The sequence below is a fragment of the Ambystoma mexicanum genome, chromosome 6q (assembly GCF_040938575.1).
Source record: "Ambystoma mexicanum isolate Mex_15411 chromosome 6q, UKY_AmexF1_1, whole genome shotgun sequence".
Taxonomy (NCBI): Eukaryota; Metazoa; Chordata; class Amphibia; order Caudata; family Ambystomatidae; genus Ambystoma; species Ambystoma mexicanum.
Window position 1 is genome coordinate 909,470,498 of NC_090937.1, and position 144,179 is coordinate 909,614,676.

At 45.9% G+C, this 144,179-nt stretch overlaps 1 pseudogene; it reads right to left on the bottom strand.

Annotated features, from left to right (window-relative positions):
- Positions 1 to 28,698: 28,698 nt before the first annotated feature.
- LOC138515290 (signal recognition particle subunit SRP72 pseudogene) lies at positions 28,699 to 119,644 on the bottom strand (annotated as a pseudogene).
- Positions 119,645 to 144,179: the final 24,535 nt, after the last annotated feature.

Consider the following 144,179-nt stretch of genomic DNA (forward strand, 5'->3'; position numbering starts at 1 on the left):
TCTTTCCCACCTTATTCTTCTGTTCCTATTCATAAGTTACCTCTTGCTAATTACTGCTCCTATTCACAAGTGTAATATCCATTATCAATTTATTTATAGAAGTGTGATATATATATATATATATTGTTTAAATTTTCAAATAAACCTTTTAATTTGCAAAACAAACCTACTTCTTGGCTCAGTGAGGTCATGGGGATTCTAAGAGGGGGGTGTTATACAAGGGTTGTCATCCAGAGTACTGAACTGGACATACAAATACATCAATAAGGGTTTTCCTCAGCATCCCAGACTAGGCATTGACTTAGCTGCAGTGTTGATTGAATATCGCTTACAGCGACACTAGCGGAGCAGGCTGCTGAGTACACCAAAGGCCTCAGCAGACCTAAGTGGGGAGGTGTCAGTACCGTAACCACCATGTCCAAAGAGGGAGTAGTACCTAGACCCTTGGTGCCCAAAACAAGAGATACCACAGAGGGTGAGAACTTTGACAGTGAGACCCGAATGAGTGGAGAGCCAAGGAAAGTATAGGAAATGTGCGTGTTATAGTTGTGGGCGTCCAGACTACAGGTCATCCAGTCACTGTTGATTTTCGTGCAATGCTACTTGCCGCAAGTGCGGCAAGAGAAGTCACTTTGTTTGGAATTGTAGCAGCCTAGCAGCGGCCCCAGGGCAATCAGAAATGGGAACGAGGAAGTTCAAATGCTAAGTGATCAGATGGAGGGCCAAATTGTTGCACCACTGATATGGTAACCATGGAGAATGAGGAAGATATTGGTGCCCTCTTGTGTTAATTTACTGTAAACGGAAGAACACTGAAAATTATGGCAGACCCTGGATTTGGATATACAGTTATGGGTGCTGAACTGCGTACTAGAATGGGTTGGAAACTGGCGTACCTATGCATGCCCAATGCCTCTCCAAAGGTGTATGGTGACATGGGAATTCACCTTCTAAGCTTCTGCATTGAAGATATTGGGGGTCATTCTGACCCTGGCGGTAGGAGGTTATCGGCACCGGTAAGGATGCCGGTGCTGTTAACCCCCTACTGCCCTATTACGAGGTGCCTTAGCGGGTCCCACCAGGACCGGCTGGTTTTACCAGCCTGTCTTAGCGGGACCCGTTAAGGGACCATGGAGCTAATAACTCCATTGGGGGCTCGATTGGGAATGGGGAATGGTTTTCTGAATGGGGACTTACCGGGTCCTCCAAGGTTGGAATGAACCGGTAAGTCCCCATTCAGTGAGCCCGGACACGGGTTAGGAGCCAGCCATGGTGCTATTTGCACCATGGCTATCTCCAAACTCGTAATGACCCCCATTGAGTTACAAGGGAATACGGAGGAAACTACAGTGAAAACATTGGGGGTCATTACAAGTTTGGAGGCAGCCATGGCGCTATTACAGGGATTTTAAAGTGTGAGTCTTTTATATGTGGTCAGCAGAATGAGAGATGCTTACTTATGAATACAAACATTGGGGGTCATTCCGAGGTTGGAGGTAAGTATTGGTTTTTACCGGCATGGCGGAAAGAACGAGTCCGATCTGGTACCACGCCGCTATTTACAGGCTATTCCGACCTCGCAGGCACGAGCATTCCGCCATGCCGGTAAATCCCCTAGCGGCATACCGCTAAAGGGCCCGTTAAACCCCTTATCGGCATGAAGCGAGACGTTCTTAACAACACCGCCATCGAAGCTTCGCCGTCCGTAATTAGCGGTGACCGTAATTTACGGATACCGTAAATTACGGTCACTGCTAATTAACGGATACGGAAATTACGTCATCGCACAGGAACGCGAAGGAGCGCGGCGGCCATCTTTAAAAACACAATCCATTGCCATCCTCTTCATACAGGACCAGGAGGCATATTTGGATCGGAAAAATAGCCATTAGAGACCAGCATCATGCCGAAAGCACTGAAAAAGGGTGCCGCCCGCATAAGGAAGGAGCGCTTTACACAGGACCTGCTCCAGGTACTGGTGGACACTCTGCACGAACATGCAGAGATAGTATTCAGCAGTGACATGCGTAGGCCCACCGTCGTCAGGAAGAAGGAGATCTGGGACTTGGTTGCACAGAGGGTGAGCGCCGTAGGAAACACCCCCCGCACCACGAAGGACTGCAGGAAACGGTGGGATGACCTCTGTCTCAGGGTGCGGGCCATCCTATCGGCCAACCGAAGTCAGGCCCTGGAGACAGGAGGAGGCCCAGCTTCTCCCATCAAAATGATGCCCTAGGCGGAAACGTGTGCGGACATGATGGGCACAGAAGCCATAGAAGGGGTTGGCGAAATGGAGTGCGGTGCTCCGTCATCCGCTGATGGAGGTGAGTATCATGAGTCAAGACAGTAAATGCATTCCTAAGGTAAGGCACCGCCAAGGGCTTGGCAAGCTGTCACATCATGTATGGGAAACCCCCCCCCCCAATGAAATCATGCCGTAACAAGTGGGATCCAGGCTGATGTCAGGTGTAAGGCTGCAACCCATATTGGCCATACCACACAAAGAGGCTGTCAATGTGAGTCACCACAGTACTCCGCCAACATGAGTGACCCAGACATCTGCATGCATTTTCCATCCAAGCCCAGATCACTGTCCCACTCACCACCCAAATGTCAACAAAACGCTGCAATCCCATTGTTATACCATAGGCTTGAAGAAATGCTGACCCCCAAATCATTGCTCATGCCGTCTCTCTCTTCCCCCCCACAGGCAGCGGGCATGAAAGTGAGGACCAGGAAGCCACCCGGGCCAGTACCTCCAGGGGCAGAGCCAGGGGACACCGTATACCTGCAGGCAGGAAGAAAACACATGCAACACCACCTGCTCCAGCAACCCCCATGGAGGGTGCATAACCCCCACCCGCACCCCTACCCATGCCTGCAGTGCCGCCGGACACATGCCCCACGGTGCACTCTGAGGAGTCCAGTGTGGCAGGGGAGAATGCTGCCATGTGCCTCCTCGATGTGCCAGACAGCCCCACATCAATTTCTGTGGCCAACGTGGAGGACCCCAATGACATTGGACATAGCCCAGACACTCCATCATACAGCCAGGTGGCACACAGCGACTCTGGGGAGAGTGACACCCCAGGGCTCACAGGCCAAGGAGTACCACCTGCCTGTCCTGGATCCACTTCCCCTGCAGAAAGTCCCGAAAGGGCTGCAGGCTCATTACCAAGCCTGCCAAGCACATCAGCCACACCGGCCATGGATGCAGTGCGCTCCCAGCACCTCACGGGCCTGATTGAGGAGTTCATCTGGGACAACCGCGAATCAAGGTTGGAGTGGCACAATGACCTTCAGGCTCTGGGCGAGGTGATCACTGCGAGCACAAACCGGCTCTGTGAGGTGCTGGGCCGGATCGCAGATGCCCTGGACGCAGCACCCCCCAGACCACAGCCCCAGTGGGAGTACCCACCCTCCCAAAGCTCCTCCACGCAGACCAGACCTGTCCATCGGTCACTGTGTACATTGAGCCGCCACGACATGTATCCCCCTGGCTCTGAGAGTGCACATTGACCATACTGCCACACACATGTGGCCTATGTTGCACTGATGGGACTATTGTGGGGTTGTTGTGGGGGGAGGTGAAGGGGGGTAAGGGTGTGTGTGGGAGTTGGGGGGGAGGGGGAAGGGGGTGAGGGTGTGTGTGGGAGTTGGGTAGGAGGGGGAGGGGGTGAGGGTGTGTGTGGGAGTTGGGGGGGAGGGGGGTGAGGGTGTGTGTGGGAGTTGGGGGGAGGGGGAGTGGGGTGAGGGTGGAGGTTTTGTTGTACACGTTTCTACATTATTATTCAATACACTGGTTGATCATCCCTAAAAAACAGAGTGGACATTGATCATTGTGCATGTTTCTTTTAATGTCTCACAGTGCATGGTGTACATGTATCCCCACTCCCAGTGCCCAATGTCCTGTCATCCTCACACCCTCAGCTGACTTGTGAGTCAGAAATATTGTCTGATGAATGATTGCCGCACGGAACGTCCCTCCTGTGCATCGGCACCGTGATGCTGTCCTGCCATTCCTTCCTCCTCCCCCTCATCATCATCTGGTGGTAGCAGTTCCACGTCAGGGGACAGTGGCACGTTCCGACGATGCACATGTTGTGCAGCATTACACATGCCATGGTGATCTTGGACACCTTCTCGTGGCTGTAGATGAGTGCCCCACCTGACCGGCTGAGGCAACGAAATCGTGCCTTCAACAGGCCGAAGGTCTGCTCTATCACCACCCGTGTACGGGTATGGGATCTATTGAAGTCCTCCTCATGCCTGTTCTGTGGGTTGCGGACCGGGGTCATGAGCCACGGCTTCAAAGGGTAGCCAGCATCACCTGCATGAGAGTGGAATGAAGGTAAGTGTTTGCTGGCCCGGTTATGTGCCATGTGCAATGGAATGATGGAGGGGGTAGCTTCTCCCTGATGGGTCATGGTGTGCACTCACGTCTTGCTGCATGTGCATCGTATATGCATGCAGCAGTGTTGAACTGCATTCATTGATGTCTTGCGCGAGACTTGGTGAAAGGGGGTGTTGGCTGTAGTTGGTAGCATACTCGTCATTCTGCATGGATCCCTACCATGGTGACTTGCAGCAATCCTATGGGGGTGCAGGACTAGTGACACGCTGTAGGATCCCTGTTAGACTCACTTCTATGCACTCCCAGGGATGACTGTCCTGTGTGTTGAGATGCAGGAGTCAGCGACATGGTGCTATTGCACTGCATGGTGCAGGATGCCCCTACGGTGTGTAAGGGCCGCCGATGAGTGGTGCATGTGTTGTGGTATCTGGCCAGGTTTCCTGTTAGTCATGTAGTGTTAGGTGTCGGCTCGAATTCATCACTGTGTGGTTATGTGGTCATGTGCCGTGTCACTTGACTTGGGGCACAGTGTGCTGTGAGGTGCACATCGTGCACTGGCGTGAAAATTCCCACTCAGGTGGAGTATGCATCCCCCCCCCCCTTTCCCACCCAGGTGGAGTATGCATCTCCGCCCCTTTCCCACCCAGGTGGAGTATGATTCCCCCCCCTTTCCCACCCAGGTGGAGTATGCATCTCCCCCCTCTTTCCCACCCAGGTGGAGTATGCATCTTCCCCCCCCTTTCCCACCCAGGTGGAGTATGCAGACAACCTACTCACAGCCCCAATGCACTGCCATGGCCCATTCAGGTTACTCACCAAGCAGTCAGGCACGTCCTCCAGCATGTGGCTCCATGTAGCGTGGTAGTGTTGAGTTCCGCAGGACCAAGGTGTCATGAGTTGATCCGGGGTATTGGGCATTGCAATGTGTGATGGCTTTACTGGCATTACGCACCATCTGGACAATGATGGAGTGGTATTGCTTGCGGTTGCGATACGGCACCTCCATGGCATGCGGGACCACCAATTCAACGTGGGTGCAGTCGAGGGCACCTATGCAATTTGGCATGCCTGCCAGTGCATGGAAGGCAACTTTGGTGTCATATATCTCCTGGGGAGTCCGGGGTAGGGATATGTAGTCCCTTGTGTGGTTGAGGAGGGCATCCAGCACTTGGTTGAGTATCCGGGAAAATATGGGCTGTGAAATGCCATGCATGTGCCCCACTGTATGCTGGTAGGTGCCTGTGGCAAGGAAGTGGAGCACAGACACTACCTTCAGTAGAGGGGGATGGCAGTGCTGATTTCTATGCGGCTCACTATATCGTCATGTATCAGGTCCACTATGGTGGTAATGGTGTCCTGGTCAAGCCGGTACAGGGTGTGGATCTGCTCTGGTGTGAGGTTGAAGGGGGTGGCTCTGATGCGGGGGTTTGGGGGCTGCTGGCGTGGTAATGGTGGCTGCACCGGTAGGGCATGCTGGGCCTGTCTCACCCTCCTTCTCCTCCTGTGTATCCTCTGTGGTGGGAGCTGTGGTTGTTGTTGTTGTAGTTGCTGCCTTGCAAGCAGGGCCTCCAGCTCCAGGAATGCTGCTACAATTGGTATCATCTTGGTGTGGGAGGGGGTGTGGTGTGTGGGTGTGCTCCTTTTGTGCTGTGCCAGACTCCATTGCCTCCACCTGTGCTGATTGAGTGCACCTGTTCCTCTTGGAAACACTGCTCAGGGTTCTTAACACCTTCTCGGAGATGCCGGTATTTACTCCATGGCGGTAAGGTACTTTGCGGTCTTGTGGAGGCCGTTTTTTCCATGTCCGCTTTACTTGGGATCAGCTCCGGTTTACGCCATGCCGCTAATTTCGGCATGGCGTGTCGGGCGCGCGCCACTAAACCGCTATTTACGGCCTCGTACTTTACGGCACCGTAAATAACGGTCTGGTGGGTCAGAATGGGCCGTACGGGAAACGATGCCGGTAGTCCTTTACCGGCATCGTTTTTCCCTTACCACCCAACTCGGAATGACCCCCATTGTGTAGGCCCCAACTCTGGATATGTTCTGGCCGTGTGACAGGACTGTACTCACCACGGATACTAAAAACAGTGGTCTTGGTACTGATCGGGCATTGCTGTGATTGTAGAATTTGCATTTCACAGATCACGGGGAACAGGGATTAATTAGTTCACAGTTGAGAAGCAGGATCTTACGTGCTGGTGGGCCATTGAGCACTATCAATTCTTCATATGGGACATACCTTTTGTAGTTAAGCCTGACCACAAGTCCTTCATGCATGTGCTGTTCATCAGGGGTGGCCCGGCATACTCACCAAGGATTAACAGGTGGACTTCAGCTCTTCATGGGTACAGTTTCCATGTAACGCACACGCTCACGCCTATGAATGCAGTCAGTGATTGTCTGCCCTGGCTGTCCTGGCAGGGCTCCGAAACACAAGCAGAGGACAAGGATTTTGCAGCAATTGCTGAGGTGGCGTTAGGCACTGACATGAGTCCCGATGTAAGGCGATGTGAAACTGCAGCAGATCCGTCAGGCGATAGGTGTCACGTGAATGGCCCGAAAGTGGTGATGGCGTGGTTGGGCAGCATTTCATTTTCTGTAACAAACTGAGTGCTGCTAGTGAGCGCCCATTTAGAGGAGTAACGGTTGCGCCGACCCAAAAGGCTCACCCTCTCATTATCGAAATGGCCCACAATGATCAATTTGGCAAGAGCATGACCAAACATCAGGTATGTGAATGCCACTGGTGGCCAGGCATGCACTGTGGTCGAAGTGGGATGGAGCGGTTGGGAGTGTTGTGCCTCTACTTTTCTTTTTAAGTTTTACGGTTCCTATACTTTTATTTTAAAAAGAAACCGTTCCGGATGGTCTAGTTTTAAAATAAAAGTGTAGGAAGAAGTTGAAACTGCACTGAACATTTCCTTAAACAGTAGGTGTGTTTGGGGGTTTGGCTTGCGTGTGGGTGGGGAAGTGGCGATGGGTTTTGTGGGGACAAGGGGCAGGCCCGCAGGGAACATAGTTCCACTGCTTCTTTTGATACACTTCGACCACTGCTGTGAGGTGAAGGAAAAGGTTACGTTTTGTTTTCCATGTCCTCAAAGTGACCAGCCTCATGCCTCCCATGAACAGCCTCTCCAACTAGTTCCCATTCCAGACTTCCCGTTTCAGAAGTTAGCTTTAGACATTACTCTTCTGATATTTGGTCTAGATCCTGAGCCATGGTGTATATTTGTGCAGATTTAATACCACTCCAAGTGGCTCGTGTAAAAATGGTCCTGCGATGCCACTGCTACCAGTGTGGTGGGTTTCCTGGACAGTGTGTTTTCCAAAAGAAGTGCTCCCCTCCGTCTTGTTGCCTGATAGTGGGGTGTAATTTAGGTTGAATGCAGTTCAGAATGTCCTAACAAAGGCAGAATAATCGCATAAGACCAGGGCCCTGCACTGCCCCAGACAGAATGAGTTGGAGTGAACATTCAACACAGTAGTAATCAGAGTTCATGCCTGGACGCACATGTCCTCGCCAAGGACATTCTGTGGGCCTACTACACCAAGCCTACACCAAGCCCCATTCTTGCACAGGGTTTAACCCGTTTGTTGTCCACAAGGGCTGCAGGCCTGTGTGTGCACCTGAGTGGTTGGGACTTGGGAGTGTCTGCGCTGAGGTCTGCAAAGCTAGATACAAGAGTTATTTATTTTATTTTTTTTTATCACTGGAAGGATGTACGTGATTCGTCATTGTGTGTCATTTGGTCAGAGTGAGGAAACCCATTTTGTGGGGTACTGGAGGGTGGCAGGCAAGCCCACATCTGGGTTTTCAGTGAGGATGAAAGTGTGCCACGTTTTGGGTTCAGTGGTGATGCTGTAACACGGTTCCAAGTGGAGGGAGTGTCCTGACATTAGTTTCTCTGTAATGGGGATGCAGTTCTGGCACGTGGTGGCCCAATCCCTATGTGTAAATATAGTGTGTGGTCTGAGTCTGTTCCCAGTCATATGGTTGGGACAAGGGCCCCCGATTTTGGCAACCAATCCACTCCCATGACTGCCAGGACGGTCTGGGCGAAAGCGGCGAATCCGATGAGTTGCTTTCATGTACTGTTTTCTTGTGCTGGTGTTGAACTAACTCTACTGTGCCTGGTTAGGTGTGCCTGCCCCATTTCACAGTTTATGGACTTTGTTATGGGCTGTGTGTAGTAGGGGAGGAGCGTGGGAGTCCATCCTCTGTTGCTATCTTGCTGTCCATCTTGCTGTTGCCGTTCTTCCATTGAAAATTTGCAGAGGGATGGAAAGGCTGAAATATGAAGATTCGGAGAGCGGTAACCAGTCGACTGCTGGCGTGTCCATCTTCATTCTGTGCCTGCCTGTGTGGGGGCCCCTCCCTACCCTAATAGAGTACTTCAACCTGTTCTCGCCTCCGTCCTTGTCACATCAGTGGCGAGGAGGGATCAGGGGCCCGTGAACTCCACTGGGGCTGCGGAAGAGAATGGAAAGTGTGCAATTCCCAAAGTGTTACAAGCCGTAAAGCTCAAACTATTGGAGATGCAGGGATGAGGATGATGCTTGCCAAGAGGAGAGCCTTGACTACAAGATCTGTCAGTTTCAGACATTTGCATCTGTTTTCCTTTCTTTTTTCCATAGTTTACCCAGGCATGACCCAAGTCCAAACAATCATTGGCAATGCCAATAGGTTGTGCTTTAGTGTAGGCATGCGAAAGGCACTTGTTAGGCACTGCCATAGTGGTATTAACAGGCCATTGATGGTAGCAGGTGCAAAATGGTGCGAGTACCTGGACATCTAATAGCAGTGCCTGGCAATACAAGGCCTGTCTTTAACAGGACTTCAGTAAAAGACACTCATAGTGCCTATAAATGGAGTGGCTGAAGGCAGACCAGGTTAAGACATTTTTATTACACCAGTAGCTGGTTTAGAGCTCCAATTAATTTCTTAACTCGCTGAAGAATGCTTTGAAATGAGGAGGTGTTTCGGGCAGTATGGGGCAGAAACTGGGTGGGAATGGGGATATGGATTAGCATGTCCATGGGCAGTCAATGGGTGATCAAATAATCAAATAACAACTACAAGCCTTGCGTCCGTCACCATATATCATTTTGCCCTAGCTGTACTCTAGTGTACTCACTGAACGGGCCCACTTTGGACCAAACATCGGGAACACTATCCTGCTTTGCTGACCTTTTGGGTATTTCGCTGGTGTCAAGTAGGCCAGTCTGTACCTGCTCTATTAGTGTCAAAAGTGACTGTTAGCACAGATGCAGTGTGACACTGCTTTCTTTAAAGTGGTGCGTCCCTTGCGTCCTTCTAGTTACCCTGACATTTATACTAGGCATGATTATCAAAAAGCAGCACTGCAGCAAATGACGTGCTCATGAGTAGCTTAGGTTTGCACATGCAGTTGTGCGCCTGGAGCACATCTAGAGAGGTCTGGAGCATCTCTGTGATGCTGATGTGCAAATGCGATTCTCACAGATTTGCCGACTGGCATCTCAGAGCTGCTCAGCTCATCTCCATATCTGCTCCAGTTGTGTGCTTTCTGCAACAGGTACAAGTCAACTGGCGCAAACTGGCGATTTCATGAGCATCGTTTGATTTGCTCCGAGGAAAATCGTTGAGCGTCAGGCTTTGAAACTTGAAAACGATTACATCATTAATGCACGTGTCCATACGCGCGTTCCTGAGCACCAAGGAGACCTCGTCATCTTTTCCTACTTAGCTGCTGATGGCGAAACAAAAGCACGTACTCAACCAAACATTTGCATAGCTCCAGGGAAAGCACTGGATGGTCAAAGCATGGATCATGGATGGATGTGGGGATACACGACGTAGTGGACGTGGCCGCTTTTTACACTGCTTTTGCGTCGTTGTTTAAGGAAGCAGCGAAATTCCAAACATAAAGATGGCTTCAATATGCGCAGACTGGGGAGATCCTTTTACACGAGCACTGGCGAGCCCCTTGTGAGTCGCAGATCCGATCTGCATAAATCACACTTCTCTTGAGCTTGTAACGCTAGGCCCCGGCGGGAAAACGGACACTATTAGAAATGCTAAACTCAGGAGATTTGGAACTCATGCCAAGATCATTTACTTTAAAGCGAATTAAATCACCATAAATTGACAATTATTCGATGCGTGATTCCATAGGTGTCTGCTTGAGGTTGTTTTGTTAGACACAATAGAATTATTAAACCAGGCCAGCTGCCTTCTTTAAACTTGGTTTGACTTTGTTGCAACATAATAATTGAGAACATGTGTTCTAATAAGGCTATCCCTCAAAGGGAAGCACGTTACGTTTATCGTGGTCCTATACTCGTGAAATGCAACCTGTCCTCTTCATGTTCTCAATTGGCTAACTTAGTTTAGTACAAAATAGACAACATTAGCAATACGTTCTACCTAGGGCTGCATTATAGGGATGGTGGCAATGCTACAAACGTGGTTTGTTTTATTCGTACTTACATAGCGCACAACAGCCCGAGGACATTGTGGCACTTGTTACAGTACAAAGCTTAGTTACTTAGTTACATGGTTATTAGCAATATATATACAGGTTGCAGTATAGTTACATAGTCATTAGCAGTATATATACAGGTTACAATATAGTTATATTACATTTGTGTTATATTACAATATACATGGCAGAAGTGGAGGAGGCAGTCCTCCTCTCGCTAGTTGAGGAGAGTGGCCTTGAGGTTGTTGCGGAAGACAGAGATGGAAGTTTCAGCTCTAATGGTGGTAGGGAGTGAGTTCCAGAGTTTTGGTGCAATATAGGAGAGGCCTAGACCTCCCGCTGTGGCTCTCTTTATGCGTGGTATGTGTAGCTGGTTGGTGTACTGGGCTCTGGTGGGGCGAGTGGATGTGGTCCTTGATATTGCTTCAGATAGGTCTGCTGATTTGTTGATAAATCTGCGAGTGAAGGTGAGGATTTTCAGAGGATACGGTCTTTGACCTGGAGCCACCGGGATTCACGTCTGGCGTGGGATAATGGTCTCTTCTAGGGATGCTCATGGTGGTAACTTAAATACAGTAGTTGTCATGGATGTCTGTGATATTGATTGATGCAACCATAGCACAAGCGGATCATGTTGCCTCATTGGGTGACCTGTTATCTTATATACATTTATAAAGCGTACGTCTACCCGAAGGTATCTTGGTGCTACACAGGGTACACTGAACAGCTCATATCCTCTATCATCCCTGTAGACAAAAAGAAATGTTTTTAACAATCGGCAAAGACCTAAGTAATCTGCCGTTGCCCGAAGGCGAAGTGGAAGAGAATTCCAGAACCTTGCTACAGCGACAGAGAAGGCACGCTGCCCAACTCGAGAGAGGTGCACATGTCGAATAAAGATAGCGTATGACTCGAGGGAGCAAAGTGGCCGAATGGGGATGTAAGGGCGACACTTACACTGCAGGTACTCTGAACCTCGACCATAGAAGGCTCGATAAACGATACACATGGACTTAAATTGTATTCTCTGGCAGGGACGTCATTTGGGGGTCGTCAGAGGTCGCAAGTGCGACCTCTGAGGTCTCCCTTGCGACCTCTAAAAAAAAAAAAGAAAATGTTTTTTTTTTTTTGCAATGCAAGCTCCTGGGCTGTGGCCAGCACCATGTGGCTCTTTAATTCTGGAGTGGCTAGCCTTCTTGTTCAGGCCCCTTAAAAAAAGAAGAAAAATAAGAACATGAGGGCCACAAGTCTAACACTTTCAGCACTGAACTTCAATAAGAAAGAATAGGAATGCCAAAAAATGTGTCTTTCTGGAATTCTATACAATAATTGCTAGACTCATTAAAGGTTTATTTCAGGCACACTTCAGGGGTGAGTCACTGATTTAGTCTGTTCTCAAACGCCTCAACTCAGCCTTTCACCCTTCTGAGGTCGATAAATGGGTACCAACACAGGTTGGGTGATATTGGGTGTATATTTCTTCTATGTAAAGCACTTAAGCGTAAGTGCTATATAATAACACATCATTATCATTTGGTTTTGGGCGTCTGCTTGCAATCACAGTAATTTGGTAATATGGGCCTATACACACTGATCGTAACGATACATATGGCGATCCATTGAGGTATGAAATGTACATCACATTATAGTGATATCGTAACCATATTTTTGGTAGTGTACAATGCTATGTGATGCCACTTTCTGTTTTGTGAACGGGTGAAAGGTCGTGTTCCATCGCTTCCCGCGATATCACTTTGGGGTGGGGTCAAATGACATCACTTCCTGTGATGTCATTAGGGGGTCAATGCTCAGCCAGCCTGCGAATGTCTAATGAGGTCTTTGGTCTAAATATGCGAGAACCTCCAGCATCAATTAAGCCTTCCTAGTAGCAGCAGAGTGTCAACATGAAGTGTCATCTTTCCCAGGCTGGGCACTGTCCAATCAGAATTAACCAGTTAACTTCAAACTGGGTTACTTTAAGATTCACCTAAAATCTTTCATTTAAAATATATACAATGAACATAGTTTATAAGGGATTTTGGCAATTAAAGGAATTAAGCCCTTCACAAAAACATGCTTTTAAACAGGCGAATTTTGCAATTTCTTCATGGAAAAAGCACATTTAAACTAAGTCTTTTACATCAGAGTTTCCTTTGCAGCATACACATCTACTAAGCACCATTTCTGTCCTTTAGTGCTGGAATTTGTTTGCAGTCTGGAAATAAGTATTCAGCCTTTGCTTGGAGTTTTCTCTGCACAGCTGAAAATGTAAAATGTTGCCACTTTTAGCTTTTCTTTTCCCGTGAACTGAAAGAAATGTTACTGGTCTGCCTTTTTCATGAGATACATTTCTTAGCTGCTGTCAGTCAGTGAGGCCCGGCTTTTCTGGCCACACTGGCTGATCTGTGATTTCAGCACACTTATAATTTAAATAGTTCAATTGGAAAATGACTGAATTTAGTGCCAAAACAGCACTTTGAAGGTTGAAATTGTTTATGGAAGCTGCATTTTAAAAGGCATTTTTGGGTTTTAGCCCAATTCTGTGACCTTGCTTCATATTACATGTAACAGCACCCACTGGCATTCTCCTGCAGTGAGTTCTGTTTTTACCCCAACTTTGACTGTATGTGGCAGGGGTGTGCAGCCATTTGTGATTATGAACCATACGCAGTTTGCAGATGTTTGCGTGCACAGGGGTTAGCACATCCATTTTTGGCTATTTCTTTCCCCATTGGAAAAGGGGTTCAGTGGGACACATCGGCAAGGGTAAAAATATCCTACACTATCCTAGCTCCTCCCACTGCTTATAAAGAGCAAAGACAGACTGCCTTGTGTGTATAGTCTGGGGGGTTAGGTCAGAGCCAACAAGCAGGCAAATTGCAGACCAAAATGACGGTCTACAAGGAACAAAATATTAATGTTAAAGTAAAATAACTGACGGAGCACAAATGTATAGTAAAATCAAATTTAAAATACGTTTGTGGAGTCCAGTCACCTGCCAGCTCATGCACCGAGCTAAAAGGAAATTAAATAAACAATGATAGAGCAAATCAAAAAGGATAAACAAAATAAAGAAATAGGCACTCAGCCGATGACCATACCTCTGGCTCTTGTCTTTTCCCATTGTTGATATTGAAAGTGAGCAGTCCCCAAAAATGCAATTCAAGCTCCCCAATGAGAGTCAAGAATGGACACAACCGAGGAGGGAATGAGACCAAGACCAAGTGTGGGTAATGTTAAAGGTAAAGTTTATCTAAAACCAAAATAGGGCAAGCAGAGAACTCTGCAAACTCAGAGAGCGCTCTGCCCAACATTACTCTGACATTACTTTAAAAAGGGTTACAGCATCCTGAATGATGAGATTTGTATAGGGTACAGAAATAACAGTTCATTGGAGGAGCCGCTGTTATGCTCACCTGGTATCCATGGGGACGCCACTCAGCCCTGGTTGGATGATATGCGCCTCAAACCCTTTCCCCAATCCTTGGGTAGTGCCTCCGATGGAAGTTGAACCTGAAATACAGGAGAGCTGGATTCAAGACTTAACTGTCCCTGGTACGGTGTCCTCCCACCTCCCTTGGATTCAAAACCTTCCCTTGGCCCTCTCCTGACCTTAATTCCTTAGAAGGCCTGCTCTCCATCCTGCTCTTCGTGTCAGGGGTGCGTAGTCTCGTGTGGGCATCGGTGACCAAGTTGCTTCACTGGTGCAAGCCCTTTGGAGTGTCTTTAAAGTAGGTCTTGCTGCTTTACAGTCTTTGTATTCTATTCTGTTCTTTCCTCCCTTCCTCTTATTGTTATTAATGTCTTATTTCCTCTCTTTAGACATGCAAAGAGATTTTGGCATTTTTCGTGCAGGTTGGAGCTGAGCACGAGCCGATAAATAAAGGCGCCACGTGCGTGATGCTGTCTGGTAAGTAATGCGCTGTGCTGTTTTGCCTTGTATATGCTAACCTGCGTCTTTCCCCTTCCTTCGTAGGCCACGGTGCTCTTTGCCGGTTGCAGTGATGTTCCAGTATGATGCTGAACAAGAGGCGACAGATCCAGTAAGATTCTTGTGATTTTCATTGTTCGAGTGGAACCGTGAGTATGCGCTCACTAATGCTGTTCTTCTCCCTCCTCTTTTCAGGTTGCTGCATTCTGGGAAGCATGCAGTGCCCAGATGATGGAGTTCGCTTGATCGAATGTCTCCAGGTAAGCAGAATCAGGAGCTGACGATGGGCTGAAGACAGGATGCTACTCACAGGTAGGATTCCAATAAAAATGTTCTTTTTCTCTCTGCAGGCATGCAGTTCCAATGATAGCTGGCATCAAAGAATACTGGAGATCCAACTGGACACGGTGAGCGTTACGCTGCAAACAGCAGAATAACGCAAAGCGTGTTCTGCTGTTTGGGTATGGTTTAAATAGTCTTCAGGTAAAGTAGGCCAAGTAAAGTAGTCCCAGGCCAGCCACACCCTAAACACTATGCCGCATAGCTCAGTTCTCGGGAACTGAGCTATGTGAGTGCCTCCATGTTGACTGAAGCCCCCAAGAAAGTAGGTCCTGGTAAAATAGTCCCAACCTAAAGGTGTTCTCCATAGTGATTATGAGCCTGGTGCCAAAGGCGCCAGGACTGACTCCAAGAGAATCTCGGGTGAGGTTTTACGGCCTTTAAGGCCATAATGGAACCCCGAAACCTGGCCAGACCTGGCAGGTTGACTTGCCAGTGAGGTTCAGGGGTAGGGATCATGACAGCCGCAGATCCAGTATAGCTTCATAGGCGCCGCCTCCAGATGATTGGATAGTTGCTTGGCGGGAAGGCGGACATCACGTACCTCAGCCGGACTGGTCAGTGTGAGGTGAAGGTTATGTTGCTACGGATAAGGTGATTGATACTAACTCTCTAATCTAAACACCACTTCAAAGTACATAATAAAAAACATCCATAAAAAATAACCATTGACATCCTGACAGTTGGGGGGAGAACCATATATATTCATAGGTTATATATACATACATTTGTCTTGTATCCCTGAAAGGGAAAAAGCGTATGGGGATCATCTTATGTCAGGGGGTATGAGGGTGAGCACTCCATGCGGGTTCAATGGAGGGATGAGAGGCTGCATTTATAACTTAAAGGCATCGATGAGACATGGTCCTTTGGCCGCAGCACTATCATAAGGAGGAGAGAGGTGGGGGCTGTGTGCTCATCGTGTGCAGCGCTGCCGGAAAGGGAGAGAAGGCCCTGCGACTATCCAGGTGTGGCCTATTTTGATTAACAAAGTTTATCAGTAAACCATACGAGTGGGATACAAACATGTTTTCCGTGGCTTCATCAACAATAGGTAAAAGGGGGCTCATGCTTATATTGTTGACCATCTCTTCATATATAAAGTAATCACCATGCTACAATATTGCTCAATTTGCATCGGCGTTGTGGACCATACATTTTACATCATGACACATGAGTCGCCTAGCATCTAATACATTTGCAAGAGTATCTGGTAATGGAATACATGTAACCTGTATCATGGAACACAGGCATGTGGATCAAGATTCTGCGTTCATTGCAATCAATTTAGGTAGATTATTTGTTCATTGTTCTGTTACATCACAAAGGGACAGCTTCATTACATGTTAATACAAAAGGGAATGTATTGTTTCCGATGGGATTAGCATTGTGGGTGAAGCAAGGTGGTACACAGTCGTGGGGCATCCATCTGCCACATCAAAAGGGTGTGAGGTTGGGGGTTAAAAACTTCACATATCTTATGGGCAGTGTCTGCAAATAATGAGGCAGGTTTGTGGAGATTAATGGGTTTTTCCAGGCCCATGCTCTGGCCCGGTCATTCGCAGGGCAGTGATGTAAGGAGGAAGGCGAGAGATACAGTGTTCAGTTTGTAGCCGTTCATGCCCAGTCTTCTGTGAGAACAGGGCAGCTGCAGGGACACCAGAGGCGAGAATGTGGGGGGAGTAGCTGGCTAACTGTGCGCAGCCCCAGGGGAGAGCTGCAGGCTGGTTTTGCTGTAAGGCCTGCTTTGGCATGTACAAAATGGAGTCAGAGTTCATTACAAAATGGAGTCAGTAATCAGCCCTCTTCAGCCTTCTTAAGGATGTTGCACCCGTATTTGTCATCCCGAGGCTGTGGGACGAGCATAGTGTGTACGAACAGATGGGAATAGAGGGGAGGGGGCCTAGATGACCTTTCCACCCATACATCCCCCCTTTCGTTACTTAAGTAACGAATATTGTAATTCACCTAACCTTTTAAGCTCTTCTTCTTCTGCTACTGCTTCATCCCATGTGGGTGTTCCCTTTTGTGGCATCTAGGCTCTACATACTTTCCCCTCAGGCTCTCTATTGCCCAGGCATACTCATCCGGGGTGCATGTCATGTAGATGCAACCCCCATAACCTTCCAGGTCGACCCAAACTTTGTCGTACCATGCTAATTCATGGGGCTCTTTAATCGTTGTGTGAGATAATCTGTCTACAATATACCCTGTTTTATATATAGCTGTCATTCTATATTTTGGCTCTGAGTCATCGCCCGTTTGTACTTGCACCTCGTGTGTCATCTGTACCACTCCTTTTGCACTGCCCATTGTCACCATCATCATTGCACTGTTAGGTACTTCATTTGCGCAGCACCTAAGCCTAATTGGCAAACACAAAAAATTAAAAGAAGAAAAACGATGGTGGGTATTAATAGTTTGACAGTCATTCTGAGCCAGGATGGTATCCACAAAATCATGTCGTCGAACCAAGTGCTGGACTTCACCCCTCCTTCTTTCATACGCTCTCCAACGTTATGCACGGCTGCTATGACATGTGATAAAGTTCCATTGTCCGCGTCTGCAGAAGGTACAAAAGTGCAACATGCGCTCCCAATTTTTCGGCAAACACCTCCATCCATAGCTGTCAACAGGTCTAGGACATACCTGTTCTGCATAGTCATCAACCGCAGGGCCCTTAGTTCCACCTTTATCACGTTGAACCCCTCTTCTGTGTCGTTGGCCAGTGGATCAGTTCCCAGCACGTTAGTTTGAGCCATTTTGCATTGGCCCGTGCCTGGATGCTTGGAACGACGGAAGCAAAGAACGTCTCAGCAGAGTTGAACAGTCGGAATTGATCTGGAATCTGTTCCAAAAGTTTTGAGGATGCCTTGGAGATGTAATTTGACGATCTTCTTTTCGCAAGACTGTGCTCTGCAGCTTTTCCTCAGAGAGGGCATATACAGGGGTGTCTTCAGTTGTTGGCAGGGGTTCCGGATCTTTGATTGTAGATGGCTCCCTCCCCCCTTGGATATGGCTTTTGGGTATCACCATCAGGGCGAAATGCAGCGTTACCAGAGAGCATGTGCCCCTCCATGACTGTGGAAGGTGCAGGTACTCCTGTTTGCCGCAAACCCAGTAAGTGTCCATTAATGCAGCCATTCCCTTTTCCATGTCTGGGATGATGAGCATTTTGCTACAGTTCTTGTTTGTGCCCATATTTACTTTTCCCTCTCTGTGGAAGCACAGATCATAGGATATCTCCTTCTGCAGTTTGAATGGCTTTTCAAGGGCCGTTACCTATGTGAGCTTTGTGATGTGTTGGGTCCATATAGGGGCGCATGTTCTCTGGATCATTGTAATTTTTCGTCTGAAAGTCCTCGCAGTGCTTCTGCTTTGCATGTTATTTGCTCTTCTTGCCACTTACTGTCTGAATATAATGTTCCATTAATTACCAAAAAAGGTTCTTTCAGGCATATTACTCCTTGGGGTTTTGCGTAGCATGTCTTCTCATTCTTCAGCATTTCAAATGAAACAGTGTGTGCTTGAAAGTATTTTTTATTCTGCATAGTCCAAGATGAAGGAGACACTGTGCCTCTGCAACAGGTCACTCTTGTGGTAGCAGCACTTTAGGATTACCTGAGGCAAGGGGTATCAGAGAGCACACATAGCAGCTCTCATTGGTTGTCTGTTTTGTGGTGGTGCTCATGTCTGCGTACCATTTGTTAGACTGGTGTGGGTGTTGTGCTGTGGGTCTGCGATTGGATCTAGTCCCAGCCCATGGTACTCATCATATCTCTTTTGTCCCACCCCCTTTTCCTCCTTCTATTCCCTCCCGGACGCCCCAGTTTTGTTCTTTCTTCCCCATGTTGTATTGGAAATTTCCTGCCTGTCCGACCCTTTTCCCATTCATCATACAATGCAACATATTTTTTCATCAATATTTTTCACACTATTTGCGTTTGATGTGTGCTGTGCAACTGTGTCTGATGTAGATAATGCTGTTAGATAGGGGCCATCATGCAACCAGGATAATTCGGAAAAGGTATGTGTCGTTCATATCATAAATGCTGAACTCAGATTCATTATAACGGGTAGTGGGATTTACTGGCATAGGAGTGCTGGTTGTATGGTTGTAATTATGTGAGGCATTTCTATGGGTCCCATGTGCGCAAATCAATTTAAATCCATCCCATATGAGATGAGTGCCCTGTTTCACCAATTTTACCCCTCCCCTTGCATTCAGATCAACAGATATGAATGCTATGGCCCAATACACCACTACGCCAAACATCATTGAGAAGAAAATTACTACACAGAAAAACAAACCACATTCATATGAATAATTTCTTAAATTTAATTCTCTATTCCTATTTCTATCTAAGCTACTGTTGTTGATATTGGGGGCCCCCTCCGTTGCCATGGATACTCCTATAGAATAAGATATAAAGGGGTGTTAAGCATACATTCATCTCCCTAATTTTTTCATCATTTTAACTTTCACTTAGAGCTTTTTATACTTCATATACATCTTGTCTCGATTAATATCCTTTTGACCATACATAACATTATCTATTAAATCTACTGAGAGAGAGAGAGAGAGAGAGAGAGTGAGAGTCTCTACCAATACTATTATTTGAATGCATCAATTCCTCTCTCCCATGTACCCTTTATAATGCATTATTTACACATTGTTTCATTCTTTTCATTATAATTTTTCTTCCTTTGTTGTTTCAAATATCTGTTGTTTCCTTTTTCTATTTGATCTCCCTTATTACGTTTTTGTTGCTTCTTCTGGCCTGTTTCCTTCCTCATTTTACCCTACACTGTTGCATGCTTTGCATACGTCGGACAAATGAATCCAATACCTCAGGCCCTTCACCTTTACTGCAGTAGGCGTGCAATACACTACCTCATATGTGCCATGGAGCCTTGGTGCATTCCACCGACACACAAAGCTTCTTAAATACACCATCTCCCCTGGCATTATCTGGCAGCTGGGGCTATCTGTGGCTTGTGTTACCATGTCACTCGCTGTTTCTTGTGTGAAGGGGGTGCTATTTGCTTTGCGATCATGCGTGCTGCTCTTGTAAATTGTCTCAGGTACTCTTGGAATTCTTCCCCTAATACTGTTGCACTTTTGTGTGCATCTGACTGTCTTCTTAAGGGGGAGTGCGCCGTGTACATGCGTCTACCTGTTACAATTTCATATGGGGACAAGTGGTGGTCTTTGCTGGGCTGGTTTCTCAACTCAAATAGGACCAATGGTAGGCAATACACCCAATTTGTTTTAATTATGTGACATAGTTTGGACAGCCTACTTTTGAGAAGTCCATTTATTTTTTCATTTTTCAACAGCGCCGTTTGATTGTGGCCGATAAATCGTGCATAACTTGTGGGTAATGTCCAACATTGTAGTTACTGCTTTTGGACAGGTCATTGACGGAATGCGTTCCATTGTCGGAACGTATGACATCACATATTCCCCAGTGGGGAAAGACCTTCCTCAATAGGAATTTTGCCATTAATTTCCCATCTGGGTGGGCGCAGGGGCCTTCTTCCATCCACCTCGAAAAGGGGCAGACCACCACTATTAAGTACCATGATCCATTACACCTCTCTCGCATGTCTGCGTAGTCTATGTGCAGTTCTCAGAAGGGCCCACTCGGCCTAGGTAATGTTCCTCGTAATGTTCTCAGTGTCATTCCTGAATTATATGTTTGGCATGTGGTACACTCTATCACCATTTTTGATATCTGTTCTTGTAGCCCTGGCACAAACCAATTTTCCTGAATGTCTGCCGTAATATTTTGCTTAGCATTGTGGGCTGGGAAGTGAAGCTGCTGGAATGCTATTTTTAGTAGTTTCTTTGTCATGACTACTTTACCTGCATTGTTCTGTCACCAGAGAAGGTCAGTGGATGATTTACTACACCATCTCTTTACCCATAGTTCCTTTTCCTCTTCTGGCACATCCTGCTGCAACTCTAGTATCTGAGAGACTGGCATAGAGTTGTATCCCTCCCCTCCCTCTTCCTCCACATGTCTTTGCAATAGGTACTCACCTGTTACTTCTTTTGTTAGGTAAGATGCTTCTTTTGCAGCAGCATCCGCTGCAGCATTGCCTAATGAGATGACGTCATTCTTGTTTGTGTGGGCCTGGCATTTTACTAGTGCTACAACTGTTGGTTCTTGTAATGCCTCAATCAATTCTGCTAGCAGTGCTGCGTGCTGCACAGAGGACCCATCCGCCCTCCTGAATCCTCTCCTTCCCCACCATGCTAGTCCACCATGTACTGTGGTGGTCAGGTATCCGGAGTCAGTTTATATTGTTACTGCAATTCCCTTAGCTGTATGTAGTGCTTCAAGTAGCACTACTAGTTCAGCTGCTTGTGCTGAGAAGTGGGAGGGCAACCCTTTTCTGTACAATCACTTCATACTCTCCTTCCTCCAACCGTACCACTGCTACCCCTACATGTTTTTCTCTGGTTTCACAATTTATTCATGCTGATCCATCTACAAAATAAACTTCTCCTTCAGTCAATGCAACTTCATTGTACCATCATCTTCCTCCCTGTGTGTGGCACAATCGTTACTTTGCATATCTTCCACTGTGCATGCTTCTGTGAGAAATGTGGCTGGGTTCACTGTTTTACAATGCACTATGGGTATGTTAGCACTTGATACAATTATTGTGTAGGCTGTGGCTCTCTGTGTTGTTAATTTGCTTTTTGACCTTTCAGTTATGGCAAACAATGAATGTTCTACGTATAGTGTTACTGAGCATCCCATCACAATTGTTGCACTTTTTCCAATGGCTAACGCTGCGGCTGCGAGAGCTTGTTCGCAAGCAAAGTGTCCCTGCATCACTGCGTCTAGCGTACTACTGTAATATGCTAGAGGCTTGTGGCCCAATGATGTTTTTTGTGTCAGTACTGCTGTCATGATGATCCCATCACAATGCGAGAATAAATAAAATTTGCACTCATAATTTGGTGTCGCTAGGACGGGTGCTGTCGATATCAGGTATTTGAATGTGTTGAAGGCAGTGTGCATTTCTTGTGTCCATTGTACAACTATGTTTTCCCATTGTGTTTCCTTTAGTGCATGCAGAACAGGTTTTGTGTATGCTGCATATTCTGATATCAGGCACGGCAATAGTTACACATGCTGAGAAATGTCTGCATCTCTTTCATTGTTCTGGGCTCACTTACAGCTCGTACATCTGCTGCTCTGTCACGCAAGTGCTCTCTGTGGGCTGTCCTATGCTGAATATCTGGTGTTCTCTCCATTGTCAAAAGCATTACCTGCCACTACCGCTGTTCCTCTGAAAGGTGCAGGGGCATCATTTGCTGTGGTAACAAAGGGATTTCCGTGAACCGGGGCCATGTGTTCTTGGGACTGTGGGTGTTGTTGTGTATTTTGTGGGGGTGCTCTGTGTTCGTCTATATACCTGTAATCGGGTTGCTCTTCCCTCCTACCACCACCATAGGCAACCCATGTGGGCTTCCTGGGTGTGGGTGGCCATACTGTTGTTCATTTTGATTGGTGTTCATGGGGCTGCTTCAACACTCTCTTGAAAAATGTCCCCACCTCCCACAGTTCCAGCATGTCCCTTGTCCTCCTCCTCTAAGGCCTTGTCCTCCATACCCTCCATACCCGTACCCGCCCCCTCTGGACCCCCTGTACCCACCTCTTCCTCCACGGGAGCTCCTTGCTTGCCATTGTGGCCCTCCATATTGTTCCTTGCCATTCCACTGTTCCTGTCCATTTCCTGCCCAATTCGCGGCCATCCTTGCTTGTATGGCTATTTTTGCTTCCTCCTCCTATCGTTCTCTTTCTGCTGGGAGGGCGGCTATTGCTGCTATGACCTTCACTAGTTTCATCTGAATTAATTTAGCCTCGTCTGCCAGTCTCTTTTGGGCTATCTCCCTTTCTCTTTCTTTGATTCTTTTGCAATGGTGTACTATAATGCTCTGTATCTCTGGCCAGCCCTTGGCTTCTATCTCAGCTATTTTATCTAGAGCCTTCTGCACCTCCTTCGTGAGCCCTCTTTTGATTTTAAAATAGAACAGGGAGGTTGATTGATCCCAAGCTGTGTCTGTCTCCGTTCTCCACATCTCCTGCACCCAAAGAAGGTAAGCCAATACATCTTCTTCCTCCCCCAATGTGCATTGCATTACTGACTGTAAGTCTGGTGTGTCTGGGAAAGTTTCTCTTAGTGCGTCCCATACTCTTGCCCTTACTGTGTTAAAAGATGCCCCATCATGGCGGTCGCAGTCTAGTGTTATTCCGGTGAATCCTGCCTTTGCCCACACCATGTTAGCTTGGTCACCTACTGCAGATACTAAGAGGCTTTTGACATTACCTATGGCTAACAGAACCCCGGCAATGTTTTTCTCGAATGCGTAGATCCATTTACTTGCTCCTCCTGAGAGTAGGGGTACAGTTTTTAGTAAGTTTGCCTTATCCATCTGGGCCCAAGGTATATAATTGAGTCTTCCTGCCCCTCTGTGTATCAATGGTAGTTGTAATTTGTTTCTTATTTTCCCTGTGCTCACCTTCACTCCCTTTATCCCCAACACCGCCATTCATTCCATCCTGTTCCTTAACCTTCCATGCCATTCTTCTTCCATCACTCTCCCCAAGGGAGACTGTTCTATTCCTGCTGACCCTCCACCTGTTGCACACCCCAACCTTCTCTTTTCTTCTTCTTGCTCTTCTATGTCACACCAATGTTCTTCTTCCCTATCTGATGCCAGGTCCCCTCCTTCTGCACCCACCTCACTGGCCGCTTGATCTATTTCTATTATTCTTGTGAGTGTATCATTAATTCAGAACAGTATTACTCCCTTTTTCCACCCCCCTTCTGTTGACCTCTCAAGTGGTTGGGACATCTGCGTCTATTCTGCTCTGAGGGTGGGGGAGCCCCCTTGTTCACATATATCTCTTAATCATGATCATTTTGTCTGGTCCGTTGTTAATCGTGAGTCTAAATCTTGAGTGAACTTCTCAATATCTATTGCAGGGGTCCACTTGCTCCTCGACACTCACATGGGGGTGGTGCTGGGGCCTTGGTTGGGGTGCTGAGGGTGACGTAGGCTTTGATACATACACTGGGTCACTATACCCTTCTGCTGGCACCGGCTTTGACAGCAGGGGATATAACCGTAAAACCTCTACCTTTCCCTCCTTCTCCTCCCACTCCCTTTCACTGCTAGTTGCTGCCAGGGGAGATGCGCCCTGTTCTTTTGCCTTGCTCAGAGGTACTTCCTCAAAAAGTCTCCATGAGTCTAATATTTCTCGTCTGTTCTGGAGCTGTTTACCCTTGTATTTTACAAACAAACAGGTTGCTACCATGTCTAGAACATTTTAATCAAATGACCCCCCCTTTGGGCCACACCTGGGATAAACCTTCCCCTTTCAATTCTGTAATCCATTGATCATGATATTTGGTGATGCTGTCTGCGTACCCTGGCAAACTTTGGCAAATATGTGACATTGGTGTCTCTGCACCAATCCTGTCACGGCAATACCTTCTCACCCTTGTGAGTCAATATAACAATGCAATTCACTGTACTTTAATAATTCACCCCTTCATATTTCACTTTTGTGACACTGGGCCTCATTACGACCCTGGCGCTAAGTGTTTAACGGCGCCATAAAAAGCTGTGACGCCGTTAAACACTCAGCACCTTACTACAAGGTCCCTTTGCGGGCCCAACCTTAATGGCTGGTCTACACCAGCCGTTAAAGTAGGGACCCGCAAAGGGACCTTGGTGCTAAGTACGGTACCGCAATTTGCGGTACTGTACTTAGCGCCTTCCCCATTCCCATAGAGCCCTATGGGGCGAAAATGGGAATGGCTAAGGGCCATGGTTCAATGGGGAATTACCGCCCCGCCAACCTTGGAATGGAGTGGTAATTTCCCATTGAACCATGGCAGACCCGTTACAACACCGGCACCAACCATGGTGCTAATAGCGCCATGGTTTAGCGCCAGTGTTGTAATGAGGGCCACTGTATTTGGTAGACCACAAACTGTCACACTTACTATGACAGAGTGTGTGAAAACAATTATTCAATATTGCTTCTACCATTAATTATCCATCTATATTATGCACAACAGACATAAACAAGACAATTACACAACAATGACTTTTAAACATACCACATTTAACACTTAACACATCCTCCCTACCTGTCCCCCTTTATCCTTACTATATTCTCCCTTGATATTTCAGCCCGTTCCCTATCTTAGTCCCTTCTGCATTACCCCCTTCCCGTTTATGAATGTCCCTTTACCAAAGAGAGAGAGAGAGAAGAAAAAGATGGAGCGTTTCTAAATACTATTCAGAGTCTTCTCCTTATATGAGACTCCTACTTTTTCCACTTATTTTCCTCGTTATATCCTGTACTAGTCGAGATAGCACTATGCGGTGCCGCCTTCCACCCTCTTTCGGAGCTAGGTCACCGTATCCCTTTTCACCTCATAATCTCCTTAACTGTCCTAATGGCCATATGCAGAAAGAAAAGAATAGATTAAGCCCACACATTTTCCTTCTATTATCTGAACTTTCTCCCCTCTAGTTTCCCTTCATTCAATCCCCAATTTCCCTTTATCTGACTCCTTACACTACTTTTCCATTCCCCTCATTTTCTTTTAATGGCGATTAAACTTGATACTCACGTGTCCTTCTTTATCTGAAACCATACGGACCTGGTCTGTCAGGGTGCCACCCGTACTCAATGGCCGTGCCCGGCTCCGGTGAGCGGTACGGTGGGTTTTTGCAAAGCCGGGACCCGTACGCCCTCTCGCCCTACTGTGTGCACACGTCTAGGTGTACCGGTTGCCATAAGTGGGCAGCTCTTGAGGGGGCGCTCCTTGGGTCTCTGCTGTGGCCGGGGACGGAACGGAAGGACGCAATCACATCCAGGGGTCACCAAAAGAAAATGAGCAGTCCCCAAAAATGCAATTCAAGCTCCCAATGAAACTCAATAATGGACACACCCCATGTGGGAATGAGACTAAGACCAAATGCGGGTGAAGTTAAAGGTAAAGTTTATCTAAAACTAAAATTGGGCAAGCAGAGAACTCTGCAAATTCTGAGAGTGCTCTGCTCAACATTACTCTGACATTACTTTAAAAAGGGTTACAGCATCATGAATGACGGGATTTGTATAGGGTTTAGAAATAACAGTTCATTGGAGGAGCTGCGGATCCAGTATAGCTTCATAGGCACCGCCTCCAGATGATTGGATAGTTGCTTGGCGGGAGGGTGGACATCACGTGCCTCAGCTAGGCTGGTCAGTGTCAGGTGAAGGTTATGTGGCTCCGGATAAGGGGATTGATACTAACTCTCTAATCTAAACACCACTTCAAAGTATGCAATAAAAAACACCCATAAAAAAACCATTGACATCCTGACAGTTGGGGGGAGAACCATATATTTCATAGGTTATATATACAAACATTTGTCTTGTATCCCTGAAAGGGAAAAAGGTATGGGGGTCATCTTATGTCAGGGGGGATGAGGGGTGAGCACTCCATGTGGGCCCAGTGGAGGGATGAAAGGCTGCATTTGTTCCATTAAGGCATCAGTGAGACATGGGTCTTTGGCCGCAGCACGAGGTGAGGGCTGTGCACTCATCATGCGCGGCGCTGCTGGAAAGGGAGAGAAGGCCCTCCGACTATCCAGGTGTGTCCTATTTCGATTAACAAAGTTTAGCAGTAAACCATTGGAGTGGGATTCAAATGTGTTTTCCGTGGCTTCATCACTAATGGGTAAAAGGGGGCTCATGCTTACATTGTGGACTGCCTCTTCATATATACAGTAATCACTGTGCTACAAGATTGCTCTATTTACATTGGTGCTGTGGACCATACATTTTACATCCTGACACATGAGTCGCCTAGCATCTAATACATTTGCAAGAGTATCTGGTAATCGAAGACATGTAACCTGTATCATGGAACACAAGCATGTGGATCAAGATTTTGCATTCATTGAAATTAATTTAGGTATATTATTTGTTGATCGTTCATTGACACCTTCATTACACGTTAATACAAAAGGGAATTTATTGTCCCAGATGGGATTAGCATTGTGAGTGAAGCAGGGTGGTACACAGTCGTGTGGCATGCATCTGCCACATCAAAAGGGTGTGAGGTTGGCGGTTATAAATGATATATATCTTATGGGCAGTGTCTGCAAATAATGAGGCAGGTTTGTGGAGATGAATGGTTTTTTCCAGGCCCAGGCTCTGGCCCGGTTATTCACAGGGCGGTGATGGAAGGAGGAAGGCAAGAGATACAGTGTCCAGTTTGTAGCAGTTCATGCCCAGTCTTCTGTGAGAACAGGGCAGCTGCAGGAACACCAGAGGGGAGGAGGTGGGGAGAGTAGCTGGCTAACTGTGCATGGCCCCAGTGGAGAGCTGCAGGCCTGCAGGCTGGCTTTGCTGTAAAGCCTGATTTGGCATGTACAAAATGGAGTCGGGGTTCATTACAAAATGGAGTCAGTAATCAGCCCTCTTCAGTCTTCTTATGGATGTTGTACCTGTATGTGTCGTCCCGAGGCTGTCCGGCACCTCTGGCCAAAGGCGCATGGCCAGCCGTGGGATGAGCATAGTGTGCGCGAGTGGACGGGAAAGGGCGGGAGGGGGCCTAAATGACCTTTCCTCCCACACAATATGCCTAAAGAGAAAGTAACTGCATTTCTCCACTCTTTCCACTGAGTGCCACTAGACATAAAACATGCTCCCTATTGTTATGTCTGGTGTGGCACTGAAGGAGGCTATCCCTCGCCTACATGTCTCCTGTAATTTCCCTCACCATACCCACAGACATACACTGAGCCACTGCATGAGAGAACCTCTCTTTATTGCTCTCTCCAGGTTCTGTGTCCCGGAGTCTAGTGGCCCCTCATCTTCCTCCTTCCTTTCCCTGTGTCCTTAACTTCCTTTCCTTAAGGTGGTTCTCCCCGTAAGGTAGTCCAGTTCTGTTTCACGCCACAACACCACCCCTTGCTTATAATCTTTATAGGGGTTGATTTTTCTTCTGCTGTGTTCTGGGTGTCATCATGGTATTCGCCTTGGTCTTGTTTCCTTTCGCTGTTTCTTCTCTCCCAAGTCACCCAGGGACATGTGTGCCCTGCTAGGATAACTGCCTCAGGTGGGATCTTCATCCAACGGCCCTCTTGCTAGTTGTCCACGCTGTTGTGCTCCCTCGCTGCATTCCTCAGCTACCTTGTCAGAGTGGACCTCTTCCTCCTGTGGCCATTTCATCACAACCATTGCTGCTCTCGTGGCTTACCTTTCCTTCTTTACTCTCTCCTTGCTCTTCCTTTCATTCCATCTTTGTGGGCCTTGTGTTCTGCCATAGTCTTGGCCTGATCAGCAGGTGCCCCTTGTGTCACTCCTTCTGGTGTTTGATTTTTGTCATCTTTGTCCCGGTTGTTTCCTTGTGGCTGTTCTCCTTCCTTTGTTGTGGCCGTCTGTTCCATCCCACCTTGACCCTTCTTTTGAAAGTGTCTGCTCCTCTCATCCTTCCTTGAGTGCACTGCAGTCTGCTTTCTGCGTTTCTTGGTCCTTGCTGCATTAGTGGGCCTTCCCGCGCCCGGTTTGGTCTGGTCACTCCTGTACCATCAGCATAGCCTTCCTGCCCCGTTAATAGGAGCGTTCTTGCAGAGCAATCCATCCTCAGGATCCGGGTTCACTTTCATGTCATAGTTCTTTGGAAGTTTTCTTTTATTTTTTTCTTCTTCTTCTTTCCGCCTCTGTTGCCAAGAAGAGCAAAGGCTTTGCTCAGTTTGTTGGTTTTCAGCAGCAAACTTTCCTGCTTTCTTTCAGATGACTGTAGTCAAGAGCATCTACATCGACTTTCAGGGACATAGAGTCTGACAAGAGTAAATGCCTACTGAGAAACCTTGCTCTGTCAGGATCTACCAAGGAGTAGGCAGAGATGAGTTTTGCCAAGGTGTGAATATCCTTCGGGCTTTGCTTCCCCAGTTGTTCAAGACAGGTGAGTTGGAATGTGGGACTGGTGTTCCTGATACCACTGGATGGCACTGTCAATGTCCTCTTCATGACTGTACATCATAACTAAGGCTGACTCCATGCCTGAATTATGCTGCAATACTTCTATACTTTGTGGGATTATGTAATTTCGGTAATCCTCCCATGAGCAATTTTTAATTACGCCATTGCAAGATTTATTTCTACTGCATTCGCAGGATGTCGGTCAGCCAATTCCTGAAGCAGTTCAATAGCTTTTGTATGCTGCTTCACCCGGAACAGTTGGGCAGCCTGGATTAGAACTGGCTATAGGTGCTCTGGACCTAAAGTAAAGCTGCTGAATGTTTGCGGTACTGATCTGCCTGGTTTGCATGCATGGCAAACAAGGCTTTGCTGAACTCGATAGCCTGCAGTTGTTTCTTAGAAAGCTTTTGGTCCACCCCATCTGCATTAGTTAGATTCATCTTTGTTTTAGAATCAAAGACATTTTCGTCCTTGGTAATAGTGATATTGTTTGTAATAACAGCAAGCAATCCCACATCAGTAGGCTTCAATTTGATTATTTGAATGTACAGTTGCAATGCATCTTTGGCCCAACCCTGTTGCTGCATGATGTACCCCATCCAACCATGAATTACAGCCAGCTCAGTTGCTATGTCCTCTTCAGACACATCAGCATCTTCAGCTAGGGACTCCCAGCAAAGCTCTTCTTCCTGCTTACGTTTCTTCATTGCATCATCAAGTCTTCTTGTAGAATCACTGTGCAGGCTGCAATAGAACAGATCTCATAGGTCAGATCTTGTAGCCCCAGGTCCGCTGGCATGACGTTTTCCCATGTGCTGATTGCAACCACCGCCTCTGAAACATTTGTTTTTCGCTCCTTGGTGGCGTATTTGCTGTGTCCTGGATGTCGGATTGCCTGTTTGTTTGAGAGGGCGGCCGTTTCTCTTTGGTCCCCTTCCCAGTACGGCTAATTGTTGGATACGTTCCACCTTCCCTCCTTTAGTGGCTTCTCCTGTAAATTCCGGTCACGTAGGTTAGTGCACTCCTTCTCCCTCCTAAGCACTCCTTCATGGGCACAGTAGGGAAACTGGCTGGGTGGGATGCTTCCTAGTGAGGCAGTGACTCCCGTGGGGGAGGGAGGTACTTCGCTTGGGCGGTCCTGTGGGTGGACTGCCCATATGTTCGTTGTTGGGCCACTTTCGGAATATATGTGGCGGTTGCTAGGATGGGCGGGAAACCAACCTAGCAACCGTCACATTTGTTACCTGCCATTTAAGACGGCTATTCTTATGGCACACCTCCGCTTTTTAATGCACGTTAAAGTGGCGCACATATACGGTGCCATTTCGGTGCCGGTATTGTGGAGGAGTGCCACAGGAAGCCGGTCACTGAGTGCAGGTGGATGGGCAAAGAGTAATGGTTTTGGGGTGGGATGGGCAATTATTAATGTAATAATCCACGGGTTTAATTGGAGGTTCAAAGCACATTTAATGGAAATGTCTATGTATGCATACAGTGATAAATTTAGCTTCAGTCATGTACATACACTTATACAGTTACGTGTTTTTTAATAAATATGTGTATGTTTCGCATTTTTGTAAAATGTGTGCGTATTATTTTATCTTTATACTCCTTTTGATTGGTTGACAGTATTGCTTTGTTTCATTTTGAAATAAAGTAACCAATTGCTGTTCCATACTTAATCTGGGAGCTTTTATTTTTTTTACAACAGGTGTTTTTTTACATTGGTAATAATCCATTTGCTTCCATTTTGTTAAATTTGGTGGAGAAATGGTATTTAGTAGAGTGTGTTGGTGTGTAAGACTGTTTGGGGAGGGTGGGGGAGTAAGAGATGGGTTAAATGTTGTATTAATTTGGGTGATAGATCTCCTTGTTGAGTTCGATTTGTCTGTGGACAACACGGATGTCCTGAAATGTTCGAAATAAATGAAATGGGGGTGTTCTGAGGACACTACGTCCGTACGTATGGTTCGTAGGCAAGTTGAAACTGTTCTAAGAACACACACGGTGTACTGATATGTTCGAAAATAAATGAAATGTGTGTGTCTTGAGGACGGTATGTCTGTCCGTACTGTTCGCAAGCAAGTTGAAACTGTTCTAAGAACACATGAAGTGTCCTGGGATGTTCGTTAATAAACAAAATGGGGGTGTCCTGAGGACGGTATGACAGTCCTTACCGTTCGCAAGCAAGTTGAAACTGTTCTAAGAACACATGAAGTGTCCTGGGATCTTCGTCAATAAACAAAATGGGAGTGTTCTGAGGACGCTACATCTGTCCGTATTGTTCGCAAGCAAGCTGAAACTGTTCTAAGAACACTTGCGGTGTCCTGAAATGTTCGTAAATAAACAAAATGGGAGTGTCCTGAGGACGCAGTCCGTATTGTTCGCTGGCAAGTTGAAATTGTTCTAATAACAGATGATGTGTCCTAGAATGTTTGTAAATAAATAAAATGAGGGTGTCCGGAGGACGGTATGTCTGTTCGTTTAGTTCGCAGGCAAGTTGAAACTGTTCTAAGAATATATCATGTGTCCTGGGATGTTCGTCAATAAACAAAATGGGGGTGTCCTGAATTTGTTAGATGTTCGTCAATAAACAAAATGGGGGTGTCCTGAGGACGGTATGACTGTTCGTACTGTTCGCAAGCAAGTTGGAACTGTTCTAAAAACACATCAAGTGTCCTGGGATGTTCGCAAGCAAGTTGAAACTGTTCTAAGAACACATGAAGTGTCCTGGGATGTTCGTCAATAAACAAAATGGGAGTGTTCTGAGGATGGTACATCTGTCCGTATTATTCGCAAGCAAGATGAAACTGTCCTAAGAACACTAGAGACCTATTGTATAGGCAAATTCTATTACAAGCAACCAGTTTTATACGGTGCAATTTATTTTAATGCACTCAGTATTCTTTAACAAAACAACAAAAACGGAAATGCAGTGTTCTGATATAAAAGCAAAAGAATTTTTCAAGGCAATAGTAGAGCATCAGTCTCAAACCAAAAAGAAAAATTGCTTATAGCATCATCATTTGCATGCTAAGGTTCTTTTACCAGCACCAAATTAAGCAGGACAGAGTGGTGAATGTTAGTAAAGTTGTGTACATTTACATATAGGGGGGCAACAGTATACAGATCTATAAGTGACCAATCCTCAGTCGGTCGACCGACTGAGGATTGGTCACTTATAGATCTGTATAATAGTGTACAACTATATAGGTTTCACCATTAATACTGTGAGGCAAACTGTTGCCCCCCTATATGTAAATGTACACAACTTTACTAACATTCACCACTCTGTCCTGCTTAATTTGGTGCTACAGAGCTCCCCAATTGGGAAAACAATTTGTCAAACAATCTGTCAAACCTTATTTGTAACTAAAACAAGTGTTACCCTGTTGTTGCTGGTAAAAGAACATTACCATGCAAATGATGATGCTATAAGCAATTTTTCTTTTTGGTTTGAGACTGATGCTCTACTATTGCCTTGAAAAATTCTTTTGCTTTTATATCAGAACACTGCATTTCCGTTTTTTTTGTTTTTTTGAAGAATACTGAGTGCATTAAAATAAATTGCACCGTATAAAACTGGTTGCTTGTAATAGAATTTGCCTGTACAATACAAAGTACATTGTCTTGTTTTCAACCCCCAGGGGATGTCAGATTACATCACTAGGATGAATCATAGGTTTACTTCTGCATAGACCACCTATTTTATAATACCCACCACATACATAAGTTAGAGTATGGTGTAACTTAGTTAGGCGGCTACCCCCTTATGTGACACACTTGGGATAGGTACCAGCAGATTACTCTTTTAAAACAGTCATACAGCAACGTCATGACTTAGGCGTGCCGAGGAAACTGTTGTATTCAATGCAAGGGTAAACTGAAAGACCATATACTGAGGCAGGTACGACTTCCACGGACTAGGTGAAGGCAACAGAAGTCTTCCCTTATCTGATATGAACGGAGACCAACCCAGGGTCACACTGTAAAACGGATTCAAGTGGAGACACCACAGTGGACCAAGATGTATACAAGTAGAAAGCAGCATTGAAAGAAATAACCAGGTACAGGACAGGACAGCATATCAGAAGCTAGACAGGCAGGTTGCAAGGCAAGGAGCCCAGAGGAACAGGGCAGAAGGCAGAGGAGTGTGGCAAGGCTGCCAGGCAGGGAATCCCAGAGGAGAAGGGCAGAAGGCAGCGGAGTGCGGCAAAGCCGTCATGCGGGAACCTAGAGGAGCAGGGCGGAAGGCAGCGGAGTGCGGCAGAGCTGTCAGGCTGGAGCCCAGAGGAGCAGGGCGGAAGGCAGCGGAGTGCGGCAGAGCTGTCAGGTGGGAGCCCAGAGGAGCAGGGCGGAAGGCAGCGGAATGCAGCAGAGCCACCAGGTGGGAGCCCAGAGGAGCAGGGCGGAAGGCAGCGCAGTGCGGCAGAGCCGCCAGGTGGGAGCCCAGAGGAGCAGGGCAGAAGGCTGCAGCAGACTGGAGAGGGAGCTGCAAGCATCAACAGCAACAGAAATCAAAAGGCCAAAAGAGGATTTCCAGGAAAGGTCCAAAACTGGTAACAGGAGCACCAGCACGAACTTTCAGTGAAAGCAGATGACTGACAACTGCTTCTGTTCAAAGTGAGTTTATAAAGCCCCTCCCAGCCAGAAGGCCAGCAGGGCGGAGCTGATTGCAGACTCTGGCAGCTGTGTTCAATTAAGCCCAGCCCTGGCTTTAGTAGCCTGCAGCAGTAGCAGCAGTGGTTTCTAATCAAGTGCTCTCCAGCTCTCTGCAGCCTAGCCTGCAGTAGCTTGGAACAGGTGAATGCAATCAGGCCCTCTGCAACTCTTAGGAACTTGCTGAAAGAAATGTATTTAATATGCCTCCTCCAGCCCTCTGCCTTTTAGACAGCATACATGTCCCAGAATGCATGCTGGTTTAACCCAAAATCCGGAATGGAACATGCAATTGGATTAGTCCAAAACTGCAGCGGTAAAACAAGGAAAGAAAGGCAGAGGCGCATGTAGCAGTGCTGGGTTGCAGGCGCGTAGGATCGTGACACCAAAGTGGACTGTGAGTATCAATAGGAATCATAGAACCATAGCATACCTTGCCTTGCCTTTCTTTGTTCCATCCCAATCTCTAAGTCATCCCATCCTTATCCTGATAACTTATAATATTGTCAAAATCATTCGTGAAACCCTGCATTTGATTCCTTGTGGTAGCGCCAACATCGTTAATAATTTTTCCTTGTAAAATCCTGAGCTATTAATCCTGTTCGGAGTGATCGGACTAGGTCCGCCAGGGCAGGCGCAGAGGTGCTAGGGTTGAACTCGCGAGTCAACCCCAGAGCTTACTGTGTCTCAATCTGGTAGCCTAGCCTGCATGCTCTAATGTAGATTAAAACTGTTCTTGTCAAAATTGATTTCTTTTCCCTTTTTCGCGCCTTCATTTTCTCAAAAACGCACCTCACTTGATCTTGCAATACTCGCTCAATTTAACAGCTAGAGACCTTATTTCACTTCCATATTGTACCTAGGATCCATAGCTACACCCCAACAACAAATTTGAGGGAACCTTGCAAGGGGAAATTCTAACTCAAGTGCTATCTTACCTAAAATCAAAAAGTGCTCCTATTCCCTGGTGTGTCAGTAGAAGGTTAAACTAAGTGCATTGCTTACATTCTTGTTGTTCTCATCACACATTGGTGATTGCTGCCCAATATTAAAAATTGTATTATTTGTTTTAATTTTCAAATAAATAAATAAATAAATATTATATTTTATCAACCAGCCTGGTTGGGTATTTGAAAAGGGTGTGTGATATGAGTGGGGTATCATCTCAATATTGAATCTCATCTAAAAATAAGCATTTCAAAGACTAAGGTGTGCGTCACCTGATTAAAATCCTTAACAAATTTGGGGGCTCAAGTCCGGGGATTGAGTTTGGTTACCACCCGTGACAGTCTAACACAGCAGACTAACCTGCCAAGTAGTGATACATTGTGTGGGATGAATACTGTATTACACTGTACAAGAGCCTACCAAAACAAATACTCCAAGACCAGGCCTGTCTGTCAAAGTAAAATTAAATCAACCCTGAAATAATTAATAAAGAAAGAACATTGCCTAAACGGCTGTTCCAGTAGAAATCGGTATGGCTAGGGAGCACCCCCTGCACAAGCTTTTTGTTAGAGGTGAATGGCCAGAATGGGATTAAAATTTCTGGCTACAGGAAATCACGCAACAGGTCACTGCCATGAACCTGGATATATGGCAGGACAATGGCTTATTACACCAGGCTATGAGTGGATTATACATGGCCCCAAAAATGAAAGAGGAGCAAAGCAAAATTGCCACAATTGTGGCCTACCTATATCTCCACATGGGAGTGATACGGGAAAAGCATGTTGACAGCACAGTTCTGGCACAGAATCAAATTGAATTATTAGATAAAATCCAGACTAATCTAGATTCAGCAGAACAAAGATTACGGAAGAGCCAAGAATTGGAGGCAGAATCTAGAGATTATGTCACAAAATTAAAAGAGGAGTTGGCTAGCCAACAGCAAAATAATGCAGACCAAGAGGCCCAACTAGAAGCAGCATAAAAAAAACGTCAGGACAAGGTTGACTCTCTAGAAGAGAGTCAACAGAAGCTGACTCAACAACTAACATATAACAGGGCCTGCTCAGGGCAAATAACCATGTTACAAAATCAGATAGATGAATTGAAAGAGGGAAATCATAAATTAATCTTAGGAGACCTCCACTCTCAAACAGAATCTGATCAGGAGTGCCAGAAATCCAATGCCATCAAAAAATAAAGGGATGAACTGGCTGAACAGAGGGGCCCCCTAAATCAAAAGAAAGATGCCCTAGACCAGGAAATAAGCAAGTTAAAAAATGAGTTAGAGGGAAGAGAGTTAGCCCTCCAGGAGCTCAATGAGCTAAAAACCGAGTATGGGAAGCTACTGGGGCACGCCAGATGGGTGGAGGGTGCTCTGGAAGAGAACACCCAGACCCAAGATGCTAAAACTCAGGAGGTGAGTCTCCTGTAGCAGAAATTGTCCCAGTATTCCTAGAACATACAGGAAGCACAGAGAGACAACGAGGCTCTCTGTGTAAAGAATGATGGGCTCCACCAGCAAGTGGCAGCGCAAGAGCAGATCATTGAGACCAGTAAGGCCTTGATAGATGAACAAAAGGCTCAGATCTTTGCTTATTACCAAGAAATAGGGGCTGAAAAAGCAAAGCTAGCAAGGTTGGAGAAAGAGGGTACTAGACTAAATCCTAACTGGAAGGACCCTGAACAGATAGAGAGGGACAGGGCAACCCCTGATCATAACATAAGGACCTCTGTACTCAGGGACACAAACCCATTCAATACCATGAACATTGCCAACTGCATGTCTACTGGCTCACATGAGCCGGGAGCCATGGGGCTGGCAGAATTCAATAGATTTAGTAGGATGGGACTGACAGATCAGCGCCTACCCAGAAATTGATGAACGGGTGTCCCTGTACAGATACCCAAATGTTAGGGCTGATCTCTCTGACAAGGAAGACTTCTATGAGGGGAGGGTCAGGGAATCAAATCCACTGAAATACTGCCTTCCAAAGGACCAATTGGTTCAATTTGATGGGGAACTAAATGAAATGAGGGCCAAAAAGAGCATCCTAAAGACCTCTACCTGGTTAGGGCAGTAGGGAGGATACTCTACCAACCCTGGGAGCAGGGAAGAGGCAGGAGACTCTTCTGAGCACCACAGGAGTAGAGGAACTAGGCCCCAACATTCTGCGAGCCCTTCTCAAACTCGCAGAATCTGGGAATGCCTAGTTGATCAAGAAGGGACCTACAGTAGCAGCGCCTCTGAGTCTGAGGGCAAGTGGACTCGGGTGATTAAAACAAAGAAGGCAAACAAACTTAAGAGAGCTATGAAAAAAGATCGCATTAGACAGATTAAGGCCATTAGGAATGTCATAACTCCATATCATAAAAATGCAAAGTATTCTGTTTGGGAACACTTAGAACTATTTGAGCAAATGATGGATACGTTGCATATGAAGAACAGTCAGAATTGCTTAGAGTATGTAAAATGGACCTTCTCCCCTGAATACTCCAGTTTTTTTGCAAGATTGGAAGACCAGAACCACTCGAGATGGTCCACCTGCAGAGCGGCCATCTTAAAACATGTTTCTGCTCACAGAAACCCCCAAGAGGCCCGCAAGGAGGCCTACAATCTGCAGTGCAGGGAAGATCAGGGCCCCCAAGAATTTGTGCAGGAGCTCAAATGCGCCTTTGCACAGACCACCAGGAGGTTGCGCACAGATAATCGGGAGTTCATCACCACCTTCTTTCATGCCCTCCCAAAATATATAATGACCCAGCTGGTGAGGGACTTTCATGAGAAAAGATCGCTGGACTGGGTCATAGAGCAAGCGACCCACATTTATGAGGTCCAAAAACCAGCAGATAACAAAAATCCAAACAAACCCCCCACACCAGCCAAAACCCCTGCTGCTGCTAAGGTGGCAGAGGTGAAGGTTGCCCCCATTTTAGATCGCGAGATGGGGGCCCTAAAAATATACCTGTACCAAATCAACCCAATCAAAGACCCAGAAGGCCCTTTGGCCAATTCCAGACAGGTGGTAGTCAGGGAGGTAATCCCACAAATGGATCCCCTAAGTCCCCTGATTACAGCAGCCCCTGGTACAAGGGTAACAGACCAATCCTGGGGTATGTATGGACTCCCCCAGTCCAAGGGGAGGGGTCCAATCAGGTATGTGCTGCCCCAGGAAACTTCCCTCCTAACTTTCCTCAGGAGGGCAGTAATCCCCGAACTGCCGGGCTGGGTTTCTTTCCCCGGTATCCACAAAACCCCAACCTGCAGGACAACCCTCCTTTCTTTCCCCGCTTTCAGGAGCCCAGACAGCCTAATCCGGGAGAGGGGATGCCAAGGGAGAAGGATTACCAACATTCTCAATACCCAGGGTACTCTGGGCGAAGGGATTGTTACCCTTCCCGTGACTCAACCAGGGTTGACCAGAGACCCCTGTACTAGCCAGAACGGGTGTCCCAACTGGAGCACCAGGTCCAGAATCTGTTCTAGGTTCTGGGTCACATGGTGAGGGCTCAACAGAACCTTCAGATGAACATGGGGGCTCAGAATCCCACCAACCAAGGGTCTGGTACTCCAGAACAATGACGGGGAGAGCACCCCGACAACTCACCGGTTCCAGAGGAGGAGGCATGGCGGGAATGGAGGTGTAAAGCCTTAGAGGAAGCTTCCTTCCTCACCCTTGAAAATCCACTGGACACCAGGGAACCGGAACGAAAATCTTCTGCCCCCGAAAACCTGCCAACCAAGGAACAGAGGGCGGGTAGGAGAAATAAAGAATCCAAAAAGGCCCATTTTGTGGAGGAAGTCAGTGTCCTCGAATTTGAAGTGGAAGAATCCTTAGATGATTCTGGGAAAGAGATATTCTGCTTCAAGGATGGGGGGAACTCCTCCCAAAGAAAAATAGGTCCCAAGAGATCCAAATGAAGACTGGGTGAATATGGGAACTGAGTCAGAATCGCCCATCATGGAACCCCAGAATGAGCATCAGGGAAACCACACTGTCCAAACCAAGTCTGGGGACTGCCTCCAAAAAGGGGGAAGGGGGGTGGCCCAGAATCAGAAAAAGGGGAGCCCTAAACTCCCCACATATCCCAATGTCAAATTCTTCTTTCAGATCTCCAAACTCCAACACTGAATCATGACCAAACTATCCCTGTGTCAGAGTCAAAAATAAGGAAATTGACCGCCAAACTTGCCCAGAATGCCCATTACCTATGCCCATTGGAGTAGAAAGAGGGTTGATTTTATGCCCCAGTCCAAGTGCAAGGGCAATGTACATTTTTTGGCACTGGTGGACAGGGGATCCCAATCCACTCTTCTGTCAAAGAGGGCCTTTGATCAGCTGAATTCAGGAAGGGGGGAGAGATACCAGATCCCTCTCAGCCCTCTTCCTGGACAACTTCAGAACTTCGATGGGAATGAAATTCCTGTCGAGGGGACTGTGGATTTGGAAATAAAAATTGGGCGACATAAGGTGAAACACCCGGTCATAGTAGTGACTCCAGAGGGCACACCCTCTCTACTGGGGAATGACATCCTGCGTAGGTTTTCCCCCCTTACAGACTGCGTGAACAAGGTCCTCCGGACCCAGACTAACAGGCCGATAAAATTAAAACATAGTGTCAACCATGTTAGTTTAAATGGCACATGCCAGATGGTTGAACAAAAACCTGATCATATTGAGTTTCATTTCCAGAATAACTAAATACCTGATGTGACAGTAATTTCTGTAGGACAACAAACTGGTGATAGGAACTTCTCTCCATTTCTGAAAATCAACCTTCCTTTCAGTTTCAAGTGGCATTCCACACTGGAAGGAAATACTTTGAAATTGTATACCAATTCACAATCTGAAAATCCCAATTCCATAGTCAAGAGTGATGAGAAACCAGCTCAAAATTTAGTTGACATTCAGAAAATTAGAGAACAGTTATTCATCCCTATTCAGTTAAAAGAGGGGAAGAAATCCGTTCTCGCCCGAGTGTGCGTGAACAACGGTAAGAGCTTCATCAGGGAAGCCATGTTCTGACAGCTCCCAAACGGTCCAGACATTCTCACATTTAACTTGATCAATAAGTGGGAAATGGGCCTGGAAACTTCCAATTCCAAACATCTCCTGCCTAGCAGGTGTATGCGCAAAATCTCTATCGGAAACAAATGCATAGTGCATAATTGTTGCGTCGTGTGAAATGTCCCTGCTGCATTCTATTTAGGCAGTGACATTCTCAATCATTTTGCCATTAATTTGGACCTGATCAATTACAAAGCCTTGTCCCGACTAGGGGGCAATCCCATGGACTTTGATGATTCAGGAAAACCATTTCGGTCAGCCCAATTGCTGCTGTATGCAGTTGAAGTTCAAATTAGAGAGGAGGTCACCATCCCAGGATGGACACTCCTCTGACATCTGCCACCTCCTTGAAGAACTTGACCTTGACATCCTTGGTCTTACAGAGACATGGTTCACGGCCAGCTCTGTCACGAGCTTTGACACTCTCCTCCCTGATGGCTACAAGATCCTCTCCGCACCCAGATCCACTCGCCCTGGAGGGGGTGTAGCCTTGATTTTTCCTGAGTGGATTCCTGCCAATATAATTCCCACTCAGATCTACTCCTCTTTCGAATGCCTCGTCTGCAGGCTCTCAATCTCTCCTAGCCACTCTCTTACTGTTGCCACTCTCTACCGGCCCCCTGGTCAAATCAGCTCTTTTCTCTCTGAGTGGGCTGACCTCTCCTCCTGTCTCCTGGCTTCAACCACTCAACTCCTCCTCCTTGGTGACCTCAACATTCACCTTGATTCTCCCTGTCCCTCAACTTTGCTCTTTCGTGACCTCTGTGATTCCCTCTCCCTCTCTAATCCTCCCCTCTGGCCCAATGCACTCTGCAGGGCACACACTTGATGCCTTGATCTCCTCTAGCCTCCCCCTATCTATCCCTCTCTCCACTCCCCTCTCCTGGAGTGACCACTACCTCATCGCCTCTCATCACTCTCTCTCTTCCCCCCAAGCCAAGCCTACCCCAACACTGCCACCTACCTTCCTGGACATCCGGCCCATGAAGCGTGTGTCAGTCGTGGCTTTTGCTTCCACCTTCTCCCCACCACCTCTTCCTCTGACTGACTCACACCCTGACACAGCACTGTCTTATCTCTATTCTTCTATTTCTGATACTCTTGATGTTCTTGCCTCTGTCATGAGGATCCACCTGAAGTCCAAAGCCAAGTGCAATTCCTAGTATGACTCCGACCTAGCTACACTTAAACGTAGGTGTAGGGCGGCTGAGAGAAAATGGAGGGATTCCTGCTCCTCCTCTGACAAACTGGCCAAAAGGCAATACCGTCTCTCTCTCCGTACCAGGAAGAGAGTCCATATTCAAGCCCGTATCTCTGCGGCATCTAACAGCTCAGCCGAACTCTTTAAAATGTGTAAGGAGCTGGTCAACCCTGCTGCAGCCTCTACCCCTCCCCTTGCCTCTCAGGCTCTATGCAATGCCCTGGCCTCACACTTTATATCAAAAACCCAGGACATCCTGTCCACATTCTCCTCCACTCCCTCTCCTCTACCCTCTCCATCGGTACTCACCAACCCTCCTCCAGCCACCCCCCACCCTCCTTCTCTTCCTTTCCTCTCTTCTCCCCTGATGAGGTCACTAGACAAGTCTGATCTGTGAAAGCCTCGTCAAAACAGATTCATCCCTGTTCCTCTAAAACTCTCAAGGACCACATTGATACCCTTGCTCTGGCCCTTGCCGACTTCTGCAACCACTCCTTTGCCTCAGGATCCTTCCCCTCCCCTCTTAAGCACTCCCTTGTGCATCCTCTCCTCAAGAAAGCCACAATGGATCCCTCTTGTCCGGCCAACTATCGCCCAATTGCCATTACCCCCTTCTTGGGCAAACTCCTTGAAAAGCTGGCCATCTCTCAGCTAAGCCTTAATTCTGATTCTGTTGGCTGTCTCCATGACCATCAGTCTGACTTCAGATCTGGCAGAAGCACGGAAACTGCTCACCAGAACATCCGTGAAGATCTGCTTTCGAACCTTGACTCTAGCATTCCCTCTGTTCTCATCTTACTAGATCACTCCTCTGCCTTCGACACGGTCAACCATACCATCCTGCTCAACCGTCTCTGGGATAACTTGGGCATCACTGATCAGGCTCTGGCCTGGCTGACCTCTTTCCTCTCTGATCGACCCTCCCAGGCCCAACTTGGGTCCTTCCTATCATCTATCTTCCTCTCCACCTGTGGTGTTCCCCAGGGGTCTAACCTCTCGCCCTGGCTTTTCAACCAATATCTGGCAACTCTCGCCCGCTGTATTGCCATTTTCTGCTCAAACTTCTAGTGCTACGCAGATGAGACACTCAACTCATTTTCAGGCTGCCCTCGGCCACCTCCTCCACCTCTCTTATCACTGATTGCCTAACTGCTATTCAAGACTGGTGTGCCGCGAACGATCTTTGTCTTAATGCCAGCAAGACGGAGATCCTCCTCATTGGCACACCATCACCTTCCTTTCCCCTCACTCTCTGGCTGGCCTCCCTTGGCCCTCCTCATATCCCCACCTGCAAGGCCAAGAACCTTGGTGTCACCTTTGATTCCACACTCTCCTTCTCCGCCCGCATCGCTGATGTATCAAAAAAGTCAAACTTCCTACTGCACCTCTTCAGAGGTATTCTTCCTTTCCCCCAGAAGCTCACAGTCTCCCAAGCTCTAGTTCTCTCTAAGTTGGACTATTGCAACAGCCTCTTTCCTAATCTACCAACCACTTTCTCTCCGCCCTTTACAACTTATCCAGAACAGGACTGCGAGACTTGTCCTTGGCCTCAAGCCCTGGGATCGTATCTCTCCAGCTCTGAAATCTCTCCATTGGCTCCCAGTGGATGCATGGTTTAATTCAAAACCGTCTGCATTGTCCACAAGGCTTTCTGGGGCCTGGGTCCAACATAGCTTCAGCTATCCCTCTGGAACTACCTCCCATCTCGAGCATTCCGCTCCTCGACCTCTAACTCCCTCAGGGTCAGTTGTTTCTCAAAGAAACGAACTGGGGTAGATCTCTGTCTTCGGCTGGTGCCTCCCTCTGGAACAGCCTCCATGCCATTCTAAAACTTGAGGAGAACCATCTCCGTTTCCGGAAGCACCTCAAAACCTTCCTCTTTGCTTCTGCCTCCTCCTCTCCTCTCCCCTGTTGATTCTACTCTCCCTCGGCACCATGCACCTAGCCACCCTCTGACCTCCGGGCCCAGGTACCTGCTCATCTTGCCACCCTCACACACTGCCTCCAGGCCACCCCTTGCACTGAGGTCTGTATCTGTATCCATAGAGCCCTCCCCTTTTCTTCCTGCACTTTCAGACCTATCCGGCCTGCTGCCATAAACCCATCCCTTGTCACTTGCTGGCTGCATTCCCATTGTTTGTTGCCTTTTTATTTATTATTTTATTATTATTTTTGTTTTTTCCTTCTTGCTCCGCACTCTCCTTTTGTTCCCCCTTCCATGCACTTCTCCCCCTTGCCCCTCTACCCTGCACTTGCGCGTTCTCAATGTCACTGGGCCTAGTATGATCGTTGTTTTTGTTCTCCCCTGTTCCCCTTCCCTTGCCTTGTCGTGCTCTGAAACACTTGTGTATGAGCGAGATAGAAATAAAATATCAATATCAATATCAATATCAATTAAAAATTAAAAGAGGACAGAAACTGCAAAATCCTGAAGCCTATGTTCACCTCAACACCCATCTCCAACAGCAAGGGTTGGGGTTAAACCCAACACCATTAGTCAATGTAGAACACAACACCATTCCCATATTGATGGATAACAGCGACCTTAGGAGTATCACTCTGGGCGCAGGCACCATCATTGGAATTGCGGTTGATGACTGACATTTTTCCATAGATCTAGCTAATGAACTGATAGGACCAATCCCCAATGACTGTTTTGACAGTGATAGTGACAATGACGTACCACCAGACAGGACCTTCACCCGGCACAGGGGGAATTTCTTGGTGTACTCTTCCTTCCGTTACGGGAAGGGAGAGGTGACTTGTGACATCAGGCAGGAAGAGGTGTTCTTCCAGGTCCCCAATGACAGCCCCGCCTACCAGAAACCCTCTGTCCAGGTAAATACTCTCATCAAGGATCTCTCCACCCAGCTGGAGGAAACTGCTGAGATAGCAAAACCGGAAGTCTTTTCAGGATTCAGGCAAATGCTTGAAGAGCGAGTTAACCTAGCTGATGCCTGTGAGACTCCGGAGCAAAGTTGAAACAAGTTTTCTTAGATTTTCAAGATCTCTTTGCGGTGGAATCATATGACTGTGGTCGCACCGAAATCCACACAATGATTCCCACGGACCCTGGAATGACTCCAGTGTTTTTGAAGCAATACTGCATGCCTCTCCCATTCATGCAGTTCCTGGTGGAAATTGTCAAATACCTTGAGTCCCGTGGGATAATTTGTCTAGACCACAGCACCTTTAATAATCCGGTGCTGGGGATTTTAAAAACGAACGTCCAGTGGAAACTCTGTGCTGACCTTAGGGATCTGAACAAATGGGTCCCTATGTCCCTATGGCCTCTGCCCTACATTGACCAAGGGCTGGCCCAGATCCAGGGGTCAAAGGTATACACTGCCATTGACCTGACCAATGGGTACTGGACCATGCCTGTCAGTAGGGTGGACCAATACAAGCTGACCTTTACCTTCGGGGGGCAGCAGTACACATGGACTCGGACTCCCTTTGGATACATCAACTACGGCAACTAATTTAACATCTTCTTGCACAAGGCCATGCCCGACTTGGGTGAAAAGGGTAACTTGGCCTATGTAGATGATGTCCTGATCAAAAGCCCAACTGTGTAGGAACACATAGCTGGAATCCGTTATGTTCTGACACAGTTGAGGGTTGCAGGAGCAATACTCTCATTTCAAAAAGCACAGTGGTGCAGGACCTGTGTCATCTTTTTGGGGCATGAGATAAATCCTGAGGGTCTCTGTCCCCAGGAGAAGAAAGTGGAAGCACTCCTAAAACTGAAAGACCCCACAACTCTGCATGAGCTAAGGAGCCTCTTTGGACTGACTAATTATAGTAGGAAGTTCATTGAGGATTACGCAGAGATCACAAGACCCCTGATCCATCTGTTGAAGGGGGGGTCAAGTCGGAGTGGGGTCCAGAACAAGCCGAGGCAGTAAAGCAACTCAAAAGAAGCCTCTCACAAGCGCCTTGTCTAGCTTACCCTGTCAAAAACAAGGAGTTCTTCTTGGAGACAGGGTTATCGAATACATGCTTGACAGCAGTATTATATCAAAAGCATGACAAGGTCAATAAAGTAATCTCCTATGCAATCAAGACTTTATCCTCTGTTGAGCAAAAAATTCAATGATTCTCAGAAGGCACTCCTGGCAACGGTATGGGCATTGAAAAATTACTGCCCGTTCATCCAGGGGGAACACATCATAGTGGAGACTCCCCACCAGACTTTGCAATATCTCCAAAGTGACAGAATCTGGGCCGGAAATGTGAGTAATTCCAAAATTACTTCCTGGATTCTGTCAATGCAAGGCTTTCCTGTGGAGGTCAGATATGGCCAAAACAAGAAGAGTCCCCTCACCCAAGGTCTGGCTGACTTGCATGATTGTGCCAGAGAAAACAGTCTCAAGGACGAAAGTCTTAAAACCTAGGACAACATGGAGGCGTACCTGAATTCCCCGCACAAAGTCTATGAAGAAGACAAGTACGAGGGAATGCCCACAGTTTATGTGGACTGGTGCTCCTACCATGTTGACAACAACGGTGAAAAGGAACTGGTGGCCGGCGTTGGGAATGCTTGGGTGAATGATGCCCCACAACCCTCCGCTGGGTACAAATCGGTCCCCATAGTAGTCAGGTGGCAGAGTTGATGGCAGTTCATCAAGCCATCCTCACTGCTGTCCAACACCATCTCCACGAACTGGTCATAATCACTGATTCAGATTATGTCTGGAATGGGTTTGTGGAGCACCTGGTAAATTGGAAAACCAAAGACATGATATGTGCTAACAACAAACTGCTCAAACATTGCAAACTCATCCAAAATATTGATGATCTGGTCACGTCTAGTGGGATGACCATCTATTGGAAGAAGATCAAGGGTCATTCCAGAATAGAGGGGCCAGACAAAACTGGAAACGACCTAGCTCATCAGCTGGCCAAAACCAGAGCCATCCAGGCGGAGCTCCCCGAGATCGAGTCCCTGTGGGGGGAACTCCAGGTCTCTGCTATCACTAGGTCCCAGACAAATGCTCACAATGAAGTGTCAACTGCCCAATGGAGTAAGGAGACCCCAGATGCTGATTTAATCACAGCACAAAAAGGGGATCCGATTATTGGTAAGTTTTATCAACACATTGAGGACCCTGAGAACTTTCCCCTGATGGATACCGATTACATTGGGAAAGAGGACCTTAGGGTTTTGATGAAATGTCCAAAAATGTTCTGAATCCAAGGCGGTTTGTTGGTAAAGAGATCCATATCTGGCTGTGACCAGTGGGTGGTCCCTACTTCATTCCGAAGCCTGATGCTAAGTCACGCCCATGATGCGGCCACAGCCGGTCATCGGGCGTTTCACACTATTTTAGAAATCTTGCGAGAGGTTGCATACTGGCCACACATGGGGCAGGACCTCGACCAATATTTGAAGGGGTGTCTTGTGTGTGCACAATTTCAGCCAACTTCACTCACACACCGAGCTCCCCTCCAGAAGAGGGGGATGACACTGCCTTGGTCAGATTTACAAGTAGATTTAATCGGGCCCATGATTCGCTCCTCTAGGGGGAACAAGTACATGTTAACCGTAACATGCTTATTTACAAAATGGGTGGAATGTCTCCCTGCCCCAAATTGCAAGGCAGAAACAGCAGCTGCCCTGATGATCAATCACATCTTCTCACATTTTGGACTGCCCCAAAAGATTGAGTCAGACCGAGGTAGTCACTTCACCAGCGAAGTGATGACAAAGCTGTGGGAGATACTTGGGGTAAAAGGAAACGTCACATTGCATACCGCTGTCCTCTAGTGGTGGTGTTGAGAGGTACAATAAAACCATTTTGAGCATACTAAAAAAGTTTCTAGCAGACTCTGGGCCAAGCTGGGACATCCAATTACTGCTTGTCCTGATGGCCATCAGATCTACACCTTCTTCTGCAACTAAGATGTCTCCATTTGAGCTGATGACTGGACGAAGTTGCTACCTCAGCATCTGCTCTACAGAACACAGGAGCAGACACTGATTAACACCTCCACAACTCATGAGTATGTTGAGAACCTAAGGAAACACCTTCAACATGCTTTTGCGTATGCTCAGCGGACTCTAGTAAGATCTGCAGTGGGCATGAAGACTCAGTAAGATCTAAAAACAACCAAAATGGAATACCAAGTAGGAGACAGGGTCTACTTGTACAATTTCCAAAGGAACCAGACCAAAGAGCGCACATTTTTGCCTAGCTGGCGGGGACCTTTTAAAATTGTAGACAAAATCTCACCTGTCGCCTACAGAATCTGCATCCCCAAAGGTGACTTGACAGAAGAGAAAGGGGTCCATATTAATCAACTAAAGAGCTGTCACCCTAGGCACACTTTGCAACAAATTGAAGAGCCCAGAGAGAATCAAGCAGAGAAGACATCAGAAACATGAGAATTAGGAAAAGAAGAACCAGAAGGAAGCCAATAGGATTTATAGATCTGATTATGTAACAGGGAGTATATTCTTCATTATCAATTGTTATTATTAAATGCCTGTGTATCCCACTGCTGTTAAACCAATTGGTGGGCAGTTAGTGGGAAATTGTCATAACCGGTTTGTGTTCTATGTCATAGATTCATACTGGTTGTACCTATCTAACAACCAAGGATGACCGTCCTGGCAGCCTGGGAGGGAGAAACCAAAGGAGATCCGGGAATGTCGCTCTACTCCATGAAAGGAAGATCCCATGGAAAGCGGGGAGTGTCGTTCCACGTCCCATCCAGAGACAACAAGAGGAGCAGGATGCACCATTCTCTGATGGAAGAAGGACTCATACCTGCCAGTCCCTGCTGTAACCCAGGGAGAAATCCCACTTGCCCGACTCCCCTTCAACTTGGAAAGCTCAGGAGAAGTCGGGGGGGGGTGTGTGGGATATATTGACCCACTCAATGCTTTGCCCCACATCACTGAGCTGCATTTGCGCTAGAAACAGCAACCTGGCTGCGCTGGCTCCTGTGCGCCCCAGGACCTCAAACCTTCCTTTTTTCAGCAACAGAAAAATGGTTGCATGATCTTGCCTCACACACTTCAGGCAAAATGGAACAAGGAGACACACTGAAAAAGTATGCCAGTGTGTTCTGAGACATATATATGGAATCAAGGGAACCGGCAACACTGCATTGCTGCAAAAGCCAAAAATTCCCCTTCAGAATGAAACATTTTCACCCTTTCAAAATGCTGCTTTGGTGCCAATTCCACCTGTCATTCTGAAACCTCTGTGAGCAAAAAGGCCCAGGCAAACCAACTCTCAGACAAATCAAAAGCAACTTAATGTTTCCATTGCACAGGAACACACGTCTATTTCTGGACAAAATGTATCCAGGTGCTGCAGTTCAAAGAGACTTTTTACTCTCTGAGCCAGGTCAAGGATAAATGTATCTATACTTTAGATTCAGTGAAAAAACTTTGTTAAAGGGCAGTTGTGGTTAAGTTACGCTACTAAAAGCCTATGAAATTCAGTGAAACTTTGTTAAAGGGACATTATGGTTAAGTTGCGCTACTAAAAACCTATGAAATTCAGTAAAAAAACTTTGTTGAAGGGATGTTATGGTTCGAAGTAAAACCAAAAAACCCTTGAAATTCGCCAGTTATGGTAAGCTATGCAACCATAACTCGTGCCCCCACTGTGCACTGCTAAAACTAACACCCAGGACATCAAAGATGACATCACAAATGTCATTGATGACATTACTTATGACATCACATGTCTGGCTCCCACTTTTTTACTTTACTGACATATCTAGGCCAGTAACAGTCAGGAACTAAAAATGTATGTACTCATAATTCATATAGAAGTACTAAATTTGGAGAGTTATACTTCAAATATGTTCCTACAGTAATTCACTTGGGGTTCACTCACAGCATATGAAACATATACATAGGGGAAAACACAGATTTGGAAAACAGCAATGCTTTGTGTGTATAAAGATAATCAGTAAGGTTATCAACACTTTCTTATACTTCTGCCTTTTTATTACTTTACTTTCCTGGATATGCTCATATTTGTATACATTGTAAGCACACTACTCTCCTTAGGGTCCATTCACATTATATGATAGTTATACATAGCGAAGTAGTAGCTTTGACGCAGAGCGATCATTTCTCTGTATAAAGTTAATCAGTTGGGGTATGAAGATTGGCTGGTAATATTGTTGTTTACTTCATTTTTCTTGTATATGCTCATATTTGTATGTGTTGTTGTTATTTGTGTTTTGTTTCAAATAATGTAATTATGTAGTAAGTGGGTTTTATTAGCTAGTTATTAAATGTTGCACAGTAGACAAAACTGTAATAAAAAGCATTTATCATTTTACAATTCAACATGGTAAGATTAATAATATTGCACATTCATCCTGTATGTTGCCCACAATGCCTATGTTTCTACATGAGTAGCTTAGTATCCTGGAAAGAACCTGATAATAGAAAGGTATTCGTATCAATGCATTACTTAATGCACTACGTACCTCATGATATTTATTCCAATAATCCTTCATACTTTTTATCAACATTACTATAAGAATCCCTTGTACAGACTTTTCATGAAAAGTGAATGCACATGTGATGTCATCAGTGATGTCATCAATGACATTTGTGATGTCATCTTTGATGTCCTGGGTGTTAGTCTTAGCAGTGCATGGTGGTGGCGCGAGTTATGGTTGCTTAGCTTACCATAACTGTCGAATTTCAAGGGTTTTTCGGTTTTACTTCGAACCATTAACAAAGTTTTTATTTACTGAATTGCATAGGTTTTTAGTAGCGCAACTTAACCATTACGTCCCTTTAACAAAGTTTTTTTCACTGAATGTCATAGGTGTTTAGTAGCGCAACTTAACCATAATGTCCCTTTAACAAAGTTTTGTTCACTGAATATAGATATAGATGATGTAAATGTTATAAATGTTCACTAAGACTCCCTTAGTATACATACACATAACATAGAAAATACTGAACCCCCTGCCCTGCCAGTGATTTTGATGTCCACGAACTGTGCGTATGTCCGCAGATGGTCGCGGTCACCATGAACACTATCCGAAAACTCAGGGGCTATCTTACATTATTGTATCATACAGTAAAAACACCAAACATGTTCAAAAAGCACCATATAAATACATTACATTTAATAATAAATAAAAAGTGGAAACTGTATATGTAAGACACCAACCAGCCACTGAAATAGTGTTTCCAATATAATGGAATATACCAAAACAAAATAAATATGCCTCCAACAGAATTGCCACACAGAAACTGTGCAGCAAAAAGCAAGAGCATACCTACACAGCAGTAACACCAAACGTTTGTAAGAAACTAGTAAGTACACAATATTTATTTCATATATTTATACATTTTCTGTATTACGTACACTAAAACTAATATATATATATTTTTACACTGAAATGTCCAGTCCTTTGGAATGGCTGGAAGAACATTTCCCACAAGATGAAATCAGTGAAGACAGTGATATTAATGGTAGACACAACATTTCTCTATATAAGCCAGTTAATAACCATTGCTTTATGTGTGGTTAACATATCTTTTTAGAAGACCATAGATACAATAACTGTAATATACCAAGAGAGACATTAGAAGATCATCTGAAATGAATGGAACTAAAAATGGATATGTTAATGAAAAATTTCAATCTTCTAAAACAGTTTATTGAGGACCACATTAGAGAAAAAAATAAATATCACTGTCCCACATGTACCTGTTCCCCCTCTCCATGTCCCAGCCAACTATCCCCAACCCCCAGCAAGAAAAACGTTACGATGAGACTTCCATCCCTTCTTCCCCTCCCATACATCATGTCCAAACCCCTAATTCCCCTGTATTTGTTTCAGTTTCTGCGTTGCCCTCTCTTTCATAATTTTTATACTGTTAAACAATAATAACATTTTAAGTGTGTTCTTAGTGTATGCCTGTGTCTTATTATTTTTTTTAAAAGGCAGTTAGGGTGTCCGCGGACACCGCGGCTGTCCGGATTGTCCTCAATTAACCAAAATGGGGGTGTCCTAAGGACAATATAACTGTTTGTACTGTTCATAATTAAAATGGAGGTGTCCTTAGAATAGACAAGATGTCCGCCTGTCCGAAATCACCCAAAATGGGGGTGTCCTAAGAACACCCCCATGTTTGTAATGTCTGCAATCAGAATTAATATATCCGTAGAACACATATCCTGTCCGCCTGTCCGCCTGTCCGCAAAGTTTTGATGCACATTTATTTTATTCAGGGACATCAACACTGTCCGTAGAACACCCACACACATGCATATCACACACTTGGGTCCTACGAACATCGCGCCTGTCTGCAACAGTCCGTCACACGTGTGTCACACTTTAATTAGTTCAGGGACCTGAACACTGTCCGTAGAACACCCGCGCCCATGCGCACAACCGTCCCTGTGCATTTGGTGTCCTGCAGACAGCCGTCCCATTAGCGTACATGTCCGTGACGCCATCATGTGACCGTACCCACGCTGAGCATGTGTCCTTATTTGCGGACACTGTCCGGGCCCCCGAACATTTAAAAAGTGCTTTTTTGAGCAAGCCAAGGTATTTTACAGTAAAAGTTCACAATTACACTGTCCCAGACAATGTCCCTGCCAATCTATATACTTTTTGGAACTTTTTGAGCCCTTTCTTGGTGTTCGATGTGTCCGCGACCAGCGCGGGTGTCCGCGAAGCATATACCTGCACCCCTATAAAAGGCCACACCCCAGAGCTGATCCTCATTCTGCTTCTGGATTTCCAAGATTTACAACAGGACAATTGTGCAGGTTGCTGTTCTTAGTTCCTGGTTCCTGGTTATTAACCTTCCAGGTGGCATCCCAAATTGCTTCTGCTGCTACTGCCTCTGCATCAGCACCCAAACCCCCTCCACCGCCACCACATCACAAAGGGTCTGCAGAGGGGAACAGGCATGAGGATGCAGAGGAGAGGGATGAAGAGGATGAAGAGGATGAGATAGTGGAAGTCCCTACTACTAGCACTCATCATGAGTCTTGTGCGTGGTGGTTATTTATCACCATTGATGGAAAGGCAAAAGCTCATGCAAACAAGGTGATCTGCACTCAGTGCCGCATGGTGCTGAGTCGTGGCAAGGCTGGTTCGTACAGCTTTGGTACTACATCAATGAAGCGACACTTAAAGTCATTCCATAGTGGGGCTATTCATAAGGTTGTACCTTGCGATAAACGTAGTAGGTTCAGTTCCTCTGCAACATCCTCCGTTTCCGCTCCTGTCACCAAAAAGACACTCCTGTGGGACAGTGCATCCCTCCAGCTGCCTTGCAGGCCATTCATGATGCTGTTGACTCTTACCTTTCGAGGGTCACAATATTGTGCATGTACTGTGATGCAGTACTCTGCAAGTGGGAGAACCTTCGGAGTGCTTTCGAAACTGCGGTCAAGGAGCATGAGAAGGTCGGCTACCTACCTCAATAAGGCCCACCTTACATCTTCCACTCTCCACCTGCCCTTTCTTATCCCTGTGGTTGGTGTCCCTTCCTTACCCTCCTTTCCCCTCCTTTCCTTGTGTGTCGTGTATAAAAAACAAAAAAATACATAAAACAACAAAAACCAAAAAAAAGGCTGTTTTCAGAGCTGCCTTTCACAGTTTAAAAATAGAAGTGACAAATAAATAGTGCAGGGCCCTGTGCATTTTTTAGAAGTTCGCGGACAGTCCACAGACATTTATTTTTTGGGGGTGCTGCCCTATCAGAACCATTGCACTTTTCTATAGGGGGAAGTTGTGACTCTGAAAAGAGCCTTTTTGTGGTGTTTTTTGTGTTTCAAAAACCTCAAATGGTGAACACATACTGCAAAATGGATTGCTGTGATTCCAAAAAAGGTTGCAATGCATTTTGTATATTTCACAGAAAAATCTGATTGCCGGCATAATATGTACTCCATCTCTGCGAAAAATGTGTGTGCTACAAAACATAATGTTTTCATTCTGAAAAGAGGACATACCAACATCTCTCAAAAAGGCACAAACAGCCTTGTTAACATTGCGCCTTGCTTTCTCCATTTGTGGACCAAATGAAAAAGAACGCAGCCACATTTGTCTCTGTGCAATATGGGAAAAAATTACTCTGGAGTTTGGATACATGTCCATGACTTTCCCAAGTCCTTCTTTCATTGCAAATTGCAAAGAGATTCCAGACACATGTCCTAAACTGTTCCCTCTACAATGAATAATAATAATGTCTGGATGACGCTGTGTCAGCAAAGAAGCACAGAGAGGTACCAAATCTGCCCACTTCATTCCATGCACTCCATGCCAGTGCAATTCCACATGAGAGAATCCAAGATGTGCAGCCACTCCACAGCAATCTGCATGCACCTCCAACCAATGTATCCACGAATCTCCCAAAATCCAAACAATCTGCTTTCTGAAACACACAGCCATATCTATCTGCTATTCTCTCAGGAAAAAGACCTACTGACAATCTCTCTCCTTACACAACACACCCAGGAAACCTTATTACCAATCCCTTGCTCTGCTCAGTCTCATTTGCATGCCTCTCAACCCCAAAATCCCTGTATGTAATACGCGTTGCCCACAGACAACCACGGTGTCTGTGGACAAATCGAAAAATCTGAGTGGGGAATGAAAATTTAAACAGTGTACCCCAGTTCCCCTTTGAGGCTGGTTTTGAAAAGAGCCTTTTTTGTTTTTTTTTAAGATGCTTCAGAAACACCTTTTATTTTTTATTTTTTTCTTATTTTCCTCCAAATATTTTCACATTAGCTTCTCCACAGCAATCCTTATATTCCAAAACAGCATTGCATTTCTCATGAAAGATAAAGAAATACCATCTTCCTTAAACTAAACAACATTACCAAATTCAATGTTGTCATTATTGCAAAAGAACATCCCAACTCTATTCATAAAAGCATTGTTTAATTAAACACCTAGCAACATTTTGCGGAGGACAAAAAACAGAACTATTGTCCCATACTGTTCTAGGTAACAAAGCAGAAAAAATAACCTTGGCATTTGGGAGGACTTTCATGATTGCCTGAACCAAGTTTTGCAGATCTTGCAACAAAGTAGGGCACTGGCATAGCCCAAATGCACAGCACCACAGTGCAGGACAACTACATCTGGACTATTGAACCTCTCCATATCCTGACAAACTTCCAAAATTGCCTGCAAATGAAAACCCGGCACAGTACTCCACACGACCTCCAATCCTTTTACATCAAAATTATTTGCCACATTCCTAGATTCAGCATACGGCTCCAAACTATCAACAAACATATCTCTGAGCACCAACACCCTGCCTTTCTCCACCTCTGCCATCTCCACTACACACAGCCTCTTTCAACACAAACCACAACCTCAACATCTGATTGGCTGATCCCTACAGTCCCTTTTCCATGCTGGATTTACTGAGAAACCCTGGATGTGGCACGTCTTGTCCGCGGACAACCGCGGTGACCGCAGAGCATGTAACACTGGGGCAGCCCTTCTACCCTCTCCACTGCACTCCCTGCACCATTTCCTCATTGGCTACTGTTAAGCAGTCACACAACCATCCACCAATCACATCCAAGAACTCGACATCTAACTCTATCATCACAGATCAGCACTTTAGATGTACTATTGATTACGCTCAGTACAATTTGGCTATGACTGCAAAGGATCTACAGCAACAACTACTATAAAACTCCCCAAGCTTTCTACTTGCAGATTCATGCACATCCACATGCATGAACACAGAGTACAGGTATGAATATTTTCTACACAGTACATGTACAGCTCTTCTAGGAATACAATACATCCCGGGAGCATAGCTCAGAGGCAACGTGCACACCTTGGAAGCAAGACGACACAAAGCAATACAGGTTTGATCCCCGGGTCCGCGCTCAGAAACCTCTGGGTGTTTAAGTGTATTATAAATACGCAATTAAGACAAAATAATTACGCAACTAAAAAACAAACAATTCCTGTAACAGCACCTCGATGCCCGCGGGCTGTGTGAGCACTTTAAAAATGTAAAATAAAATAAATAAAAATATGAACAGAGTAACTGCCACTTACCCTGTTTAAACTGTAAAATAAACTTACTGTCATGTCTCCCATCTGCTATGATGAAGTGTCAATTGCAAACCTTTCAGCTCTCCAAATTTTTGTTTAGACACACACCTATCTAAAAAATATTGTTTCATATTATAAGATGGGAGATATAACAGTACAATTATGAAAAAGACTGTCCAGTGTATTATAAAACTACACGCAGGCAGGATGAGTACATGCATCTTCATTCAACCACCACACAGACAATATCATTAGAAAGGCTCCCAGCTCAAACAACACCACTGCCTCTGTATGAAATCCTTCTGCTTTATTTCCCACACCTTCACAAATGCATACATTGCATGCTTTTCTGTAAAATCTCTGCCATTTACCCTGTAAAAATAGCGAAAAATGCATATGATTATTTCTTCTATCTCTTAACATCCATTAACATAACATTAAAAGAACAAGTGTGTGCTATACGTTTACTATTATGCTCATTTGTAAAACATATTCAACTAACAGATTCTAAATAAAATATACAGGATGCACATAGGCAAAGGAATGTGCATGTGCATACTATGCGCATTTGTAAGAAAACACTACTACTACTAAAAAAAGTCTACATTCACAAAAGTGCTACAAACACACATATTCACTAACTTCTTTCTTTTAAAATTGCAGTGAAGACCACTCTCCTGAAAAGCAGCAGCGTCTGAAGTACGAACAAGGACTTAGAAGAAACCTACTCTTTCCATACAAAAAAGTAAGTACAATACTAACATAATGTTCTAACTGTTACTCAAACACACTAGAATTTTAGTATTGTCGAAGAAACAAGTGTATTAACCCTTTACCATTAGATGTAGTATTAGTGCTTCCCCTTACCAGTTGCATACTTTATATTGTCATCTGAAGCCCAGTATAGTGACACACAAATATAAGAATAGCCTTCCCAACTTGATGTAGCTGCCCATTGCACAATCACACACCTCCACAATCATACTTACCATCATACTCAGGCACTCATGCACAAAGCACGTATACGCTGCACAACAGCCCAACCCACACTTTCTTTTTTTCTCCAACAGATCTCAAAGAATGCCTACCAAAAAGCAACTCCATAGAAAGCAACGCAGAAGTAGAGAAAATCAAAATAAAAGTGTCCAAGATAAGCATCCATCTCTAGCAGATTTTGTACAAAAGGTTCAAACAAAACAGCTAATACAGTCATTAAGCGAAACAAAACAAGCTTCCAGTACAGAAACTTTCTCTACTCTATCAAAATGTAAAATGAAACAGAAAGTGATTAACAAGACTTCAGCTACCACTACTGCTAACGCTGTACCTATAAATCTTGATGTAGTGGCAAGTAATCATACCAAAAAAAATATTTTACAAAAAATGTTCTGCCACATAGTCCTTCAGAACCTTATAAAAACAGGAGAGAAATCATGCACAACTCTTAAAACCTACCGTAGAAAATTAATCCTAGAAGCTCTCATAGACAGTGCAATCCTTCTCAAAAGGAAGTTATTTATTTTAGTTTTAAACAGAATGAAACCACTAACAAAACTAACTACTAAACTACAAAAAAGACTTCTTAATAAACGGAATATCAACAAATATAGCTTCTTAAACATCTGTGGAGGTGAATGGAGTCACACCACGACCACAGAACCATATTGTAATGAAGAAGCATATAGACAAAAGCAAACAAACCCAATTGCTATATATAGCAGTGGACGAGGGTATGAAAAACTTAATAACACCATTACGGAACAAGAAACTCTGTTCACCAAACTATCCCCAGAAAACTTAGTATCACCTCCCTATTCTACTGAACCAAAACGTCCAGTCTACAAATGGCCGTGCACATCAATGTGTAACATTGCCAAAAAATCTTTCAAATCTTTACGCCAGTTCCTCAATCAGTATGTACAAAGCAAAGACAAATTCAAAATGCAACTACTACAAAATATGGATGCCTGTCCAGTGCGCAAATACACAGGACTACAAGGACATTCATTAGCCTGCATTTCAGGACCTATTGGCAAAAGCACCTTCCATCATATCAAAATGATAACAACACATCATTCAACTTTAAGAAATCTGGTCCAAAATCTCTCTATGCTAAAAGTCCTGCTTTAGCACTAGCTAATTTAAATATCAATCTTCTACATGGTACAGCCAAACAACTGCTCGAAGAAATAGAGCATATCCAGAGAAAATATTTTGGAATTGAAAGCCACTTACAAAATGCAATAGATGTACAACAAACTAGCAACTACTGTACAAATAGCTACCTTCTATTAAACACATACAAAAAAGAAATACTGAAGTTTAAAAGTACCTCTGCTGAAGTACCAAACCATGTGTGTGTGTGTTGCTGCAGGACTTTTTTTTATAAAAGTAGCACACAAACTGTAGACATAACGTACAAAATAGAAGACAATGAAGATTCCAAATGGTTCCAATTAGTTCTCTAACTTATAGCAGAAAACAAATACGACATTCCTGACCCCTTAATACTTTGCAATTACTGCACTGCAAAACTTGAAAACAACCAAACACCTTCACGTGCTATCACAAATAACTTAGAATTACTCCCACTACCAAAACCCCTGCAACAACTACATTTATATGAGAGCATCATAATTCAAACACTGCACCCATTTCAAGCAATAATATGCCTCCAACCAAAAACAGCAAAATTACCTCCCTCTGAATTAGTGAAAGGCATTCGTGGCAAAGTGGTTTATTTACCATTAGATCTCAAAGAAAATGTACACACTCTAGGAGTGCAACAGCCAATTAATTGTCTTAGCAAATGGCCTACCTACAAAAGACAAAAAATATTGGCAACAACTCGTGGACTTACATAAAGTTAGACAAGCCCTGCAATATCTAAAAAACAACAATGAATACTACTAAGAAATTAATATTGAAGAAAACCTGAGAGAAACCATTGAAATAATTCAAGAGTCACCACAAACTGGTCAATTTCAACTTTTAAATCCTGCTACAGAATCCAATATTGTAGACCATTATACAATTCATCCTTTACACTCTAACAACACTATAGATGATGCACTGGAAACGTACCAAATGTGACAAGCCAAAGGCTCTCCAATCAGCATATGGGAAAAAAGTATAGAAGCACAGGCATTTCCTCTACTCTTTCCTACTGGAAAAGGAGGAAGGTACGATGATAGACCCACACAGATAACAGCATCAGAATATCGCTCTTTACAAATGTATTCTGATGACCCCAGATTCAGACAAAATGTGGAATACATATTCCACCTTCTCTTTGAAAGTGAACTAGCAACTCTATGCTACGGAGTTGCACACGCATTAAAACCAGGTGTCCATTTTCAAAATATGTCAGCTATGCAATTATTACAAAAAGTGCAAGAAAAAGAAGAGGTTTTAGAGTCAAGTATTACAAATCTTTTAGCAAACATGCGTGGTACAAAAGAATACTGGTTCCGACATAACAGAGATATATGCTGTATGATAAGAAACCTTGGCCCACCCACTTGGTTTATTACATTAAGTTGTGCAGAATATGCATTGGATGATTTACTCGATTATCTACGCATAGCAAACAAAAACAAAACAAACATAGATATAAAAACACCAGGAGAACTCTGCTCTCTAGATCCTGTAAATGTATCAAGATATTTCCATCATTGCTTCATTGCTATGCTACACTTTATTTGTAATAAGAATGTTCCTCCCCTCGGAGAAGTTCAACACTTCTTTTGGAGAAAAGAATACCAAGCCAGAGGAGCACCACACATCCACATGCTATTATGGATTAAAGATGCTCCTACATTTGGTCAGAACAGTGATGCCACTGTTTTGCAGTTCATCCAAAAATATGTCACTTGTGAAATCCCTTCACAAACAACACATGCACAAATTTTACAATTTCAAAGACACAAATGTGGGAAATATTGCCGTCGCAAATATTTTAAAAAAAGGGAAATACTACACCAAATGCTGCTTTGGTTTCCCTACACCAGTTTCAGCAACAGGTCAAATAAATAACTTCATGTCTTCAGTCAGACATAGTGTCAAAGGTAAATCACCTAAGAACACATATTACATAAAAAGAACAGAAGAATCAACATACATCAATGATTACAATGCAATTATTGCCCTCCTATGGAATGCAAACATAGATGTGCAGTACATTGCAGACAATTCCACTGCAGTTGCACGATATGTCACAGCCTACTTAACCAAAGCAGAGAAAGCAGAGCTTCAGGACCTCTGGAATGACATATCATCTGACAAAACACTATCACAGAAATTGTAAAGCTAAGGCATAACAATGCTCTCTCATAGAGAATGTGGCTGCTATGAAGCTGAAGACCATTTAACCAGTACTGCCTTGTATGGAAAATCTGACAATATAGTATGGCTAAGTCTTAGTCCTGCTAAACCTAGAAAAAGAGTTCTCAAATCATATGAGGACATAGAAACAATAGCCACAAATGATCCCAACAGCCAAAACATTTTGAAAAACAATTTACTTGACACATACTACCCAAATAGGAGTACCACTTCGGAAACCATGTGTCTTTACCACATAGCCCAAAACTTGACATAGAAAAATAATATTAAACCAGATGAAAAGAAAGGTAGATACAGAGATGTAAATTGTGAAGTCAGCTTAGTGAAACTTACCAAAATGCAGCTTAATTAATCATATCAAATTTTCATTAAAAACTCCTCAACATAAAGAACTGTAGTACATGTCCCTGCTACAATTTTTCAAACCATGGAAAAAAGAAGAAGAGTTACTAAATACATATGACTCCTATGAAGATGTTTTCAAAGCAACTGAAAGCACTATAACAGACGTAAACTTCACACAGTACCAAACAATGTTGCACAGTGAACAGCAACACGAAGAAGAACTCCAGGCCCAACTACAAGTGGACACTCCCGACAGTAGTCAACCTTCTGTAACAGGAAGCCAAGAACCACTTGGACAGCCACTAATAGCAAATGAGGCAGAATTTGCCATGATAAAAGTAGAAAACACCATGTTATTGTTATTGTTATTGTTATTTTGCATTTATATAGCGCCTTATATACCATTGGTATGGTCTGAAGGCGCTGGTAGGTTGAACGCCCTTGGGAACCGAAGTTCATATCAGTAGAGAGAGTAGAGAGAGTCAAAAGGTGCGTGTGAGCACCAGGTATGTGTACAGCTCGTGCAGTATCAGTGTAATAGCTGCTTTCTAGCGGTAGGTGTGGTGGTTGAGAGGTCAGGAGTATGTGTTCGTTCTGGCAGGATTTATCCAGATCGGATGTGGCTGCGTTAGGCCTGAGGAGAACGCCTCGCTGGGGGGTGTGTAACCAGCAGTGATTATTTAGAATGATGTGGAGTGAGCAGCGAATGTTGATATGATAACAGTTATACCGAATGGTGTCATAGTATCTCTGTGTTCTAGTTGAGTGGTGATGTAAGGAGAGAGTAAGCGTGTTGGTGAGATATGATGGGTTTCATGCCCTTTCAGAGACTTCTAATTCACGGAGAGGCTATTGGGGACACTTCTAAATTCAACTTTCATAGAGAGGCTATTGGGCACATTTCTAAATTCAAACTTTACCGGAGAGGCTATTGGGCACATTTCTAAATTCAACTTTTCACAGAGAGGCTATTGGGTACACTTCTAAATGCAACTTTCTAAATGTACTTCTAAATTCAACTTTTCACAGAGAGGTTATTGAGCACAATTCTAAATGCAACATTACACAGAGAGGCTATTGGGTACACTTCTGAATTCAACTTTTCACAGAGAGGCTATTGAGCACACTTCTAAATGCAACTTTCCACAGAGAGGCTATTGGGTGCACTTCTGAATTCAACTTTCTAAATGTACTTCTAAATTCAACTTTTCACAGAGAAGCTATTGGCTACACTTCTAAATGCAACTTTCTAAATGTACTTCTAAATTCTACTTTTCACAGAGAGGCTATTGGGCACGCTTCTAAATTCTACTTTTCACAGAGAGGCTATTGGGCACACTTCTAAGTTCTACTTTTCACAGAGAGGCTTTTGGGCACACTTCTAAATTCAACTTTTCACGGAGAGGCTATTGGGCACACTTATAAATTCCACTTTTCACAGAGAGGCTATTGGGCACACTTCTATATTCTACTTTTCACAGAGAGGCTATTGGGCACACTTCTAAATTCAACTTTTCACAGAGAAGCTATTGGGTACACTTCTAAATGCAACTTTCTAAATGTACTTCTAAATTCAACATTTCACAGAGAGGCTATTGGGCACGTTTCTAAATTCTACTTTTCACAGAGAGGCTTTGGGCACACTTTTAAATTCAACTTTTCGCGGAGAGGCTATTGGGCACACTTCTATATTCTACTTTTCACAGAGAGGCTATTGGGCACACTTCTAAATTCAACTTTTCACAGAGAGGCTATTGGGCACGTTTCTAAATTCTGCTTTTCATGTGTCAGTATGAACAAGCTACAGAAGACTTCGCTGTACTGAAATCACAACTGAACCATGAGCAGCGTAGCATTTTCCAAGCAATAACAAAACAAATTGAACATGGTGTGCAACATGAAAATAAAAATTGTACCTGCCAAGACTACAAACCTATACTGCTATACGGTGGTGAAGCTGGTTCAGGCAAAACATTCTTAATCAAAATCATCAGCAAGCTCCTTCAACAACTGACAAATAACAAACTGTCAGCTGTTGTAACTTCCCCCACAGGTTTAGCTGCCTACAACATAGGCAATGTCACTTTACACCGATTACTACTCCTTCCAGTAGAACACCAAAACAAATTAGACTATTACAAGCTTTCCACAGAAGCTGCAACAGAACGACGCAGAGTTTTCAAACAAATGAAAATGCTGCTAATAGATGAGGTGAGCTTGGTCTCCAACCTAATGTTGGCTTTGATTCGCCTCAGATTACAAGAGGTCATCAAAACAGACTACGAAGAGCTCTTTGGAGGAAAACATATTGTTTTCGAAGATCTTCTTCAATTGACACCAGTGAAAGCTGAACCTGTTTTTAAAACCTTAGGGCACAAACTGTCCCGTAAAACTCTTGGCAGCATAGGAAATGTCAACCTTTGGCAACATTTCCAATACAGAGAATTAACTAAAAACATGTGCCAGTCTGCAAACCCCACATAAACCAACATTTTAAAAAGTATTAGAGTTGGTGTACTATCTCAAGAAGCACAATCAATATTAAAAACCAGGCACATCCATGCACTCTATGGCCATAACTCATGTGCTACTGATGATATGGAACAATTAGCACACATAAATGTCAATTGTATGCCCTTGATGCCAACTCTTGCAAGCTGTACAAAATTCAATGAAACAATGTTGAAAAAAGAAATGCAACCAATAATTTAAATTTGATCCACAGATAAACTGCAATGTGCATGATATGACACTACCCATGCGTCAACTAGCCAGAACAAGACAACACATCTGGTTTGGAGAAAATATTTAAATTATCTTTAAAATGTAGAGTAATGCTTAAACGTAACCTTGGCATGGAGCAAGGACTAGTTAATGGAGCACTTGGTACAGTTGTTGGCTTTCAAACATACCCACGTGGCAACAACATTCAATTTGTCAATATTCCCTTTAACAATCTATCAGAAGTTAAAAGGATAGGATGCTCAACAGCCTGCTTCCTTCTTTTCAAAGACATGTATGTACGCAGAGAACAATTTTCACTAACTCTAGCATACGCAGTTACCATTCACAAATCACAAGCTCTTACCCTAGATAAAGCATTAATAGATATTGGTAGCACAGACCTTAAAGAAGGCATGAGCTATGTGGCACTATCAAGCTTATGTACACTTCATGGGCTATTTCTAATCAACTTAGATGCAAGTAAAGTAAATGCAGATATTCTTTGCATTCTAGAATACAATAGGCTGCGTTCACTCTACACCCTCCATCTAAAAACCTATCCTGTTCCCCAAAAAGAAAAACGTTGCAAAAGAAAACTACTTCAAACTGAAATGATACAGGATATCACTGCAATTCCTCCAAAGAAAAAAAAAGAAACTAATACTTCATCAATTACGACAACCAAAGAAGAATCTACTGGTCAAAATAACTCAACTACTTCTTCAAAGAAGCAACACAAACTCCAAACAAATGACTTCGACACAGAACTGTCAGGTCCATTCAAATTTTGAAAAATATAACTGCTGTAAATTTCTACGCAAATGATGCAATAAATATTCTATTCCAATTGCCACCAATTATTGAGAACATTTACTTACACAGTACAGACCAATTGTTTTTCCAAATGTTAGCCCTTCATAGAAATGCAACCAACTATCCTGACAACACTTACAGTGTTCGTGGAATAAGACAAGAATTAGACTACTGTGCTGGAATGGTCATATTCACTAGAAACTCACAAGAAGATCCACAAGAATTTCTAATGTACTTACTACAAGTACTGGAAAACAAAAAACATACCTATAAATGAAATCTTCCAGATTTCATACATGTGGAAACATACATGCACTCTCTGCAGCCATGTGGCACAGGAACTAGTCCCTAATGAACGCTTCGTGTATGTATCCATACCTAACTGTGAATCCATTCCATTTCAGCAACTTGTACAAAATGCAAACCATGGCAGATTATGTACTACCTGCAATTCAGACAATCGCTCCACCTTACAAATACAGACACATAGTAAATACGTAATAGTAATGCTTTTACGTTACAATGCAGATGGTACCAAAAACAACTGTAAACTGACTGGATTCACACATGGTCAAGGATCACTTGGTAAGAAAACCTTCACAGCAATAGGTATAATCTACCACCCAGGAACCACAACCATTGCAGGTCACTACACTGCATATATAAAAAAGAATTGTGGATGGTTCAAATGTAATGATAGTACCATTACTCTTAAGCAGAGATTACCAGCAAATCTTTTAAATGCTTACTTAATATTCTCAAAACCAAAATTTAATACATAATCTGTGTATGAACATAAGCAAAACTTCAACTTCAAAACTATGCATGTTATAATACGCCAACATGTATCTAACTGCCCCAAGATTCTGCAACAAGCAAACAGATAAATAAATACTACTAAAATGTAACAAGAAATACACAGTTAGAATACGCCAACAGGTATTTTAACTGCCCCAAGATTCTGCAACAAGCAAACAGATAAATAAATACCATGACAATCAAACAAGAAATATACAGTTAGAAAACTCCAACAGGTATCCAACTGCCCCAAAAAATCTGCAACAACCCAACAGACAGATGAATAGCATAAAAGTTGAAATAAACAATTAGAACACACCAACAGGTATCTAATTGCCCCACAATTTTGCAACAAGCCAACAGATAGAAGATTAGCAAGAAACAAGAAATAAACAGTATAACAATGAAAGAAATATATTATAACACAACATAGAAGGTTTTTTTTTTTAATCCAGCATGGATTTTCTTTCCCGCAGGCCCAATGATTTAGAAAACAAACACAGAAACTGAGCAAATTGCGCAGTATACTGGTTTGAACTATAGTACATGTAAAGCACTAAATATGAGGGTCAAAAAAATAAAGAAATGTCTTTCATGTAATCCAATAACTCATTATGAACTACCTACTCTAACATATGATCTTTTCTTTTATCAGAGAGATCGGAAATGTATGTCTGGTCCAGTTACTCAGGTCATAAAAAAAACTGCATACAACCACAAAAAAACTCAACCAGTAAGTATTAAAGAAATAGACTCACAAACACTGCTGCATAACACACCCATTCAAGCAAACATCCAACCATACACCACAATCCAAAATGTTTACTTCCAAGGATATCTTATGACACAGTCCTTGTTACAAACTCTACAATCTTATCTGCATAGCCTAGCCAAAACTTCACATACAAACTCTACAAATGAAACAGTACACAAACTTTTGGGTTGTGGATATTTGATGGGTGTTTGATTCTATGGGTGTGCTACGCTGCGGTGGTTTGGCCAGGGCCTAAAGTCTTGGGTGCATAGCCTACAACCTTTGGCCATGCACCAAAGACTGTAGGCCCTGGCCACAACCACCGGAGCATAACACACCTATGCTTCCAAACATTTTGACTGTGGTATATGGGCTGCTTATAGGGGATATTAATTACAATCAATGCTCTACTAACAACCCAAACCCAACATCATACTAAAGTAAAATAGCCAGTAGTGCATTTATTATGTCCGAGGACATCAGGGAAGGCCATGGACATGGTGAACACATCAGGGGCACCTGCCACGTAATAAAATACAGTATTTGACCCATCTCTTACTCCCCAACCCTCCCCAAGCACTCCTGCACACCAAAACACTCCCCAAAATTGCATTTTGCCTCTGTTCGCCGCTGCGCTGTCGGCAGATCCAAGATGGCGGGCACATCAAAACAATGTGACGCACCTCATGCCTCACTCCAGCCAATCGGCGGACATGCTGCATGTCTGCGGACATGACGCAAGCCGCTCAGCCAATTGGTGTCCTGTCCGTGGAGCGAACAGGGAAGTGTGTCACTAATTTTTTTGCCTTACATTTTGGTCATTTAAAAAAAAAACTACTGGATGGATTTACACCAAATTAACAAAAGCATGCTTTCGGGACTAAGTGTCACGATCCATTACCCTGACCCCCTCAGGTAAAACAGCCCCCTGGCAGCAGCGGGGCTAAAGCACTTCACACTGGCCCCAAGGGCCTTAAAACTCCATCAGAAACATACATGGAGTCAGTCTTGGTGCCTTTGGCGCCAGGCTCATTATCAGGAATAAGATAATACCAGTGTTGGGCCTTAATACAACATGGAGGCCTATTACACAGCTCAGTTCTTTAGAACCAAGCCATGCAGTCTAGTGTTTTGGGTGTGGCTGGGCCTGGAACTACTTGGCCTGGAACTACTTGGCCTGGAACTACTTTACCTGGGCTATTTAAACCACACCCAAACAGCAGAACACGCTTCGTGTTATTCTGCACTCCTACAGCATAACGCTCACCATGTCCAGCTCCTGCTCATCTGCTTCTCCGGCGGCCCAATCCTGAAGCCCTAGATCCAGATTCCATTAATAACCTGGAAGAACAAGAACAGCATTAGCGAGCAAGACACTTACCTGTGAAGTAACCAGCCTTGAATCCATCCTGCGTTTCGCTTACCTCGCCCATCTCCGGAGTTCACCGCAACCTGCAAAGGTAAAGAAACAAGGACAGCATTAATAACAATTCTTATCTGGGCAAGCAGCGAGTCCTGGCAGCACCCTGTGCTTCTCTTACCTCGCCCATCTCCGGTTTCACTGCAACCTGCAAGGGAGAAGGAACAAGGTTAGCATTAACAAAGCACTTACCTGGGCAAGCAGCGCTTCGATTGCTCATCACTGTGGAATACCACCGCAACCTGTACAAAGAAGAGAAGAGAACAAAGGTTAGCAATTAACACCAATATACAGTGCAGCGCTCCGTGCATCAATAACTCACTGTGGTCTTCGCCATTGGCGCAGCAACTCCGAGATCGCAACCATCCCTGTGAAAACAAAAGAGACATTGTTAGGGAACAGCGTAGTGGAGCAAGAGGCCGAGAAAACAAAGGGAAAGAAAGAGACAGAATAAAGACGGAAAAGACATTATAACTCACCTGGAAGAAGCAGAGTCAGAGTCATAGCCGGTCTGGACCCGACATAAGGACACATGGAGCAGTGAAGCAACTAGGTGAACGGAACGCCCGCACCATCCACGCGCCGCTGCACAGAGATGCAGGACGGAGAGTTCAAAGAACAAAAACCTAAGGTGAGCAATAACCCCAAGGGGGGGGATTTGGACCAGAGGGAGGTGGGGGTCCACCCATCACAGAACAAGTATCTTAACCCTCCATTCTCCTGTTATAGGCGCTTCTCAATGTCTGGCACATAACCAAGCAGAGAGGGGTCCGGGATAGCGCTTAGACATCCATCCAGTATCGTGTGGCGCCCCTGTGGATACCAGGTGAGCGTAACACTAAGCCGCTGCTCCTGCTGCAAATTTGGTGGAAATTAGTCCAGCGGTTTGAGCTGTAGGCGTGCACAAAGTCTTTTGGGAAAGAAATAAAATTTCGGCCCCCCGAATAACTTTGCCCCCCCCGGACCAAATCTCACCAAAATTTGCAACACATTCAGAGTGGGCTACATACTTTTTTTGCAATGTTTGGTGAGGATTCGTCCAGGGGGAGCAAAGTTATAAGCCGCCCCAAAAGTGCTCTTCCTATGGGATTAGCAACTTAAAAATAACTACACAGCCACTACTGTGGGCTGTGTAATAAGAGTCCACCTGCAAGGAAAATGACTACAGCTGCCAAGACAGTGGCAATCTGAGGAGCTGAAAAACAAATTAAAGAAAGAAATGATAGCAGTTTCTAACACGTGTGGAAGAATGGGCTGTGCTGAAGTTGAGAAAAAAATGACCTGTTTAAAACTCAATTGTTAATGAAAGCCTGCTTACTTAGCAATGCAAAGGAATTATGTTAGTGGTAACAATACACACATAGGATATCTTCTGTCATAGGTTGGTTTAATTCAAGACCCAAAGTAAGAAATTAAACAGTTTAAAACACATATGCTGGAGTTGCAAGCTCTCAGAAAAACATGTTATTCCAGTTGCCAGCTAGGAAACATCTCCAAGGCAGGGAGAGACACCCTAAATCCAGGACACGTAGGTGCGAAGTGCCAGCTTGAAAAACTTTGAATGGGATAGGACAATGAAAGTTCAAATGCTCATCAGACATTCTTCTGTGCTCCAGGCTTGGTCAATAGCAGTCCTGGGACACTCACCTGTCAGGTGTGAAGGGACCATAAACCTTCAATTAAGACTGGAAACCCCCTTGCCTTGAAGGAAATGACAGCTGCTTGCAGTTGAAGGAAGGAAAAAAAATAACAGGATCAGGTAACAAAGGGACTGCCTTTTGGTTAAAGAGACTATGTTATAAAGAAACTTTAAAGCCTTTTTTTTCTGTTGCAAGAATTAGCAAAAACTTAAAAGTTCACAGTTTTTAATCTAATTCTTTGGGCTATAGTTTAAAACTTGTAGAACTCATTGCCGCCTGGGGAACAGAAGTTATGAAATATGACGAATTCCAAGGAAAGTATTAATGTGGCAAATATACAATTTTGTACATACATCCCTGGGGACAATTCACATTTGTGTATAAAATGGTGGAATTTTAGGCCAAATCTTTAATGTGTAAAATTACCAAAATGTATCAGAAAGGTGAAACAAGGTCGCACAGACTGGAAGTTTGGACTAATCTGTGCTGCACATCATATGTAACATGTGGGTATAATTTGCCAAGAGATTGCAAGTGTATAAATGTATGTTTTTGGCAAAATCATATTTTCAGTAAAGTAAATGTGGGAGTTTCTGGACATTGTAAACCTCACCTCATAAACCTGACATCATTCCCTTAGAAATCCAACCAGCAGAGAGCAAGGCAGAGATTATTACCTTTGCCCAATCTTATTGTTAGGGGCGTGTGTAGTAAAGCCTGCCCCTGTCAAATACTGTGATGATGTCATTGGGCATTATAAATAAGAGCCCCTGACAACACACAGGGACAGACTGATTCCTGACCGATTCCTGATTTCCTGCCCGGCGTCCTGTCCTGTTCCTGTCTTCATTTAACATTTATTCATCTAGACTCCAGATCCCAACCACAAGGCCAAACCTTGCTGATCTTGCTTCAGGTAGGCCTCAATTCTAAAATAATCCCCATAACCAAGGGAAATGCTGTGGTGTTTTGGGAAGCATCCTGAACTAACCTGGTTTACCACTCAATGCATGCTGCTGCTATCCTGTTCTTCTGTCGCCCTATCTTATCCAGTAACCAGAAGTTCTACCCGGTAACCAGTCCATGCCAGCTGATCCTGTCCCACTGATTTTGTACGGCTGAACTGTGTTAGACCAGATCTGTGTGGTGAACCAGAACCGCTGACTATCCAAAATCCAAACTAAAGTGGTCTGCGAGTAGGATCCATAGAACCATAGCATAACTTGCCTTGCCTTGCTTTGTTCCATCCCAATCTCTAAGTCATTCTATCCTTATCCTGATAACTTTTGCCTTGCTTTGTTCCATCCCAATCTCTAAGTCATTCTATCCTTATCCTGATAACTTGTAATATTGTCAAAATCATTCTTGAAACCCTGCATTTGATTCCTTGTGCTAGCGCCAACATCTTTAATAATTTTGTCTTGTAAAATCCTGAGCTATTAATCCTGTTTGGAGTGATCGGACTGGGTCCACCAGGGTAGGCGCTGAGGTGCTAGGGTTGAACTTGCGAGTCAACCCCAGAGCTTACTGTGTCTCAGTCTGGTAGCTTAGCCTGTATGCTCTAGTGTAGAGTAAAACTGTCCTTGTCAAAATTGATTTCTTTTCCTTTTTCGCGCCTTCATTTTCTCAAAAATGCACCTCACTAGATCTTGCGTAACTCACTCAATTTAACAGCTAGAGACCTCATTTCACTTCCATATTGTACCTACGATCCATAGCTACACCCCAACACAAAAACTGCATCTTACCCCGATTTACCATATTTCACCTGTTTTTATTAATAGCCATTTTCATCCAGGCGGGGACTTGCAAAAGTGTGTTACATTTCCAACGTGTCATTTTGATTATAAACTTTTTTCAATCTTCCATTCCACTTCGAATTGTATGCTTTTGCTCAATCCATTGCTTGTGATTGCTAGTATCGTTCCAGTGTTGCTCCTGTAAAGAATTGTTTTTGTTTCAAGCGTTTTAGACACATTCATTCATTCATTTATTCATCCATTTCTGAGTGTCATTTTTAGCATTGCCAGGGTTTAAAATCAGTTTTTCTCTCTTGTTTGGGGAGGGAAAGTCAGATTTGAATTCTGTTTTCCATCTATCATTCCTGATTACCTGCTGATTCCATTTATCCACATAAAATTGATTATTTGTGGGTTGTGGGAACCTTGCAGGGGGAAATTCTAACTCAAGTGCTATCTTACCTAAAATCAAAAAGTGCTCTTATTACCTGGTGTTTCGTAGATGTGTCAATAAAAGGTTAAACTAAGTGCATTGCTTACATTCCTTTTATCCCATATTAAAAATTGTATGATTTCTTTTAATTTTCAAATAAATAAATAAATATTATATTTTATCAACCAGCATGGTTCATGGTCCATTGTGACCTGGGGTATTTGAAAAGGGTGTGTGATATGAGTGGTATATCATCTCAATATTGATCTAATCTAACATAAGTATTTCAATCACACGCTGCATACTGGGCCGAGACTAAGGTGCGTGTCGCCTGATTGAAATCCTTAACGCACTGGCGGAAAAGCACCCTTCTGTGCAATTGTGCTTATAGAGTCAACAAGGGCTTTAAAAAACATGCAGCATTCAAATCTCCTTTGCAAACTGTTTACAAACTGTTTTGGTTCAAGTGATGGAGATTCACAAGCCATCACTTGTGCCAAAAATAAATGTGTACACTTACCCCTTCGCCCCACTAATCTTTGATTTGCTATTATTTGAGGAATTTGTATAGCGTTCCGGGCGGAATTAACCGCATCTAGGCGCAGGTTTTCAAGAATAAATATTCCAATTATGAAAACCAAAACACCTTGCGTGTTTAACACACATTGCTTAAAGAAGTAGGTTTTTAAGTATTTCCTGAAAGCTACTTTCTTTCATAAGTAATATTTAAATCCAGTTAAATCCAGTTAGAGTTTATGCAAAAAACCTATAATGTGTTTTGCACCAAAAGCATACTTGCAAGCATTTCAGAAAACTGGTCCCCATCTGAAAAGCCTAACCAAGCTCAGCTTCTTCTGCCTTTCCCCTTTTGGGTGCAGCGCCAATTGTCCTCCTTAAAGAGACGTGACGTGCATTTCTTAAAGCATACGTAGTTCCTAGTATACCTCCAATACATCTGATGTATAGTGGCGAGGTCAATCACTCTCCACCCCGCGTACATTACAAAAAAGAAACAAAAAGCTATGAGACATGTTTTGGCTGGAAAGAACGGTCCAGCATCTGTGTCCCATATTTTACATGAGCGTCTCTTTGATGTTTCCCGAGCTCAGCTACATCAAGCCTTTTCTGAAACAAAGATTAAATAGTGCATAGACAATAAAACACCGCCCCCAAAACGACGGCACCCATAAACCACATGCATAGTCCATCATTCAGCCGAGTCACCGCCGCTTCTATGCAGTGCATTTTTCACTCTCTAGACTGAAGTCTCCTTGCGAGTATTTCCTCTCCACCAGGTTGCCATTTTTGACCCGGTACATCATGTTTGAGATAAGGATTTCCACGTAGCAATTCCTACAGACGCATGCTCCGACCTAGGTGGGTCTGGAAGAGGACACGCCCTTTTCGGCGTCCCTTCCATTTCGTTAAGTTGTCTTGATTTTCCAATCTCATATTTTGACAAACTTCCAAAGGTGGATTCTTACGTGGCAATTTCTTTTTAAGCAGGGGAAAAAGGCAAAAAGAATTAAACCTAAAATGCATTAGCAACAGTGGCATTCAGATGATAATATACAGCTTTGTATGTTTTTAGGGTGGACACATGAATGGTATTGGGCCTCTTTCAGAGTTCGGCGCTATTAGATCTGCTATTTACTTTTACTGCATGCAGTAACTTGAAGGGTCTGCATTATTCAGAGTCATGCAGAACGTCCAGTTATGTGCCTTTTTGCAGGACCATGGGCCTCCATTGGGGAAATTCAACATGCCATCTGCTATAATGGTTTGGGAGGAGGGCATTTACTTCACATGCACTCTTTTGAGTTTCGACCATGGCACTTATATTTGCGCGGTAAAAGTGGCAATAATCATATTACCGCCACTTTTTCCTACAGCAACAACCTGTTGGCTGGAATTCAGCAGGTATGCACAGGAATGCGCATGTGCGAACGTGTGCTTGCTTATGCAGGACACAGTGGGCCTACTCAACTCTTCACCCTTCAGAATTCAGGAAACTGGGCACGATTAACCAAGGAAACGATAGTGCCTATTATTTACATACTTAGGCGAGGGCATAAAGTGCTATATGGAAACTTGATATTATTATTACTATTATACCTTTTTAAAGAGCAAAGGCACACAGGGAGCGATATGCATTTTAACCCCTCCCCCCCTAACTAAAAATGCAAGATTCCGGCATGTTCCTGGTTCCTTTACATTCATTGTACTAGAGAGATCATGTGAGACGGAAGCCTTCGGGTGTCAGAAAGTTTTAGGGTTGTCAAGGTCAAACTGAGTAAGGTGACCTTCAAACTGTGGATTTCTGCGAAAAGCGGCAAATGTATTTTTAGACCGTTTGAAGTCTTAGGATAGATCTACTTAACATTCAGACACAGACCGTGCAATGTCCTGCTTAATTCGCTGGTCAGTGTCTACAGATGGAAAATAACTTCTCGCAATATGGAAAGTATGGTAAGAGCTATTTACAGGCCGATTCATGGAATTAATGTGCGCTGAAATTTTCGCCGAAAGCGTGCGAATCGCAGTGCAAGTGCGGAAATCGCAGCGAAACCCGCACACAGCGATTCATGGAAGTCCATGCGCGTGTAAATCCCAGGATGTGTGCCAAAATTCTGTGTGGCGCACGCTGGCGCACACGTCTCCAAACAGCGTGTGCTATGCGCACAGCGAAATCGCACATAGCGCTGCGCACACAAAAAAAGTAGGCGGAACACGGGACGTGACAAGCGGAATGGGGAACAACGCGTGAAAATGTGGGCGTCACGGGGGAAGTACAGGAGGAAAATGCACGGAACGCCCACACGCACGTTCAAAACACGTATTCATGGAATCAAACGGGGCTAACGCTTGCACCAAAAAAGACGCGCTAATCCGGAAACACGTACGCCAGCAGGAAGCAGGCATACGTGGACCCGCGCAGCATAAAAGTGCGCGCAAACAACAAACAAGCTCAGACGCCAGGATCAATATACCGTTCCTAGCAGCAGTGGTCGTGGGATACCGCAGGAGGAGGAGGAGGATAGTCAGGTCCAGAATTTTTACATACAGAACCAGCCTTTTTGGGATGCCCGATGACCAGGTGTATGGGAGGTACAGGTTTCCACCTCACATAATACTCGACCTGGTCAGTGAGTGGGAGGATGACCTCACATCACCCACCCTCTGCTCCCAAGCACTCAGCCCCCTGGAGAAGGTCCTCAATGTACTGCACTTCTTGGCCACTGGATCATTTCAGTGGACAACTGCTATAGTGTGGGGGATGTCACAGGCCATGCAGTCACGCTGCCTGCACCAGGTGTTGGATATCATGACTGCACGCCCATCAGTCCGTAGGCACATATACCTGCCTAGAACACCTGCAGAAAGGCAGCCTGCCGTCCAGGATTTTTACGGGGTGGCACAATTCCCCAAAGTGCTAGGTGCCATTGATTGCACCCATGTGGCTCTACGTCCCCCCAGGGCATCAGAGCACATCTACAGAAACCGCAAGCACTGGCATTCCATCAACGTCCAGGCAGTATGTGATGCCAAGGGAATCATCACCTCAGTATATGCCAACTATCCAGGGTCCACCCACGACAGTTTCATTTACAGAATGTCAACCCTAAACCGGGACCTAGAAGCTGGGCAGCATGGCGATACATGGCTGCTCGGTGAGTATAAATGCCTCTGCACGTGCTTGCATGTCAGATACTGAGTAATGTCACAACCCCACAAATGATACCCATCATCACCTCCCCAGGGGACAGTGCCTACCCTCTGAGCACCCACAAGATGACGCCAATTCGGAACCCAACCACGCCACCCGAGGTAAGATACAACACAGCCCATATTGCAACCCAGGGCATAGTGGAGCGCACATTCGGAGTGCTCAAGTCACGCGTTCGCTCCCATGACCGTTCTGGTGGGCAGCTACTATATGCTCCCCCAGTAGTGTGCAGGATCATAGTGGCAGCATGTGTCCTGCACAACGTTGCAACACGCCGGGGCCTGCCGTGGTCATGGTGGTGCCCCCACATTCCCAAACACATGCACGCCCGCTGCGCATGGGAGGGGAAAGGGCACGTGGTGAGGCAGCCCATACGCAGCTGGTGGCTAATTACTTCACCTAGGATCACACCCCTGTGGAGTGCACATAGCCCTGGCACATACCAGCTGACAATAAATGATGGTGACATAAGGGACAGTCAACTGTCACTACCATACCAGCCTGAGATTGGTCACCTGGAAGTGCTACATTGTGTGCATCCCTACCTACTTAAAGACAACCAATGATGTGTGATCAAATGACACACATTCATGCTGCATGAATGACTACCCCCTTGCAAAATACAACATGAAAATAGTGCCATGTCACCTAACCCCTCCCCATCTCAGCTACCCAACACACTATGGCATGTCATGCAATGTGAAAGCAACCAAATGAATGCACAACACATGACACAAGTGTCACAAAGTGCACTGTCTGAAATGGAAACAGGCCACAGACAATATGCTCCCAGTAATCAATAAGAAACAGCACACATGAACAAATACTTACCAGCAACACAATTCAGAAACGGTGGCAAAATATGACAGTACAAATTCAAAGTAGTGCAAGTCTTACAACCTGAATACCCCAGCACATCGAGCCCTTCCAACTGTACAGTGTTACTGCCACGCAAATGTCTCAGTGTACTGCATACAACATGAACTCCATCTGCAAAGTAGAGCGCCTTGTGAAGACATGAGGAAGGAACCTGCAAATTAGGAGGAAGACATGGATGCACAAGCACATATCAATACACCATGCAGTGTAGAAAACAACACCAATATCCAGTAGGAATGTCTACAGAGTATTGACTACAGACTGCCCACACAGCTCATGCGAGCCCAACGTCACTGTGTAATTCACTGTCACTTGGTCACACCCTTTGCAAGCCCATGGTAACGGGAAGCAGGAGGGGTGTGTGTCTCACGAACCCAAGCATCTAACCCAAACTCAGGACAAGCCTGCATGTGCCCAGCCGGAATACAGTGGATGCCCACGGGAGCCACACAAGGCAACACACTGTAAAAAAAAAAATTATAAAAATCAAAAATGGCCATGTGGGGGCCATGGGGAGTGGGGGAGGCCACCCAGGAGGTTCGAGGACAGGATGCACACAACACCCACCTGCGTGGATGTTGCGAAAAAAAAAACCTCCTTGGGCTCATGGACTGCACGGCTATGCCATTGTGGGAGAACTGCTGTCGTTCTCCTCAGCCTCTGCTGCTGCATCAGGAGGTGGTGGCACTATGGGAGGCAGCCCACACAAAGCCCGGGTATGGTCCTCCATGGCAGCAAGCATGCGGGTCTGGAAGGTCTGATTCTGGAGGATTAATGTGCGATGATCCCCATGCAGCACCTCACGGGTTTCCTGCATTTCTGCACGCATGGCCGCGCGTGATGCCCGGATCTCCTCACGTGTTGCCTGCATCTCAGCTGAGAGCGAACGTGTGAGCTGCTCCAGCTGCTGTTCTGCCCTAAGATTAGTGGAAGCCCCAAGGTCAACCAGAGTCTGCCTGAGGGTATGTAGTTCTTCCCTCAGGTCTTCCCTGTGGGCCTAGGACTCTATTGATATCGATTGGCGCAGGGTCTCCAGTGCCGCCCGTCGGTCCCTGTTGGACGCCAACATGTCTACCTGTGTGATTGGCAAATGGAGTCTGTTGCCTGCTGTTGTTGCTCCATCTGCCTTTCAGGGGGGATAATGGAAGTGGCCACCCTCTCCATTGCCTGAGCCATCATTTCTACTGATGCTGTCTGTTGGGTTGCAATACCGTACATGGAGTTTTCCCATACAGTATTGCCTGGTGGCGCAGGGCCACCGCGTTGACGGGCACCACACCTGTTTGGGGCAAGGCGATCTGCACCTTGCTGTGCTGGCACTGCCTGAGGCTGCAGGACTGCATTCCCCCTCTGATCTGCTGGCCCAGGAACAGGATCAGATGCTGTGGAGTGTGACCCTGCATCCGTAACCACCAAAGGTGGACCTACCAACACTGACATCCCCATAGAGGGTTCTCCCCCTGGTGCAGGTGGGTTGGACAGAACAGAATCCCTGCCAGAAACACTTACCTGCGACGGTACATAAGTCTCATCATCCGATTCAGCACCCGAATAGAGGTCTGGGGAGGTGCACCCAGAAACACCCCTGGAGAGTATGGCCTGCAGTAACATTGGGTTCTCACCCAGCACCAAATCATGTTCCCCACTGGTGCCCCGTCGTGCCAGAGACTCCTCCTGGGTCTGCACCATCTCCTCAACCTCAACAGCATCAAGTGCGTCATCACCTGCAAAAACATGAAAGACAACAAATGGAAACAGGCATGAGCACCATAGCACAAACATAGGCCGTGACAAGCCACAGATCCAGTACATGATCAACACATGTCCCACATGACTATAACCCTGCCATGCATGCACTGTCAAAGAGTTGGAAGTGGAGTCAAAAAGGCAGACACTGGGGAGAGCAAGATGGAAAAGCAACACATTTGTAGCATGTTGGGTAGCACAGGCATCACACATCAGGGTGTGAGTGGCATGTCCAATATACATACATGACACATGCTACCACAAAGATGTCATGTAGCATATCCACGGTAAAGTACAAAACTACAGCAATATGTCAGTGATTGAGTACTGTCACACATCCATGTGACATCGACATGATGAGAAGATTAATGCTGAATAGTGTTTCAAAATATGCGTGTGCCACACACTGAAACACATCCAGTGTCCAAAAATACTGTCATTGTGGGCTGATCAATGGTTGGTCACTTTGACATCACAGGAAACATCTGTCATGTTCCACATGCAAACAGCCCCTTATAATAATTTTTATGCAGGCCAATACTCCATCAGCCTGAATGGTGTAATCATTAACATAACCAGTTAATAATAGTGCCCCAGTGTGGCCTGTAAACAATGACCGAAGCATATCACATATGTCGCAATAGGGCATAAAATTGTCTAGTAAAAAGGGGAGAGTGCAAACAATCAGCATGAATGAAGACTTACTAAATCAGACCAATGTAGTTGCAAGACAACAGTTCAAGGTAAAGTGCACAAATGTGGGCTTAATAGGCAACTGTGGCCAGAAGGCACGTGAATGTATGGGAGGAGGCACATGAGTGACCCATACCACTCAGGTGCACACACCCTCACATGGCACTCAATCTGAACCCGTCACCCAAGCAACATACACATGGATTACACACACATGCATGGGCACTCACTGGACAATGCATCATAATCAGGTAGTTCTCCCACGCCTTGCATATGTTCCTCTGTGACGAAGGCCCCAGCAACAGACTCATGTTCAGTGAGTTTGTTGTCCTCTGGTGGAGACCCACCGCCAGTCACCAGAGTAGCGGCATGATTTGAGGCCAGCTTGTTCTTTGCTCTGCGTTTCAGGTCATTCCACCGCTTGTAGCAATCATCAGCTGTGCGCCTCACAAATCCAAGGGCACTTAAGCGGTCGGCGATGATCTGCCAGTGTGCCTTACGTTGACCAGTTGTAGTCTTGGACCCTGCAGTCACCAGCATTTTGTGGCTACGCCGCTCTGGTCAGTAGGTGCAGAAGCACCGGTGGACTGGGTAGTAGGAGTGTGGGAATGCACAATGACCATAGGTCTTGTTGCAGGCATTGGTTGCAGGGTAGTGTTGGCAGGGGGAACATCAGTCTGATGGACCTGGATCGACACTGTTGTCGGGGGGAAATTCTGCCGGGGTCGGCTGGGCTGTCCGCGGACCTCCGGGCAGGGAGCAGGGAGGCCCCAACTCCTCCCGCGTATCACAAAAATGAGTATGAGGCGCACACAAGAAGCAAGGTGGTTCTGCTGTTTATTATACAAACGGCAGGGATGGGTCAAGGAGCGTACGCGTCCGTCCTGACACACACCTAATCGTGGGGCTCGCAGGCCCTTTTTACCTTGGTATGACGCGCTACTTGTGTCACCTTGAAAAGTTATCAAAAAACCTATCTCCACTCTGGATTGGTTACTTGAGTGGTAGGGTTAGTATAGCATACATATAGAGAAGGGTATTAGTGGCTGAGGGTCAGTCAGGTGGTATACCTGGGTTGTCCCTGCAATTAGATACATGAGAATTGTTACATGAAGACCCCTGAGGATTGGTCAATATTAATGGCGTCAGTGATAAGAGCCCCATGTTCTGATTGGTGCGCTCGCGAGCCTCCCATCCTGGGACCATTGCCGTTCCCAGCTCACGGTGTACCTGTCATTTGCAACAATGTTTCATTATGGGTACGTGCAGACAATGCGAGGACTTATTCATAGGCTGGAAGGCCGACTACTCCCACTGTCGCAGATGTCCATTGAGTCTTTTATTTGTATCTGCCTGTGTCTTGTAACGAGGGATCCAGGCGCCCCCGTTCTCTTAGCCTTGGCATCCTTTCAGGTTTGGCTTGGTCACGTGAGGCGGGACCGTGTTTGAGGCCGAATTCTGCACAATTAATATTGTTTTTCCCACTGTGTGCCTTGTTTAATTTGCAGGTGCGACCTTGACGTTGGTGTGCGGTGTGCGAGATTGCAACATTGTGGCTTGGCTGTCTGCCTTTCGCCGAGCTCATTCTGCAGGATCAGCAACCGGACTCTTGTTCATTTTAATGTTCATGGAAGCTCTTGCTTGCGGCCTACTTGAATCAGGTGCATAAATGGAGTCGTTGAGTGCACAGGCGCTTTAGGTTATAGGGTTTATGTGGAGCGTAAGCAAGCCATTTAGATAAGTTCATCGTGCGTCTTGCGTTTCTGCATCTTAAAAGCCTATGTGAAAAATAATAAAGATGCACGTCCGTGGATGTGTTCGTCACCTACGTCATAGCGTTGAGTATATTCTTCGTGTAGGTTGGTGTAGGAGTGTCCAGTGTGCATGGTCGTATAGGTGTGACCGTTGGCTAGGTCGTCATGGTATCTCTAACGATGGGTTGGTTTAGTCGAGTTGATCCATGTTGCAGGTGCCGGCCTGGGTAGGGCGAGCTGCTGGGCAGGTAGGGCAGGTAGGTGGTCACATCCGTAGGTTCCTGTACCAAGGTATTTGGTCGTCTGGTAAATGGGTAAACTCATCTCGAGGCGGGTGTCTAGGCCGTGATCCTCTAGGCCAAGGGCGAGAGGGGATTGGCGGGAGCCTGTTGTTCCATTCTCCCACTTCAGTCCCCCCTCTGGTCGACTTGTCGACCACAAACATATCCTTTTCTTTATCTCCTCTCACTCTCCATATTTTAGTTATTCCTCCCAAATGTCCATAGTGGTTGACATGGTCTTCAAATGACCAATACATGTATGCACAGGTCCCTCCAGGAGTGCAGTATACCCATTTCCCTATGTAGCTCCTTGGGTTTCTTGGGTTTTCGAGCTTCACAGATGGTGGGTCCAGGTGGTTGGTGGTGATTTGGTTGCGCAGCCTCTCTCTCTCCTGTATTATCATACCTGTGTGTTGGCCGTCATCTGCTGGCATCAAGGGGTGCATACCGGCCATTTCAATCATTTCATCTGTGGTGCGTGCCTTCCGGGCTTTCCAAAATCTTATTATGATCAGTGTAGCTCCAGCCAAAATAGTACATCCAACTATAATCTTTAGTCCATCTGACAGCCATGATGGCATCCATGACCATAATATTGAAAACCAACTTCCATCCTTTGTTACACCTTTACTTTCATCCATCATTTTAGAGTGCATCTGGGCCAATTGTGAGACTGCTTCTGTCAGTGTACCGTTGTCAGCATCATTGGCAGGGATGAATGTACAACATGATTGTCCTATCTTCGCGCAAACTCCTCCTTCCATTGCTGTGAGGAGGTCCAGTACATATCTGTTCTGAAGTGCCACCATCCTCACTGCGCGCAGTTCCTCTTTTATTGCGTTGAATCCATTCACTGTAGAATTGATGGTCATCATTAGTTCCCATCTAGTTATCTGGAGCCATTTTGCATTTGCGTAAGCCTGTAATCCCGGATGTATTATTGAGGAGAAGAACATTGCTGCTTTGCTAAATAGTCTGTGTTCTGGCGGAATTGAGGTGAGTGCTGTTTCTGATCTACCCCATAGGTAATTTCCTGTCAGAGGTTATCCTTGTCTTTTCTTTCTATTCAGGACAGTACTGTTGCTGTTGGTTTTGTTCTTTGGCCCCTTCTGAGGTTGTACAGATCTCTTCTTTCTCTCGTTCCCTTCATCCATTTTGGGGAAGTTGGCCAGATTCACGTGTTTATGGGGTACCACTAGTGATGGTACATTAACGTGCACTATTGTGCATATACCATTCCACAAGGGGGGCAGCGTGTGGTATGCCTTTTCTCCGCAGGCCCAGTAATGGTCCATTATCACTGCTGTTCCTGCTCCCCCCTCAGGTAGCTCCATCACACTTGCACAATTGGTGTTATATCCTACGTCCACCTCTCCTTTATGTTGGTAGCATACCTTAAGCGCAGTTAGCGGCAGTATTATTATTGGGTCTTCATCCTTCTCTATCCACGTGAGCATGGGTACGTACTTGATCCAAGTCGTCCAACATCTATGGTTGTGTCCATCGATAGTTGAAACAGTTTCTTTTGTTATCATGTTGCTGCCAACCACTCCTATCTCCCATTTGTTGTCCAAGTACACCTTCCCTGTTATCGTCACCAGTGGCCTCTCCCAACATCCTGTTTTACCAGGAACTTCAGTGGCATACCAATCACATGGTAGGTACTGTAGTGTTACCTTCTTTGTTTCTCCTTTTTCAGGACCACTTGTCATGTATCTGAAGGCTTCAGTATGTAAACTTTTCTTGTGGTAACTTAAATAAGTCTTGAGGAAGTTGTTTTCATATGTATATGAGTCTCGTGTTTTCCATACCAATTGCACCACTGTCCCTTGAAATCTTCCTTTCGTTTGGAACAGTGCCAGGTATATTATGCATCGTGCTGTCTTTTCATCTATTTCTGTAGCAACAAATGTTCGAGAAGCGCTCATGGCATATGGAATTAATGAGCAAACGTAGCAGCTGTCTTCTGTTGTCTGCTTACCTATGTGGGTCATGTGTTGATACCACATGTTGTTTGAGATGTGTGCTGAATCTTGTATATAGTTGTCAATACCTTTATTATCTGAGTATGTGCTGCGTTTAACTCTATTTTCTTTGTGTGGGATTATACTAATACCACCTGACGTAACACCTGTTGCAGCTGGGGGTGGGGGTATATTAGGTTTGGGTACAGCAACAATATTCATAGCATAGCTGTACTGCCATACAGAGGCAGCCAAGAACCCGGTGATCATCAAAATCCCTATCAATTTTATTACAAAGGCTAATTTCACCGGCATTTTGCTCTTACCTTGCTGCAGTCCGGCAGCTTATTCTTGCGACGTTAAAGTTGCCCGCCTGAAAATTCTCAATATGCTTGTTATTAGGGTTAGTGATTGTTTTTTAAGCCCTCCCTATCAGATAGTCATTCAGTGCCCAGGCGAAGAGCTGTTCCCATGCCACTCTAAGTGATCTATCTCTTAGGGCAGGCAAGTATGGATGGAGGTGGGTCATTGAATATTCTATGGCCAAGAGGAATGCTGTGTAGTAGACACGTACCCTTCTTTTGTTCAGGTACGTTGGCCTTCTTACTTCATATAAAAATTGGTGTGACAATTCTTCTGGGTAGTTATCGTCTGAGGGTACCATCTACTCCTGGGCAGTGAATTTGTTAGTTAGCTTACTTTCTTAACAGTACAATAATACGCAGTACCTGCATGTGCGAGAGAAAAGAAAAAGAGAACATTCAAGTGTTTACATGTGTATATGTGCAAAACAATGTCCTTCAGTTCGGTCGTTACTGTAGTGGGTAGGGGGTCAATGGACAGAGGGGCAGAGGGTTTGGGTCTTAGCTGGCAGAAGTCTCTTTACTCTTTGATCGTGTGACCATGGGGTGGGTGGGTCCAATAATTGTCTCTGGGGGATCTGGGGTTTGACAGGGTATGGGGACACTTAAGCCGTCAGCAATGGCAGAAGTCTCTTCCTCCGTTGGTGACGCTGTTGTTGTTCTTCCGATGGCCCTGTCGGTGGCGCTGGGGCGGGTCTGGAGTTTGTAGATCTTTACGTCATGTAGGTGATTCCAGGCACGTTTGTCCTGTAGCTTTACCGCTCTCGTTGATATCTCCTCTACCAGATGGGGGCCAGTGAAACGTGGACTGTTCCACTTCCTGTTGAAATTGCGGAGTAGCACGTGGTCACCTTTAGCAATTTTACACACTCTTTCCTTTTCCAGTTCTTTATCCGCGTCTTCTTGTTGATCGCTGTTAGACCCGCCCCGTGTGCGCTCGAGCTGTTGAGACACAAACACTACACTAGTAATCAAAGAAGACACATATTGGTACATTTCATCACCAAAAACAGTGGCAGTACTATCTTGGTCTGTGAATGCTCTTGATGTTGGCGTCAGAGGAAGGCGCATTTGGCGTCCGGTAACCACCTCGTGCGGGGTGAGGTGGTGGTCGGAGCCCGGCCTATGTCTTAGCTCAAATAGGGCTAACGGAAGGCAATACAACCAACTCTTTTTTGTTGTTTGCTGTATTTTTGCAATTGCCTCCTTTAGTAGGCCATTCAGGCGTTCGCATACACCGTTGGCCTGTGGGTGGTATGCACATGCAAATTTATGCTTGATGCTCAATAAGGACGTGATGTGCTGGAACATTTCGTTTGCGAAATGCGGGCCATTATCTGACCGCAGTACCTCGCACACCCCCCACCTGGGGAAGACCTCCCTTACTAGAAATTTAGCTGCTCTGAATGCATCTGGGTGTGAACATGGCCCTGCTTCGATCCACCTCGAAAATGGGCATACTACTACAATCATATACCTGTTTCCTTGACATACGTTGATCATATCAACATAGTCAATATGGAGATGTCGGAAGGGTCCCTCTGGCCGGGGTATAGTACCTTTTATCACCTTCAGAGTGTGACCAGCCGTAAACTGTTGACATGTGAGACAGTTACTTATGAAATTTGACACATGAGAATTTAACTCGGGGTAAAACCAGTCTTCCCTAATTCGTGCTGCAATTACTTCCTTGCCTGTATGGGCCGGGTGGTGTAGTTGTCTCAGGGCGGTACCTTGTAGCTCCATTATCTGTGTGGCGGGGAGATGGGTGTACCCTTCTCTTATCAACATCTCCTTAGCCATTCCCCTCCCTCTCCCTCTGTCTGACTCTGGGGGGTTCCATATCTCACCAAAGTATGCAGCATACTTCGCATGTGCGTCTGCCGCTGCATTCCCTCTTGAGACATGATCTTCTCCATTGGTGTGTGCGGTACACTTGACCAATGCTAATTCCTGGGGGTTGTTTATTACTTCAATTAGTTCAGCCAATAAAAGAGCATGTTGCACTGGAGTGCCGTCAGCTCTTCTAAACCCTCTTCTTTTCCATTTTGACAGCCCTGAGTGGACAGTGGACGTAACATATGCGCTGTCAGAATATATGGTCACTCGTTTATTAAAGCTTTCCTTCAACGCCAAGATCAGAGCAATTAGCTCTGCCACTTGAGCAGAGTAATGCTGTGGTAATTGCACACATTTCATTGCCACACACACCGGTACCTCCATCATTTTTACCACCGCTGCCCCAGTCCTCCTTACCCCATCTTTTTGGTAAATTGTTGATTACCCATCAATGAACAGGAGCTCACCTCCCTCTAGTGCGTTTTCTTCAACTTTTCTAGCACATGAGTACATTTCAGTGGTTTGCGTACAATCGTGTGCATAATCTCCTTCCTCAATTACTTCTGCTAAAAACCTTGCAGGGTTGACCGTGCTACACCTAACAATTGATAGTTCAGCTCTAGATAAGATGATCTCATGACCTGATGCCCTCTGCGTGGTTAGGGTGGACTTGGGTTTATTCAATATTGCAAATAGTGCATGTTCCACAAATAGTGTGGTTGGGCACCCCATGGTTATTGCTGACGCTTTTTCTACCGCAAAAGCAGCTGCGGCGAGACCTTGTTCGCAAGGGAAATGACCCAACGTTACAGGATCTAAGTGGCCGCTGTAAAATGCTACTGGTTTGTAGCCCATGCTTGTTTTTTGAGCCAACACTGCTTTCATCACTGCTGAGTCGCAATGTGAAAATATGAAAAATTGTCACTCATAATCTGGGGTGGCCAGTACTGGGGCAGTTGATATCGCATCTTTCAGCTCATCAAAAGCCTCTTTCATTTCCATTGTCCACCCCAACTGTTTCTCCCCTTTGTTAGCTTCTTTTAACCCCTCAAGCAGGGGTCCTATGTATGAGCTGTAATCAAATACCCATGCTCTACAGTAGTTGCACAGACCTAGGAACTGCTGCAGTTCCCTCACTGTTTGTGGCAATGGCGTTTTTGAAATGGCCTGTGCTCTTTGTGGTGCAATCTTTCTTCCATGTTGGGATATGAGCTGACCAATGTAAAGTACCTGTTCCTGACAGTACTGTAACTTTTCCATGTCTACCTTGTAACCTTTTTCAGCCAATATTGTCAGCATCTTTAATGAGTCTTCTCTGCATCTTTTTTCGTTTGTGCTGCAAATTATTATGTCGTCTACATACTGCAACACTGTGCTTTCTACTTCAATGTTACCCAAATCCATTTGTATTTCTCTGTTGAATATTGAGGGTGACTCACAGTATCCTTGTGGCAATCTAGTGTGTTTCCACTTTGTGTTTCTGTACGTGAAGCTTGTCAAATCTTGTGAGTCTGGGTGCAATGGTATTGAGAAAAAAGCATTTTTAAGGTCGATCACTGTAAATCGTGATGCTTCTGCTGGAATGCCACACAATATTGTGGCCGGGTTTGCTGCTATGGGGTACTCTGCTTCCACTATGTTGTTCAAGGGCCTGAGGTCCTGTATGAAGCGCCAAGACCCCCCTTTAGCCTTGCGCACTGGGTATACAGCTGTGTTGCATGGTGATTCTGATGGGACCAGTATGCCATTATTTATGAGGGCCGTTATGGTTTCATATATGCCCTCATCTGCCTCTTTTGATAGTGGGTACTGTTTTACTCTGGGGAGTATTGCACCTTTTTTCAATTTTATCCTTACACCCCCTATACTTTTTATACATCCTACGTCATAGGGGCTAGTAGTCCATAGTGATGTGGGTACCTTTGTCATATCCTCCTCAAAGAAGGGAACTGGGGTGGATGCGGGTGCCTCAAGTGCCATTGTAATTTTTTTGTGCCACTTGTTTATACGCCACTCTTAGCCATATCGCCACACTCATCATAAACACCATTTCACCTTCCTCCTTTTCTTCTGAGGAGAGCTCCTCGTCTGACACCTGGGTGAGTCTACATCCCTCTGCTAGTGCTATTACTGCTCTCCATGCTCTTCCTTCGCTGTCTTGGGCATGCACTGCAATGTAATCAGCTGTTGCTATGATGCTCTCTATGTTCACTGAAATCACCTTTCCTTCTGGTTCATTGGCTGGAGTTTCTGGTCTGAACAAATAGGCTGCTGGCCTCCTCCAGATCTTTCCTTCTATCCCTGGCATCCAGGCAAATGCCATGTCTGTCCCGTACTGGAATAGTTCACCATCAACTGGCTCAGCCCTAATCGCTGTCTGTCCGCAGTATGCTTGCATGATTTGTCGTGCTGTGAGCATGTTGATCCCTGGAGTAGAGCAAATTATGCCGTCTTCCGTAAAGGAGATCGTCATATTCAACCTGTTCATGATGTCTCTCCCCAGTATATTTACTGGTGAGGCCCTAGAATATAAAAGTGGGACAGACATGTCGCAATCCCCTATTGATAAGGGAACGTTATCAGTAAAGGGAACCAACCCCCTAGCCCCAGAGAATCTTTGGGTGTTCATGGCTTCGCCTGACATCTTAAACTTACCTTCCCTTATGCAAGACCGGGTCGCCCCGGTATCAACAAGGAATGACAACTTTTTGTCACCTATCGTTACCTCTATGCGTGGTTCCTCTGCACTATTAGGGGTTACTGACAGGATGGGACACACCAAGGCCGTCTGTGGGCTGTCCTATTGAGGGTACAACGATTGGCCGTTTCCTGTGTAAGGGTTGTGTCCTAGTACTGTCACCCTACCCAGTTGTGTTTGTTGTACTTGGGGTTGTTGTATTGTCGCTACCTGTTGTTGTTGCAGTGCGAATGCCTGTGGCTGTTGTTGCGTTACTAGTTGTTGCTGGTCATTTCCCAGTTGCAACGTCTGCTGTTGCTGTATCCCCTGCTGTTCCTGTGTGGGCCTTAGTTGTCCCTGCTCGCTCCATGATGGTGTTCCTGGTCTTACTCTACACGTGCGTGACATGTGCCCTACTAACCCACAAATCCAACACACTGGTGGTTCCCTACTCTGCCATGGAAAGCTTCCTGTGTTGTCCTGGTATACTGGTTGACCGGTGGGGTAGGAATTTCTAAGTCCTCCCACCTGTTGTTGTGTGTTATATCCGTATCCTCTCCCTCTCATTATTCCTCCTCTTCCCCTGTTGTAGTTATAATACCCAGCTCCTGGCATTGAGTATCCTCCTCCCAAGTTGGTCGTGTATGGTTGAAGTGGCGGCATCTGTTGTGTTATAGTCTGGGAGGGGTCTTGTGCAGCCACTACTTGTGTGGGGCTTTGGGTCATTGTTGCAGGTGTAGTTATTAGTGCCCCTTCCATTGTGTATTTAGTAAGTTTTTTCTGTACATGTTTAGCCTCTTCCGCTTTCCTGTCCTCTTCCTTTTGTTTCATTTTACCTTGCCATGTCCTACAATGATGTACTATTGTCAGTTGTATTTCTGGCCATGCTTTTGCTTCCATACCCACCACTTTCTTCAGTTGTTTCTGAACTCCTTCTGGGAGCCCTTGTACCAGTATATGATAGAATATTGCTGGTGTTTTGTCCCATTGTTCTCTAGTTTCCATGCGCCACTTCTCTTGGATTTCCTGGATATAATCAACAGGATCTTCGTTCTCACGCATCTTGCGTGAGGTAATTGCTCCTATGTCTGATGTGTCTGGGTACTGTACCCTTAGTGCCTGCCATAATGCATGTCTGCAGTTTGCGAATGGTGCCCCATCGTGTGATGTGTTGGTTATTGTTACCCCAGTAAATCCCGCTCTTTTCCAAATGTCATCCGCTGCATCCCCTAATATGGATATTAGAAGGCCCTTTACATCCCCCACTGCCAGTTTCTGTCCTGCGGTGTGTTTTTCCATTTCATATATCCATTTACCTGCACCTCCACTTAATGATGGGAGCCTGCACTTTATATTTTCTTTGTCTACATGCTTCCAAGGGACATATTGTGGTCTCACCCCTCCCCTCTCCAGAAGTGGCATTAAGTTGTGTCTCGTTATCTCCCTTGGGTTCCATAAAATTGAGTCCCCACACCCCTCCTCTTCTTCCCTCTCTCTTATATCGTCTATTCCGTCCGAAGTTCCCCTGCTCGTAACTCTTTCTTCTCCATCTTTTCCCCTTCTTTCATCATCTCCTGTATTTAATGTGGGCGTGTGTATTCATCCTTCCTGCCTACGTCTAGGGAGGTCGCTAAGCCTACCTACATAAGGTGTCATTTCGTTTGTGAAAGGCGCGAGTTTAGTTGTACGTAGTGAGCGTGGGGTAGTTGTCTGAGGGTAGGATGGTGAGGGTGTGGCTTCATGTATCTGTCTTTTCGCTATTCCTCGCTCTTCCCCCTCACTTTTCTCCAGTTCATCCTTTCTCATACATATCCATTGTGAGTCTGTATTGGTCCGAGTGGTGTACAGTTTATCTAGGCTTTCCCTGTCACTGCTTCCTCCTTCCTTCTCCATTCCTTCTTCTTCCTCACTACAAAAGTCATCTGTATGTGACTGCCCCCACTCTGTCTTTCTCCCCTTGATAGTTACTGTTTTTAAGTCTATTAGGTCTGTCTCTCCCCTTTCTTGCCTCCAACTTGTCGGGGGGGAAATTCCGCTCCCCCTTGTGCTGATGTTGTTGCTACTTCTCTATCTCTATATGCATACCTCCTTTCTTCAATCTCTCCTCTCCTATCTTCTCTTTCCCCTCCATTTCTCTCTTCCATCTCTCTACCAATTTCCTCCCTTTTCCTTTTTAATTCCTCCATTACTTCACTACTCATCTTTCCCAATACCCTTTCATCCTCTTCCTTCCTTTCCCTTCTCACCCTCTCCCTTTCTAATATACTCTCTATCACCCTCCCTTCTTCGTATTTCCTGGTTGTTTCTGATAGTAATCTCTTCTTCCACATTGCCATTTCTTTTTCTTTCTCTTCTTCTTCCTTTTTCCTCTCTCGTAGTACTGCTCTTGATACCCTTTCTGCTGCTGCTTTTACCCTTTCTGCTTCTCTCCTTTGCTCCTCATTTCGTTCCCTTATTCTTTCCAACTCGTTCCTGCCTTCTTTCCTTTCCCTTGCTCTCTCTCTTTCCTCCCTCTCGAGCTGTTTGATTAGTTCATTCTGTTCATCCCTTAGCTCTGCTAGCCGTTCCTCCAAAACCTCTTCCTTTCGTCTTATCAGCTCTTCTCCCCTTATTTCGCTCTCCCTGGTATTATCCTCGTCCATCTTCCTCACTACCTCCCTCTCTTCTCCGGTTAATGTACCTTGTAACTTTAATAGTATCTGTGCAGCTACCCACTCGTCATTTCCTATTTCCTCAGTTTGCTCTTCTCCAGTCCTCCCCTCCCCCTCTGGCATCTTCCTATAGGCTGATCCCGTCGTACTAGTCCGCTCCCCTTTGTTGTGGACACCCGTCACCGCATATGGTGGTGGGCTGTATGTTGGGTTTGAGTACCCCTCAGCCGCCCTCAATTGCTCTCTTCCTATTTCTCCGAGTTCTCTTAAAGGGTACAACCCTCCCCCCTTTGTTTTCACTACCTTTGCTAGGGTTATATCATCGCTCTGTTCCTTTTTTAGTTCATTTTCTTTTGGGTTGTTATTCTTTTCTCCTCCCTCTTGTCCGTTCCCCGTGTTCTTTGGGCCTTCACTCTCCTTCTCCCCACTCTCTTCTTCTTCCTTAATCTCTTTTTCTTCCAATGTTTCCCCCACAGTGAACATTCCATTTGGTCCTGGTCGGGATCCCTGGAACATCCGCCATAAGTTAAACATCTCCACATGGTTTGTCAATTTCTTCCCCTTGTATGTATTATGCAGATGGTTTAATAGTGAATGTTGGGTATATGGATCGAAGCTACCATTAGGCGGCCATGGTGTTGTCATTTTATTGTCCGTCCCCTGTGTCCATTCAATGCTATACTTGATCAATTTCTCCCGATGGGGTGACAGTGTTTTGCATATGTGCTGTAGTGGGGTAGTGAGGGTGTTCCCCCACCCTCCCGATCTTGCTCCGTGTGACATAGCAGCGCTCCACTTGCTGTCCTTCCCCTGTTTGGTAGCTGTTATTTTACTAACTCCTACAATACACAACCTTTTACCTTTACCTGGCCCTGTGAGTTTGGGGACTTGCGATAGTCCGCTAAGGAAAATTATTAAAATATAGTATTTACATCTCCATATTCTTTTCTTCCTTGTCTTCCTTTACAGAACACCCTTGCGGCCCCCTGCCGCCGAGGCGTACGTAACCCCCTACGGCTGCGTACCCCTTGTGACGTTCTTATACAATCGTCCTATTTTCAGTTGCTCCTCCTCCCTCTTCTACCCTGGCCGTGGCCGGCGTTCTCCGTGCGCAGCCACGTCCCCCGTTTCTCCTTTTCTCCGATCGCCTCGTTACCGTTTATCTCCGTTTCCACTCCCTTACCACAACTCTCTTCCCCACCACCCTCCGAAAGAGAGATGCCTTGTGCTCGGGATATCCTATGAAAGCCCTACTGGTGACGTCACCGATCTCTTCAAACTATTAGTCAGTTCTTAATACACTTGCACTCTACCCCCGTTAACCCCACAGCTGTCTTCCTGTCACGCCTGGAACAAGTTAATCAACAATATATATATAATCGGACTGCGCATGCTGCGTCGCCTCGCGTGTGATACGCCCCTCGACAGGAGGGCTTAACCAGCCAATTATCTTCCGTATTGGGCAACCAACTAGCTACCGCCTACAAGGAAACGTCATCTACCTATCGAGTTTCTTGCTCGATCAATAGGGATCCTCATCTACTCAATGATCAATAATCACCAAATCGTAGGAAACCGCACATACACACACCTGTACACGTAGTCGCGACCTAGGCCAATCAGTGTCTATGAGCGGCCGCACGTGATGTTTTCGTGCTCCGCCCCCCTCTTTCGCGTAGCGTAGCTGACTGCTCTCGGACTCGTTCGGCTACCATTCATTTCATAGCCAACACTAAATTGTCAAACCTTCGCCGCGCACCTGTGCAATACCTCCCGCCTCCCTTATTTAATTCCTCCCCCCTCCCTCACAATTTCACATTGCTTGTTGGGTGTGGCATACTCACCAAGTTCTCTTGATGCGGGGCCGCTCGACTGCGTGCACCCCTCCAAGCGGCTCGCCACCTCCTCTCGTCTGGACTACGTCTGGACACTCGCCAACCGCGGGCGGGATACTTCTCAACCGGCTCCCGAAGGCCAATATCCAGATTGCGCTGTCCGGTCTTCTCCCAGTTCCGCGATGGTCCTGTAGTCCTCAGAAGGGGGCAGCGGCAGAGGGGGCCGCGCCGCCGGGCCTCCTCGCAGCGGGAGCACTCGGAAAAATAAAAATAAAAGTAGACCTTAAACAGATCTCAGCAGTGCCTCCAACTTGTCGGGGGGAAATTCTGCCGGGGTCGGCTGGGCCGTCCGCGGACCTCCGGGCAGGGAGCAGGGAGGCCCCAACTTCTCCCACGTATCACAAAAATGAGTATGAGGCGCACGCAAGAAGCAAGGTGGTTCTGCTGTTTATTATACAAACGGCAGGGATGGGTCAAGGAGCGTACCGTCCGTCCTGACACACACCTAATCGTGGGGCTCGCAGGCCCTTTTTACCTTGGTATGACACGCTACTTGCGTCACCTTAAAAAGTTATCAAAAAACCTATCTCCACTCTGGATTGGTTACTTGAGTGGTAGGGTTAGTATAGCATACATATAGAGAAGGGTATTAGTGGCTGAGGGTCAGTCAGGTGGTATACCTGGGTTGTCCCTGCAATTAGATACATGAGAATTGTTACATGAAGACCCCTGAGGATTGGTCAATATTAATGGCGTCAGTGATAAGAGCCCCATGTTCTGATTGGTGCGCTCGCGAGCCTCCCATCCTGGGACCATCGCCGTTCCCAGCTCGCGGTGTACCTGTCATTTGCAACAATGTTTCATTATGGGTACGTGCAGACAATGCGAGGACTTATTCATAGGCTGGAAGGCCGACTACTCCCACTGACGCAGATGTCCATTTTATTTGTATCTGCCTGTGTCTTGTAACGAGGGATCCAGGCGCCCCCGTTCTCTTAGCCTTGGCATCCTTTCAGGTTTGGCTTGGTCACGTGAGGCGGGACCGTGTTTGAGGCCGAATTCTGCACAATTAATATTGTTTTTCCCACTGTGTGCCTTGTTTAATTTGCAGGTGCGACCTTGACGTTGGTGTGCGGTGTGCGAGATTGCAACATTGTGGTTGTGGCTTGGCTGTCTGCCTTTCGCCAAGCTCATTCTGCAGGATCAGCAACCGGACTCTTGTTCATTTTAATGTTCATGGAAGCTCTTGCTTGCGGCCTACTTGAATCAGGTGCATAAATGGAGTCGTTGAGTGCACAGGCGCTTTAGGTTATAGGGTTTATGTGGAGCGTAAGCAAGCCATTTAGATAAGTTCATCGTGCGTCTTGCGTTTCTGCATCTTAAAAGCCTATGTGAAAAATAATAAAGATGCACGTCCGTGGATGTGTTCGTCACCTACGTCATAGCGTTGAGTATATTCTTCGTGTAGGTTGGTGTAGGAGTGTCCAGTGTGCATGGTCGTACAGGTGTGACCGTTGGCTAGGTCGTCATGGCATCTCTAACGATGGGTTGGTTTAGTCGAGTTGATCCATGTTGCAGGTGCCGGCCTGGGTAGGGCGAGCTGCTGGGCAGGTAGGGCAGGTAGGTGGGCACATCCGTAGGTTCCTGTACCAAGGTATTTGGTCGTCTGGTAAATGGGTAAACTGATCTTGAGGCGGGTGTCTAGGCCGTGATCCTCTAGGCCAAGGGCGAGAGGGGATTGGCGGGAGCCTGTTGTTCCATTCTCCCACTTCACTGTCCTGGCTGCGAGAGCCAGAGCTGGGGCGGATGGAGCTGCAGCTGCCCCTGCAGCCTCCCCACCCTGCCTACTCGGGGCAGCAGATGACATAGCTGCCCCAGATCCACGTAGCTTGGTGACAACAACTTGCACCGCCACACGTGGCCTAGACTTGCTGACCTGGAAGTCAGCCTGGGAGTCATCCTGTGCCAGGTCAGGTGCCACAATGGGATGGTCCAAAAAGGGCTGAGCTGGGATGGTGTCAGCCACGTTTCCCTCAACCATGGGGGAGGGGCATGGGTGTCCCTGATTGGTCCTCCACACATGGGGGTATAGGGGCACTCTGCAAATCCCAGCCACGTCCCCTACCATGCCCACCACAGCCACCTTTTGAAGGTCGGCCACCTTTGCCTCCCTTACCGCTTGGTCGCCTCCCAACCATGGCACTGATGTTGTTGTGCGTATGGAAATTGCAGTAAACAATTGTCCTGGGCAATTTGGGGTGAAAGGGGTGGGAACTAGAGGGAATTCATACCCTAGTGCTCTAACAAGGCTGTCTGTGACCCCTGGGGGAAGATGACGGGTCTCGCAACGCACAGGCAGCCCAAAATCAAAAAATAATGTGCACGCAACCCCTCGTAAACCACGTGCATGAAAAAATGTACCCGCACTACGCTGTGGCACCCAGAAACACAAAAATAAGTGTACGCGTAATACACGCAGCTTACAATGACCTCTGAAGGGGTACGCGACACACGGGGCAAGCACAGTTGGTAAATACGTGCGCGACTCACCGTCTGCCTGGAAAAAGAACGTGAAAAATATGCACGTGTGCGCATTGGCAACACCCCCGCCAAAAGAAGAATTGTACGCTGTCTGAGGAGACAGGACAAAAGAAGAAGTGAACGCTGTTTGAGGAAACAGGCCCAACAAAAAATCCTAAAAAAGCTGTCAGAGGTAACAGGGAGTACGAACTTGAAACGCTGCGAAGTAATCGCGTGTGAACCGACAAGAAGTACAGAATTCACCCACTCGCTCTCCATGAAAAGCACGTACAAGGAAATGGCGTCCAACATGTAGCTTTTAAACTAGCCTACACGTACACGTCACATACGCGTGTACGCACTAAGGCCCTTTCCTCCAATTACACGCGATGACACTCGGACGTGCAGTTTTTCCACGTGTGCTCTGTCATCAGGTGCTGTGAGGGAAACACCCGCGCGCGTAATGTAACTTACGCGCTTACGCGCAAAGGGCCTTTGGTCCAATGAAATCGTGCGAATTACACGCTGACGTGCAATTTTTTCATGTGCCAAATCACTCCATATCAAGCTGGCCACGCGAAACCACACGGAAGATCACGCACCTGCCCAGAAGGCCGAATTACTGCCCCCCAGAGCCCCGAGCACGCTCCCACCTGCAATCTGCTGCTGCCTGACGGCCTGCTGCCCACGTGCCCTGCTATTCGGTGCCTGCACGTCAGCCAGGCTTCCAGTTGCTGTGTCCACCCCTGCTGGAACAGAAGACTCCCGACTGGGATACCATCGCTCCACAGCCCAGCCCCAGGACCTAGTTGCCCACCCACGCCTGCCTCGGGGGTCACCATGTCAGGGCAAACACCATCTGAGACCACTGGCGACCCCCAGCCAGAGAGACAGAGGGCCACCAGCTTAAGTGTGAGGGAAGTTGGTGTCCTGGTGGAGCATGTCCTGGGGAATTATGATGCCTTCTTCGTAACATCACGTGCCAACAAGGAAGGACGGGAGAGGATCTGGGACGACGCAGTGGTTGCCATCAATGCGGAGGGGGTGGCAACCCGCGACATCAAGCACATCAAGAAGCGCTGGGAGGACTTCAGGTCCAGGACTCTCCACAAGGCCCGGCGCCTTGCGGAGGGGGGCCGGGTCAGCATGAGTGACATCCAGATGAGGGTCCTGGAACACGTATGCCCAGCGCTCCATGCCCAGATCCTTCAGAGGAAGACCCGTCTGGAGTTGAGCGGTAAGTGGCCAAGCATTGGTGTGCGAGACAGGGCATGTTGCAGTGTGCTGGTAGTCTGATACTTGCCTGTATGTGTGACATGGGCCATGTATGGATGTGTGTGTGCAGGGACATCATGGTCATGCATGTGAGACCAGTAATGTGCGAACCACATGGTTGGTGCATGAGTTCCAATGCTACATGGGGAGCTGTATAGCAAATGCACACATGAAAGCATCCAGTGTCTGTTCCTGCACATGGTGGGGGAGTGAGGGATGGGTGCTGCTGTCATGTACATGTATGGTGCACATGTGTGTGTGTCTGAAAAGTGTGTCTGTGACTTCGATATGCCATGGATTCATGACACATGTCCGTGATGATGTGTAGATTCACTCACGCAGTGCGGTCACCGTTGTATGCACTGTGTCTATCCACTGTGTCTGTGGTGTACAAGGCATGATGCATGACCCTCCAGTGATGTGTGTGCATGGGATCAGTGTGAGCCAGGATGGATGTGAGTTTGAAGGCAACATTTTGATTAAGAGAGGCCCTTGTACATGGATGCTGATGTTGATTGCAGGCGCCGTGCCTGTTTATGCATGTGTGTTGTGTGCATTCACCCATGTGTTGTGGAGGGACAGGATGGAAGTGACGTTAGACACTGCCACTCATGTGTTATTGCTTCCTTTCTAGGGGAAGATTGTACTGTACCCTGATGCTTGTGTTCTATGTCTCCCTCTACGCAGAGTCAAGTGAAGAGAGGACGCAAGGCCCAGCCCCCCTCCCAGGACTTGCCATCATCTGGGAGTGAGGGGGCTGGTGCCGTGTCTGTCACTACGGCTGTGGCGGAAGGGCTGGGTGAGCCCCCACAGGGGCTTGAAATGGCGGAAGACGGTACAGAGACATCCAGGTTGGTGGTCTCCACAGAGGAGGAGGAGCCCGCTACTGAGCCGGACATGGGGCCTGATGGGGGTAGTGCCACTGGTGCAAGTGGTGCAGTCCAGGGCCAGGGTCAGGAGGCAGCACAGGTCACCGCGGAGGGGCCTGTGCATGTCCCTGTCCTTGACCCTGTGACCTCACCACCATGCACCAGCAGGGAGGCCCTGTCCCAGGCCCGTCCGCAGGTAGGGGAGGGTGCCATGTCATCTGCCTCTCCACTACCTGCGGACGAGGGGTCCCATGAACGTATGGGCTCCGTCCTGATTGGTGTCGCGTCGCGCACGTGTGAAATTCGTGATGACGTGCGTTCTTCCTGGGCAGAGAACGCACGCCATCACGAAGAGCAGCGTCACGACGTGGCACTGTTGGGAGGGCCCCTGGTTGGTGGGTTCCTACATGTGACGCGCACACTGGCGGACCTCTCCTCCTCTGTGGAGACTATGCGCCAGTCATTCTCCCTGCCGTCTTCCGCCCCAGATTCCACCAGGGCCCCCTGTGGACCTGGCCTGACCAACACAGCCAGCTTGGTGGAGATCCCATCCCTGCCACAGTCGGGAGTCGGCTGTCCAGCAGGGGTGGACACCACAACTGGAGACCAGCTGATGGAGGATGTGCAGGCATCATTGGACAGGGCACATGGACAGCAGCAGCAGCAGCAGCAGCAGGAGCAGGCTCTAGGTGGGAGCAATGGGGGGGCAGGCATCGGCCAGAGGGCAGGAGGACCCTGGAAAGGATGTGTCTTTCGTGTGGCTGTGGTTGGGCCAGCGTATAGGTGCGGAGCAGCGGCGGGCGGAAGAGGCGCCGCTCACCATGGACAGGGCGGAGATCTCCATGCGTAGGGTGTTGAGGCGGGCAGAGTGCCTTGAGGCGACTCGCAGGGAGTTGGAACAGGCCATGAGTGCCTCCCTGCGAGACCTCGGGGCCAGGACAGAGGCCCGCCTCCAGCAAATAGACACGGAGTTCGATGATGCCCTGGCCGAAAACATCAATGAGTGAGCCACCGGACTTGCCCGTCGCCATTGTAAATAGTTCATAGTGTTAGGTTTCCTTTTATTTTTGTTATTTTGGGGCTTTTGGACTATGCCCCACACTTTTGTAAATAGTTTTTTTGTTAGGTAGGTTATTAGATAGGTTTCATTTTTTTCGTTGGGCTCATGGACCCTTGAAAATTGTATTGTACATAGTTGGATTTATTTGGACATTTTCATTTCATTTCAACATGGATCAATGGATTTACCTTTTTGCGTTTCATTTGGATTTGGTTTGGTGAACATAGAGGTTTGGCCATTTTTCTTTTGGACTTTTTTTGAGGAATTATTATTTATTTTTTTTGGACATGCATTTCATTTCATTTCATGTTTGCCATTATTTTATTTGTATTTGTATTTATTTATTTATAAAGCGCAGCCAGGCCCGGGGGCATAAGGGCGCATAAATTAGATCTGGTTACAGTTACAATTAACACATTCAACAAAGGTTACATTACAGTTACAGATAGGTACAAACATAGTATTGCAAGTGCGTAGATATACATTAAATTACAAGGTGTGTCCGCGAAAGTCAAGAGGTTAGGCTGTCATAGCGTCCAAATGATGAAGCCAGCACTTAATGTTGTGTTTGAACAGGTTGAATGAGGATTCTGCTCGCAAGGAAGCAGGGATAGTGTTCCATAACTTGGAAGCTTGTACAGGGAAGCTAGCTCCACCCGAGTTATGAAGTTTGAATCTCGGTATGGTCATGGTGTTAGTTTGTGCTGCTCTGAGTGGTCTTAAGGAGGTGTGGGGTGTAAGCTGTTTCGTAAGGTATGCTGGCGCAAGGTTGGCCCTGGCTTTAAGTACTTTCAATTGGTTTTCATGTTAATACATTTTGATCTTTTACTTCAATGTGTGGGATTCACTCATTGGGTTCATGCATGTTGACATGTGGGTTTACTCAATCAATGGCAACCTGTGTGTGTGTGTGTGTCTGTGACGGACATGTGTTGATGTACATAGTTGGCTTTTGGTTTGTGTCATGAGATGGGCATGTCACTGCTGGGTGGGTGAGTGCGTGGGGGGACATGAGTGGGACATGAGTGGGGGCCTACTGGCAGGTGCCCCTCACTGCTGGGGGGTAGGGGTGCAGGGGGACATGAGTGGGGCCTGCTGGCAGGTGCCCCTCACTGCTGGGGGGTGGGGGTGCTGGGGGACATGAGTGGGGGCCTGCTGGCAGGTGCCCCTCACTGCTGGGGGGTGGGGTTGCTGGGAGACATGAGTGGGGGACTGCTGGCAGGTGCCCCTCACTGCTGGGGGGTGGGGGTGCTGGGGGACATGAGTGGGGGCCTGCTGGCAGGTGCCCCTCACTGCTGGGGGGTGGGGGTGCTGGGGGACATGAGTGGGGGCCTGCTGGCAGGTACCCCTCACTGCCGGGGGGTGGGGGTGCAGGGGGACATGAGTGGGGGCCTGCTGGCAGGTCCTTCTCACTGCTAGCGGGTGGGGGTGCTGGGGGACATGAGTGGGGGCCTGCTGGCAGGTGCCCCTCACTGCTGGTGCGTGGGGATGCTGGGGGACATGAGTGGGGGCCTGCTGCCAGGTGCCCCTCACTGCTGGGGGGTGGGGGTGCAGGGGGACATGAGTGGGGGCCTGCTGGCAGGTCCTTCTCACTGCTGGCGGGTGGGGGTGCTGGGGGACATAAGTGGGGGCCTGCTGGCAGGTGCCCCTCACTGCTGGTGCGTGGGGATGCTGGGGGACATGAGTGGGGGCCTGCTGGCAGGTGCCCCTCACTGCTGGGGGGTGGGGGTGCAGGGGGACATGAGTGGGGGCCTGCTGGCAGGTGCCCCTCACTGCTGGGGGGTGAGGGTGCTGGGGGACATGAGTTGGTGATCACTAGTGGAAGGTGACATGTGTGCTGGCTGGGGGGCATGCCAGGGGTGCAGGGTAGTCCCCTGTGTTGTGGGTTGCCTGCAGGGGCCATGGATGGGGTGGAGGGCACACCTGGGAGGACCCACACTGCCAATTCACGTGTGGGACTCCCCGTGTACCCCACTAGATACACGTACCCACTCTGACAGCGGAATCGCGTGTAAAACTTCCTGCAAACCCCAGTAATACACGTACCCGCGAACCCCAGTAATACACGTACCCCACTCGCACAGGGCCCTTTGCATGTGAAACTTCCCGTGCACCCCAGTAATACACGTACCCCACTCGCACAGGGCCAATCGCGTGTGAAACTTCCCGCGAACCCCAGTAATACACGTACCCCACTCGCACAGTGCCCTTTCGTGTGTGAAACTTCCCGCGAACCCCAGTAATACACGTACCCCACTCGCACAGGGCCCTTCGCGTGTGAAAATTCCTGCGAACCCCAGTAATACATGTACCCCACTCGCACAGGGCCAATCGCGTGTGAAACTTCCCGCGAACCCCAGTAATACACGTACCCCACCTGCACAGGGCCCTTTCGCGTGTAAAACTTCCCGCGAACCCCAGTAATGCACGTACCCCACTTGCACAGGGCCCTTTGCGTGTGAAACTTCCCGCGCACCCCGCTAATATACGTACCCCACTCACACAGGGCCAATCGCATGTGAAACTTCCTGTGAACCCCAGTAATACACGTACCCCACTTGCACAGGGCCCTTCGCGTGTAAAACTTCCCGCGAACCCCAGTAATACACGTACCCCACTCGCACAGGGCCAATCGCGTGTGAAACTTCACGCGAACCCCAGTAATGCATGTACCCCACTCACACAGGGCCCTTCTCGTGTGAAACTTCCCACGCACCCCAGTAATACACGTACCCCACTCGCACAGGGCCAATCGCATGTGAAACTTCCCACGAACCCCAGTAATACACGTACCCCACTCGCACAGGGCCCTTTGCGTGTGAAACTTCCTGCAAACCCAGTAATACACGTACCCCACTCGCACAGGGCCAATCGCGTGTGAAACTTCACGCGAACCCCAGTAATACATGTACCTCACTCGCACAGGGCCCTTTCGCGTGTAAAACTTCCTGTGAACCCCAGTAATACACGTAGCCCACTCGCACAGGGCCCTTCGCATGTGAAACTTCCCGCGCACCCCAGTAATACACGAACCCCACTCGCACAGGGCCAACCGCATGTGAAACTTCCTGTGAACCCCAGTAATACACGTACCCCACTTGCACAGGGCCCTTCGCGTGTGAAACTTCCCGCCAACCCCAGTAATACACGTACCCCACTCACACAGGGCCCTTTCATGTGTAAAACTTCCCGCGCACCAAAGTAATACACGTACCCCACTCGCACAGGGCCAATGGCGTGGGAAACTTCCCGCGAACCCCAGTAATATACGTAACCCACTCGCACAGGGCCCTTTCGCGTGTAAAACTTCCCGTGAACCCCAGTAATACACGTACCCCACTCGCACTGGGCCAATTGCGTGTGAAACTTCACGCGAACCCCAGTAATACACGTTCCCCGCTTGGCGTTTGCTGTTTGGCAGCCCTGTAAACTGGTCCAGGGTTAGCGCAGCCCTTTGCGCTGGATTGGGGATTTTGATGGCTTTTCCTTGCGCTAGGGGCGTTCTTGGGAGCGTAACTGGCGCTACTGCAGGGTCGCTGCACCACTGTGCACCACGGCTTGTTTTGGTAGCTAGAATCCATGAATACGCTGTGCGCGGAAATGGATTTTAGCGCACGCAGAGATTCGCACACGCACACTGTGCGCCAGCCGCGTGCACCACTTGTGCGCGATATTCTATGAATTACCCCCTTAATGTTTTCTGCACAATGCTGTCCGTTTTTTGGTAAAGCTACTTTGGGGTTGCTGTGAGAAAACCAACAGATCTAGAGTTACAGTTCAAAAGGTGTTTCTAAACTAATTTAAAAAACAATATATGTGTAATACAAATCAGTGCATGTTTGCATTGCATGCTACGGTGTGCAGGCAGTGTTTTTGGTGTTTGTTTGTGCATTTATAAAGCGCCACAAACCCTCGGGTATCTGAGCGCTGCTTATTTCCCACGGTGTGTGGTGCTCATTTATCGACCTCGTAAGGATGAAAGGTTGAGTTTGTCCCTGACGGGATTCAAACCTGCGTCAGCAGGCTCTGCACTGGTGCTACGTTACCTACGGATTAACCTGCAGAGTCACTGGGAGCGATCCAGAAACAATTGGAGTCTGCTTTCCTTCCTTCCAGTCGTGGAGGTCTGTTGTTGCTGTCAAGCGAAGAGGAGGAGTGATTTCCTTAAACACACTAGCCCGGCGTGGAGCGTACACAGTGTGCGGGCAGTGTGTTTGGTGCTACATTACCTACGGATTAAGCTGCAGAGTCACAGGGAGTGGTCCAGAAATTATTGGAGTCTGCTTTCCTTGCTTCCAGTCGTGGAAGTCTGTTGTTGCTGTCAAGCGAGGAGGAGGAGTGATTTCCTTAAAGACGCTAGCCCGGTGTGGAGAGTGCACGGTGTGCTGGCAGTGTGTTTGGTGCTACGTTACCTACGGATTAAGCTGCAGAGTCACAGGGAGCGGTCCAGAAATTATTGGAGTCTGCTTTCCTTGATTCCAGTTGTGGACGTCCATTGTTGCTGTCAAGCGAGGAGGAGGAGTGATTTCTTTAAACATATTAGCCCAGCACGTAGCGCGCGCTGTGTGCAAGGTACTGTGTTTGATGTTCAGTGTTTGGTGTGGAGGCTTTGGTAGAGCTGTCCCCCAGTGAAACCTTAAAGACACTGCAGAGCCCTCCAGAATGCCAGCAGTGAGTTAAAAAAAAGTGGACTCTCATTATACCTTTTCTCTACTCTCAGTGGCTTATTGTGGTCCAGCCTATTACGTGATTTGAGTAATTATTAGATACACATTAGGCCTGATTCATAGAAACATTTTATAATGGTGCAATCCCATAGGAAAACACTCTGTGAATCAGGCCCTTGGTGTTCTAATATGTCATGTCAAAGAGCAACTTTGGATATAAAGGAGCCCACTCCAATAAGGAGACCATAGTGAATCCAACAGGGGACACAATTGAACAAAACGAAAACGGAAAGCCAATGAACTCGGAAGAAATAGTGGTTACAATAAAAACTTGGGATAATCAGGGCTTTCCTTGTTCTTTTGCCCATGTGGTGGCTGGGGAAAATACTTTTGATGAGGTTCTTCAGCAGTCTTAGTGGGTAGTCATAAACACTAGAAGTTCCACCCTTTGTTTTTCTTACATAGTGTGCCTGTCTGGGCATTGGGTGGATATTTAGACAACCCCATATATGAAGGGCTGGCCCGGAGTCTCTCTCTTGTATTGTTGTGTATTTAATTTCCTGTAGAGATAATATATGAGCACTAAAAATAGTATATTGAAACACTCATCAATTCCCAATATAAGCAACAGTGTATTTGAATAAAATCCTTCTCTTTTCCTATTCACTTTAATGGTTCTAAAGAGTATAGCCAATCATTAATGTGCATACCCATCTTATATATGACAAGGTAAAACTAAGGCTATGCTTGCATTAGTGATTTATTTATTTATTTATCGGGTATTTATAATGCAAATAATGTTTCAAGGCACAACAGGACAAAAGAGGGAGTTTTGTGACAGGGATGAAGAATAACAAAAACTGATCCTACTAGGCCTTGTGTCATTCAGATCGTGCAAGTGCAGTAACAAGAAGTGCAGGGGTGTGGGCAGGGGCGAATGAGGATCCATATGCGGGCTAAGTAGGGGTGTAGGCCCCCGGGAAAGCTAATACAGTGGAGGGAGCATGGTAGGGTAAGTCCAGGTTTTGGGGGGTTCAGGGGAGAACAAAGTGCTGGGCTAGACTGGGCGAGGAGGGCCTGGTGCCCTTTAAGACTCGGAAGGAACCAGGCAGCCAGTCAAAATGCAGCAGAGGACAATTAGCAGGGGAGAGGGAAGGAAGAAGAGAAAATGAGAGTCTTGAGAAGCTTCCAGAACTTAAGGATATCCAGCTCAAGGCAGAGAGGGGCATGGAGGCCATTCCAGAGGGAAGCTCCTGCGGAAGAGAGAGATCTACACCCCACTCTCTGCTTGAAAAATCATCTGATCTGCAGAGAGTGGGAGCTAGAAGACCAAAGGGCTCTAGCTGGGAGGTATTTTGGGAGAGAGTTGGAGGTACGGTGTCCTAAGCCCCAGAAGTCCTTGTAGATGATGCAGAGGGTATTGAACTTTATCCCCCGCAACAGCCGGGTGTTAGTGGAAAGATTCTTGGGCTGGTGAGATGAGGTCCCTGGGTTTGAGGCCAAGGATAAGTCTCGCAGTCCTATTCTGAATTAGTTGAAGGGACCAAAACGAGGATTTAGGCAGATTGAGGAAGAGGCTGCTGCAGTAGTCCAGCCTAGAGAGGACCTGAGCTCTAAAGACAATGGGCCTTATTACGACTTTGAAGGTAGCCATGGCGCTATTGGCGCCATGGCTGCCTCCAAAATCGGGTACGGGTCTGGGTTCCCAGAATGGGGAATTACCGGGCACTTCTGAGTTCAGAGGCCCTGGGAATTAATCCTACAGGGAACCCGGGCCCGGACCTTCCCCATTCCCATTTGAGCCCCCATAGGGCTTAATGGGAATGGGTGCGGGAGCTAACAACGGGCTGATTACGACTGGCCCGTTGTTAGCTCCCTGGTCCCCTCACGGGACCCGCTATGGACGTCTGGTGAGACCAGACGTCCAGATCGGGTCCCGCGAGGGGGACTCGTAATATTGCGGAATGGGTTTAACGGCGCCGCCACCAGTAGCGGCGCCCGTTAACCCATTCCGCAATAGTTATAATGAGGCCCAATGAGTGATGTAAGGAAAGGTGAGCAAAATGGCATGTTATGTTACTTCGCCCTTCCAAACTTACTAAAATGAAACTTTAAACTCTGTTAAAAAGCCAACTACCAGCAATCTAAAGGCATGGATAACAAATACAGTTAAACCAATAAAAATCTACCTGCAGGTTTCTCTCTCTCATCCAACAGATATATTTATGGGGTGACTGATTCTAACAAGAAAACGTACAATGGCGAGCACAGGTTTTGAAGTGCACTACGACCAAACTTGTACCACAACTTGAATCAGTGTGTCCAAAATAGCATTCAAAAGTTAGGGAAAAATATGGCCAGTTTAAAGCCTATTCAGAAACATATAAAATGTAACCATGTAAAACAGAGTTTTATAATTGGAAGCCCAATTCAAGCTTCAATATTTTAAAAGCAAGAATTAAAATACTTAGTATGAAAAATAAAGTAAAATCACAACTGTAAAGTTGAGCTGTAGCTTACCAGCTCCTTTTCCTGGTGAGCTGGTAGTCTCGTGTATTTCCTTTCCCAGCTCTGCCTTTCAACAAATGTGAACCTGCTTGCCAAGTGTTCAAGATCTTCTGTGTAACTCCATGTTCAGAGTGTATTATTTAGGTGTGAATTAGGGCTTCTTTTTAACACTTGTCATTTAACAGCCTATTTTAGCGTTCAATAATTTGAATGGGTCTCATTACAAACATCAGTGTGCTAAAAAACACAGACAATGTGGCGGTAATTCCGTTACTGCCACATTACCGCACCACAGTACTACAGGTTTGGTGGTGAGGTGGAGGATTCTCCACCAACAAAAAGCTTCAGGGAAATATGAAACCTTACTGCCAGCCAAAAATCAGCAAATTGGTTTAATTACCACCAGTGACATTACTGCCTACAGTAATTCTGCCAAAGACCCCATGGAGTCCAGAAATTTGGGATTTATATCACCTACCACCACTTGTAATCCCGCATTAAATCCACAGGAACAAGGAGCAGTAACAGTAAATCCATTTGGTGGTATTTTGGCAGATTTACAGCAAAAATAATGCAAAACTTGTAATGAGGTCCATAATTCTTTATTAATTCTCTTTCCATTAGTTAACATTTTGCTTCTTCATATACTTTAGAATGGGTCTATTAGTTTACTGTCAGAACAGCTGAAGCAAACACTCACAGTTTAGTCTTACTTCTCATACAATGTATTATGCAACAGCTAAAAGCAAAATTATAATGGTGCAATTATTTTTTATGAGATAACAGGTTGTCTCGCAGCTTAGACACAACTTTTGAGGTCATCCTGTACTGCCTAAGTTTGTTTGAGCTCGCACTCTTCAACTTATTCTATATGCACTGACCGGTCATGAACCAAGTGGTTCGATAGACATAAAAGCTGGGAGAAACTACGGGCACTGCTAAATGATGGTGGGTTTTTATCTGCGGCTCCTCTGGGAAAAGGCCATGGACCAGTCTTCCTGAAAGTTCTTGAGGTCTGACATGAGTTTTAGGGAGATGGTATTGGTGGTGTGGGAGATTGGATTCCTCTTGGCCTGAGGCTGGTCTCTTCTGGGAGTTAATTAGCATCATCCCGCCGTGTTTAACTCAGTGGTATTTACTGTGAACTTTTTTTGGAGAGCAGCATGTTAATATTAGTTTATTATTATTATTAGTTTAGTTTATTATTTGTAGTGCGCTCCAGACCCGAGGGTATTCAGGCGCAAGGCATAAGGATATTCAAAGCTTGGTTACAACATGAAAAATGTGTGTGCAAGTGCCGTTTGGTTACATGTTGGCACAATCAGGTTGCGATATCTAAAAGGCATATTATATTATATTAGGTTCGGAAAGGGTTGCAGGGTCTGCTGTTGCCATACTACTTTGAGCAAGGTAGTGGCACGATATTGCAAACACAACATAACAAAAAAATGACACAATTAGCATTACATAATACAATGTATCATTACATGCTTGTATACCAAAGCTGCAGATAAGCCAAAAATCGAAGGGGGTATTAGTAATTAGACACATAGATAAAACAAAAAACAGGTTAAACTCCCTTAAAAATGAAAAATGGACTTTGGTAACAAAATACAAATCTGAAGGAAGAATTAAAATAAAACACAGGGATGGAGGTGGAAGTCCATCATGAGTGTGTATGTATGAAGGTTTATGGGGTGTGACGAATCTGAGGATGTCGTTCTTTCTCCCCTCGGGGGAGACCTTTACCAGGGACCACGGTGGTGTGTTCACAGTACACTATTGCAGCAATTTTTGTGTTTGGCAATTTTGTGTTTTGGGAATTTCCACATTAGACCATCTGATCTTTACCAAACTATACTTCAAGTCAACCATATTATGGACAATTCACATGGTGAAATTAATAGTCAGACATGAATTGACATCAATGTAGTTTTTTTTTTTTTTTGCAACTGAATTTGTAGACATAAATTTACATCTATGCTGTACATTTCTAAATTTTGCTATATTTTGCGGAGAGTTAATACATGTTGAAACTGGCATCAATGCCAATAAAACATTCACTGCTCTCAAGCAATCAAAATCTCAGTGACATATCATTTCTTATTCTCAATAGGAGTGCAGAGCGCGGAGGAGAATAATTGGATCGCTAATAAGAGGTGGTGACAAAGCTCTGCTCACACCCTGAGATGATTTTATGGCTGTGAACTGCGCATCATGATAACCATGTTGGTGGCAGGTTACAAGAGTGAGGCCTACTAAAAGGCCACCGTTCTGCTAGGTGCAGGCAGTGGATCGGTTTTGGAAGCTGTTTGGGACATATCCATCACAAGAAGAGCCCAGCTCCACAAGAACTGGCAAGAAGGCTATCGGCTGGTGAAACGACCTCTGTACCGCATTAAGAGAGGAGGACGGGTGAAAAACTGGTGTGAGGCATGCCAGACACAGTAGCGGGTGCCCAGCATATGTTGTGGAGCAAGGAAGGGTCTTGTTCACCACACTATGTGGTACAAAGGTCAGGCGAGGAAGACAAGAAAACAGCGCTCCAGCAGGGGTAGCAGGCAACATTCCCGCCATGACTGTGAGGTTCAGGTGAGTAAGGACCAGGGTGGGCTGCTCCATGGTGCACTCCTTTAGAGAGACCGTGACAAGTGTTATCCGTTGTGGATACAACAACCTCTCAGGTAAATCGAAGTGAGCATCTAGTTCCTCAACAGATTGGATTGGTTCAGAGGAACTCCCTTTCCAAACGCAGGAGTTTAAATGTAGAACAACTGAGAGCCAAAGAGAGACTCCCTCCAGCTAGCTGTGACCGGAGAATTGAAACTGTCAGCTGGAGAGCAGAAGATGGAGATGCGAAACTGATACACATATGAGACACAATCTGCCAGGGAAGGAGAGAGAATGGATGTGGCCTGGAGCCGGCTACCATGAAGCTCACTTACCGAATAGACGTGGGAGTGTCTTACCGTGTCCACTGCCCCCCCCATGATGTGAGTCGGCCACAAGAAGGATTCAGAACTCTGCGAACAAGAAACCGAAGTGGAAACAAGCCCGACGATTACCAGAGCCCCAGGAAGGACTCTTAAGGCACAGGGGAGGCAAACCGAGATCGAATGTACGCAGGCTAGTGGGAAGATTCAGGAGGTCCAGGGAAGCCGGGACAAACAGTGAAAGGACTGAAGAAGGGTCCCAGGACATTTTAGTCTACCACCTTGAGAGATATACAGAAAACCAGGGGGGTGGTTACCCCAAGCAATAATGAATATATGGCAAATGAATGCATGACAAGTAAAGGCAAGATAAAAGAAACATAGCTTGGCAGGAGAGTAAACCAGGCTACTGTGGACAGCAACTGCAAGCCTGGGAACCACACCCATTTAAGTAGCCAGACAAGCTGCATGAAAGCAAGTTTAAAAACAAGAAAGGCTGTGTTTGGCAGAAGAGTAAATCAAGCAAGCCCAAAGTTACATTGCAAGTCTGGGAACCACACCCAAAAGAGAGACTAAGGATAAAAGGGTCTGAAACCCCAAAGATAATCAGAAATAGCAGGAGAGTGCACCCAGACCCCTTGAAGTATTGTGATTCTGGTATTTGCACTCACAAATAGAAAGCCAGAAACTAAGAGGTTTAAAACCCAAGACAGAAAACGTGGTGTAGTATTTTTCTTGAAAAAGAGTTTTGGGGCTTTTCTACCAACTTATAGAGCCATGCGCCAGAATATTGGTAAAGATTCGAATTACGTCGCAGTTACGTGCAGAGCAAAAAAAGGGGGGGATCAAGGCCCCAACCCCTCGGAAAATACGGTAGACAGAAAGCTCCACACTTTTAGAAACTGCAGCACATTGTATTTTAAATGAAAAATATATGCGTTTAACAGGTTGCCCTTTGTGGATAACACGTGTTTCGACACACAAGTGTCTTTCTCAAATCAGGGCTAATTTTGACTATCGTCCATATCACAAGTCGTTTCAATTCAGGATGGCAACATGAAAAAGGTCACAGGTTAAATCCCCCTTAGTCTAACTCAAAAGTCTCCTGCCGTCTGGACCCTTGGAAGATATTTTGGAAGATATTTTGTGTTTCATGAGAAGAGACCTAACATTTTGTCCATTTTGAAATCTATGGGAAAGGAGCAACCCTTTAATATTGGAACATTATTTCATGAACATTGTTTTTGAATCCTTTTGAAGCCTGACTGGCTGGGAACAGGTATTTTGCCTGGCCACTGACTGAGAAATGTGTTGTTGGAGAATGCTTTGTGTTTCATGCGAAAAGACTAAAAAGACATTGGGCCTCATTATGAGTCTGGCGGTAGCCGTGCCAGTAAAAACATCACAACTGCCGCCGGAGTCATTTTTTTCCCGGTGCCCGGCAATGGGGATTTACCAGGGCATTCCGACCCGGCCAGTCCCGGTAATTGCCCATTGCTGGTCACCGGAAAATATTACTCCCCATTCCCATTCGAGTCCCATTGGACTCAATGGGAATGGGGAGGACGGATGCACCGCCACCATTCAGTAATGGTGCCGGTGCATCCGTCAAGGTCTGTGAGTGGGTGCCTTTCTGCCCGCCAGGTCAGACCTGGCCGGCTGAAAGGCACCCAATCGCAGAACTTGTAGTTTGCCGGTCTGCAAACAACTGTACCGGCAAGCTTACCGGCACCATTGTTTCCGGACCGGCAACCTTGTAATGACGCCCATTTTTGGTCTTTGAAAGTCTAGAGTAAAGGAGCAACCCCCTCACTGAAACACTATTTTATTGAACATTATTGTGATCCTTTTGAAAGCCTGATTGGCTGGGAATATTTATGTTGGTTTATGAAAAGTATTTTCTTTAGAGTGAGATCACTTTTGCACCCTTTTGGATAGTTTGAGGAATGGGGGACAGAAATAGGGTTTGGGCGACGTGACAGGGACAGACTTTTTACTTTGGACATCCTGACTGTTTCCATTAGTTCTTTTGAGGAAAGAGGAAACCTCTCTTCGATTTTGGGATTGGAAGGCCTTTTTCCCAACTTTTTAATCGTCTATGGCCTTCAATACAGGTTTGCCGTTCTGAGAAAATTGCCAGAATTACCAGTGAGTTACCGTAAAACTTGTAATGACCGCCTATTTCTCGAAACATACCTCCATTGTGTCTGAGCATTACCACTAGTAGCTCACAGGTGGTGGATAGGTTACACCCCCATAAATGCACAAGAAGGTCTACATGAAAAAGGCAATAGCGGTAAAAAGTAGAGTTCTCCTCTTTTTCAAATGTATGACTTCAAGCCAGTGGGATTGCCTTAAAACCTGTTACAGCACAACTGCAAAACACACACCCAAAGTTGTTTACTATGCCAGCAGCACGATAAATGGGTATTTGGGCTGTACCTACGCAGACTCCTTCACAAACCCTTTCAAAACTGCAACCCTCATTCATTTGCACTAACACTGACCCGCAGAACAGCACTTTATTCGAGTAGCATGGAGAATTGCGTTTTAGTTTATTCAGTCATAAATATTTCCAATAACGGCTTCCTTCAAAGGGTTACAGGGGCAGCCAGGGTGAGCATATAACCTTCTGTGTGTTTGATGGAGGTAGAAAGCATACAGAGGTTTAAATACTGCCACCCACCCAAGCACACACATAGTACCACCTCCTCAGATGCAGCATTTTCATCCAACGCTATTGTGTTCAATTGTAAGGTGCGTATTCTTTAATGACCTTCCAGAGGCAGGTGAGCAGCAGATGGAAGCATACTGGTGTTTGTCCTCCACATAATTGACAGTAGACAGGCAAACACATGAAATGGCCCCACAGGTTGCAGCTTTTAACCATCTTTGGACCATATATGATTCCAAACGATAGGCTAATATCCATCCTGTTAGGGTAACACAAATACTGAAATAAAAGGTTTTGTGGAAGCCCGGGCAGAGCACATGGACAAACGTTGCGTTCTCCACCCAATGCAGGCAAGATTCAGGCAAGTCAATAGGACAAAAGCATAGCATTTGGTATCTAGAATAATGATTTAAGCACGGTAGACCACGGTACTCTCTCGTCAGTAGGTTTCAATGTTATTGAACATGACCTTCTAGTACTGAGAATGAGATGTCTCATGTGGGCTTGGACTGTCTGTCCAATGATGGTTGCAGTTGTTTCTGAGAAAATCATGCTAGGTGCATTTATGGTGGCAAACGATTTCCGCAATGCTATTAATCCACCAGTCTTCTTTTAAGATGTAACTTGATCCCTCAGTTAACTATAATAAAGGCAGTGGGAGAAGGGCATCTGTTATCTTTAACAATGATAACCAGTGTTCTATAACCCTGTGCATCAGCACTTTGCAAATTTAAATCTAGGCACAGCCAACTCAGCCCTCCATCCTTCCATGGTTGCTAAACTGCTTACCAGTTAACTGGATAATATGAACAGCCAGTGGCAGCTTACCCTTTAGGGCAGAGGGGGCGCTTCTCCATCCCCTTTCAACTACCACAAAGACAGGGAAAATGGCAAAGCTTGACAGCAGGCCTAATGAAACCGTCCTCACTCGTGGGCATCAATCTGGAAGCGGAATCAAGCAGATGCATGTTGCGCTACATTTCCTCCTTTCTAGGCACGGCCAGAAAAGCAGCTTGGCATTGAAGAGGAGCGGCCTGGCACCGGGGTGCCTCAATTCAACCTTGTGTGTGAGGGTCAGCCCCAGTCTGTGTGATAGAAAGGGTGGTGTAGGAATATCTGGGTTGGGTAAACAAACTTGTTCTGTGCATGTTACTAGGCCATCGCTAGTGCACACCCAGAATACAGAGAGGCTATTCTCATGAGTGAGGGAGGTTTCATTAGGCCTGCTGTCAAGTATTGCCATTTTCCCTCTCTTCTTCCCTTTGCATTCCTGGCATATATTGTGTCTTCAGGCATAGTGAAATGTGCCTTACAGTAACAGTGCTAGCTTATATTTTAGAAAAGTGCATCATGAAGTGCATTTCACAGTGACAATGCTGGCATACATTTCGAGCACAGGAATCATGAACATGTTTTTGCAGTGCAGGCATATATACAAGTACCATTAATTGTGCTTAACAGTGGCAGTGCTTTCATATACCGTGAGCACAAGTATCATGAATTTTATTTTAATGTGCCAATGCTTGCATATACTGTGGGCACAGGGATCATGAAAGTGTGTTTGCCCTGATAACACTGGAATATAAAATGTGGGCTTGGGTATCTACAAATGGTGCTGTAAAGTGGTAGTGCTGGTTTATATTGCCATAAACATGTATTTTGCAGTGCTGGCATGTACTGTGGAAACAGGCATTATAAAGTATATTTTACAGTGGCAATGTTGGCACATTTAGTGGGTACATAGAACATGAAAGTGTGTTTTACCGTGACATAATTGACATAGATAATGCGGGCACAGGTATCACGAACACTAGTCAGTGGCCTTAGATCAGTTAACAAGTCTTCCTTTTTTCATTCTGAACTGGATCAAAGTACTTAAAATGTTGATCCACCCACAGCTTTTATATATTTTCCCGACTCTTACAACCCATTTAATTTAACTCACATTCAAATAGAATATTATGAATCCATGTACTCCTAGTTTATTTTGGACACTGGACAAACCTAGGTGCGGAAGGCTGCTCCCCACAACGACCCACATGAACCGTGGGCTTCAGCTCCCAGACTTTATATTTTATAGCTGGTCTGCTACTATAAACGGGCGACAATCCTTTGCTCAGATAACACTCTTTGTTTAATATACATTGGTTGAGCAGGTAGTTAGGCTTAGACAAAATACTCTTTTCTGTAACTCCTCTTATGTCAAACATATCACGCTCAAGACTATTCAGACTCTTCCTTGCCATTGGAAAAATCATATTCATCTCAGGTATTTCTCATGAATTCATTATTATTCTGCCTTTTGGGGCGATCTTTCATTCCTAATTGATTTTTAAGAGGCTATAGTGAGGACTTGGATGGGTCATGGTCTGATTTGTGTGGGACGGTTGTATGATGTAAATGGATTATGGCCCTTCGATCAGGCATGTAAAAGATTTAATCTGCCCAAGAGTCATTGGGCCTCATTACACGGTAGGCGCTAAAAAATGTGATTTACCGTCATGGCGCCATTAGCGTGTCCGCCATCGTAGGAGACCGCTAATAGCGTCACATTACGAGTTAGCGGACACGCGCATAGGGCCATGACGGTAAATGACCCCACCGCCATGGCGGAAAAGCACCTTACCGGCTCCGACCAAAGTGCTGATAGCACCTCCGCCCTCATGCTGCACGCTATTAGCGGCCACCGCTGTTAGCGGTCACTGCTATTAGCGGTCACTGCTATTAGCGGTCACCGTAAAACACCGGAACCGGAAATAGCGTCATCGCACCGGAACGGGAAAGAGCCCGGCGGCCATCTTTAAAAACACAATCCATTGCCATCCCCTGCACTCAGGACCTGCAGCAACACCACGACTGGCAAAACCACATCCCAGAAGAACAAACAATGCCCAAGGCCCTAAAGAAAGCCGATGCGCGCCAGCGCAAAGAACGCTTCTCAAACGAGGAATTGAAAATGCTGGCAGACACCCTGGCTGCAAATGCACAGGTAGTGTTCGCTAGCGACATGCGGCGCCCGGCACTCCTGAGAAAAAAGGAAATCTGGGCTGAGGTGGCGCAGAAAGTCAGTGCGGTGGGCTCCACCCCCCGCACCGTAAAGGACGTGCGCAAGCGGTGGGATGATCTGCGCCTCCGTGTACGCAGCATTTTATCGGCCAACAGGAATCTGGCCATGGGCACAGGAGGCGGAGGTGGATCCCCGATGAAGATGCAGGAGTGGGAGGAGACATGTGCCAGCACCATTGGCATAGAATCCATCGAGGGAGTGGGCCGAATGGAGTGTGGTGTGGCAACAACGTCAGACGGAGGTGAGTGACCACGCAAGACACAGCAATGCCAAGCATGAGTCCCTCCCCTAAATGTGAATTGGGAATCAGCTAATGGATGGGGTCATCACACACACATGTACACAACCCTGCATATATGCCCTGCACATCCCCACACAACCACATGCATGCAGCACCTCACACACGTGTCACCCTGACACATGTCCGGATGACCCACCCATCTGGCCAGCAACCTGCAGGCCCAAAGTAGATGTCCAAATCCAAAGAACTGCAGCAACAACAACATATGCATGATGCACGTTGACCCATCACTGATGTTATCCCTGTCTTGCTCCCCCACAGGGTCACAATCTGACAGTGAGGAGCTGGACGCTGCAACGCAGGCCCCACCACCCAAAAAGCAGGCCAAGGGAAAGGATGCAGGCACCAGGCCCAGTACATCGAGGGGCACTGGGATATCTGGAGTGGCCCAGCGTACAAAAGCCACCCACGCAACGACCACACCAAGGGTCGAAATGCCATCCGACACTGTGGCAGCACCCCCACCACCCACCCCCACCACTCAGGAGCCAGTGCCAGAAGGCACGCCGTCCGCAGCCAATAGCTCCGTTGGGGAAGCAGCAGCCACGGCACCTATGAGTGATGTGGACGACCCATGTCCGACACCGGAAGGGCAGTGTACACCCAGCCCCCAGCTGTCCCCACTCCACAGCCCATGCAACACATCCAATGGCAACATCCATGAGGTGCATGCCGGAGATGCAATGGATGGGTCATTCAGTCCCGTGGCGAGCTCACCTGATGTCGGCCACATGCAGCAAGCTGCGCCGAGGAGTAACAGGGGCAGGGCCGCAGACGACACCATGAGCCTGATACGCCAGCGCCAGGAGGAGCTCAATGCCCTGGTTGCCCGGCAAGTGAGCGAGGCTGCCTCGACCAGGGAGGAGATCCGGGTGTTGTCAAGGGACATGAAAGCTGCCATGGACAGCAACACGACGCGCCTATGTGAGGAGATGGCCGCTGTGAGGCAGGTCCTAACGCGCATTGCTGAGGCGATGGAGAGCATGCGTCACTCACAGGGAGCAGATCAACCAGCCACGCCCTCGTCTACTAGCTCCGACCAGACAACCATCCTGCGCAGGTCCAGCCGGTCCTTGCGGCGGTCAGACTCACAACCCCCCAATGGTGGTAGTGGAGGAGGGAAGTAGGGCCAGCCTGTCCCTGTTGACACTTGGGAACTAATGCAGCACTGATGTGCACACCATGTTCGGTGGAGTTGTGGGGGAAGGGGGGTGAGGGTGTTTGGGGGAGTTGTGGGGGGAGGGGGGTGAGGGTGTTTGGGGGAGTTGTGGGGGGAGGGGGGGAGGGTGTTTGGGGGAGTTGTGGGGGGAGGGGGGTGAGGGTGTTTTGGGTGGAGGGTACATGCACGTTTGAATGTCATAATGCTCAATACAGACGTAATGGCATGGATAATCACATGACTGGACATTGATAATTGTGTATGTGTGTTTTATTGTTGAAGGGTGCACTGTGATTATGTCCTCCATACACCCCGTGCCCTGAGCTGAACACCAATTGCACCCTCCTAATCCATGTGCATCAGAAACAATGGTCTATCAGGTGCTGCCGCACAGCACGTCCCTCATGGGCATCGCCACCTGCATGACCTGCAGCCCCCTCTCCTCCATCCTCATCCCCGTCATCATCCTCAGACGGTGGTCGCAGTTCTATGTCAGGGGGCATTGGCACATTCCGTCTGATACACATATTGTGAAGCATGACACATGCCATGGTGATCTTGGCCACCTTCTCATGCCCGTACAGGAGTGCCCCGCCCGACCTGCTGAGGCACCGGAAGCGTTCCTTCAATAGGCCGAATGTCTGCTCGATCACCACGCGGGTACGGGTGTGTGCATGATTGTAGTCCTCTTCGTGCCTGTTCTGTGGGTTCCGCACAGGGGTAAGGAGCCACCTCTTCAGGGGATAACCTGCATCACCTGCATGGGTGCAACAATGGGTATGTGTAAGTGTCTACATAATGTGGAGCGTGCACATGTCACACAAACAAACATTGCATATTCAACGACATCCACTGATCCAAGCACGCATGGCAATCAGGGTAACTGCAATGTGGGAAGGTGAGGTGGTCCTTGCAAGTGGACATGCACCATGCATGCATACAGCAGGGATTGCCATGTCCCGCCAGAGTTTAAGTGATTTGTGTTTCCTGGCCCTGGCAACGTTAGTGCCACACTGCTAGTACACTGCCATTCCTTAGTTGATGTCCCCATGCTGTTTGATGGCAATTCTGTGGTGGGGTACGGGTGTGCCTCACCACAATGGCTACAGGGGATCCATTTGTATGCACTCATGTGCGCGGACCATTTCTGATGTAGTTCAGCGTACATTTCAGTTGTGATTTTGATATGCATGTTGCTGATTTGTGTAATGGGGGAATGGTGTGTTGTGCGGTGTGCATGTTGTTTGGAATGGCCTGTTTGGCGTAATGGATTGATATGTTTGCCGTGGCACTCACTTCCGGCATGTGGTTTTGTCTCTGGTCCATTGTGGGCTGCCTCACTGTACAGTGATGCAAATATGTATGTCCATTCTTCTCATGACACAAGTTCACGCCCAGTTGGAGTATGCATCTCCCCCCCCCCATTCACGCCCAGTTGGAGTATGCATCTCCCCCCCCCCCATTCACGCCCAGTTGGAGTATGCATCTCCCCCCCCCACTCACAATCCACATCACACTGACATGTGGTCGGCCTGCTACTCACCAAGTAGCCACGAACGTTGTCCAGCATGTCGCTCCATGTATCGTGGTATTGTCGAGTTCCGCAGGACCATTGCATCATGGGTTGAACCGGGATATCGGGCACAGCAATGTGTGATGATCTTATTGGAGTCACATACCATTTGGACGTTGATGGAGTGGTATTGCTTTCTGTTACGGTACACTACCTCATTGGCATGTGGGACCACCAGTTCTACATGGGTACAGTCGATGGCCCCAATGCAACTTGGGATGCCTGCCAGTGTATGGAAGCCTACTTTGGTGTTGGAGATCTCCTGGGCAGTCCGTGGCATGTATATGTGTTGACTTGTGTGCTGCAGGAGGGCATCGAGCACCTGGTTCAGTGTGCGTGAGAATACTGGTTGTGATATGCCATGCATCTGACCTACCGTATGCTGGTAGGTGCCTGTGGCCAAGAAGTGGAGCACTGTTACTACCTTCAGTAGAGGGGGGATGGCAGTACGGATGTCAATGAGACTCACAATGTCGTTGTATATCATGTCTACTATGGTGGTGATGGTATCCCAGTCCAGACGGTACAGGGTGTGTATCTGCTCAGGGGTTAGGTTGACTGGACTGGCTCTGATCCTGGGAATTGGTGGCTGCCTCTGTGGTATCACTAGGTGCACTGGTGGTGCTTGCTGCGCCTGTCTTGCCCTCCTCCTCCTCCTCCTGCGTCTCCTCTGTGCTGCCTGTTGTTGTAGCTGCTGCACAGCAATCATGTCCTCTAGCCCATGTAATGCTGCTAGTATTGCATCCATCTTGGTGTGGGAATGGGTGTGGGGAGGGGTGTGGTGTGCTCTTTTGTGCTGCCAGTCTCCATTGCCTCCACCTGTGCTGATTTTGTCCACCTGTGGCAGGTTGGAACTCTGCTGTGCTCTTTTAACGTGTGGTTCGCGATGCCGGTATTAGCGCCTTGCCGGTAAGGGTTCTTTGGGTCTAGTACATGCCGGTATTGCCATTTACGCATGGCTCGTGATGCCGTGATATTAGCGCTATGCCGCTATTTCCGGTCTGAGGGGCCGCGCGCTCACGGACTTGCCGCTAATAGTGCCACCGTACTTTGCGGTGCCGCTAATAGCGGTATGTCCGGGTCGTGATTGGGGTGGGGATTTACCGATATCGGTAATCCCTTACCGGTAACGGTATGTCCCTACCGCCTACCGTGTAATGAGGCCCATTGTATTAACGTTTCTTCAGTTTAGGAGGGTTTGGCTCCATGTCAAAAATGTTAATAACTTTCCTATTTAAATACTTTAAACTATAGTTTGCCATGGAACTGTTGTGAACGGATGATATCACTGGGGCGTTGCGCTGGTCGACCATGCAGAGCAACAGACGTTCGAATCCCGGATTCACGCTTAGAAACAAACTCAGGTACGGTGTTAGGCGCGTTATTAAAAAAAACAATGAAATAAATAAATAAAATAAATTGTAGGGGTTCACTTATAATTATTATGCATTATTGTCAAACTTATAATCTGAATAAAGTTCATGAGATGTGGTTTATTATTTTTCCAGCGCTTAATATTTGCTCTATTTTTAGAAGTAGCCTTTCTAGCTCGTTATTGTCTTTTATGTTGCATATAGGGCAGCTTCGTCATTATAAGGTACTTTAATTTGCGTATACTACTCCTTTTCTGATTCATGTGAGATTTCAAGAAGCACCTTCAGATTGTCCAAGATGTTCCCAGGTTTTACTCTAATCTTTTTTTAAAAATGTATTGAGTCTTTAATTTATAAAACTTTAACACAGATAACAATGCACCATTAAAACAATATACAATATAATTAAATCCTACACATCATTTACATTATAATTCATACGCATCTGGTACATTTCCATTTACCCCACCCATCCAAAGCAGCAGGTTATAAATATTTTCTCCTGACACAACATGAATATTTTTTAAGAAACGTACCAGTGCAAGCGTCAAAGAAGGATTTTGCCCCCCAACCAATTCATTCCAAAACCAATCAGAAACCAATTTGTCTGGCTGAGTCACAAATCGCCCAAAATATTGGATCCTATTTGCAGAGATGGCATAACCCAGTGTCTCAAGGACTCTAAAGTCTTTTCACCACCACATCTACAAGTCCATTCCTCTGATGGCCTACCTCTGATCCTACCCCATCTATCAAGTGTTCCCAGCAGGTTAAAGCAAAAACGCATGAACACTGTACGATATTTAGGGTCAGGAAATGTCCTCACATATTCTGGCAAAGTTTGATAGGGCCGATACTGATTTACCAAATTCCGATGCAATTTGTATTTAGGCACCAGATATTGGTCACCGCTCCATTGTTCTGATTAAACTTTATTTTTTGGTTGAACTTACTGGGGTTCTCCCAAAAACGTCTTTTATTTATCCCCACATTACTCAAAATCAGGTCACAAGACAGACAAAAGTTTTGAAAGGGACCAAAAGCCCCTATATCTAGGACCCTCGTTAAGTCCTCGTACAAGGATCGCATAGGGGGGACCAAAACCTTGCTGTAAATCCTCAGTTTGGCAATCTGAAACACCCAACAGCACGATAATAGACCCAATTTATGCTGAATTAGGAAAAATGGAGTGGCCATTGGTAGTTTTAACAATTTCTTCCAAAAGGTACTTTTTAAATGTTCTACCAAACCCCAATCCAGATTCATTAGCCCGTATAATAAAGATGGTAAAACCTTACCCTTATAATAGTTAATTAACAGGATATGGGCATACCTGCCATATTTCTGCAGGATTTACTTAATTTGGCTTGTGGTGTACTAAAATGTACCCTATTTTCAAATAAGTTCAAGTTTCTTATTTCCGAGAGACCATGGGCCGGCTTGCTTCAGTTTTTGATCAAAAAAGTCCTGATTGCCGAGCTGGCATTAACAATTAAATTGTTCTCCCGCAAATACATCGCCAAAGCATTTATTGCTCCTTGCAGACCCAAAGGTGTCCTATCAAATAATAGGACGTCATCTGCAAAGAGCAATACAGGAATTTGCAAATGGCCCAATCACAGTGGATAGCTTACACAAGCCTCGAGGCTCTCAAGGATATCCGATAAATATAAATTAAAAGGACAGGGTGCGAGATTGCATCCCTGTCTGAGACCAATATTCGTACTGACGTACTGATTGGGAAGCACAATTTACCATAATTGTCCAAACATACCTGGATATTGGTGTCTGTATGTAATTCAACCAATAGTCTTAATAAACCACCCGGCACACCCCATCCACGGAGTTCATTCCACAACTTTGTCTTATTTCCAGTGTTGAAGGCACTGGCCAAATCGACGCTAGCAATATACACAGGGGAGGAGTCTTCATATAGTGCCTTCGTCTTAAGTAACTGGATCAAGAAGTCATTCAAGGTAGTCCCACAATTTTTACGGAAGCCTGTTTGATATTTACTAGGCTTACCTAGGCTTTTTGCTCAAGATGAAAGATTTTTTAATAACAAACCGGTGAATAACTTAGAGGAGGAGTCCAAAATTGTAATAGATCTATAGTATCATGATTGGGATGAAAATCCCCTTTTTCAAATAGCAGGACAACGTAGGCATTTCTCCAAGAGGAGGTTATTTTACAACTAGACACAATGGAAGAATATGCCTGGCATAAAACAGTTGCCCAAAATGGCTATCCAACTTAAACCCTCCAGAGGCTTTAGACCCTCCACATCTAGTAATTAACAACTCAAGATCATAGGTGTCCCAATTAAAATCCCATCTCGACAAACTATTTTTCTCAAAATCACCAGGCATAATTTCCAATGTGCTAAATTTACTGTTCATATAGTCATTTCAAACCCCCTCAGAGATGACATTGTATTTTTTTAAATTATTTATTATTATTTTATTTGAACATTTATAAAGCGCGCATAACCCAGAGGTATCTAGGTGCTTGAACTTAAGAGATTGTTTACAGGCATAGTTGTGGTTACATACATATGATTCAATTTAGAAAACCATATCTTTTATTTATAGCGTACATTACATAGAATTGCATAGAATTGTCCCCATTATACATCATACAATTTTTCAAACTCTAGTTTGTTGTGATATCGGTAGGATTTACTTATTGCTACAGGTTGGTACCTGTGATAGCTGTGAATTTTTGAAGTTGACTCAATGGAAAAATTACTGGGGGTCTACATTTTCTAGTGCTTCATTACTCCTAACCTTTGTCCCATCCAATTCGTTAATGGCTTTCCAAAATTTTGCAGTGTTAAAAAAATTACTGACATAATTCAACATTACTTGAGCCACTTTGTTATCTAACGTATGTTTGTAAAACATTTTCCAATTTCTATATTGCTGTTTTAACTCTTAAATTTCTTTAGCAACATCAGCCCTATTCTTGAAATTATTCCAAAGGCAAATACTTTTCCTCAATTCACATTTTTTACCATGTGCAACAGGATCAAACCACTTTCTGCCTGAAAAACCTCTGTGCTGAATGATCCGGTGCTCATTTCTCAAGAGCTCATGAAAATCTTCTAAAATCTTGAGGTAATCAGGGACCACTCCCTCAATGTTTGCCTTTCTCGACTCTTCTATCAGATAAAACTCCAATTTTCTCGACTCTTCTAACAGATAAAACTCCAATTTGGATACCATTGACCGAGACCATCTTACTCTGTTTCTAGAAGTGTTTGTTTGGAGATCCATGAAGCCATAACCAACAACTGCCTGAAACACATTCAATTCAATTTGGGTTGAAAGATAGGCGTGATCAGTGACCGAACACTGCGTTGTTATTATTAAGCTTCTCACATTCCTAACCAAATTCTCTGCTACATAGATATAATCTATAGTAGATTTACAAGGACCTCTACTCCATGTCGTATTTCCTGTGTCACCAGGTGTGTTCCTGTTGAACCTATGGAGATTCCAACTGTGCATAAGGCTTGCTCATTTCCATCCCCTTGCCAGAGCCAAGGATGCCCTATAACCCATTATGTCCCGATTTGAAACAATTATTTTAGGTGTCCCTTACTTGCACCCAGTTGCACCCATCTAGTCGATCTTCCACAACACAGTTGAAGTCACCCATTAGAATCACCCCTGAGAACCTTTCACTGCAACACCAGTCCAACACTAATTCAGTCATACTTTCAAATAAACAGTCATCGTCCATTCTGTAGGGGTTCCAATACACGTTAATCACGGCTAATTCCAATGAACACCAGCCCTTCCTACTTGGACATTTAATTTTGGCTACAAGAAGGTCCTTAGAACCTATATCTAAGTGTTCAATACATGGACAAAAAGTAATTTTGAATTGCAAACAAGAGTCCCTGACCCAGCCTCCCTTTGGAGGCCTCACATAACAAAGTGGTATATTCCACAAGCTTGGGGTTTCTGTCATCCATACCTCTTGCAGAGCCACAATATCATAGCTTGTGAGACAAGGAGCATCCCTTATCGGATTTAGAAAGCTATTAGAACCCTTACTAATGCAGGACAACATTCTAAGAGATGACAAATCGGCTCCCAAAGCAAACTAGAGGAAGCCTCATGATAGGGAGCAAGGGCCGAAGCCAGCCAAGACCAGTCCTCAGAACCACCATTAAAAATGTGCTGGCCTAAGTCCATCTGCACCCTTCTTTCATAATTCTTTCCCATCATACAGAAAATCGAGGGCCTCAATTGGGACGCATCGTTCACAACCTCACTTCCTTCCACAGTCAATTGGCCCCTTCCAAATGTGCCATCATGAGGGAAGCTTTCCAGGCCAAGATCCCTAAGAGAGTCGACTTCCTTCATTAACAGAGTGTATACAGTATTGTTTTACATATGTAGTAGAACAACATCTGTCCGAACTCACCAGACGAATTCGACCCGATCAATGCCACTGGAAGAAAGCAACCGAATGCAAATATTTTGCCAAACAAGTCCAAGATACATGATCTATTTAGCACCAAATCAGGCTTAGTACCCAATTTAGTATGCAAGACTGATACAGGCTATTTCTGAACTTTGGCACCTTCTACAACATGCGGGCCCCCAAATGAGTACCAGGTGCACTCCTGATTGATGCACGGCCAGTCTTCTCACAAGCTTTAGGATTTTATACTGGCTCTGCCCCACACATACAGACTTGTTTTCCAACAGGAGGACCTGCAACTCCCGAAATAATACTACAGAGTGGTTCGGGCCCTTCAAGGCATCTGGATGGCACATTATCCGCCCACTCCCTACCCCAACCTTAGTATCTTCTCTTACAATTAACGCCTTCATAGGTGGAGATTCCACCACCTCCAGACCAACATAATCAGGACCTATCCCGGCCTCAGCACACCATCTAATACCACTCCCACCACCCTCATGACCCTTTAGGGACCCCTGCGATGTTTCCAGTCTAGAGGCAAAACACAATGATACAACAACTCTATCACCCAAATTAATTGACTCCACAGGCTGTACATTTACCCCTTTTGCCACTACTATGGATTCTGAGGCACTCTGAATTGACAGCCCAGACCGACCTTCGGACACTATGTGACAATCAACCTCTCCAAACTCCTCAACTGTATTAGTTGAACAAGTCTTTAGTAATTGGATCAGATGGGATAATATACTAGACAATGTTTCCATAGTGGTATTCTTGTTCTTTTTATCACTCTTCTTTTTGGGTATAGACTTGGAAACCAACCCCATCACAGTAGCAGGGGAACCTCCATGAGATCTTGGATGGTTTTGGGCTTAACGTCCATCTATAGATTAAATCTGGGCAAGAGCATTTATATCCTCCAAAATTGTTGTCGAACCAACAGGCTGCGGATCCCTCCCCGAAAGAACCATTTTTTTCCCATCCTCTAGATTTAAATTCCTGAATTATTTTTGGGAATGGCATCTTTTCTTTGCCTTTAAATCCCCTTTCCTTTTTTCCAGACACATTTTCAGATTACTTCTTGGCCTTGACCTTCGTAACGTTCCTTGTTGATAAGCATCCAGTTCAACCAATAGACACTCAGGGACTACCTCAGATTGTCCTGGATCGATCTGACAACTAAGTCCAAGAGTTTAATTACTGACAGGTTGGAGTGGAGAATTTTCCCCAATCCCATTGATTGGCTCCTGCACAATGGTACTATGTGGACCTCCAACTGACACAACAGGCTTACAAGCTGTCACCAACTCAATCTCATGCCCAGTGATACATTTCTTATGAGCTACAACTGCTGAGGTCTGAAAGGTAGCAGGACCTTCCTTTTCCAAAGTATAACATAACTCAAGAAATTAGTTTTCAACATCTGCAAGGGGACGATACAACCTTGCTATATTATCAATTGCTGTGTCCATAGCCGGCTGCATGTCAGTGTTGAATAAAGCGCCCATATTCTGTTCCAAATGGATGCCCCTTAATGACTCTAGTGCACTTACCTCTGGCTCCCCACTTGATGATAGACTGGCAGATGGAACATTTGGGGGAACAGGAGTCAGGATTGATGTACGTCAAATATTTCCTAAAGTGTAATCAGAAATTTGGTTCATCATTATGGGACAAAACTCGGCACCGCATTGCAGAAACTATCTGTGTGAGTTAGTGGTATCAACCATTACCAACACTTTTTCTAATTGCTCAGAAAATAGCAAATCAACATGATTTGAACTGGTTTTATCTTATAATGTTAAAATGACAGCAGGAGTATATTCACAAAAGTGTTCCCTCTTCTCTTCTTCTCAACTTCTGCAAATGCACTCTGCAGTATCTGCACTCTTTTTTTTCTTTTTATTTGCACTCTGCTGTAATGGCACTCCGTGCCTCTGGTAGAATTATAATCAGCACCGGAAGATGTTTCTCCGACTTCTGTCCCCACGCCAACACCAAGTCCAATAAAGTCTGCCCGCCATTTGCAACTGCACTCTGCAGTCTCTGCACTCTGCTGTAAGAGAGTCTACTTTAATTACTTTGTCTTAACCAATCTGGCTTCAGACCCAGATGCAGCACAGAAACGCCTACCATCAAGATGATTGACAATGCCCTTAAAATCCTTGATGATGACCATCCTTGCCTCCAATTACTCCTTGACCTCTCAGCAGCATTTTGCACAGTAGACCACCCGACACTCACTGACAATCTACATCACCGCATGGGGATCAGCGATATCGTCCTCAGCTGGTTCAAATCCCACATTGCGAATAGCCAACAGTTTGTACAAATGGATTCTTCAGATCACCAACTTTACCTATCACCTCTGGAGTCCCACAAGGATCCATCCTGTCCCCTGTGATCCTCAATTTTTACTTGGAACCGATTTGAACTCTCGTCACTCCGCACAACATCCACATTCATCAAAGATGATACACAGACCTACCTCAAGATATCCTCCATCGAACACATCCACAGGCTCAAGAAATGCCTCACATTGATCCAGTCTTGGATGTCCAGTCCTTACCTGAAGCTCAACCCCTCCAAGACTGAATTCCTACTGCTGACCAACAACACTGAACACACTGACATCGAGACCTGGCTCTCGGCTATGAACCTCGAGGGATTCACACCCTAGCTGACCACCTGTGCCAAGACTCTTGGGTTCTGCATTGACAGACACCTCACGTTCAAGCAGCACATACCATGGAAGACACAAACAGCCTGGTACCAACTTTCCCTCCTGTGGAAAATCAAGCCTTTCATCCCAGAAAACAACTTCAGATCTGGTGTCCAAGCCCTGGTCCTCTCCCACCTGGATGCTGGCAATGCCCTTTTTGAAGGCCTTCCTTTGGAACCCTTGAAATGTGTCCTGCATGATTCAGCAAGACACGTGAAAGGACTCCGCTAATTCGACCAAATCACCTCGACCCTCATTGAACTGCACTGACTCCCACTGCTAACCTGTATCAGATTCAAATCCTGTGCACCATCTACAGAGCTGTCATCCTGAAGTCCCCAACTTAGCTCACTGAGAAACTCAGCATCTTCATAGGACTGCAATCCGCCATCCTCCCTGTCAACATCAGACTTACCCCATCACTTCTACAGTTCAGGAAAGAGCTTAACTTCCTCTTCAAGTAATGGCTCCTCCTTAACACCTAGGTCCACACACACTGCACTTCCCACCTTACCTGAGACTCAGTGATGTACTCACCACTATCTCCCACCTCTAGTTGCTTGTAGATCCCTTGCTGCCAATTGCCCACCCTTATTTTTTATTTTTTATTTATTTTTATTTATTTATTTATTTGTATTGCGCCGGTAGCTTGCAAGCTTCGGGCGCAGAGACATGAACACAAAGGACAGAGTGTGAAACACAGAGCACAGGACATCAAAATAATAAGGAGCTGGGAGGAATTAGAATCTTAGCTTTTAGTTAAAGATGTGTGTTTTCAGTAGTTTGCGAAAACACAGGTAATTTGATTCCAATCTTAGCTGAACTGGGAGATTGTTCCATAGGCCAGCCGCTGAGACTGGGAAGAATTTTCCTGCACCGTTTTTGTGTCTGTGGGGAGCTACAGCAATCAAGCCTTGATCTGCCGTTCTTAGCTTTCTGATGGGCATGTATGGAATGAGTTTGGATTTAAAGTAGGCAGGGGCTTTTCCAAAGATACATCTATGTACCAGTGTAAGAGACTTGAAATGGACCCTTTCCTCATTTTTTAGCCAATGCAGTTCTTTTCTTGCTTCGCTGATATGCTGGTTTCTGGTTTTCTGTTTGATGATTCTTACTGCATTATTTTGTAGCACTTGGTAGCTGTGAAAGCATTGGTTTTTGGAGCCTAGGATGAGCGTGTTGCCGTAATCAAGGTGAGACAAGATAGTGTCTCTTACAATCGTGGCGCTATTTTCTTCAGACAGGTAGGATCTTATGGCTTTTAACAGGCGAAGATGGCATGAGCAGGTTTTTTTAACGTATTGGGTTTGGGCTTCCGACCCCAGCAATGCTTCCAGCATCATTCCGAGGGTCTTGACCTTGTGCAAAACTTGAATTTGGGTTTCTTTTATTGTAAAGGATCTGTATGAAGGATGGAGCTTTGATCTGGTTATGTTTGTGCCAAAACCCATGAGCTCTGTTCTTTTGCCATTAAGGCACATCCAATTCATATCCATCCACTGTTCTACAGTGTTGTATACCTGGGATAATTTCTTGTTGTCTTTCTGATGGTCTCCGCTTAATTCAATTACCAGCTGAGTGTCATCAGCGTAGTTGGTAAAGAATGTGTTAATGTTGTCTAGGACTGTGCAGAGAAACCTAAGGTACAAATTGAAAAGGAGCGGGGACATAGTGGTGCCCTGTGGAACCCCACAGACGATCTCTTTTTCTAAGGAGAACAAGTTTCCCTGATGTGCTCTAGAAGTTCTGTTTTGAAGAAAGGACATTATCCATCCTATCGCTTCGTTTGAGCAATTTGCTGTTTTCTTCAATGCTGTCTTGAGTAGATTATGGTCCGGCGCTTAAATCAAGAAGGATAAGACCACCAGCTTTCCCCTGATCCATGATGTTGAGCAGTTTGGTCTGTAGATCCAACATAGCCGTCTCCGTGCTATGAGCGGGACGAAAGCCTGATTGTTGGTGATGAAGAGATTCTGCGGGTTCTACATGATCTTGGAGTTGCATTGTAGCAATTTTATCCATGATCTTAAGCAAGAAGTTGCAGTGGGTAATGGGTCTAAGGTTGTTGGGGTCCATCTGGTCAAGATTGTTTTTTACCAGTGGTGTGACTGTAACCCGCTTTATGCTTTTGGGCACTGTTTTGTCTCTGAAGGAGGTGTTAATCACTTTTGTCAGGGCTGGTGCGAAGATATCAGGGTGGTCTAGAATGATATTGGCTGGGAGTATATTTTCGGCGCAGGTGGTGGGTTTCATGGATGCTAATGCTTTTATCATATCACTGGTGGTGATAGGAGTGAACTTAAACTGGGCCATGGGATGATTTGATTCCTCGGATGTTAATACAGGGGGCATCTTAATGGCAGCTTGAGATTTTGCTATGATATCCCTGGCTTTGGCGATTTTACTAAAGAAAGCTGCCTGAGTTGCATCACACTCTTCTTGAGTGGGGGAAAAGAGAGAGGTGATCCCTGTAGGTTTATCAGCCAATTTCAATATATTGAAAAGTTTGCTGGTAGAGTTGGCTGCCGAGGAGATCTGTTTGTTGTAAAAGTTCTTTTTTGTTGTGATTATCATGTTTTTATAGGTTTTCTCGCTATCTTTCCAGAGTGCTTAGTTATCCAGGGTAGGCTTTATTAGCCCTTCATTTTCCCTTTTACTCTTGTTTTTTTTCTGTTCTAGGAGTTCTCCTGTGAACCACTGCTGTTTTTTTTTCCTTTTAATCTAACAGTTTTAGTTTTGGGTGGTGCCTTCTGATCGACAGGTGTCTGTAGGTGGTTACGTAGATTAGACAGGATGGTCTCACATGAGTCTTCATTATTCCCCTCGGTTTCAAAGTCATCTAGGCTTTGTTTGAGGTGCTCTTTGCTAATAGTTTTAAAATTTCACTGTGTTACTTTAGTCAAGAGGTTAGGGGATTTAGGTTTTTGTGTGGGAGGAGGGATATGGAAGGTGACACTGTAGTGGTTCGACCAAATGCATGGTTCAGTTTTGTAGTCTCGAGATATAAGGTTGTTAGTAACAGTCCAGTCCAGTAAGTGTCCATTGTCCATGGTGGGTTCGTTATTCATCACCATGTAGTCGATGTTATTAGGAAGTTTCTCCAGTTTAGCGGCTTCTTTATCTCTGGAGTCCCCCTGCCAGTGGTTAAGATCTCCCAAGAATAAAGTTGCTGTGTTAGGTCTTTTAATCAAGTTTAACTGGTGGGCTATTTCTTCATTGAATTCAGGCATAATGGATGGTGGTCTGTAGGCTACTATTATATGTAGACTAGTATTGCTAGTAGGAATGTATTTGAGGTGTAGAATTTCAGTGCCATGACATAATATTTTAGAGGGGAACAATTGTATGGTATCTCTAGCAATTACTGCCACGCCACCCCCTTGCCCTGTTTCTCTGTTCGTGTAATAGATGGTATATCCCTCTGGAACTGCCGAATTGCATGTGGGACAGACTGGCTCTTTTAACCATGTCTCTGTGATGCACATGACGTCAATGTTTTCCACAGTTATCTTATCATGTACACATATAGCATTTTTGTTCAGGGATCGGGTATTTAATAGGCAGATCTTTAAGTCTGATGTGGGTTGTAGTTGCACTTGCGTTATGTTTGAGGGCGGTTTGATTTTTATCCCCTGTCTCTCAATTGCAAGGGTTTATTTTGTTGGACGTTTTGCAAGACTAATTCTGTCTAGTATTGTGTTGCAAGCCGCTTTGACTAAGTTTACATTTGGATAGCTGCGTAAAGTAGAACATATTGTATCAATGGGTAAAAGCCCCATAGTTACCTGTTGTTTGGCCGGCTAATTTCAGTGAGTTTTCGGGCAGCGTGGCGTGGACCGGACACCGTGGATGGTGAGGACCGGCACATGACCGGCGTGGCTCCAGAAGTGCCGGCGCTGAAGCATCTGATGTTTCTATAAGTGCAGCGCTGGTGCTTCTGGGAGTTGTAGTCCGAGGCATCAAAATCAAATTATGGCGGGGGGCAGAAGGCAGTCCCTTGCAGTATGAGCGTCAGCTCTGAGTGAGTCACAAAAACACGTGATACAGTAGCTGTCACTGGGTGCTGAGACAGTCACTTCAGTACAGTACAGTATTTAGCCGAGCTCACCCACGTTTCTTTCCCAGGCGCAGTGCGCGTGATGCGAGCAAACTAAGGTTAACAAGAATTCCCTAGAAGTGACAAATTAACTGCTGCACAAACACAGTATTCACTCAAAAAAAGTGATTCAGTCATTCGTCTCTTCATTCATTCGATATGCTAGTTTACAAACAGAGAGACTAGAGTCACAGGAGGTGGTACCCAGCCCTTGCGAATGTAGCAGAAATGAAGCTACCCTCCCAAGATAACCCATGCTTCCTGCTCCTTTTTTCTCTGCTTCCCTCACTGTGTTCTTCCCCCTGTGATTGTACAGTGCTCCATTACTTTCCCGAAGCTAGGTCTGTGCTCAGTAAATACAACAATAATAATAATGATAATAATAATAATAATAATAATAATAATAATAATAATAATAATAATAATAATAATAATAATACTAATAATAACAAGAACTAGCTTTATATGTAATTTGAATGCCCAGCATTTTACAATGTTTCTTTGAAGTGGAGATGGATTCTCACAACCAATAATTTTTTTATTTTGGTTTGATGATTGATTCCGTACGGCTGAAAGGATCCATACCTTCTGAATCATAATTCTTGGTTGAAAGAGATGATAGAAGAGTGTACTTTGGTAAACTGTTCTGTTAGTTAGTGGCACATTTGAATGATTAAGGAGACTTAGGGTTATAACTGATAAATATGTATTATTGAACACCATTCTTTTTGTCAATTGATTATATGTCTATTTCAGGAATTACAGGTCTACATTGACTATTTAAAGGGGTAGTCCAGCTGAAAATTTTATTTAAAAAATAGATAGGCAACATTAAAAAAAAGAAAATACTAGCACTTTTTTTTTTAAAACTTCCTATGTAAAATTTTGAGCTATTCAAGCTCAAAATTCGCAAAAGCAAGCACATGGGCGCACCCATGAGTTCAGTTTTCTCATAATAATAAATAATAATAATAATAATTGTTCATCATTCAGGCAGAGGACGTGTGTGGCCATCCATGCCTGAATGATGGTAAAGATTTTGTTAATCCAGATGACGTCAGCATTGTAGTTACCTGAGAGGGTGAGGAGTATCTGGGTGTCATCTGCATAATTGGTGTAGGTGACACCCAGATGGTCCAGTTTGTCAAAGAGTGGCTTTGTAAATATAGACTACAAAGTGGGCGAAACACATGAGCCTTGTGGGACACTGCTTGTGATAGGGATAGGGTCAGCAGCTGCTACTGGTGAGAAGACCCTCATGGTTCTGTTAGCCAGGAAGGATTGTATCCATATGACAGCAGAGGAGGAGAAGTGAGTTACAGAAGATAGGTGGTTACAGAGTATTTTGTGATCAACCAGGTCGAAAGCTGCTGAGAGGTCTAAAAGGAGTAGGATGGCTGCGTTGCCTTTATCTTTGATTTCATCAATCTGACTTTTGAGGTCAACAAGGGCAGTGTCTGTACCGTGTGGCCGTCTAAAGCCAGATTAACGTATACCTACCAATTGGTTTGTCTCTAGGTAATCCTGAATTTGCAGGTAGACGACTCTGTCAAGGATTTTTAGCATGAATGGGACCGTGGTGATGGGTCTGTAATTGGTGGGTATGGCCGGGTCTAATGATTGTTTTTTTAGAAGTGGGAGAACCCATGATTGTTTCAATTTACTAGGGACTAAATTAGTGGAGAAAGACAGGTTTATTAATTTGGTGATAAAAGGGGATAGATCTCTGTTCGGCCAGCTAATTTCAGTGAGTTTTCGGGCAGCGTGGTGTGGACCGGACACCGTTTGTAAGCTAGCATATCGAATGAATGAAGAGACGAATACAGCTCCTCCGGCTCGGAGGAGCCTGAGAAACTTGGAAAGAAAAACCGCAGCGTTTTCAAACACAACAACAGGGGAGCACCGGAGACCCAAAGTGAAAGCCAAGGCAGGCAGAAACACAACGCGGTTGTGTTTCTGCCTAAATCTGCTTTCCCATTTGGGGCTCTCGGGCTCCCGCCCGAGAGCCCCAAATGGGAAAGCAGATTTAGGCAGAAACACTGCAGCATTTACCATTTCCCATTTGCGGCTCTCGGGCCCCCCGTGGGGAGCCCGAGAGCCCCAAATGGGAAATCGATTTAGGCAGAAACACTGCAACATTTAGCAGTTCCCATTTGGGGCTCTCGGGCCCCCCGTGGGGAGCCCGAGAGCCTCAAATGGGAAATCAGCTGTAGGCAGAAACACCGCGGCATATAAACACAACCGCGTTGTGTTTCTGCCTGCCTTGGCTTTCACTTTGGGTCTCCGGTGCTCCCATGAGGGAGCACCGGAGACCCAAAGTGATAGCCACAGCAGGCAGAAACATAACGCGGTTGTGTTTGAAAACGCTGCTGTTTTTCTTTCCGAGTTTCTCAGGCTCTTCCGAGCCGGAGGAGCCTGAGAAACTTGGAAAGAAAAACCGCAGCGTTTTCAAACACAATGACGTTGTATTTATGTGTGCGGTAGCCTCAAAAGCGACCGCAAACATAAATACAATGTTTTTAAAGCTGCGGTTTTATTTCTAAGTTTTCCGGGCTCCTCCAGCCCAGAAAACGTAGAAAAAAACCGCAGCTAGTGCTTATTTAAAAATAAAAATAAATAGCACTTACCGAGATTCAGCTGCAGCTTTCCTGCTCTTTTCTCCGGTCCCCGTCCTCCGCGTACAGCACCAATAAAGGAAAAGCCACGCAGCGGTAGCTTTTGTTTACTACAGCTGGCTGGCTTTTCCTTCATTAGTGCCGCAAAAGCAAAAGCCAGCACAGGCGGGCATCCATTTCACAAAATGGATGCGCCCATGTGCTTGCTTTTGCGAATTTTGAGCTTGAATAGCTCAAAATTTTACATAGGAAGTTTTAAAAAAAAAGTGCTAGTATTTTTTTTTAATGTTGCGTATCTAATTTTTAAATAAAATGTTTAGCTGGACTACCCCTTTAAAGCTTTGTATATTTGCTCACTGTATTTATGATATATTGTTTATGTGTCATCCCTTCTGTACTAAAACCTCCAAAAAACTGCAATAACGACAAAAATGTTTTTGCAGTGCTAGCATATATTGTCCGAACAGGCCTCATGAATTGCATTTTACATTGGCAGTTCTGGCCTATATTTTGGGCACCGGGCTCAAGAAATTGTATTTAACTGTGACACTAGTGTTACATACTATATATATATATATAGTGTGTGCAGGGACATCACGACCATGTGCTTTACAGTGGCAGTGCTCACAAATATTTTGGAAAGAGGCAGCATGAACACGTGTTAGAAAATGCTCCTCTATACTGTTGAGTACCTGACATGTATTTGTTTATTTTCAAGTGCTACCCATCAGAACCGTATGTATGGCTCCAATGAATTGACTACTCTTCTGCAGGAGTACAGGGGAAGGTGGCAAAAGCACCTACTTAGCCCCACACTACTACTAAACTATCAGTGATCCTTGCCATAAAGGTGAAACAGGCACAGCTTGACAGCTATAACTCCTTTTGCCTGGTCTGGTAACACGGGACAAAGGCAGACTATACTCTTTAGTATGGGTGTGAGCTCGTGAAGAAGCAATATTCAAACAACAATAGTACTGTGGAATCAAAATAAGATAATATCCAACAAAGGTTCTATTAAAAAGGTGTCTTTATTTGAACTGAGAAAAAGGTGCACAACTCATAAAAAAAACGACTGGCCCACGCCTGTAAGAAAAGCAGACTTTAGAATAAAGAGGCATTCTCGGTTTGCAGAGAAGAGTGACCAGGCAATGATTTTAGCAGCAAAATGTCAAGGTTAAGGAATATGTCTTGCAAAAGGCCGAAAGGGAAGGCTTAAAGACCACTGTGGTCTTTTAATGCAGACTAGGGGCAAAAGGCAACTTGACATACATTTATTTTCTTGTCTTTGGAGCTTATCAGCATCAGGCTAGGTTTCTAGGTGCTTTACTGAAATTGATTTGGAGTTGGGACAGTTGAGTTGTGCTTTTGCAGTGGAGAGTTGGTGTCAAGTTGGTTTGAGGTGATGGCTCCCGTTGGATCGAGTCAGCTTGCAAGATGGTTCAATGCCTTCCTGTGAGCAGTCGGTAAGTTCGACGTTGAAACGATACTTCAGTTGCTTCAAGTTGGCATTCCAAATGGCCAAGTCGATGGCTTCCAGCAGATCAAGTTGGTACTTGAGTCAGGTTGACGTGACCAGTTGCAATGGGTCAGGTTAGCATCTGGATGGCTCAAAGAGCAGTCAAGCAGTTCAAAGAACTTGAAGTGCCAAATGCAGCACTGCGTGTTCTGCAGTGGCTAAAAACACGTCTAGCACATTCCAACTGGCTCGAAAAGCAACTTGAGTTGGAAATTAGGCTTTGGACTGCTTTTTGGGCTTCGCAGTCACTACTAGCCCTAGTCCAGGGTATGAGGGATAAGTTGAGTCCTTTCTTTGCCACTTGTCAGATAGAAAGGTTTGTAGAGAGCACTGCAGGCTTTTGCAACCTCCAGTGACTGGGCCTTGGGTACCAGTCTTAGTAGCAGTAGACTTTGTCCATCCTGATGGTCACCCTAAATAGGCCCTTATGATGGTTATGGAGAAGACCATTCCTCTTCCTTGGAACTCCCCATCTTCACCTCTATGGTAGATGACTTTGGATGGAGCAGAATGTACCCCCAACAGAGTTCCAGGTGAATCCTTCTTCAGCAATGGTTCAAACATAAATGCACTAAGGACCTGTTAGGATGGACTTTCTATACTCTGGCCTGGTGGCCAGATGCATAGAAGGCCAACAATATTGTGACACGAACATCTCGGGGGGACTGTAGCCAAACTAGTTTAGGTAGCAGCGACAGGCGGTCTAGGCTAAGATCTTCAGAGCTGGTGAGCTTGTGAAGGGTCCACAATGAGGTCACACAATGGGAATCACAAATTTCACTTAGACAGGATGTATAGAAATACAGTTATTATTATTTGGCCAAAAACACATTATGAAAAATTACTACTAGCAAGTAGAGCTATCACACAATACTATTAAACTAAATACATATATAAATTCACTTTGTTATAGGGCATAATACAGAAACTCCTGCAAAGGAAAGCTAAGATTAGTATTCTGCACTTATGTTCCACAGAGATGATCCTAACTAAAATTGTGCAGCTCTAAGATGGCTGCGGCCTTTTGCCCAATAGTTCAGGTAAAAGTTCCACAGAAGGTATGAAGCAGGACAAAATGCTGGTAGGGTCTCTGGGGTCCAGTGAGGGGTTCTTAGATACAATTTAGACTAATGCCCAAAAGTAGTCCCAACAGTCAGATGTCTTGGCAAGCAAGCAATGGCAAAGCCAATAATGTTAGAATTAACATTTATTATAAGCCCATTGATTTATAATGGGAGTATAGGGGTAGGTTAGAAGCTCTGTAACTTACCCCTGTACTTCAATTCTTCCCCAGACTTGGCAGTACAAAGGAAGAGGGTCCAAGGTTGCTTTTCCCTCCAAAGGTCACAGTCCTAGATTCAAAGTGGTTGCAGATTCGAGCTGATCTCCGGTTGGTGTCTTTCACTGTTGCAAGGAATCTCGATTGAAGAATGCAGCAAAACTCAATGCAGGGCTCCTCTCAGGACTGGACTCGGGTCAGGTCAGCTATTTTGGATGGTGGTCATCACAGCACAGTGATACCAAAGGACTCAGTAGCCGTGGTCAGACTTTCCCTCCAATATCGGGTCCTCTCGATGCTAGGACGCCGAGATTTCACAGGAGGTAGTCTCGTAGGCCTGCTCAGAATCCCCCATGTTTCAGGCTGAAACTCGGTATGGTGATGCCAGCAGCACGGTAGCCCAAAATCAAAGCGGGTCTGCCACAGGATGGTTTGAGGGCACTTCCAAAGGCTTCCTTTGGCAGGACACCGAGCAGACGTCAGGAATGGATGGTCCCTCCACTCCAAGGGTCGCAGCTTCTTCGCAGGACTGCTAATGATCACAAGCAAGACAGGATTCTTCCAGGACAGCAGCAGAAGTTGTTTGCCGGGCCTCCTTCAGTTAGGTCTCAGGTTTCTTCACGGGTTTCACAGCTGGACAGAATACTTGGCTCCTTCAGGTTTCTCCAGGATCTCTGAAGAATGGGTGCAGGGGTCCTAAAAGCCAGGTAAGAGCTGCTGCCCTCACTAGCCAATAGCAGGACTAGCCCAACACACCCCAGCAGTAGTCCAATAAGGACCACTGGTGGGAACATCCATGAGTGTTAGTCTAGGGCAAAACAAAAATGCACCACATTGTACTGCAATGTAAGTGGATGTGCACAATGATAAAAAAAGTTACCACAAGTGATATAAAAGTAACCAAAAGTAGCAACACAGTAACATGACTAAGGGAAACAATGTTTCCCAGTACTGACTGCCTGAAGGACATGGCAGTTTCCCCATGACATATGAGCAAACGCAAAAGTACAGGTCTGATTCAAAAATAAAAGCAAATCATGAAGATGGAAGAAAAGGTGCAGTAAAGAGAAATCGTTCTTAACACCCCCTCACCACCCCCGACTAAGGACAGTGGGATCTAATCTGCCCCTACCCCTGGATGGGTCCTCTGTTCCAATCGGTTTTCCCTATTGGACAGCCCATCAGAATTACTACATTTGGGATCTGGCCTATGCCCAATAATGAAGTTCAAGGCCTGCAGACTCAGAAACCACCTGAGCCACTTTGGATTCTCTCCATTCACAGCTTCTTCATCTACTTGACTCTGACCCTGGAGGATCCTCTCCCTTCACATCTTGTTTTCCAGGAGGCTCTGTGATCCTATCTCCTCGACTCTCTAGGAAAGGTAAGCCCTTTTGTGGCTTAAAATGCTCAGAATGCTATGCTGGGAGCAACGAGCTCTGTATTTTACTCAGAACATCTTAAGACTTTTATGGAATATGTGTAGCCTGCTGCAACGTTGTGCCCCCCAGCGCTTTCCATCATGGCTGTTTATTGTGCATTGTACATTTATACTGTGATGTCTCAGGCCTTTCCAACATGTCCGATCCCTTCCTTGCTGTTTGAGGTGCCTCCCTGCAGGTCTTCTTGCCTGCCTATGATTGGTGCAACTGCCTTACATCTGCACCATTCAGTCTAGCTGGCAGGTGAATGCTGGCCCTCCTCCAAGGCCCGATTTAAAGCCCCTGTTTGTTTCCTGTTTGGTGCCGGTTCGTGAGGTTAGCACCCCTTACCCTGTGCTGCTCTCTGTGTTCCTTCCACCCCCTCCGTTTCCCCGTGCAGCTCTCTGTGTTCCCCCACACCCTCCGTTGCCCCATGCTGCTCTTTGTGTTCCCCCTCCCTCTCCCCTGCCCTGTGCTGCTCTGTGTTCCCCCCACCCCTTCTGTTGCCCCATGCTGCTCTTTGTGTTCCCCCACCCTCTCTGTTGCCCCTTGCTGCTCTCTGTCTTTCCCCCCACCCACTCAGTTGCCCAGTTGCTGCTCTGTCATTCCCCCACCCCCTCCTGTTGCCCCGTGCTGCTCACTGTGTTCCCCCTCTGCCCTCCGTTGTGCCTTCCTGCTCCTTCTGTTCCCCATCCGTTGCCCTGTGTTTCTCTGTGTTCCCCACCCCTTTCCCCTGTGAGTGTTCTCCAAGCCACCCACCCCTTGCCCTTGTGAGTGTTTCTCAAGCCCCCCACCCCTTGCCCACCATGAGTGTCTCTTTGCCCCCATCCCACCCCCTGCTCACCTTTTAGCACCCTTTGGCCCCTCCCCTTCACCTCCCCCTCTCTCTTCCTACCCTCCCTTACTTCCCTTCCTTTCCCTCCTTCTGTTCAAATTCTGGCACTACCTCAATTGTCGTCAGGCATAGTAATCGTAGATGCCTGTGTTTGCAGCCGCCTGCCCTCCCCACCTCCCTGTCCCTCTCCTTGTCCTGTGAAAGATTGTCACTACCCCAATTGCCGTCAGGCATAGCAATCGCAGCCGCCTGTCCATTGCAGCCACCTGCCCTCCCCTCCTTCCTTTCCCTCCCTCTGTCCTGTGGAAAGTTTGGCACTTCCTCAATTGCTGTTAGGCATAGTAATAGTAGCTGCCTGCCTCTTGTCCTCCCCTGACACCTCCGTCTTTTTCTTTTTATCTTAGCACTTACTCTTATCATTTGTCCCATGACCTCTGATAATAGCTTGTCTGTCTCCCCCTTCCCTCCTTGTTTTCTCCTCCCACTCTCTCCCCAGCACTACCTGCAATAGTCGTCAACCATTACAGATAGTTACTTGTTTTGTTCCTCTCCTTACCCTTTCTCTCCTCTCCTCTCCCCTCACCTTCCCTCCTCCCCCTCCTCTTGTCATTCTTGCACTGCAACAATTGTCGTCAGGCATAGTAATGTTGCTGCTAGTTTTGTCTCCTTTTTTCCTTCCCCTTCTCTCCCTTATTGTTTCCATGCACTTGTACTATCTGATATGATATGTTATTTTTTTAACATTATTATTTGTTTCAAGGACCTGCAAGAATGTAACTGTATTCTCCCATGTTCCCACCCTCCTTGAAGCACTTTGAAACATATTGTCTATAGGCGCTATACAAATAATCAATCAATCAATCCCTTAAATCTATCAACCACTTCACAGGTTTAGGGGCAGCATGTACAGTCAAGTGAGTCCAATGGAAGTAGGACCTCAACTTCCTAAGGCACCATACAATGGAAAAGCAACTCTTCTCAACCTGGAGCCAACTGAGTTCTCCACTCCTAAACTGGAAGCTAATTAGACATGTAGGATGTTCCTCACCTTTGTCATTAAGCTGTGAATGTTTTCCAACTATCCCTGTGTCATAGGCATCTGTCTGCTATAAGAAAGGTCTCTTCCAATCAGGTGCCCTTAACCCAGGGGCCTGACATAGGGATTCCTTCAGGCCAGTGAAAGCCTTCTCACACTCAGGGGTATATAATAACTCTTTAGGTTCCCTATGAGTAGTGAGGGCAGTCAGAGGGACAGCTATGTTACTGCAGGCTGCCACTTTGCTCCTGTATTTCCCAGTGAGGCCCAGGAAAGTCCTCACTTGGGCTTGGTAGTGGAGGTTGCACAGTTCTGTACATGAAGTACTTCACTGATAAGATGTTGCATCTTGTCCCCACATATACCAACTTCATGCTTGAGTTAGGTCAATGGCTCCTGTTTAGTTTGACACTTGGCTGTCTTCCTGAAAAGTTGGCCTGATGAAGGTCTGGCACCTTGTCTCTTGATTAAAGCACCCAGTTCCTTCCAAGTGGGGTTGAATCTGCCATGCCATCTAGACATGTATTGCTGAGATCCATGTGCCCATTCAGAACAGGGGCAAAGCTCATTTGAGAGGTGTCAGTTGCATCCACCAATACAGAAGTCCATACACAGAAGTAAGGGTCTGAAAAGGCTGGAACTGCTGTTTCTTCCTCAGCATAGACTGACAAGGTTATGTTTCCATACCCTGCAGAGAGTACAGCGGTGATCCACTAAGGTGTTACCTCTTAGTGAAGAGTGTGTCTCTGTGTTAGGGACAGAGTACTGGGCTCTAGTGTCCATACAGAATCCAAAACTGGCTTTACCTGTACACCCCTCCAGATCCTCAGATCTGGACTCTGGACAGCTAGAGTGCTCAAACACTCTTTGTTCCAACACAGAGTGGATCTCACACCAACTGTCAGAACCTTCGCTTTGTTCTGAACCACCACAATACCCAAACTTGGTGTGTTCACTCACTCCCAGAATACAGTCTGGTTTACACCAACCTGTTGAAAAGGGTGTCAGTGACAACAAGGGGGAGATTGCTTCAGCAAACTCTCCAGCTTGCCTTGCTGATGTGGGGTCAGGTGAGGACACTAGGCCATCCTCACTGAAGACATTATCAGCACTGCTGGGGCACAGGGCAGAGGGTGACACAGATGTCTCTGGCTCCCTTCCTGTAGTCATATGCAGGGCTCTCATTCTGTCTCTCAAGATAGAATCCTTCATACTATTCTTAGGAAACATAATGGCAACCTTCCACTAATGCCTTATGAATTGTTTACCTTGCCAAGCTGTGAAACATGGCAAAGCCCAGACCATTGACAGGTGGTCAGGGATTTGCAGAATAGGTTTGACAGGAGAAGGTCCTACCTCCTTTTCTGGGGCTCACTGAGAGCTCCAATCAAACTCGTGAGAGATCTGACAAATCTCTCTCTCTCAGACCATTCTGTGGATGACAGCTCAGTGACACTTGACAGGTCATTTCACCATCCAGCCACTGGGTCTGACCACGACTGAGTACAGCAGAGGAGCTACCTCTGGGACTTTCATACAGTAGGGTGTCCATGACTGATTTAGCAGTCATTCACTGTGGGGTGGCATAAAGGCATATGGGACTGGGATCAACAATCACCAATTGCAGTCTATTGCTTGAGGTCTCCAGAGTCAAGGGGCTAATCAAATTAGACCTTGTCTCTGGTAACAAGGAGTTCACTCCTAAAAGTGAACTCTGGAGTAATTGAATTCCTGCCTCACCCCTGTCAACCTGGTGACAGAGAATGAGACTCCGATAGTGGTTTACCTCTGGGACCCCCATCATGGGCCGGCAAGAATGTGTGTTAGACCACACAGGTGATATCCTGACACTAGGATGCATCACCAGGGGAATGTCAAACACCAACTGTAGGAGGAAGGGCCTCACACCTGAGTAACCTCCAACCTCTCAAGGTTTTCTCTGGTGGGCTCTGAGGGTGTACTTTGCAGTAACCCACCTTCCTTGTGAATCCTCTGCTTCACTGGAGGAGAATCCTCCCATTGGAAGCAGGCCTTTCCCCATAGGCCTAACCATGATGGTTTCCTTTTCTGTTGGCCTGGGACTCTCGTCTACCTGTATACTAGGCAGCTGAGGAGGCCCATAGGATTCAAGGTTTTCTGGTGGTCATTCCTCCAAACTTGGAATAGGGACTCTTCCATCTACCTCAACATAAGTTGTAGGTAAGGCACAGGGACTATTCTCCTCCCCTCTGCCTCTGTTTCTGACTTCTCTGACCATGGTTTTCCCCTTAGGCATAGGCTTCCTCCTAGGATTAGGTAAGACAGCCATATTCTGAGACATAGTGCTTGAAGTGTCTGGTGAGTGTCTCTCGGGACCTAAGTCTTGAAGACTCAACTCACCCAGTACTCGTTTATGAACCACTCCCCTCATATTGACAGATGCCTTGACCATTTCTCTATTCACAGCTTGAAAGACAGGTGGTACTGGAACATTAAGAGAGGGCATACCAGCCAACTGAGTATCCTCCACAGGAACTCTGGCAAAAACCTGTGGGTTTACCATGAAGGAAGCTACATCAGTAGGGCTGGGCCCAGTGTTCCTAACAGTAGAAGTAGTTAAACCTCCTACGGTAACACTATCCTCAAAGGAATTATCACTATGCAACAGGACTGGGATGGGAGCCAATGCTCCAGCACTGCTACTTTCCAAGGAATCTAGACTAACTTCTGGCTCTTCCTCTGAGGGAATGCAGTCTAAAGGGAAGGACACCCCTGCCATCTCTTCTTCCTCATACTGAGAGAAGGCCATACTGGCATAGTGGACCCCCAAGGTATTAACATTACATATGGGGTCCCCCTTCCTGTGGTCACTTGCTCCAGAATTTGCAACAAGTCCCACTGGAATTTGACTCATAGGAAGGCTTAGAGAAACCACTTACATGCTTGTGAGGGTTAGTCCCACTACTCTGACCTGATTCTGATGAATTGCCCTTATTAAACATTTTGTGGGCCTTCTTGGACATTGTTGTATCACTACCCCCACCCTCTTTCTCGTTCTGCTTTTTATCTTCCTGCTGCTTACCTGAAGCAGGATTGTCCTTATGGGACACTCTATGTGATACCCATAAGTAAGCAGCAATGGCTAGCCTCTTTGGACTTAACTCCTTTGAGTCAGACAAATGCTGCTTAATCTCTGGGGAACAAGAGGCAAACACATTTTCACAGCATGACCAAATTGATCATACCCACAAAGGTGGTTACTTGATAGCCCTCCGTCCAGCCACACACATTGTTTAAAGAATCTGATACAAAAGTTACATAGGTCACACATTATTTTCTTTTGTATTCTCAAAACCCTCTCAAGTATTGGGCAGGAGTCTTCTCAAACTTCACGATAAGAGATTGCTTCAGTTTCACAACAGCTAATCTATCAGGCTTTGACATTTCCATAATGTCACTGCAGCCAGAATGGGACAGATCAACCATGCAATCCTGTCAGCATCACTCACTCCTTGTACCTCACATGCATACTGAAAGGTTACAAGCCAGTCAATTATGTAATTTTTCTTTTCATGCATATTTAAGAGATCTTTTGGAAAACCAGGATGTGAAGAGAACCCAAAACCATCTCCAGATCTTCTGGAAGAACCTTGTGACGTCTGAGTCTTTACAAGCTCCAGCTGTGATCCCTGTCTTTTTGCCTTTCAACCCTCACAAATTCTGATTCGGCCATATTACACTCAAGTTCTTTCTCTTTGAGCCTAAGCTTCTCCTTTTTTAAATTGAACAATGCCTCAGCATCTGAGGTGGTGACAGCCAAAGGTTCAGAGGATGCACTTTCTTCCTCCTTATCCTCAACATTAGCCACTGCAGTTGCAGTAACTCCATTACTGCTGCTGGTCCCTCCCCAGCTCCACTATCAGGACCATTTGCTAAGTTAGGCATACCCTTATTTCTTTCAAGGTCCAGAATGTTCACAACCAACTCTGCTTTTGTGCCAGAGACTGTCAAGCCCCTCTCAGCACATAACCAGCACATAACCCAAAGTTGATAACTGATCAACTTTGGAGGCACTTAAAGTGGTGAAAGTGATTGTTTTCATTATATCTAGTACAGTAAGAGGCTTTTTTTCTATAAGACAATCAACAATTATAGTGTTCTGTGTAAGTATTATCTGGACACACCACCAGTGATCTACACTGTGGTACCCAATACCGATCCTTTTCACAAAACACCCAGATGTTATGTGGAGACGGTCATCCCACTGCTGCCACCATTTTGTTATGACTGATTTTCTATATTCTGACCTGGTGGCCAGATGTGTAGAAGGCCAACCTATACTGTGACAGGAACACCTCTGGGAATCTATAGGAAAACCAGTTTTGGTAGCAGTGACAGGCAGTCTAGGTTAAGTTCTTCAGAGGTGGTGAGCTTGTAAAGGGTCCACAATGAGATCACACAATGGGAATCACAGATTACACTTAGGCAGGATGTATAAAAATACAGTTATTTATTTATGGCCAAAATAAACTATGAAAAATGACTACTAGCAAGTAGAGCTATCACACAAGACTAATAAACCAAATAAATATATTAATTCACTTTGTTACAGGGCATAATACACATCAGAAATACACATCAGGAACTTCTGCAAAGAAAATGTTAGAATAGTATTATGCACACAAGGTACACAGAGATGATCCCTACCTAAATTGTCCAGCCCTAAATTCTCTGGGACTTTTGCCCAATAGTTCAGGTAAATGTTCAACAGAAGTTAAGAAATGCAGATAGGGTCTCTGGGGTCTAGTGAAGGGTTCTTAGGATTAAGGTACAAGTTAAACTAATGCCCAAAAGTAACCCCAACAGTCATATATCTTGCTCAAGCAAGCAATGGCAAAGTCAACATTGTTAGAATTAAGGTTTATCATAAGCCCATTGACTTCTAATGGGAGTATAGGGGTAGGTAAGAAGCTCAGTAACGTACCCCCCATACTCTGATTCTTCCCCAGACTTTGCAGGACGAAGAAAGAGGGTCCGATATTGCTTTTCCCCTTGAAAGTCGCAGTCCTTGATTCACAGGGGTTGCAGGTTCGAGCTGATCTCCGGTTGGTATATTTCACTGTTGCAAGTGCTCTCGATTGAAGAATGCAGCAAAACTTGATGCTGCACCTCTCTCAGGACTCGGGTCAGGTAAGCTATTTTGAATGGTGGTCACTGAAGCAGGGTGATGCAAAGGAACTCAGCACCCGCGGTCAGACTTTCCCTCCTATCTCGGGTCTCCTTGATGCTAGGACGCTGAAACATCACAGGAGGTAGTCTCATAGAGTCAGCTGACGATCTCCGAAGTTTCAGGCCAAAACTTGGTACAGTGACGCCGGAAGTATGGTTACCCAAAAACGAACCTGGTCAGCCACAGGACGATTCCAGGGTACTTCCGAAGATTTCCTTTGGCAGGACACCGAGCCGACGTCAGGAATGGATGGTCCATCCACTCCAAGGGTATTAGCTCCTTTGCAGGACTGCTAAAGATCACGAGCAAGACAGGACTCCTCCAAGTCAACAGCAGAAGTTGGTTGCCAGGCCTCCTACAGTCAGGTATCAGGTTTCTTTGCGTGTCTCGCAGCTGGATATGATACTTGGCTTCCTCAGGTTTCTCCAGGATCTCTGAAGAATGGGTGCATGGGTTCTCTTCATATTCTAAAAGCCAGATAAGAGCTACTGCCCTCACTGGCCAATAGTAGGGCTAACCCCCCCCTCCACACACACACACACCCAATCAGGACCACTGGCTGGAATATTTATGCATATCACTCAGACACACAGAAACCAGTTTGTGTATTGGGATCAGGCGGTCCCAGCCCACATTCTGCCAGAAACCACACACAGCCCTCCGGTAGCTCGACAAAAGCCCCTGCTTTCCCAGGCACTGGAAGTCCTTATAAGGATTTTCATGGCCTCTCAGGCCAGGAATAAGGCTATAGAACAAGATGGAAAAATGACAAGTGAAAAATCTAGTGGCACGGCCATGTTTGACCATTAGCCACAGTAAGTATGCAAACGTGGTAAACGCAGTAAACGCAGTAAGGCTAAAACGAAAATTCCCAAAAGTGGGAAAAAGTCACTGCTGCCACCAGTTTATCCTTTTAGCACACCTAGAATAACCAAAATCCTCTGAGTGTTAGTCTCGGGCAAAACAAAAATGCACCCCATTGTACTGCAGTGTAAGCTGCTGTGCACAATGATAAAAGTTACCACAAGTGATGCAAAGTAGTAACACTGTAAGACGACTAAGGGAAACACAGTTTCCCAGTACTGACAGCCTGAAAGACATGTCAGTTTCCCCATGATATATAATCAAATGCCAGTGCAGTGAAGCTTGATGCTTCACTGCACTGTAAAAAGTACAGGTCAGATTCAAAAATAAAAGCAAAATGTTGAGGGGTGCCATAAAGATGGAAGGAAAGGTTCAGTAAAGAGAAATCTTTCCTAACCCCCACCCCCAGACTAAGGGACAGGATAACTAATCCACCCCTGGATGGTTCCTCTTGTTCCAGTTGGTTATCCCTGTTGGACATCCCAACAAAATTGCTTGCTACATTTGGGATCTGGCCTAGGCCCAATAGTGAGGTTCAAGGCCTGCATACTAATGGACCACCTGAGCCACTTTGGATTCTCTCCCTTAACATCTATCAAACACTTCAAAGGAGGCTCGGTGGGGGGCATATACAATAAAATGAGTCCCATGGAGGTAGGACCTCAACTTCCTAAGGCACCATACAATGGAAAAACAACTCTTCTAAACGTGTGGCCGACTGAGTACTCTGCTTCTATTCTAGTAGCGGATTAGACATATAAGATGTTCCTCGCGTTTGTCATTAAGATGTGAAGGTTTCCCAACTATCCCAGTGTCATAGGCATCTGTCCCTTAACCCAGGGGCCTGACTGAGGGATTCTTTCGGGCCACTGAAGGCTTTCTCACACTCAGGGTCCCATAAGAACTCTCTAGATCCAGTATGAGTAGTGAGGGTAGTCAGAGGGACATCTATATTGCTATAGGCTGCCACTTTGCTCCTGTATTTCCCAGTGAGACCCAGGAAAGTCCTATCTTTGGCTTGGGTAGAGGGGGTTGCCCAGTTCTGTATATTAAGTACTTCACTGACAAGAGGTTGCATCTTTTCCCCACAAACACCAACTTCATGCCTGAGGAAGGCCAATGGCTTCTGTTTAGTTTGACAATTGGCTGTCTTCCTGAACAGGTTGGTCTGATGAAGGTCCTGACACCCAGTCTCTTGAGTTAGACCCAGTTCCTTCCAAGTGAGGGTTGAATCTGCCATCTCATCCAGACATGTATTGCTGAGATCCATTATCCTATACAGAACAGGGGTTAAGCTCATTTGATAGGTGCCAGTTGTAGCCACCAACCCAGAAGTCCATGCACTGAAGTAAGGCTCTGAAAAGGCCAAAACTGATGTCTCCTCCTCGGCCTGGACTGCAATGGATATATTTTCCTTCCCTGCAGAGAGATCATTACATCAACTGTACTTCTCAGTTCAGAGCTGTTCCACTAAGCTGTTACCTATTAGTGGAGAGTGTGCATCTGTCTTGGGGACAGAACACGGAGCTCTAGTGTCCATACAGAATTCAAAACTGGCTTTACCTGTATGTTCCTCCAGATCCTCAGAACTGGACTCTGGAGAGCTAAAGTGCTCATACACTCCTTGTTCCAACACAGGGTAGATCTCACACCAACTGTCATAACTTTTAGTTTGTCCTGAACCATCACAACACCCAAACTTGGTGGGTTCACCAACTCCCAG